We start from the raw sequence: 142,972 nt of genomic DNA on the forward strand, positions 1-142,972 counted from the left end.
GCAAAATCAGGGTGCTTAGAGAGAGAGAATTTGTTCTAGATTATTGTTGAAGAGAAAATACGTGAAGCCAATCGGAGTTCCGGTGAAAGGAAATCTTTTAGAAGAATCGTGCCAGATGTTCTGGAAAGGGCTACTGAGGTAGAAGTCAAGTGGGTCACTTGTCGTGTGCAAGGAAGAGTCAAAGGTTTTGTTATTCTTCTTGTATTCCTTATTCTTCTATATAGTGAATTGATTTTCTGGGTTTGGCTGCCCCGGAGAGGTTTTACATTTAGAGAGTTCTCTAAATGGTTTCCTCTTCGTAACCAAATTTCTGTGTTCTTGATTGCATATTTCATATCAGTATTTGGTTGATTTTTTAACTGCTAAGTTAGGTCTGTTTTCTGGATATTTTCTGTAAAACTCCTAGACGTGTGAGTAGGTGATAATTGGAGTCGTTTTAGAATTTTCAGAAACAAATTTTTATAAAACCAACACAATTATTCAACATGGATTAATAGTTACATAAAAAACCTGAATTTTTTATTCAATCCCTGTAAGACTCTTTTATTTGTGTTATAATGGAGTCAAGACCACAGCCTCAAACTCCACCCCCACATTAAAACCCTAAACAAGTGCTTAACACCCACATTAAACCATGCAAATACATTGATCAATAAGAAAATACCCAATAACTCCTAATTAGAAAGCAACTAAAACAAGTACCACAATTAACTTGATTTAAATTCCTATATTCTAAGAAGCACACAACCGACCCTTTGTGTTCAGTACTTCTGAGCCGCAGTTTCTTAATCTTTTCACCATGGATAACATATTGTTGGATGTGCATAGTGTCCCTTGAATTCCACCAGCGTCTTCACTTTTGAATTTAGTCCTGCAGACATTTTGAAAGCAGCCTCACTTCCACAATGAATACATCTCTCTCTCTCTCTCTCTCTCTCTCAAATACGCACACAAACACTTGGTTATACACAGCATGCATGGGCAAAAGTAAGGAAAAGAGATAATTATGTATTTTATACCTTTTTGTCATTGCATTAAACGAGGAGAATTAGATTGGTCATTCTTTTGCCCCGCCTATATCAATAGTGTCAATTCCTGCAACCAATGAAAATTATTATTAATTTATTATTATATAGTTTTGAGAGCCAATAATATATTCCTGTTAGAAGCATTACAAAAGTACTAACCTCTGCAGCATAGAAAATATTGACGATACCCAACTGGCCGGTTTGCCACTGGTGATGTTGGGAGGACAATACGGTAATTATCAATCTCCAAGTCAGGAATGTGCTCAATTTTGGGCCAATCTGGACCTCCTCCACCTTCCTTTTGGCATCGGTCAGATAACAGGGGACATGTTTGGATTTGCAAATGTTTAAGAAAGCTAGGAAACCTACCCTCGGGCAGGGACTGGAGCATAGGGCAGTCCTCAATGTAAAGGTCCTTGAGTGAAGGGAGGTCCCAATTGGGGTCTAGGGACTTGAGAAGAGGGCATGATGCGATAGTCAGACACTCCAGCGAAGTGGGTAGCTCCTCATTTAGTGTCTCCAGCTTTTCACAATTTATGATGGAAAGTAGGTTGAGAGAGGTCAAGGTTCGCAGCGACCCTTCTTCTCCGTTGGACAAGGACACCAGATGTTTGCAATCACGAATGTACAATGCCTTGAGCCCTGGAAGTTGGGGCCATTTGGGAAGTGAGGATATGTTTGAGATGCTGGAAATAACCAACGAGTATAGAGAGCTGGTGTCTGGTATTGCCCTCACTAATGCTCCTTCATCACATCCTTCCAGTGCTAAATGCTGAAGACGTCCGGCATGGGGTGGTGGTGGGAGAGTGGTCAGTAACTCACACCGACTGATCTCCAGCTTTTTTGGAGTGAAGATCTCTGGCAACGCCTGCAGCTTGGGGCAGCTCATTACTTTCAATTCTAACAATTGCATGAAAGAGTGATGGCACCTCATGGTTTGACGTTGGCCTTGATGATTACAAACTTGCACCATCAGTCTAGCTTCATGCCAATCCTCCAGAATGAGATTGTCGGTGAGTATTAGAAACTACAAAAATGGGGTCACTGGAAGAGCCCTCAAGGAATTACAGCTCTTGATCTTCAAGACTCGTAAATTTGGAAAGATGCTAGGCAACTCCCTTAGCTCGGGACAATTACTAAGCTTTAGCCTGCCAAGGGAATGGCATTCAACCTCCGTCAATTTCTCCAACTCCTGCATACCTTTAATGTAGAGCGCTTGAAGCTTGGGTAACTGACCCAGAGAGAGTGTTTTGCATTTTATACAACCATTCAAGGTAAGACTGACTAAATTTTTGAGTTGTCCTTCTTTCATCCAAGCAGGAAATTCATTGCCCCTGTAACGTATAATTTGGAGCTCTGTGAGGTTTGAGGGAGGTTGTAGATCTTTGAGTAGACTGTTTTCAGTTTCTTCATCATGTGTATTGGCAGCTCTGTCACTCCATTCAAACACCAACTTTTCAAGGCTCTTCTTCTCATTCAACTTGGCGTCTCCAGCATTAATTGTGTTCTCTAGCTTTGAGATATGCAATGTTCCTGAAAGATGCACCATTTTCTCCAATTGTTTGATTCCATATCCATTCTTGTGGCCAACCTGAAATACGGGCAAATTGTGCAGACTGGTTAAGTTCCCCATACTTGGTGGCAACATGGAGAGATTGAACCAGAAGATATCATCGAGCTCAAGATGTCGAAGATTAACCAAATTCCCTAGGTCCTTGGGCAAACTAGAAAGCCAAACGCACCCCAAGAGTTTCAGAGTTTGCAAATTGAAGAGATTGCAAATTGAGTTGGGGAGAAGTCTGATTTCTGTTCTAGAGAGGTCGAGGTAGCGCAGCAGCTTCAACTCTGTAATTGAGTCAGGCAATTCCTTGATCTGGGTTGAACTAAGATCCAACCCTCGTATGTATTTCAATGTACGAAACACTTTGTCAAGGGATTGACCAAAGTTTTCCAAGTGGCCATTAGGCAGTAGAAGTGAGCGCAGCTTCGGAGCATTTTCGAGAATCTCCAACATGGGCTGCTCGATATCCTTACTGAGCAACGACACGTGACGAGATTGTTCAGAGAAACTGCACCCGTTGTCCTTCGCGTGACAGCAATTGGGCCTTGAAATTGATTCAGCCAAGTCATGGATAAGATCGTGCATGCTGAATATCTCCTTGTTGTCAATGCTTGAAGAATGAAAGAAGGACCTTATAAAAAGCTCACTAAAATATGCAATTCCAGCCTCCTCCATTGTATCACGTCCACTTGATTGTATAAATCCTTGCGCTATCCAGAGTTTGACCAACTCTTTCTTATAGAACACATGGGATTTTGGAAATAAGGAGCAGTACTCAAAACAGCACTTTAGATATGCAGGTAGGTGGTCATAGCTCAATTTTAGAAGAGCCATACATTTGAGCTTGTCAGCTGTTGCAGGGTCCCGGTCTTCTATTTCCCATATTTCGCTTTTTTGAATTTGCCGCCATTTGCTTACATCAATGTGACCGCGCAAGATACCTCCCATTGCCTTGACGGCCAATGGGAGACCTTGGCACTTTCTAACGATTTCTGCACCAATTTCTTCCAATTCTTTCCGCGTTTCATTGGCTAAAGTATTGCCAATATTTCCAAATGCAATCTTTGCAAACAGGGCCCAGCATTCATTATCAGGCAAATATTGCAAACGATAGGAAGGATGAGTGCCTGTAATATTCCCAACACCGGCATTCCGACTGGTTACCAAAACTCTGCTTCCCCTTCCACCTTGTTTCAAGAGAAATCGTAGAGAATCCCATTTTGAGATATCCTCGGTCCAGATATCATCTAGAACTAGTAAGAAACGTTGTCCTCTCATGTATTCCAGAAGTCGAGACTGTAGATGGCTTGTGGAAGTGCCATCCAATTTCATCTTAGAATGAAATTGAATCATTTCTTTTAGAATCCTCGCGAGGTCAAACTCAACTGTGACGCATACCCACATTTTTGATTCGAAATGGGCAATTACCCTCTCGTCGTTAAAGACAAGTTGAACAAGAGTTGTTTTGCCCAGGCCTCCCATCCCTATGATTGGAATCACAGAAACGTCGCCTTCTTTATCGAATTCATTAGAAAGCATCATATGTATTATGCTATCTTTGTCACCCTCCCTACCAACTACATCCGACTTATCCACAAAAGACCCCGTGTGGATTGGAGTCTCAGGCCTACCGCCATTATCTTGGATATTGACGAGATGGAATTGGTTTTTTTCTTCAGCAATTGTATCAAATCTTTTTGAAATATCCTTGATTTTTTGTGTAGTATCATATTGAGAGGATGCTTTGCCTAAAGAAGGTAGGGAGTTACGTACCGCAGTCTGCCGCTTTTTCCAATGATAAGCTTCTGCTGCAAAAGTTTCCAGTATGTCTTCAGCATCAAAAGCTGCCTCCTTGAGCTTTCCGAGCCAATCTTTTAGCTGTTGATTGTTCTCTTTCTTGTTCTCCGCATCTACAAGCACGCCTTTGATAGCAGTGAGCTTACTCGAGAGGTTCTCTACTTCTTTCTTCACGCCCCGGACAGAAGAATAGGTCTCCTTGATCAAGGCCAAAGTAGTCTTAATAATCTCATCCAGAAAAGGTTTTGCAACAAGGGAAGTGGGGTTCGCCATGTATGGCTTTTTGATGGCACGAAGGAAGAAGAAATGCAAATATTTCTGTTGGTTGATCTGTGAGGATTACAGGATAAGTTACTTTGTACATGGTTCCTTTTTTATATATAATCTGTAGAAGATTCACAGAAAACCAATCAAGTAGATGACACATGCAGTGCTGATGAGGTCAAGAACGCGAACCAAGGACAAGTTGGGCAAGTGCCAAGAGGCTTAGCTTATAGATTTGAATATGTTACAACATTAAATAAAATAAAAAATAAAAATAAATGTTACAACATATATAATATTTTCTAGAATGGTTTGATGTATTTTTTTTTTATTATTAGATAATTATGATGGATGTGAGTCTATAAACAGATTATATTACAAATATGTAGGATTTTGTTATAATAATCATAGTAATTAAAATTTTATTTTTGTTTACATTTTAAAATATTAAACCCCATTAAATGTTTTGATAGCCCCTTCCTGGTAGGAAGAACGTGTCAAAAATGCGTATAAATGCCTAGAGAAGTTTCTTGTAGGCAAAGGGTCCGTTTGAGAGTGCATTTTAAAAAAAAATAACATGTGTTTTTAAACCATATCACAATTTTGGAGTGTTTAGGATTAAGATTTTAAAAACGCAAATTTTAAAATCGTGAAAAAATCCGCGATTTAGGAGGTACTTATTTGAAAATGTGTGAATTTAAACCAAAATTACGATTTTGCTTAAAACAATATTTGATGCAATATTTACCTATTTGGCCATGAAATCGCAATTATATGTTAATGTTATCGAAACATTCAATCGATAAATTTTTTTTTTTTTTTTTAAAAAAAAAAGTACTTCTTAACATGTTTTACCAAACGCCTATGTGATTTAAAAAACGCCATTTTTAAAAATACAATTTTTAAAATCACACTCCTAAACAAGCCCAAAAACACGTACCAATGACAAGTAGGGCAAGTGGTTGATCATGTCATATTATGAAGTAAACATCGCATCGGGCGTGTATGAGGGTGATTTAATATTTTAAAATATTAAAATATAATATTTTAATATTTTAATTAAAAAAATATTTACACAGGCGTGCATCACTATGCATATGCATGTACACATCACTCCATATTATGAGACCAACAATGAAAATGTTGACTTTGTAATTAATTAATATATACGAGACAATCATGTCATATTGACCTTGATATAAAAATCCTCTACTCTAGTCGTCTAGACCAGCCAACCAACTTGACTTGTAGGCAACTTCTCCTTATTTTCCTTTCTTTTTTTCTTTGTTTGTTTTTAGTTCTGATTAGTGCCGCTTTTATATTTAGGGAATTTAGATATAAATTTCTCAAGTCAACGCGCCTTCAATAAAAATTTTTTAGGTATTTTTTTTTGAAAATTTAGTCATTGGGTCAATCGAAACTACAAGAAACTCCCTACCATCAAAAATTTTTAACACCCGTTAGAGCTACTCAAAACTCCCTGTTTTAACTAATTAAAATATTAATTTTTTATTAAATTAATTTCAAAAGTTAAATCTAAATAAAAAAAAAAAAATTGAAGGGTGGCCGCCACCCTTGGCCACCCCCACAACCCCTATGGGGTGGCTCGAGAGCCACTTGGGTGGTTTGGGGTGGCCCCCATGGGTGGAAAGGGGTGGCCGCGAGCCACCCCAAACCACCCAAGGGGTGGCTCAGGTTGTGGGGGGGTGGCCAGGGGTGGCAGCCAACCTTCAATTTTTTTATTTTTTATTTTTTTTTAAAAATTTAACATTTAAAATTAATTTAATAAAAATTAATATTTTAATCAGGTAAAACTGAGAGTTTTGAGTGGCCCTAACTGGTGTTAAAAAAATTTTACGGTAGGAATTGTTTTGTAGTTTCGATTAACCCAATGACTAAATTTCCGGAAAAAAAAATACTTAAGGAGTTTTTAATAAAGGCGCTTTAACCTGAGGAGTTTATATCTAAATTCCTTTATATTTATTTTATATTAATGTGAAGTATTTTAAGTTTTTTTTTTTAAATGACTGAAAAGCCATTTAAATTAAATACATTACTTAGAAATAAGTGTGATAAATGGGTGAAGAGTATCATTGTTCTTTGTTTATTGCCATATTATGTTGTTCTAGATGTCACTTATACATGTCTTTTACAATAAGAAAAATTGTTAAATTGGTTCATGTGAAATGGAGTTTTGACAAATAATTTTCTGGAGTTTAAAAAAATGACTAAACACTCTAATTATTGGCCAAATGGGGAGTGTCCAACCACCCCATTTGGTTGGACGCTCCACAAATGGGGAGTGACCAACCTGTTAGTACAATATAGGAGGGCAAAATAGTCTTTTCAATTTTTTTAGGATAAACTTTATTTTAGCCCCCCTTGAACTTCTACACAATTTGACTAACCCCCATAAACTTTCAAATCTCCCAATTTAGACTCTTGAACTTTCAATTGCTCTCAATGTGGACCCCTCCGTCAATTTTAGCCATTAAAAATACCAAAAAAGACTAAAATATCACTGATTTTCATTTTTTTAAAATAAAAAAAGTTTTGAAATTAAGGGTAAAGTTAGTAGAATTTTATACAAAAGTCAGGAGTATAAACGTCATGTAACATTTGAAATCTGACGGAGGGGTTTACACTGAGAGCAATTGAAAGTTCAGGAGTCTAAAGTGAGAGATTTGAAAGTTTAAGGAGAGTTTAAGAAGAGTTTGTTAAATCGCGTGAAAGTTTAAAGGGTTAAACTGGAGTTTATTCATTTTTTTAATACTATTTTGCCCCCTTGTGGTGCCTAATCGGTTCTTTTTCATTTCAAAGAAAAATATATTGGAAAAAATTTGCAGAAAATATATTGGAAAAAATCTTCAGATTCTACCCTATGTAAGTGTATAATAATGCCTAGCTAACTATAGAAGTTTCTTGTCCCATTCATTTTAGTCAAAATCTTGAACGTTTTCTTAAGCCATAAAATAAAAAAGGTCGCAAGCTTCAACAAGTGAAAAAGTATACCAGACAAGGCTGATCAAGCCACCAACGCGTAACATTAATCACAAGTAGGGCAGGGCAGGGCAGGGCAGGTGGCATATTATAATCTTCTATTCTAGCTCTAGGCCAGCCAGCCTGCCAACTTTTGACTTGTGGCCTGTAGGCAACTTCTCCAGTTCTCCTTGTTCCCCTTTCTTTTTTATTTGTTTGTTTTTAATTTTGAGTAATACTTCTTTTTATATTTATTTTATATTATTTGGAGTGTTTTTTTTTTTTTTAATTTTTTTTTTTAAACAGTTGAAAAGTCATTTAAAATACATCGGTAACGAATTGAAATAGGTGTGATAAATGGGTGAAGAGTAACATTACTTATTGTTTATTGCCATATTTTGTTGTTATAGAGAGGTCGTTTATTCATGTCTTTCACAATTAAGAAAAATGTTAAGTTGGTCATGTAAATTAGAATTTCGACAAATAATTCTTTGGACATCAAAAATTTTAAGAAATATATATTATTAAAAAATTAAATATAAAATATATTTATTAACAAAAAAACCTTACTGGCCGAATGGGGAGTGTCCAACCACTCCTATTATTCACATCAATCTTTAATGAACATTAAAATTTGATAGTCCAACTGTGTCAATGAACCCTTTTATCGACGAAAAATGATCATCTCTAATTCATTCGAACTGGATAATATTCAGTTAGTTATATTAGAAGAATATTTTTGTCTTTTCACTTTTGAGGACAAAAATATTCCTCAAATATAATTAATTGAATATCCTTATTCTTTATCTGACTACTATGGCACAGCCGCACATATATCTTTTTACCTAGTAACTTGTGGTTTATAAAGATAACGAGTCATCCATCCTAAATGAACCACCTAAATGCCTTTTCAACCTTCTTAGCTGTGAGAAGTCTCCTCGCAATTTCATGACATTTAAGGAAAAAGAGAATAGAAAAAAAAAATAATAATAAATTCGCTTATGTAAATTATAATTTTTTAAGAAACATTGTTTCAATTTAAAGTTTGTAGAAACATTACAAATTGCCATGTAGTTAGATAGGGTATATAAGTTTAACACCCTCCAATCACGTAACAAGATATAAAAGAGCAATAAATCTAGGCATTTTTCCCCTCTCCAAAATCTCAAGTAGCTCAAATAGAATTTTTTTTTTTTTTTTTTAACGTTGTTTTTTCCCCTCTCGATACCAACTAAATGGTCATAAAATCCCAAGTAGTGATGATGCCCCCCTTAATTTATTATTAGGTCATTACCAATACATTTTTTTTTTTAGTAATATTCACTTTAGAAGGTGTGATTCCGAGTTGATTTGAACTATATTTGAGGTCATAATACATTTAGTTTTAATCCCCGAGGACAATGAGAGTAAAGTAAAATTTTTGGCCATCCATGCTTCATCTCTTTAATTATATATCAACCACTCACCTTAATAATTTGCATAAAACCGTTTTTAAAATCATGTTAATAAAGCTTTACTAAGATATTCTAAAAACATTATGGTTGTAGCTAGGTAGCTAGGCATCTTCCTTTCATTTCTATAATCTCATGAAAAATGCTAATCTTATTGTCTGGAAAATTAATCTTACATAAAGGCACTTCCACCAAGCACTTAACATTGAACAAACAAATAATCCAATACACCCAATATATGGCAAGACACTCACACAGACAGAGTCGTCTGCTTTGGCCTAAGGATGGCACCTTTAACTATAAGTCCATTTTTCCAATGTCCTCCATGCTGATAAATATCGAAGCACACTTCTCCAGATTCTCCATTCTTGGTCTGGAAGTTGCCGACATTGAGCTCAATCCATTGTCTTCTAGGCTTCTCCAAAAGGCTAACTTGGCGTTCTTGAACTCTTCCATCTGGGAGTGAAAGTCTAAGCAGGATAGGCAATTCCCACCCAGAAGCCCCCTTTGTCAGCTTGACAACATACACAATTTCATACACAACTTCTGGCGACAGCTCAGACATACTCAATTTTCCTCTCACGTCCAGCCAACAAACATGCGAAAGTTTTGCTACTTCAATGTTTTCTTCACTGAAAAAGTTAATACAAGAATTAGAATAATTGCAGAAGAGTGATTATGATTCATATGCACATACAAATTTCATCACCTCCTCATCAGTACCTTGTTTCCTTGAAACAATTCCAAATCCAGTAGTCACGATTACCCCAAGTAATATAGAGTGCCCTTGCGTACAACATGAAGCAAGAATGGCCAGTTTTCTCATCAGCCCATTTCTTCTGCATAATTATTGAAAATGAAAATAAAAATTAATCATGTGGGAGACACATATATATTGATTAAAACAGATTGACTTCTAATAACTGATCACCTTCCTTTTGTGCTCTAGGAAGATTTCTTCAGGCTGTGCTTTTTTAAGATCTGTTGTCACCTTCTTCACCATTTCTTTTTCCAATGAAGTCAAAATAATTAAGCTATGCAGTTCTATTGCACTGGATTCTCTCTGTCTTCTTCAATCTTCCCCTTTTGCCGTTTATTACTAGATTTTTCTGGGCAGCCGTTTATGCTGTACTTTGTGGGATCATGGAAGGTGCCGGTAAGACTCTTTCCGTTTTCCCCTTAACAAGATATTATCACGTTTTATATTTGGAGATGCGCAATAATGTTTTTATTTTAGGGGCTTTGGCGCGGCTACCTGCCCTTCTTGTCATTGGTACGCGTTGTTGGCTTGACTTGTTCAAACTAGCAACCTTAAAGTTATGGCTTACAAGACTTGACTACAATTAATGGGACAAGAAACTACTCTAGGTGTTATACATTTATACAGGAGAATTACTCAGTCCCAATTCTGTCTAGGGTGGCTGAACCATTCCTAAGGCTCTTGGGAATGGTTTTGGCCATCCTTAATGGCCGAAACTAGGTGATTAGGGACGGTTGAACTACCTCCAGACCAGCCTTAGGAGTGGTCGAAACCACTATCGTCACAATCTGATAATTTGGCTGACGGAATTGTGACGAAGATATTAAACTAGCATTTATCCATAAGTCAGGTACCATCTGTGATATGAATTGAAATTTAAGTAAAAAAAATAAAAATGTGAAAATCTAAGTACTAAAAAAGTAATTAACGCATAGAAATAATTGCATTTCTTCTTCTTACTTGAGGGAGAGGCGAAATTAAGATTTTTTTGTGTAGAGTTTGATTCGCTATAAATAAATAAATAAACACATAGATATATATAAATTAATCAAATAAAACCCATCAAATTAGCTTTTTTTTTTGGAAAAAAAAAAAAAAAAATCTAGCAATTAAAGTGACTATTCAAAATTGTTGGGGCCTACTAAAAAATAAAATAAAAAATCATAGTTTCATACGAAATTTAAGAAATTTAAGATTGCCAAGGACCCCAAGTGCAAAGGTAGGTCTACCCCTGGCTGAAGCAGACTAATCTTGTATCAGTCGTGTAATTTCCTCCTCTAACTAGAAAAGTAAATGCATTTGAGAAAACATTTTAAAATTTAAACAAAACATAAATTTTAATTATTTTCCACCAAGATATTTTCCGCAAATTTGTCACCATAAATTCAATCTTTACCACACAAACCCGGAAGGACCAGAAGCTTCTCTACCCTTCTTCATCACCATAATTTTGGCTTTAAAAATCCTACGTCCACCACTACTACTAGAAAGATAACTATATTTATTGAATGATTTGTTTACAATTTTGTTACAAATGGTCTTTTTATATACTAATCCTACACCTTCCACAGTGATATTAAAAACAGTTCCTATACAGAATACATATATTTGGGTTGATGAGAAGCATTCCAAGCAATTTTCAGTAGACTAGCAGTAAATCCATCCCCCTCCAACTCTCCAAGATCTTGCTGAAATACAGCTTTGGTTATACTGAACCTGTCGTCTATATGAGATTCAAAAAGATGTCGTTTTTAATTAGAAAGAAAAAAAAAATGTCGTTTCTTAAGGACATTTCCTCATACTCTGTTGAAAGGCCGTGGGTTGGAAATTGGGTTGGGCTGGGTTTGAGCCTAACTAAAACCAACTGAAGATTAATGTGGAATCAACCCAGCCTGAAACGACTGCCCGTGGGCCGACTGTTTGGGCCAAACAGTGACTCCAGCATCATATGGGAGTGAATTACACAAATATTTTAGGGTAAAGTCCACATACCCCCTCAAACTACCACCCAATTGACAATGTCCCCCTAAACTTTCAATTGTGACAATGTCCCCTCAAAACTATCAAAACATTGTCAATGTCCCCCAAAGACTAGCAATAAGACAACAATGCCCCAATAAATTTCTCAATAAGACAAAAATACCACTATAAATTAAAAAAAAAATGATTTTTTAAAAAAACAGAAAATTTTAATTTAAAGATAATATTTTTTTTTAAAAAAAAAAACAATTTTTTTTGAAACAAAAATTTTTATTTTTTTTAAAACGGAAATTTTATTTTTTAAAAAAACTATTTTTTTATTTAGTTTTTTAAAAAAAACGAAAATTTACAATTTTTATATAAAAAAAAAAATCAAAATTTTTTTTAATTTTTGGATTAGGTTTAGGTTTTTTCAAGAAGTTTTAGTTTTTTTTTTAAAAAAAAATTTTTTTTACTAAGGGTAATTTCGTTATTGGGCAGAACATTGACAATTTTTGGTAATTTGGGGGGGAACATTGTCACAATTGAAAGTTTGTGGGGGACATTGTCAATTGAGTGGTAGTTTGAGGGGATTATGTGGACTTTTTCTAATATTTTACAAAATTGGTGTGATAGGGTTTAAAAGTCCTTGAATTAGTTATTGTAAAAAAAATAAAAATCAATAATTACTAGATTTTATTACATAAATTTTGTGAGCTGTTTGTACGGTATGCAATATTACTCATTTGACTGTATATCAAATAGAAAGAAACTAAAGATAACTAATGCTAAAAGCCTAGAATCCTCATTCATGGAACGAGATATGCTAGCTATACTGTATTTTTTTGGTTCATTTGCGGCTCATTTCTTTTGTAAGTCGATCATTAGATTTGTTGAACCCAAATGTAGATTTCACAAATTTAATGATTGATTTTTCAAAAGGGTTAATCAAAGTTAGATAGCAAATAGACCGAAAATGTAATTAAAAAAAAAAACATATTTCTCCTCTTGGAACTAGGGTTGTACATATGGGTTAACAAAAACTATTAACCGCATATATATTCACCAACCACGCTTTGTAATATGGAGTGCTTGTATTTTTCTTAAATTAATGTTGATTTTATGAACATTTACTTAGTTAAGTAAAAAAAATGTTCAGATTTTCCAAACGTGATTTAAGGACATTATTGCTCGTATTAACCTTAGAATAAAGGTTAGACCTATTACTCTTTACAACATATTAATACATGTAAAAAATGTAATTAGCAAATGTTAAATGTTTTTAAATAATTAACGTGACTTCAATTACATGCTAAATATAACATTACTTTAACATGGATAGGTGGCAATGGTATCATATACTTATATCCAACCCGAGATGGAACTGGAGGATCAGTAGTAGTTCTGGTCCTCGCAAATTACAAGAAAAAAAAAATTAAATAAAAAAATAATAATTTAAAGTATTTTTTATCTATTGATCTCTCCAAATTTTTTTTTTAACTTAAAATCTTTTAAATTTAATGTTGGTTCCATCCTTTTATCCAACCTAATGCAGATGACCCTATCATCGAAGCCATCTCGACCAAATTCATGATGACCAACCATTTGGAGATAATCCTATCATCAAACCTATGTCAACCAAATTGATCATGATGACTTTCTGGGCATCTGTCATATCATCAAAGCCATCTTGACCAAATTCATGATAACTTTTTGGCAAGATAGTTAAGTTGCTCACACTTTTAAGACTTATTCGACTTATATATATATATATATGACACATGCCAAATTTGGTGTTACTGTAGTGTCTGCCATATGCCATCTATTACGCAAGAAAGTAAGCTTGAGAGAATATTTTTAAAATGTAAAAAAATCAATATTTAAATATTTTATTATTATTTTGCACTTACATCAGTTTTCACAATTGAAACCGCAGATGTAAATTAATAATGTAAACTCGTAAAATATTGTAAAGGACACAGAAAGTCAGAAACTTCACTATTCTTTCTCACCACCCACGCGCGTTGATTGAATATAATGATAGGAGAGAGAAATGCTCGGGAGTCAACTAGTAAATTAATATATATATTTAAAAGTTTAAATTAATTAGCTTGAATCCATTAAAATATATTAACTACTCTTATTCCTTATACTTTCTTAATGTAAAACACAAATCTCACAAGTGCATATACAATAAATTTATTCTCACTTATGAGTCTATCACTTTGAACAAACTACCTCACACACAAGAGTGTCACATATATTCTAAGAAAAACCATTTTTTTTACCGAAGCCAAAGTAAATACGTTGAACCAAAACACTCATATCAGCAGCAGCAGCGAAAGCTAACCACGAGTTTTGATACCAATTGTTGATGAAATAAATACCAAGAAAAGTCAAATAATAGTAAATCAATATACATACTAGGACAATACTTTTAATCCAAATGCTTAAATTAACATCATCAATCACATGCTAAGTACGTGTAACATTACTTTAACCTGGGTGTGTGGGATCATATGCTAATTATATCCAACCTATTGGAGATAGCCCTATCATCAAAGCCATCTCAGCCAAATTCATGCATGATGACTTTTTGGCAAGATGCCCACGGCTAGAACATTTTCAAAATCGTTTAAAATAGACCAGAAACATAAATAAGGCCTAAAAGTCCCATTACAATGCGAATAGCAATTAATAATCACGTTGAATAGTCACAATTAAAAAAGTACTGCGTTAACTTTGAAGAAAAAAAAAATATAGAGACCAATGGGAGTTAATCCACAGCAATCCAACCGACAACAGGGTCCACAGACCTTGTCCACACGTTTTTCATACTAAAATTTGTCGGTATGTTATGTACCTTCCACGATCCCACAAAAGTATTAATTCTCAGCCGCGGGGAAGAAAAAAAAAAAACATAAACGGCTGCCCAGAAAAAAAGCTTGTTAAAAAAAGCAAAAGGGGAACTTCCAGTCAACGTACAGTACAGCATAGCTTCTTTAACTTCGTCGGAAAAAGAAATGGCGAAGAGGGCGGTAACAGATCTTATCGAAGCAGAGTCTGGAGAAATATTCCTAGAGCACAAAAGGAAGGTCAGTTACTCGATCAATCTGTTTCTAATCAATATGTTTCTCCCACAGTAACAGTAATTACAACAGAAGAGGAGAAGAAGAAGAATGGTAAGATATATATGAACTCTATATAAGTCAAACTTTAGATATGCAGGTAAGTATTAATTACTTTGTCACAACTTAACCATTTCTGGTTTTTTTTTTTAAGCAAGATTAATTCATTACCAAGGGGGGCATTCACTGAGATTATAGAATCCGATTAAGCTGATTTTTATCTTCTTTTTTCTTTTCGCATTTTCAATAATTATGCAGAAGAAACGGGCTGATGAGAAGACTGTTCATTATTCCTTCACTGTGTACGCAAGGTCACTCTATATCACCTGGGCTGATTGTGAAAACTGGACTTGGAATTGTTTCAAGGAAAAAAGGTGAGGTCATTATTATTATTTTTTATTATTATTATTTATTTATTTTTCTCTAGTGTACGTCACGTCTGCTGCAATTCTAATTATTATATCAACTTGCAGTGACGAAATAATTGAAGTAGCAAAACTTTCGCATGTTTGTTGGCTGGACGTGAGAGGAAATTTGGATATTTCGGAGCTGTCGACGGAAGTTGTGTATGAAATTGTGTATGTAGTGAAGTTGACAGAGGGGGCTTCTGGGTGGGAACTCCCTATCCAACTTATACTTGCATTCCCAGATGGAAGAGTTCAAGTACGCCAAGTAAGCCTTTTGGAGAAGCCTAGAAAACAATGGATTGAACTCAATGTCGGCAACTTCCAGAGGAAGAAGGGAGAGTTGGGAGAAGTGAGGTTCCTTATTTGTGAGCATGGAGGACACTGGAAACGAGGGCTCATAATTAAAGGAGCTGTCATTAGGCCAAAACAGACGACCACTCTGTGATCACTCAAATTAAGGAAAGATATTTTGTTCAATATTAAGTTCTGCCATGCTATTAATATTATCTTGGCTATTCAAAATCTAAGTTTGTTTTTGGATGGGGACTTTGCTAATGTAATTGTTGATATTATACTTAATTTGCTTGCTTTTCTTGTTTGGAAAGCTCTAAAAATTTTTAGGTGCGTCAATTTTTGTTCACATTTTTTAGCTAGATGAACCACTTCTCATCTCATGTTTGAAAGCATTCTCAATTAGTCTCTTATTCTCACTTATATTCAGATCAAGAATATAAAAGACACTACCAAAAAAAAGGTTTTTGTTGACCAATAGTTTCTGACGTGTCAAGCATATTGACACGTCAGAAACCTTTTTTGACGTGTTAATATGGACGTGTGTCAAAGGTTAATAAGGCGGATGTCAAAAATTCTAATTTTTTTGACATGCCAATTTTGACACGTCAGAAATTATCAAGTCAAAAAAAATTTTTTGACATGGCAATTTTACCACGTTAATAATTTATTGACGTGTCAAAAAGTGGCAAGTTAAACAATTTTTTGACGTGTCAATTTCTGACGCGTCAATAAATTATTGACGTGCCACTTTTTGACACGACACTAAAGTTTAAAAAATTATTAAAAAAATAATAATTTTTTTTTAAAAAAAAAATTTCGGAAGTTTTTTTTAATTAAATTTACTTCATGTTTAATTTATCATCAAAAATACCGTTGCAACTTAAAACTCATATAAATCCCTACAAAGGTTGAACATCCATATATATCTAACTATCGAAGGAAAATTCCCAAAATCTCATCGTGAATTCACTACACAAGTACTCCAATCTCTAAACATCCTGTAGAAATTCCTAAAATACTTCAAACCCCCAAATAATGTGGAAGAACTTTTAAAAGTGGGTTAGCAAATTTAACAACCCAAAAAAACTTCTATATAAGAGACTAATAGATCTAGAATAACTAAAATTCAAGCATTTATACTTTAAAATTCTCAAATATTAGACCCCTTCCCTTCTCTCTCCATTTCTCTTTCTTCTTCACCTTTTCTCCTCTTCTCTCGCAGGTTCCTTCTCTTCTTTTCTTTTCTTTTCTTTTCTTAATTTGCTTAATATTAAATGTACAAACCGTGTTCTCATCGTGTCATTTTAAAATTGATGTGACTTTTAAAATAATTATTAAATTAAAATATAATATTAATATATTATAAATTGAATAATAATTTTAAATCCACATTATTTTTGAGATAAGACCAAAAAAAAAAAAAAAAAAAAAGTCAAACCATAGGAGGAAACCACCCTCAACCCCCAATGGTGGTTGGGGGTGGTTTCGGCCACCCCCTTGGCTCCAAGGGGGTGGCCGACCAAGGGGGTCGCTGAAACCACCCCCAGTGGGTACTGGGGGTGGCTTGGCCAACCCTCTTGGGCACCAAGGGGGTGGCTCCCAATTTTGATTTTATTTTATTTTAAAAAAAAAATACATTTTTTTAATTTAACAAAAAAAAAAAAATTTTAAGTAGATGTCACGTGTCAACATTTAATTGGTCCACGTGAACTGCTGTTAAGTTAACTAATTGTCAACTGACAAAAAGACTAATTTAATTTATTATCAAAATCACAAGACCTTTTGTGATAAAAATCAAACCATAAGAAAAAAATAATAATAAAATAACTAAAATTATTATTATTATTGTTATTTTTCTTGCGATAAGAAGACTTTGACTAAAGTTGGGGAAAGTTGTGGTGGCAGTTCATTGTCTCTTCTGTTTAACCCTGCAATCCTCACTGAACCAACAGAAATATTTGCATTTCTTCTTCCTTGCTGCCATAAAAAAGCCATATATGGAGATCCTGAATTCAGTGATTACACTCGTGGCAGAAGTACTTATTCCTGATGGAGCATTGGACTTGATCAAGAAGACGTATTCTTCGATCCGTGGCGTGAATGAAGATGTAGATAACCTCTCAAACAAGCTCAATGATATCAAAGATGTGATTATAGATGCGGAGAACAAGCAAGTGAACAATCCACAGCTGAAAGAATGGGTCAGAAAGGTCAAGGAGGCTGCTTTTGATGCTGAAGACTTACTGGAAACTTTTGCAGCAGAAGCAAATCTGTGGAAAAAAAGGCAGAGTACGGTACGTAACCCCCTTCCTTTTTTACGCAGACCATTAACTAGATATGATACTGCACGCAAGATCAAGGATATTTCAAAAAGATTTGATATAATTGATGAAGAAAAAAACCAATTCTATCTCGCCCATATTAAAGATAATGGCGGTAGGCCTGAGACCCAAATCGACACGGGCTTTTTGGTGGACAAGTCGGATGTAGTTGGCAGGGAGGAAGATAAAGAAAGAATAATAGAAATGCTGCGTTCGAATGAATTTGATCAAGAAGGCGAAGTTTGTGTGATTCCAATAACAGGAATGGGAGTTCTGGGCAAAACAACTCTTGCTCAACTTGTCTTCAACGATGATAGAGTAAGTAAGCGTTTCAGCCCAACCATGTGGGTCTGCATCACAGCTGAGTTTGATCTCACGAGGATTCTTAAAGAAATGATTCAATTTCATTCCAAGATGAAATTGGAGGACTGCTCCACAAGCCACCTACAGTTACGACTTCAAGACATCTTGAGAGGAAAACGTTTCTTACTTGTTCTAGATGATGTCTGGACAGAGGATATCTCAAAATGGTATTCCCTGCGAGTTCTCTTAAAACAGGGGGAAAAGGGTAGCAGAGTTTTGGTAACCAGTCGGAGTATCAGGGTTGGGGAAATTGTAGGCACTCAATCTTCCTATCGTTTGCAATATTTGCCTGAAAATGAATGCTGGTCCTTGTTTGAAAAGATTGCACTAGGGAATATTGGCACAACTTTATCCAGCGAAAAGCGGGAAGAATTGGAAGAAATTGGTAGAGAAATCGTTAGAAAGTGCCAAGGTCTCCCTTTGGCAGTCAAGGCAATGGGAGGTCTCTTGCGTGGTCACGTTGATGTAAACAAATGGCAGCAAATTCAAAGAAATGAAATATGGGAAATAGAAAACCAGAACCTTGCAGCTGACACTCTCAATGTCATGGGTCTTCTAAAATTGAGCTATAACCACCTACCTTCTTATCTAAAGCGTTGTTTTGAGTATTGCTCCTTGTTTCCTAAATCGCATGTGTTCTATAAGGCAGAGTTGGTCAAACTCTGGATGGCGGAAGGATTTATAGAATCCTTGGGACGAGATACAATGGAGGAGACTGGGATTGCATATTTTAGTGAGCTTCTAATGAGGTCCTTCTTTCAACCTTCAAGCATTGACAACAATCAGAAATTCAACATGCATGATCTTATGCATGACTTGGCAACATCAATTTCAAGCCCCAGTTATTGTCTGGTGAAGGACAACCAGTTCAGTTTCTCTGAACATACTCGTCATGTGTCCTTGCTCGGTAAAGATGTCAAGCAACCCATGTTGGCGATTGTCAAAATTGCTCCGAAGCTGCGCACACTTCTACTACCTAATGGCCACATGGAAAACTTTGGTCAAGCCCTTGACAACGTGTTCAATACATTGAAATACATGCGGGGGTTGGATCTTAGCTCAACCCAGATCAAGGAATTGCCTGACTCAATTAAAGAGTTGAAGTTGTTACGTTACCTCGACCTCTCTAGAACAGAAATTAGACTTCTCCCCAACTCAATTTGCAATCTCTTCAATTTGCAAACGCTGAAGCTCTTGGGGTGCATTTGGCTTTCTAGTTTGCCACAAAGTATGGGGAATTTGGTTGATCTTCGTTACCTTGAGCTCGATGATATGTTCTGGTTGAAGCTATCCAGGTTGCCACCAAGTATGGGGAACTTAACCAATCTGCACAATTTGCCTGTATTTCATGTTGGTGATGAAGAAGGATATGAAATTGAACAATTGGAGAAAATGGTGCGTCTTTCAGGAACATTGCATATCTCCAAGCTAGAGAAGGCAGTCAATGCAGGAGCCGCCAAATTGAATGAGAAGAAGAGCCTTGACAAGTTGGTGTTTGAATGGAGTAACAGAGTTGTCCATACACAAGATGAAGCAACTGAAAACAGTGTACTCGAACATCTAGAACCTCACTCAAACCTCAAAAAGCTCCAAATTTTACGTTATGGGGGCAACGAATTTCCTGCTTGGATGAGAGAAGGGGGGCTCCAAAATTTAGTCAGTCTTACCTTGAATGGTTGCCTAAAATGCAAAACCCTCAATCTAGGTGATCAGTTACCCAATCTTCGAGAGCTCTACATCAAAGGTATGCAGGAGTTAGAGAAATGGACGGAGGTCGAATGCTACTCCCTTCGCTTGCTAAAGTTGAGTAATTGTCCGGAGCTAAGGGAGTTGCCTAACATCTTTCCAATTTTAGATTACTTGAAGATCAAGAGATGTAATTCCTTAAGGGCTCTTCCAGTGGTCCCATATTTGCAGATTCTAATACTCATTGACAATCTTATTCTGGAGGATTGGCATGAAGTAAATATAGTGATGGAAGTTGATAATGATCAAGGCCAACCTGAAACCACTCGCCGACCCTCTTTGATTGAAGTGTCAGAACTGAAAGTAATTAGCTGCCCCAAGCTGCAGGCATTGCCACAAAACTTCAATCCAAAAAAGCTGGAGATCCATGGGTGTGAGCTGCTGACCGCTCTCCCACCACCACACCATGCTCAACGTCTTGAGCATTTAGCTCTGGATGCAAGTCATGATGGAGAATTAGTGAGGGCAATGCTAGATCCCAGCTCTCTACACTCGTTGGTTATTTCAAACATATTCTCACTTCCCAAATGGCCCCGACTTCCAGGGCTCAAGGCGTTGTACATTCGTGATTGCAAACATCTGGTGTTCTTGTCCGACACAGAAGAAGGGTCACTGCAAACCTTGACCTTTCTCAAACTACTTTCCATTCGAAATTGTGAAAAGCTGGAGACACTAAATGAGAAGCTACCCACTTCGCTGGAGTGTTTGATTATCGCATCATGCCCCCTTCTCAAGTCATTTTCACTGAACAACCTCCCTTCACTCACTGACCTTTACATTGAGGATTGCCCTTTGCTCCAGTCCTTGCCCGAGGATGGGCTTCCCAACTCTCTTCAACATTTGCTAATCCAAACATGTCCTCTGTTATCTCAGCGATGCCAGAAGGAGGGTGGAGGAGGTCCAGATTGGCCCAAAATTGAGCACATTCCTGACCTGGAGATTGATATACTCATCCCCTCAACATCACTATAGCAAACCCGCCAGAGGATCGGTTGTGTGCTTGCTTGTAATTGTTATTGTCTTAGGATTTAATAAAAAAATTCACTATTGCATGTTGAATTGTGTTGGTTTTGTAAAAATTTGTTTCTAATCCCTATGCATATTTTAGAACATAGTTGTAATAGAGTATATTTCATCCCCAAAACCGACCCAATCATACATACACCAACAAAATTAACTCATTCTGTAGTAAACTACAGTTTACGCTCAAATTTTAAAAATAATAATAATAAAAAGGGAAAATTACAGTTTACCTCCCCAAAGTTGTCAGTGATTTGCAATTCCGCCTCCAAAGTTTTAATTTTTGCAATCCACCCCCCTAAAGTTTCAATTTTTTTCAATTCAGGCATTCCGTCAGTCAAAGGCGCTTTGACTGACGGAACAGTGATCACGTGCAAGTCACGTGATCACTGTTGGTTGTGTTTTTCCCAAAATGCCCCCATCCCTACCCCCATCCCAAAAAAAAAAACTATAATCTCTTCGTCATGATCATCATAATGGTCAGCATCTTCTTGTTCCAGTTCTTCAAATTCTTCTCCTTTCTTGAAAGATCTTTTGGCCATTGATACCCTACAAAGAGGAGCAGCAAAAGGGTATTTATGACTATCTACGAGGAAGAAATTTCTGAGAAGGCTGGAGTTTCTGGGTGTGAGAACTAGAGACGGAGGGGACGACAATGGGTTGGAACCTGGAAAGAGAGAGAACAGAGGAGAGGTCTGATGCCAAAGCAAGATGAAGAAGAAAAGCCCACTGGCCTCTTCTAAGGACACATAAAGCAGACCATAAAGTGTCGTATTCGTCATAAAAAAACACGATAGCATGTTGAAGGGCCAGTTGCTGAAACAAATGCCTTCTAGTTTGCAGAGATTGCAAAATATACTCTCGATCTACCCATTTCTAAGATCTTCAAAAACATTGTTGATATATGTTGAATTTCCAAGACTATTCATCCAAAGGCGAAATGCTCTCTCTTCTCTTGATATATGTTGAATTTCCAGATTGGGGGAACCTTCCACAATATCTTTTGCAGTTAAGTATCTCTTGCAACCCATCCTGTCTGCATGTTCCAGAACTAACTTTGCTCTTGCCAAAGGATCTTTTGCAGCCAAAGTAGATGGATGACTGTGCTCTGGCGCAAGAACATTTAGGAGGTGAGCATAAGCTTCTCCATCCTGCAGGTCAAGCATCTTACACACTCAAAGTTGCTCCACGCAGTGATGGGGAAAAATGAAGGCCAAGACATTGTTTTGGTGGGGGAGATGGCCCGAAGAGATTATAGTTTTTTTTTTGGGATGGGGGTAGGGATGGGGCATTTTGGGAAAAAAACAACCAACAGTGATCACGTGACTTGCACGTGATCACTGTTCCGTCAGTCAAAGCGGCTTTGACTGACGGAATGCCTGAATTGAAAAAAATTAAAACTTTAGGGGGGTGGATTGCAAAAATTGAAACTTTGGAGGCGGAATTGCAAATCGCTGACAACTTTGAGGGGGTAAACTGTAATTTTCCCTAATAAAAAGTTAATTACATATAAATTATCTCAACTATACTACTTATTTACACATTGTTCCCATAAATTATCAACGGTCCGGCTCAACCCCCTTCAACTATTAATCATTGACAAAAAACGCCATAAGGTTTCAAGGGCGTTAAATTTTATAGAGAAAAACACGTGACAGACATATGCTCATTTTTATTTAGAATTAAGAAAATTTCATCGAGTACAAAAATACCAAAAATAAAAAACTTAAAACTTAAATTAAAAACAAAAGAGTGGTAGTTGAACCATCTTTAGGGGTGACAAAGCCACCCCCAAATACTTGAGGGCTGCTCTTCCACCCTGGAATCAAAAGCGTGTGAGCCACCCTCGGAGTGACTCTACCATCCACCATCCTTTAAGGGTGGTTCAAGGCATGGGAAGAGCGACTCTAATATTAAGTGTCGTTCATACTCTTGGGGTACTCCAGCCATAAAGTATATTTAGTTTATATTATTTTCATCATTCTATTTTATGTTAAAAATTAATAAGGTATTTTCACGTGTTCGAGATCAGATGATAAACCCCAAAAACTAAATTAGTCATTTTTCCTTTTTTATTTTTGGGGAATGGCTATTGGCAATTTGTGAACTCAATGCAGAGAACAGGAAAAGCATACCGGTAAGCAGGTTCGCAGAGAGAAGAGAGTGAGCACCGAAAATCTTCGTCCCTCAAACCTTTAAATGCTGCGTCACGCCCGAAACCTCCTCAGAAAAACCTTATCCTCAACAACCGCAAGCGCAGCCTCCTCTCCCAATTTCCCCAAACACTCTTTGCTTTACGAAATCTCCTCACAAAGACAGCAGCAAAGTTGGCGTCGTCGATATGTTTCCGGCTCGGCCTCGAGCCCGAGCCTGTCGATATGGAGAAGAAAGAAGGAGATGGGCAAGGAGGGTCTCATCGTGGCCAAGGAGCTCAAGAGGCTCCAGTCCCACCCGGTCCGCCTCGACCGGTTCATCCGCTCCCACGTGTCCCGCTTGCTCAAGTCCGATCTTGTCGCCGTTCTCGCTGAGTTCCAGAGACAAGAACAGGTCTTCCTCTGCATGAAGGTTCGTCATTTCTTTTCTCATTTTGTTTGTGTTGCTGAAAAAATGTTGCAAAAGAAAAAAAGATGTATAAAGAATTGGGTCTCTTTGGGTCCCCAGAAAGTTGAGGAAAAATAAAGTTCCCTGCTTTTTGGTTCTGGTTCTCGATTTCGTCCTTCCTAAGTTCAGTTTCTTATTCCGTCTTTGTATGGTTCTAGATTGTAATATTGAATTGCATAAGGTTTGTTTGTTTTCACTGGAAATAAGTTTCTTGGATAATGATCCGTTTATGGAGAAAATATGGAAATTTGAAGGAGAGTAGTGGAAAGTTTTAGATTTTTGAACACTTCTTTTTTCCTCTGTTTGCATTATGAGAAAGTGTGGGAAAGAAGAAAAAAAAGTTCGAATTTTGATTATCAATGACAAGGTGTATGTTAGAAGCATTTAGAACTCAGTTGTAGTTAGAAAGTTCTACTTAATTAGATTGGAATTCAAAGCCTCAAAGGGTGTTGCAAGAGTTTGACGTGGTAGACAGTAACCCAAATCTGTAAGTCCCGCTGTTTAGTCCCTTTTTCTTAGGGGAAAGTGCCTCAAATAAATATAGGTTTAGATTAAGACTTGTGTTACAACCTCAAAATCTTAGCCTATACTAAGTACTAACTGCTAAGTTCAATTGTGATTTAATTGATGACCTTATTAGCTTACTAGCTGATTCCTCATGTAGCATTCTGATCTGACTCCAAATTTTCTGACCTTCTATGTGTACAAATAGTAAGAAAGAATAACAGGTTGAATTCTTAGGCAGTGTGCTTGTATTACTATGTCTACCAGCAACCATACTAATAAAAGCCATGGATATATATATATACACACTCATCTAATCAATCCCTTACATGAGGTGTACTGTGCTAAGAACAAGTGCAGTGAGTTAATTGATGACTCTTAACTCATAGGATTTGACATCTCATCGCATTCTGATTGAGGAATGACCTTCCCCATAAGCACATTGTACAATTTCCATTTGGCGTATATGCTGTATTTTCTTAGCCACTGAGCTAGTTGTTTTTCTATAGGACCTGTTACTACAAAGCAGAGTAAAACAGAAAAAAGAGTGAAATTCATTACTTGCTACTCTTTTCTTTTTCTTTTTTTTTTTCATTGTATTGGTAAGTTATTGTATTGAACTCATGAATTCACCCTTCATTTCTTCTCTCGAGCTAGTGCTTATTGGCTGCTTGCTATTCTTTTTCCTTTCAAAAGTTAATTTGATGGAAACACAAGAATTGTGACTCTTCCTCTGGTGTATGATGCCTACTTTCCCCATTGATATTGTACCGTTCCATCAGTTATGCTATTGTACAGAAGCAAATACAAATAAGAAAACAAAATGTGCACAACGCTTGACTATCTTCTAATATTTGCCTTCTCAGTTATATGATGTGGTGCGCAAAGAAATTTGGTACCGGCCAGACATGTTCTTTTATAGGGACATGCTTATGATGCTTGCTAGAAACAAAAAGGTTGATGAAGTAAAGCAGGTTTGGGAAGACCTGAAGAGAGAGGAAGTTCTGTTTGATCAGCATACATTTGGAGATCTTATCAGAGCCTTTTTAGATAGTGGATTGCCCTCGGATGCAATGGACATATATGATGAAATGCGACAATCTCCTGATCCTCCAATCTCTTTGCCTTTTCGAGTGATATTGAAAGGGCTCCTTCCATACCCAGAATTGAGAGAGAAGGTGAAAGATGACTTCTTGGAACTTTTTCCTCATATGATTGTGTATGACCCACCTGAAGACTTGTTTGAAGATCAAGATTGGAGAAGGGAGAAGGAAGATGATTAGATGGTGTTGCTGCTAATGTGCTCATTGCTCCACAGGAGACTACTCTTCCCTGGGGAAGCTCACCATTGGCAATGACTATAAGCAAGTAGATGCCTGTGATAAGTTGATGCAGTTGCGGGTTACTTACCCATGGTTGATCTGCTCCCCAATGCTGTAAAAGCTCACTCATGGTCTTCCAAGTTTGGAAGCTCGCTTTTCATGGCATGCACAGTGCATGTGAGGATTGAATTGCTCTTATTGCCACTCCTCAGCATGATGCGTTTCATGTGATGCAATTTTGATTGGACTTGCCTGAAAATATGATAATACTTTTGGTTGATGCATTTCTTGCAGATTTGATTGCCCTATGCTCCATTAATTTTTAAAATATGTAGTCTGAAGTTTGGTTTAGTTTCAAATGCCCTGAATTTTAATCGTATTACAAAGCACTATCAAACACAAACCTAACACAACAATATCACAACATCGACACCACTAAAACATGCTCAACTCTCCATACAAAACTCCACACCACAAATAATCCTTTCACAGACCTACAATAACAATAATCGTATAACAACCACAACATCCCTCCATTTTTTTGATCCCCCAAAACAAACCACATACAACTTTGTCATACCAAAATAAAAAGGCAAAGCTAGAGAAAACTTACCCTTGCAGTTCCTCTCCTCTAGCCTTCACATCCTCTTCTTCCTCCCTTTCTTTAGGCACAATGTCTTTCTCTCTCCATTTTCTAATCCCCAAAACAAACCACATACAACTTTGTCATACGAAAATAAAAGGCAAAGCTAGAAAAAAACTCACCCTTGTGGTTCCTCTCTTCCTTCCCACTTTCACATCCTCTTTTTCCTCCCTTTTTTTTTCTCTCTCATTCGCTCTTTGCCTTTGTGCTCGAACGAATGGTGAAGGAAAAAAATTATTTTTCTTTTCATCCAAATGTTGTAAAAGCCTTGCATGCATGTTTAAAATTGAGTTTGTTCGAACAACACATGGTCGTCTATATTAAATTAAGTGTTGAATTTCACATACTCACATGTGTGAGCCCCTATTTGTTTGAACAAACTGTACTTTGATTAAACGAACCTGACATATCTTATTTTCATTATTCGATCACACATACCGCTCACATGAAAAACTAGTATATTACTATATAATATGTAAGCATTGAAACATATTATGTAATATGAACTAGTTAGTGTGTAAACTATATGTTATACATTTATATAGTTCAATTCAGTATATAAATGAGAAAGAAGTGCATCCTCACAAATCTCTCCTAAAAATGCTCGGCAAAAAAACTCTCCTTTAACCCTTCCAGATCTCAACCATGGAGGAGGGTGCCCTTCCCTCCTTTGCACCTCCTCCGCCCAAATAAACCTTGCCCAACCTCCTTTTGGTTCTTCATTTTCCTTTTCTACTGGCAATATCTCCACCCACACAAGCCGCGTGCCCCTCCTCCACCATTTCCGGCCAACTCTCCCCTCACCGACGTTACTTGCTGCAATTCATGTATGCCATATGCACCACGATGGCACGCATGGGTTGCACTCGCCAACACCCACTTTGATTCTTTTTCGTAGATATGACAATTCTCTACCCCTACTCCTCTGGCTCCCTACGTACCTATGGAGCTCTTTTGTAACAAAGAAAATTTCAAATCCTAATATGAACCTTAGAATACACTAAAATTGCTATTTTTTGTTTACCTCTTACTTTTCACAACTCGTTCTACAAGTGGTCACAACTCGTTCTACAAGTGGTCTGAAATGAAGAATCTTTTGGGTACCTTATGTACTCACAAATACTACCATGAGCCTCCACTATCAACATTGCTAGTAGCTTTCCCTCTTATTCCTTCCATTTTGAGATTCCTCTCCAAAACTGTGGAATGACTTGTCTGCTATGGATCGTATTATTTTTTACCTATGTTTTGGTTATTTATAATTTTCTTTATATACTATATATACATAAGTAACTAGTATAGACTATAGTAGTATATAACATATGGTTGCTACTTACTAGCACATATATCAATGGTAATATAGTCCGTGTGTATATTATACAAAAGGTCAATACAATAATATACATATTATATAAGATAAATGTTACACATACTTCTATTCTCACACTCTCAAATGCACTCTCTCACTTGACAGTAAACATTACTATTTGATTCAAACTCTAATAGTAGGCCATCCAAATTTCAATAGTGATTTTATATATTTAATTATATTGGTTAATATTCTTGCATACTAGTATAGTAGTATAGTACATACGTATATAAATATGAGAAGTATTAGGAAGTCAAACAAATGACTCAAAAAAATTTATAAACTAATGTAGTAAACTATGAGTAGCAGACAATGAAAAAATAATTACATTTTTTTAATTTAAAAACCATTGTCACGTAGTTTAAAAAATTTTCTGAGTTTATATGCTTTAAGTCACTAGCACTTTTCTATAAATCTAATTATAGTCTATGGCGTATAACGATCTTATATTTATATTGGACGTAACTATTTATGCTTAATTAAATATTTGTAATACTTGTATATATATCGCCCTCGTGAGATATTTAAATTGTTGACCACGTCAGCACAATCACCTCGGCACGTGTACATGAACCTGCGAAAATTCAAGATCTCATTGGTTTCAAGCAACGCGTACCCCTCATTGACAAACGTGCCTAAATTCCATTGAATAAGATCAGCTCACGCTAGAAGCGGGCATATGTGATCCCCGCACCCAATTCCGATAATAAATTCAGTCGTTGAAGTCTGAGCATAATTGAGACAGCGATGCACAATATCATTCACCTTTCTCTCTCTCTCTCTCTCTCTCTGAAATAAATTGCTTTTTGGTTACATAAACAGTTACAACAAATCATGACGGCATGTCCTCGTCGGATAAGCGCCGGGGCAGGGGCGTCGGACTGTCCGATACGGTTAGGGAAATCACCGCGGACGGCCGAGATTTTACGGTTACCTCGCGACTATGTAATGAGTCAGCGGCGGAGGATCGCGTTGAGATCGAGGCTGTGGATAGTCGAAGCGGTGGGGCACGGAGGGGCGTGGGAGCGATCCGACGGCCGGGACGTGGAGGAGAAGGTGGTGGGACCGTGCCCGTACGCTGTGGAGGATTTGGCGGAGAAGAGCGTGACAGTGGAGGAGGAGGAAGTGGAAGAGGATGTGAAGAGGGAGAATAAGAAGAATTTGGATCGGACAGTGAAGGTGGTGGTAGCAGCGGCGATTACGGTGGTGCTGGGAGTAGGGAATCGGGTGTTGTACAAGCTGGCCTTGGTTCCTCTCAAGCACTACCCCTTCTTCCTCGCTCAGCTCGCCACTTTCGGGTACATACCGCTTCTTCCTCTCTCTCTCTCTCTCTCTCATTATTATTATAAATTATTGTTATTAATTAACTTAATCAAATTATTTTCGTAATTAAAAAAGGTTTTGAAATTTATTTTGAAATCCGAATTATGTCGTTGACACTCGAATTGAAATGATAATAGACTATCAAGCATTGTTTTAGAAGAACTTTTATTGTTAAATTTTAAGAAATGACGACCGTTGGATTAAACAGTAATGGCGGGAGATTTAGATCAAACTACCCAGGCTAGTGGCTACAATGCCAATTGCATTGTCCTCTCACCTATTTCTTTAAACTATGTAGTGAATTAGACAAATTGGATTTTTCTTCTGAGTACGAGAACCAGATTGGATCCAAAGCTGGTGGCTTCATCATCATGGCCTGTGACCAAACTTTACAATCCACCCTTTACACGCTAGATTTGTTTTACTTTGTCTGGTTTTGTGATTGTCTGGTACCGTGGGCGCCGTGACCAAATTAGTAACTTGGTTCATTTACGTGAGGCTACAGGCAATGTACATGTCAAAATCATTGCTTTTGAAATTGGTGTGACGTTAATCTCCCAGAGAAATGAGTGTGACATGAACATCAAAGGATCATGTGCTTTTTTCTTTTTTTTTCTTGCTGGTTTGTTTTGTGTCTGGATTTGGATGACTGTCAATATCTTGAAAATTTCATAAGATACAAATAAAATTAATTTAGGTTATTCATTTAAATATGAAAAAAAAATATTTCGAAGTTTATGAAGTACGATTTAATAATTTTTTTTTTTTGGGGATTTTAGTTATTGTCGAATAAATCATTTGGTCTAATTTCTGTTAATTTTCTAATGGGCCCAACCCCATTTGCTGGGCCACCGTCACTGCTGGGGTGGCACGCTTGGAGTGGCCACTAGCCTTTCCACTTTTAGTGTTTTTTTTAATCTTTTTATAATTTTTTATACTCATATTTATTTTATTTTATTTTTTTATTAAGGACAACATGTGTTGCGTTTGATTACTTATGACGTGACAGTATTGTTAGAAATTTAATAAAAATAGACTAAATTATTTGATATCTTCTGAAACTTTAAAAAGCAAAATCCTTAGAAAGTGAAATTTGAGCACCTCTTAATCATTTTTTTACTTAAAATAAATAGCCCACCAACTTTCAGGTTCAGTAAGTGGCAACTTTTACAAGTACAATGTTTGAAAAAGAAAAAGAAAAAGCTTTTACGAGTATAATAACAGAGCTTTGATGATACATGGCTGTCTTTGAAAAAAGCATGCATCTTTGAAGGTTATTAGGGTGGCATACGCCTATACGGAAGCATTTAGAACCCAATCATGATCATCCAATATTTAAAGCTTCGATTCTTTTTGGTGTCCCGTCGAAAAGAAAAGCGAAGGACTTTCGGGAAAGCAGCCGAAAGAAAAGAAAGAAGAGACGGAAGAAGACGCTGCGATTATAGAGAGTTCAGCGGTGGAGTCTACTTCGATGGCAACCGTTGATCTTTTAAGTGGTGGGCCCATCCCAACTTGAACAAAAAAGTCTCCAACTTGGACGGCTCGTTCGACCCCACTAGGTTGCTTTTTGGATTGGATGATTCTTATAGTACTATGGTTTGTGGTGGACCACGTGGAATCTTTCGTGAGAAATCGAGCTCGTGCTCCCCCAGGCCCAGAGGTCCCTTTTTTTTTTGTTCTTTTACACATTTGCTGAGTCGGACACCTTTTGTCGTTTTTTGCTTTTGGTGTGTGTGGTTTAGGTTTACATTCATCTTTGGCAGAATTAGGGAATAGCCCCTGAGGTTTCTACAAATTACAATTATTTCTCTCTGAGGATTTTTCATGTTGTTCTTCTCCATAATTTCAAATAATATTGACCTCTACTAGGATTAATTAATTCCATTTTCCTTTTCAGTAGGTGAGGGAGGGGTGGTCTTGGTAAAGAGCATGTAAGAATTCAATACATTGCTGCAGCTTGACAAAAGTCTTAACAAACTCTTTAACTCACAAATTGTTCATCATTTTGTAAGTTTCACCATAAAGAATCAACTATATAATCCTCAAATAGATTGAGAGTCTACTTGGGTTAAAAAGTGTTTCTAATACGTAGAAAACTGTGTCAAGCAAAAATGGGTTCTTTTGGTAAAAAACTTTAAAAAAAAACACTGTTTTAATTTTTTTTGCTCTAAAAAAAGGTTAAAAACTGCATTTTGGGAGAAACTTGAAAATGAAGCTTTTTATAAAAAGTTCTTTCAGCCTTTTTCTATATACAAAAGCTCTATTTTTCAAAGCAATCTCAAACAAGCTTTGAAGGTGTTTTCACTTATTAATTACAAGCAATATTGAGCGAACTCCTACAAACCTAGTATTTTAATTTCTCATAATTTATCTTCACTTTTTTGTATAATGTAACTGTTTTATGTAATTAATTAAGGTTGTGTTTTATTTTTTATTTTTTATTTTTTTTTTGTGTGTTGTAATTCCTGGAATTACTCTAAGGAAGGATAAAATGCATTGCCTTCAACACTATGGACTGACTTGTGTTTTTCTGTGAATTGTGTATTTCAGATATGTAGTTGTATACTTCTCTATCTTGTATCTCCGGTACCGTGCCGGCATTGTTACGGATGAGATGCTTTCTATGCCGAAAGCTCCATTCCTTGCTGTTGGTCTCTTGGAGGCACTTGGTGCTGCTACTGGAATGGCAGCTGGAGGTAATGCCCATTTCATTCTGCTTTTATTTGTTCCTGTTTTATTTGCTTCATAGGATTATATCTTTGGTCATTCTTGATTGCTAAATGCTGCGCTCTATATGATCTTAAGTACTTCCAGTCTTTCCATCAAACATTCTGTGTGTGCTTGTGGTTATCTCTGTAAATGCTAAATTTTTATCAGTTTTTCGGAGGCATTTAAAATGTATCTTTGACAGCTAACCATTTCTTCTTGATTGCTTCTAAGATAAGCAGTTATATTATGCTTTTATCCCACATTAGTCATTAAAATCTCATATATTTTATTTCTTGTCCTTCTTTGGATCAGCAATTCTTTCTGGAGCATCAATCCCAATTTTGTCTCAGGTAAGAGGCATTTATGAGAACCTTTATTTCTTTTTTTATAGTTTAATACACAGGTGGATTATAATTTTTTATTCTGCTAGTGCTCCAGTCATATTGTATTGTGAAACACATTGTTTTGAATCTGTAATTCTTTTGCAGACTTTTCTTGTGTGGCAAATTCTTTTGTCAATTGTTTTCCTTGGAAGGAGATATAGAGCTAATCAACTACTTGGGTGCTTTCTTGTAGCAGTTGGTGTAATCATAACTGTAGCAAGGTAAGTTATACTCATTTTCTGTTTCTCTAAGATTGTGGCCTCGTGTGGAGGCTCATATATTAACAATGTTGGCTCATTTTTCATTTCTCTGAGGCTCATGAAGTCTGAGAGATATAGGTTTAAGCAAAATAGACCTTGAGGCAGAATACATAAGTGGGCAAGCTCTCAAGTTTATAGAATGTAATCATTCGTAGGGATTTTAATCTTATAACATGCATCTCAATATGGGTCCTTATTGGACCAAAATTTAGGTGAGGTATGCTGAGAGACTATAGTATGAAGAGCTTGAGAATTTAAAATTGCTTAGCAGTGTTAATGACACTGGTCGGTGTGCAGCCAGTAGATGGGTTCTTCATCTGTGCCATTTGGATAAGATAACTGAATCTTTCTTCTCAGTAATCTTATTGACCCCCTTCTGCAAGTCTGAAATGAACTGAAGCAAATACTCGGATTGTATCTTCTTAAGAATTGCATGACCCTGTTCAAAGTCAATCTTTTATTGGTGATTAAGAAGAAAGCTTAGGAAGACTACTTGATCTGATTCTGGATTGAAGTATTGAAAGATTAGAATCCAACTTGTAGTCATAGCCATAAAGTAATGGACTCCCACCTGTTTGTATGGCCGTCTGAGGTGGAGGTTGGTCCCCCTTCTAGTTGGAGAAGCAAACTATAATATCTCCTGGGCAAGCTAAGTGGAGATTGGGCCCTTTTTTTCTGGTTTGGAGTAGCTTATTTGGAACCAATTTTACATAATCTTGATTGATAGCATTAAACACTTATATGATTCTATTAATGGTTTACTAGTTTCAAGTATACTACATATGGCAATCTGTAGAATCGTTTCAAAGTAGAATCCTGATTAAAATCCTTTGGCTCATAAGAATTATTATTACACCTTTCTTATATATTTTATTACTTCTTCATTACTTGCCTCCATTTGCTTCTGCAGTGGATCTAGTGGTGGACATTCATTGAAGGAGGCTGGTATATTTTGGAGTCTCTTAATGATAGTTTCGTTTTTATTTCAAGCGACCGATACAGTTCTGAAGGTTGTTGAATGTTTTGAATGATTATTGAACTTTCCCAGTTTTCTACCTTGTATTGCTCTGCAGTAACAGGCAGCATGTTTATCATTTGTAGGAAGTAATCTTTTTGGATGCTGCCCGGCGGTTAAAAGTATGTAAGATAGTGAACTCTTTTTATCTATATGTTCCTAGATTGACAGTAAATTCATTTCCAAAAGCCATTTTGTTAGGGTATTTGGCCACCACAAGGAACCTAAATGGTTATGCTTTAATTGCATTTTAAACCGCATTTATATCATTGAAACTGGATTGGGGCAGGAAAAAAGGGCTTAGAAGAATAAACATGATCACCACCAAATCTTACTTGGTCTAGGCAATATGAAATGGCATACTTCAATTTATTCATTAAGCAAAAATGATTTTATTCTCACGAAGTTTCAGAAGCTACCCAATTCTATGTATGTTGGTGAATTTGTAGCTTATAAACGACAACATGATTTAAGTTATTAATTATTTCTCTCTATGTTTAGTAATATTGGGTATGATTCTGTTATCTCTATTACAGGGAGGTTCAGTAGACCTATTTGTTGTAAATTCCTACGGATCCGCCTTCCAAGTAAGTATCTAGCAGTGAATTAGAAAGTTTATGACTCTTATGGTTGTTTGGAATTATAATTTCTCTTTTTCCAAAAAAATGAGAAGCCTAAGTTGCTTGGATCCATGTTTACTGCAGGCCTTGTTTATATGCCTTCTCCTACCTTTTTTGTCAAAATTATGGGGCATTCCATTTATTCAACTGCCACAATATCTTAAAGACGGTGCAGCTTGCTTTCTGAACATTGGTACTTTGTCAAGCGGTAAGCTACAATTTGTTTGTAAAATTATCTTCTTTTCTTTGATGAATAAATTATCTTTTGGCACTTCATTCCGATAGTTTATCTCCTTGTTTTAACAAGTTGTCTGCTTGTGGTTAAAATAAAAGAAAAAAATTATTCAAAGCATGGCTCTACACCTGACCATGAATTTGAGCTTCATTTTTAAAGGTAACTTGTGATAGTGCATAACAGGTTAACTGCCATCTAATTTTCTTTGTGGCATACGAGGGTATAATTGCAAATTGTAGTTAGATCTCAATTCTTAGTTAATCCCTAGAACCCAAAGAAAAAAAAAAAGTATCACACCCAATACCTTCGTATTGTTAACTACCAATTCTAGGGCATACCAGCCCTTTTGCATAATGCAACCGTTGTGCTACTTTTTGGTTCTTAGGGGAAGGGTGCTTAATTTTGTATTTGATTTTTATTTTCTCGAGAAGTATAGGCTGGCTGCATCCCTTATGCAACTCAATTACATTAGCAGAATACTACAGTGAATCACACCTTGTTCAATAGTATTTTTATACACTTTATTGATTTCAATTCATTGAAACAAAAGATACCCAGAAGAAATCAAGGAGTTTATTAATGTCGTATGAGACTATAAGATTATCATCTTGATATGCTATTACTTCAGAGGTATTTTCATAATTATGTAAATGATGTTTATATCCGATCTTGTCGCGCTTGACGATGACATAGGTGGGGTGGCTATTGCTCAGGGGTTCCTGTAGAAAATGTACTTGTTTCCCCTTCTTTATGAACACCAGTGGCCATTGTCTGGCCCAATGGTAATTTTCTTGGGTTATCAAGCACAAGTGCACACGTTCAAGTCTTGAGAGTGGCCACTTCATGTAAAAACGCTGAAAGGTAGAACTGTATCTAGGCTATTACTCCCAGGACCTCACTTAAGTAGGACTAGCATTGGGAAATCACCCTTCTCTTTATGAACACTGTGCCACAGTATGATGACTTTTGCCAGTCTTCTCCTCCGACTTGACCAAGAAAGATCATAGGGTCAATTATGATCAATTATGAGTGTCTATCCTGGCCTGATTATGTTGAAAGAGGGAATGAAATCCTTCATGATTTCCATGAATGCTTTTGTCTTTTAGAGACTGTTAGTTAGTTATGATATGCAACTGACAGTGCTCCCACAATTTGGTCTCTATTAAGGAATTCAAAAAGATTGACATGTTAGCCAAACTAATTTAATATATGAACTAGAGTTAATTAAGAAAAAGATTATCTAATTGAGGTGCAAATGGCATCAAATTCTCAGATATACACCAGTGTCATGCTTCATCTTGAAAAGGTAGAAATTTTATATAAACTTTAATGGCATAAAAGAATTTCATTTGAGTTGAGTTGAATCAGAACTTTCTTCAAGACTATTGGGTTTTAAAAGATATAGAATGAAGTCCTGCTCATAGCAGCATTTCCAATTGAGTCATATTTTACAATCTCTAACATTCTACTAAATACAGAAAGGGGAAGTTTCACTTACCTCCTTGGCTACCAAACAATTTTCAATGTCTCCTTTAAACTTCAAAATTTGCAATGTGGGATCTTTCAGTTCCTTTCAATTACCCACCTTTCTTAGGATTTTCTGTTAAATCCTATTGGAGGAAACAAAAATGACCCAAAATACCCATTTATAAAATAAAAAGTTTTAAAAAAAGAATAGGCCAAGAATGCCATCTAGTGAAAGCCTATATTGCCAGGAAATAAGATTTGGAGAGATAGAAATACAACTTGGTATCATTTATGTTGGCCTGGTATCCAGACAACCATTCTGCCTACTTTAGTTATTTTTCTGCTGTATTGTGTGGCACTTTAATTGGAGTCATTCATTCAGTAACAATCAAATTTGGCTGGCTACAGGATGTGATGGTGCTCCACTGCTACCTTTGTTGTTTGTTGTTGTCAACATGGGTTTTAACATATCCTTGTTGTATCTGCTCAAGATCTCTTCTGCTGTGGTGTCTTGCCTTGCTTCTACATTTTCAGGTATGTCGTGTTTTATTGATTTATGTCCCGTACAAGGTTGGCAAGCCTGATGATAATTCCCCTAGAGGGTGCATAACCTGAGGCTGGTGCTTGGTTTCTACTGTCTATGGATTTGGTATGGTTTTCATGGATGGTATTCCACCAAGCTGTACAATGTAAATCAGTTTGATGCACCACAAGCATGATGATGCTTGTAAAGATGCCATTTGACATCCTAAAGCCTAAAGCCTGAAAACTTTTTTTTTTCTACACATCCTAAAGCCTGTCCGTGCTCGAATTCATTTGACAAGACAAATAATCTGCACGACACCAAAATATTTGTATTGGAATTCCTTTTGAGATAATGAAATCATTTTAGTGTCCATTAACAATGGAGATCACATTGGTGGAATATAGGCTGATACATCTCCAGCTTTTGGCGCAAATCTGATAAACCAAATAGTGATAGTAGGCTTACACGATGGACAGTTGCTTCTCACTCAAATCCATCCTCTTGCGTGAGTTGAATGCAAGAACTCTCCCTTGCTAAAGGGGAAGAGATACCGCCAGGCTACATGGATGGGTGGTAGCCTGGTAGGAAACTGAATTTGAAGTTTGGATATTGGATTAAATGCATTTTGAGGTATGTTGTCGTATTTCTTACGAACCTGAATCTAGGGTAGGTTCTTAACTTGAACCTCCTTCAAACGTATGTTTGGTTACTCCTACTGCAAAACAAACTTAAAAGACTCCAAGACTGAGACATCTTAAAGATGTACTCTTATTGGAAGATAAAACTCCTACTAGGATTAAAATACTTTGAGACCCAACTTGACACTACTCGAATCTATTTGAGAGGTAGGCAAAGAGATGTACTTCTAGTCCTAATCAGTAATCATCAGAGGACTAACAGATTTCTAGTAACCTCATGTGGAATTCATAAAGCATTAGTTAGTGATGTTTTAGCTGCATTGAGTGCTACTTAACAAATGTAGTCTAATGTTCTTCTATACAACTTACTGGTTTGTACTTTGTGGATTAATTTAATTAATTTGTTTGCCTCATCTCGGGTTTTGCATGGCAGTGCCAATATCAGTCTACGTGTTCACGTTGCCGCTGCCGTACCTTGGTGTTGCATCTTCCCTTCCTCCAGGCTTTGTTGCAGGAGCCATTGTTCTTGTTATGGGCTTGCTCATCTATACTCGGACACCATCAGTTCCCTCTAGTGCTCCTCCATCGCTTCCCAACTAGTATATGATCAGCAGATTACCCCGGTTGTTAAGTGCAACCGATAACGCTTCTCTGCGTTTTGGATTTTGCAAAAGTGAGAAGAAGAGTGCAACCAAAAGCGTTTCTCTTCATTTTGGATTTTGTAAAAGTGAGAAGAAGAGGAGGAATTGAGGAAGAGAGAGGAAAGCCATTAATAATTGTCATTTTTGTTCCATGGAAAATGTAATGTGCGTTTCTGGCAATTAGAGCCCAAGCAAGTAGGATATAAAACTCTTTTTCTTTTTTTTTTTTCCTTTTTCTTTTTTTTTGTGGGGATGGGGGATGAATTTCATTTACGAGACAAGGGGTCCAGGGGAAACCAAGTGAATCATTACAGTGATGAAAGATGGATGAGGAATGGGAAACCAAGTTTTAAGGAAAAAAAATAAAAGGTTTGATTGTGCCTTAATAAAGGACAGAAATTTCCTCCAAATTAGTTTGGAGGAAATTTCCTTCAACCTACTCTAATAAGTGACAAATGTTATTTCTCACGTGTTTTCGAACCCAAACATTAATTTTTTAGAAACCCAAAAATATTGAATGACACTTGTCAATTATTAGAGTAGGGCAAAGAAAATTTTTCTAAGCCGGTTTGAAAAAATTTCTGCCCCTTAATAAATGAGAATGAAGCGATATCATATCCTAGGCTTCTACATATATTTTTCGTTCCTTTAATTTGTGTTTTTATCAAATTGTTTCCTGACTTTACAAAAGTTAAGAAATGGTCTTTGTGCTTTTAGAGCTTATTCCATATTTTGTTAAAAAGAAATTAACAATTTTTTTGCCACGTGTGTAGGCCGTCATGTAAGATCAATAAAATACGATCAAATGTCTATTTTTGTCACATCAACATATTACTTTTATGTTACAAAAAAAAAAAAACATATTACTTTAAAAAAAAAAAAAACATGGTGGCTCATCAGGAAAGGGGGATACCTCACCCTGCTGGAGGTGGGTTGCGGAGAAAGTAGAAACCCCACTTAGGGGGGTTCGGGGGCAACCCACGCCGCAGGACGCTGGGGTTTATCCACCAGTTCATAACGATGAACAATAATAATAATAATAATAATATAAATTACTTAAGCTTCAACACATCGGGAAAATATGCATGCATTCACTTGATTTGACATGATCATCTACGTCGACAATAAAGGAGACGAAGAGTAAATCCGTTACAAAGTGTAGGACGGACAAGATAAGAAAGTTCACGCAAACTCATATCTCATACATTTGTTTATAGAAGAGCTGGTGAAAATTCTTGTGGAACAAAGGCATATATTCAAGTGCTTTTTATTCTCGCTCTGTATACTATATATAAATAATAATGATGATAATCCTTCATATTTCTTTTACTTCCAAGGATAGCAATCTTCATTGGGTAAGAGAAGGGTATGTTGCAGACATGGACCTCCTGCTCTAACCAACCAAGAACAGGTGACGCATTTGTCCCTGTCGGACCTGTAAATATCGAAGGAGTGGGATGCTGCTCCGGGCAATTTAAAAGTGCAGGAGATTACTCCGGAAGCAGGTGGATCAAAGTTGAGCGCAAAGCCCTTTGGATAGGGCAGTACATGGGAACTTTGATCAGCAAGAGTACTGCAATGGACCGTAATAACGCCCTGACCCAAATCATTGTAGATATCTACATGAATAGCTTTTGCAACCATGGAGAACGCAGCTATAAACAAGAGTACTGATAAAACAAAGTTTCTTTTGAATGGATTCATTTTGTCTATATCTTTGTTTGTTGATCCAAACAAGAATTTCAGAATGCTTTCTTCTTCCAAAACCGCAATTTGAACACAAGTGGAAGTGGAGACACGGGTCGATCTCCTCCACACAAATGAAACTACTATCCTCGAATTCCTCCTATTCTAAGGGGAAAGCAGACGGCAATGGCATGTGTTTTTAAATTTAGAAATGACAATGAATATATCGTATCATATATATATATATATATATATATATATATATATAAGCCGAATCACTCTCAGAAGGGCAAGTGTTAGGCAACCAAACAAATTAACCCAAATTTTTTTTTCAAACTAACGTGACAAACCGTGAGTAACAGATAATGGAGAGAGAATTGCATTTTTTAATTTAAAAACCCTTGCCACCTTAGTTTGAAATTTTTTTTGAGTTTATTTGTTTGACTCCCTAGCACTTCTTCTCTCATAAGTGCCTTAATATTGCGACATGTGTTGTGAACCTTTTTTATTTTAATGCTAAACCGGTTTTTTAAGGCATAATTTGTGAATCGATTTTTTAAGAGTGAACCGGTTTCATTAAATTAGTGTAATTAATGGCATTTAATTATATTTGAAGAGTTTTCCATATATAAATTATTCAATAAATTAAGTATTATTAATGTCAAAATCAAGTAAAGAAAAAAATAATACAAATCAAATTATGTATTATCATGTTTAATCACTTTAATATGTATATAACATAAAATTCCTTTAAAAAAAAATAATAATAATATTATATGTTTTTTTTTCTACATAATATTATATGTTATTATATGCTATAGTTGAATTAGATGAACCAAATGATAGGATGTAGAAAAAAAATAGAAAAAAATTTCATTGCATTATTTATTTATTTTTTAAAACATATAATTGTATATTAATTATTAATTGTATAGATTGTCAGATTTTTACTCAATATACTGATTAGGTATTTATTTTTGATTTCATTAGAAAAAATAATCTTTATTAATAAAATATATATAGACACACACACACACATATGATTAGCATCTTACGAGCAATTATATATTTGATGTCCAAACCAAAGTGTAAAATCACAACGGTCATCTTGGGGCTTATTTTTGCTTAGTGTCCATTAATTTATAAAATCGTTAATTGTTCTATATAACAAGCTTCTTATTTGATATTTGTCCGAGGCCTTTTCGCCTATGAGATATTTTTTGTTTATTTGTATGATTTACCCGAATTTTCATATACATTTTTTTTAAGTATTTTTTTATGCTTTTTTTATTATTATTTTTTATCTTTATGCTTTTGAAAGCAAAAGAAGGCAAAAATTTATTTGATTATTATACGAAAAGGAACTTTGAAACACTTAAAAGATAATTAAGATTGAATATAATATGGGATGATTATATGATTGTATTGCTGACGGGAAGATTTTTTATTATTTTGCTATGTACTTTTTTTAAGGCTCATAATTATATGTGTTTTATAATTTGTATGAAATATAACAAGTATAACACTAATTATATTAACGATTCTTACTAACTTTCTATTAATGCTTTGATAATCACAATCCAAATTTTCTTTTCGCTATTTTTTTTTTTAACATTTTTTTTTTTTTGAAATAAAATTCTGATTCTCATTCAAATCAATCACTAGATGAAGCAACTTTCTCCATCAAAATAACATTACTAATACAGTTAGGGATTCTAGAATCCCATAGCCTATCAATGATATCATTGAGTAATATATTGGTGTATAACCTTTAGTAAGCCTTTTTATTTAAAAGGGCGTGATATTTTTTTTTTTACAACCTATAATGAAAAGTTCGATAGAGATGTGCTTAAATTTTGAAATTAAACTATAGGGGAAAATGCAGTTTAACCTCCTGAAGTTTCAGGAGTTTTTCAATTTTATCCTCAAAGTTCAAAAATTGGCAATCTACCCACCTGAAGTTTCAAAAATTAGCAATTTAAACCTTCCGTTACTAATTTCCGTTAAATTGGACGAAATTTTTTTTTTTAAAAAAAAAGAAGCCTCAAGGTAAAGATGTAATTTCATAGATTTCCGTCCATTTAGATGGAAAAATTGAACGGAGGGTTTAAATTGCCAATTTTTGAAACTTCAGGGGGGTAGATTGCCAATTTTTGAACTTTGAGGTTAAAATTGAAAAATCCCTAAAACTTCAAGGGGGGTAAATTGCATTTTCCCCTAAATTATAACAAAGAATCTCGCATATTTTTTTCTACAACCAAAGTACTTTTTCGAATGTGCATAGTTTTTACTTTTATTTGTGTTGAAATCTAATAAGAATTACACTAACAATATTAGAGATTCTTTTTAATTTTATATTAATTTTTGATTAAGCAAAAGTCAAGTTTTTCTCTTGCAATTATGAAAAGTAAATTTCATAATACTCATGAAAAGTATGATTATATTCTACTAAAAAAAAAAAAAATACGATTATAATATTTTTTAAATTTTATAATTAAATTATAATAAAGAATCACACGCATTGCACGAGTTATAAGCTAATAAAGATAATTCTGGAAACTTACAGGCCAATTTTGGGAATAGATTACCTTCTTGTATATAAATATAGATTTACTTACCATGAAAATTTATGAAAAGATATGGTGTTGAAAAAAAAGATTGATGGTCTGGTGAAAAAAAAAAAAAAAATAAAATAAAATTGAAGATGATTAGGGATGGGTAAATTAACCGCCAACCGACTATGATTAAACCGAAATTAACCATTAACCGATTTATGTAAGCTGAAAATTGGTATGAATTTTTTATACCGACGTTAGTAATCGGTATAAAATTTTTGTTGTCAATTAACCAAACCGAACCAAAATATGCATAACAAAACCGAACCGAACCACCAAATTTGACACAGATCAAGGCTTTGATAGATGAACTTTGCAGATTGATGTTTTGTTGAAAGTATTTGGTAAGTTTTTTGTATCTTATATTCTTATTGTTTGCATTTCATGTTCAATAAGTTATTTTAGCCACACAAAAAATAATAAATAAATAAATAAAAATAAAAATTTGGACCCCCAAAATAACTAATTTTGGCCTATTTAAAAATAGCATTAGCCCAATTATAAAAGCGCACAGTTAGCCGATTAACCGCTTACCAAAATTAACTGAAAATTTTCGAAGTAATATGTTATCGAAATGAAATCGGTGAATTAACCGATTTAACCGATAATTTCGGTTAACCAACCCATAATGGATTTACCGAACCGATACCCACCCCTAGTTATGATGACCTGTAGGAGAAAAAAAAACAAAAATAAATAAATAAACACATAAAAAAAAAAAAATAAACGCAACAAATTAGCACCCTAACCTACACAGCATTGCTATATTACTTTCTGAAAATGGGAGTTGATATTTACACAACTATTTATCCATGTGTCCTGCCTCTTTTCCAAATAGCAGAGGGTCACCTACAATTACAAACATGATAATCTACAGAGAACCTAATAAAAAAATAACAAATACACAAGGTATTCAACCCACCTAAGAGGGCCCAAAGTCAACTATTGTCGTACTCTAAATATACAAGGAAAATGGACAGACAGGCCTCTATTTCTATATAATCTAGGCGGGTAAGGTAACTATGTAGTAATAATTTAGAATCCATTTTGTACTCTCCTCTATATCCTTTAATTTGAGGGCCACATACGGTTTAATTTTTCATTGAATTGAATTCCCAATAGTAGAGCCATTGTGAAGAACAATATCAGCAGGGTCTCCAATCCAGGGCCGACCCTCTCTCCATTTAAACTTAATTCTTAGCTTCCCATTAGCATGCACTCCAACTACCTGCCCCTCACTAGCATGTGTCTCCATTCCCCATCCCCACCTTGGGGTTACTAGTCCTTCTCTGAATCTGACACTGTCACCCACCTTGAACGCTCTCACCTTCTCCATCTCCCATTCCTTGCATATCCAGAGCCGCTCCATGAAGCAAAATGATACCCAGAGCTCCCCTTCCTCCATCCGGAAAACTACCCCAACGCTCTTGTGAGTCACTTCTCCCCAGTGGAAAACTGGCGTTGCCACAGATGATTTGACCCTTACCCAATCTCCAATTTTTAAAATTTCTTCCTCCACCACTTCCACTTCTGATGGATTGAGCATCCATGTCTTTGAGCCAGTAGGAGTGTACGCTCTTATTTTTCCATCTGCATCAACTGCTGTTATAGAAACGACGCTGGCATGCGTATGACCTGACCACCCAAATCGTGGATCCTTTACATTGGGCTTCACCCTCACCCGTTGCCCGGTTGCAAACCTATCTACTCTTTCTAGCTTGGAAGTCTGGCCCGCCCATAATTCTGATTCTCCACAGAACCCAACAAGGACAGTGCCATCCCACACATCTCCTTTATACCCTATTCCTTGAATGACACCAATGCTTCCCGGTTGCAAAGATTTCCATTCACTAGCATCATCTTTTAGTTTTACCCATTCTCCAACCTCAAACATCTCCTCTACCTCAAAATCTGCAGGATCTCCTCTCCACAAACCTGACAAATTAAAGAATGAAACTCTGATTTCTCCATCAGCATTTACAGCAGTTACAACACCTCTTGAATTGGGGCAAGCACCTCTCCATCCCCATCTAGGCTGTACCATTCCGGCACGGAACCGAACATGCTGCCCAATTTTTATGCGAGAAACTTTTTCAACTTCTGTGCAGTGAACAATGAACTTACCCTTACGAAAACAACAAACCAACTCCAAATAAGAATAATCCTGCAAGCTATGCACTACTGCTAAGCTGTCTTTCCCAACACTGTTCCATTCATGACTTGGTCTTGTTCCCATACATTGCTTCAAACGAACCCAGTCACCGACTGCCAATCCTGATAACCTTTCTGCATCACCTGGAGCAACTTTCCACAAGCTCGCTCTGCCAGCCACTTTCACCTGGAAAGATATTCAGAAGCAACTCTTTATCACCAATAGCGAGAATTCAAGAGTTCAATAACCAGACAACAGCACACCTCACACTAAAGATCAATAATACCAACAACTAAAATTATACAAACAACAAGCATACTTAAAAGAAATAAGCATACTCACATTTAGGGTCCCATCCATGTCAATCCTTTCAATGTTTCCCAAGGTAGATGAAGTTTCATTTGCCCATCCAAGTAATGGCTCATTGATAGATTGCATCACTCGAATCTCTTGTCCCACTTCAAAAGGTGACACCTTCTCCATGTCTGTCATGGAGCAAGAGAAAGTCTTGCTCCTAAAACAGAATGCAATACCCATATCACCATTCTCCTCCAAGCTATGAATTATTCCTACACTGGTCCTGGTGACATCTTCCCACCCATATTTTGGAGAGGGTACTGAAGCTTTAACTTTTACCCAATCGCCAACCTGCTCATTTTGGAACAGAACAAAGAAGAAAAAAATCACTCACCATAGATGTTTCCTTTTGAGTGGCAGGGTATAAAGTCACCATGAAGTAATGGACATTACCTTGAAATCCTCCACCTTTTCCATGTCTGAAGGATCAGCTCTCCATGGTATGGGCCGATTTAGTATTTCAATTATCAGAAGACCATTACTCTCCAAGTCACTTATTTTTCCGACACTGTGATGTGTCTCGCCATCCCAAGGAAATCTGGGCTCTGCAACAGATCTCTTTACACATACTTGGTCACCAATCTGTATTAGCACAAAAAACATATCAATTTTAAGAAAAAAGAGAAAGAAAGAAAAGGAACAAGCAGGGGTTTCTCTTTTTGGATGCCGGGGGGGGGGGGGGGGGGGAGAGAGAGATGAAAATCAACATTCGTATAAACAAAAGGAAAATTGAATTTGCTTACAGTGAATGGAGTGAACGGCTCCACTTCCTCTGGTTCGCAAAGCCATGGGCTTGGTAAGTAGCTAAATTCTATCAGCAGACTTTTATCAGGTCTAATACCATACACTAACCCTATACTCCCTGGGACGACAGCCCCAAAACCATGCTTTGCAGAGTATAGATTGTGGCGAACACTAACCCAGTCACCAACCTTGAACTCTTCAACCCTTTCAAAATCTGCAGGATCAGCTTGCCACCCCCTAGATGCACCAGTAAATCCAATACGTATAACTCCATCATCATCATCAATACACAGGACAGTTCCAATGTTGTCACGTGATTGTCCACGCAACTCATACCTGACAACATGGCAGTATATTCTTCAAACTTTGTAACAGTTAAAAACTTCACATGATCTCAGGCATTATTTTAATTACAATAAGGTGCTAAAGTTAAACAGATAACTGATCTTTACAAGAGGCACATGCATATATGAAACTCTTCCTGTTTCATGACTACAACAGCTAACTCTGAGTAAATTTGTCACCCAATTGATAAATCTCTTATGCTCATTTACATCTGGATCATGAGCAAATTTTCTCTTGATATCAATTAAGAAGTTTAAAAAAACAACTCATAGTTGGTCCTTTTTGTTGTAACAGTCAATAATATGTCCTTTGGTTCAGTTTAAATGATTAAAAAAACAAATAATAACTATTAAGAGCTGAATATAATCCACATTCAGTTCTTGGACCTGTGGTTATAAATGATCTCTTAATTTTTCAGTAGCATATCATTCCTAATAATACAATTTTATCACAGCACTGATCATTTGTGTCAAGACCTATGGATGCGTTAACAATATTTGCGTGATACCGCAAAATGACTAATCATAATTGGGATTCTTTATAATCATTCATGAAGCCCAGACCAGTCAAGTCTATGCCTGATGTGGGATTCAATACATATCCCAAGTGAGATTCAATACATGCTCACCCAACACTTTCATATCCAAATCCATACAAAGCAAAGTACGACGACTTTTTTGGGTTATATAAAGGATTCCGGGAGCCCCATTTTGCAACTTAATATATTTGGGGTATCATGTAGATGATTTCCAAGTCATGACAAATGATATCAAAGATAACCTAATAATGCTATCTGGCCCAGGGCCTTCAAATTGGAAGAGATTTGAATGGGGAAGATTATTGTATCCCAGATAGTGTGGATTTGGATGTCAAGGCATTGCATTGGCAATATGCTAAGTCCCACATCAGACACATACACAGTCAATCTGAGCAGTATAAATGATTACAAGGAAACCTAATTATGGCAAGTCCTTTTGAGTTTTAGCAGATGAGATTAATGTGGTCCTGGGTTGTGACAATTTGCAACAATTACTTTACTTGAAAGAGGATTAGCAACCATGAAGCATCAAGCCTAAACTTTGGTGATAGTTAAGGAATGAAATATCAAAACCTTGGCTTTTCAATGTCAGCTTTAAGTCGCACAAGCTGTCCCTGGTCCAAAGAGACGACTTTTATAACTTCATTTGCGAGGACGCGAGCTACTCCAGTGCAAAATGATACAACAAGGCTGTCACTCTTTTGGATACTCTGTACAAAGCCAACACTCCCATGCTTTGCACCTTGCCAACCATATACAGGGGTTTTCACATTTCTTTTAAATTTCACCCAATCTCCCACTTCAAATCTAAAATATCAATCAAAATACATGATAAGTCTGTAAACTTTTACATGCTTTAAGAAACCTAACAAGTGATGTTAGTATATCAAGCATCATTCATCAATATTATTATATTAGTAATTTACTCACAATGTCGGAGACAGATGAAGTCCCTTGCTCATAAGTGCTTCCATAAGATCTTCAGAAATCCATTCTCGAGGTAGGGCTTCCAATAAGTCACGCAATGTCTTACCACTGTTCAAAAAAATTCACTCAAACAGCTATTTGGCACAACTCACTGTCACATTGGATAACAATGTTTCAACTATTTATATTACATGAAGATATACACAAGTGAAGAATCTTGGAAATTTCCCTGAAAAGAAAAATGGATCAAAACAACTCTAGTGAGCTAATACTTGCCTGTGGTTCCTAACTTCAATGGCAGCACCTGGATACTGCAGCATAACTACAATGCACTCAAGACATTCACGTATGTACTTTGCTGCATCAGCAGCTATATGAAAAGCATTGTCACCATCATCATCCTGATAATGGTCACACAGGAGTATGTAAGTTGGTGAATAAGCCATATAAAGAATACTATAAAAGAATTTAAAGCTTTTATGCATTTCTTTCAGAAACCTTGAGGTAGAAAATTTGCTATTGGCACATAAAAGAATATACTTTGGATATATGCAGCACATACGCTGAAACATGAACACTTTTCATGTCCAATTCCATGCTCACACTTATGCATATATGCGCACACGTGCAGACGCACTTTATAACTAACCAGATTTTTTTCAAAATTATAATGAATTCTAATACAAAAAACAATTAATTTTTATTACCACATAAAGACAGTTCAATCTGTTCATATTCAGATACATTCAAACACAATTTTCATATGAAAAATATAGATTTTTTGTTAAAGTGAGGGGGCTATTTAGTTGCGTCCATGATGTTCAGAGCAATTATAAAAGTACCATTTTTATTTCAGCTGAGGCAGCACAAAGTTGATTTTGGTTAGTGCTTGGCGGCGTGTGGGGGCTTGAGTTGCGACTGATGTCGGTGTTGGGGTTTGGTGGTTGAGGCATGAACAAAGATTGGGTTTTGTTGCCTGTGGTGCCACCTTGGAAGCAGAAGACCGAGTTTAAGATGGTAAAAATGGTTTGGGTGTGGGCATAATTTGAAAAGAAAAAGTTTCCATTAGTTAATTTAGTGGAAGAAAATGGAAGTACTGAATTAACATAATCAGGTACCCTAGGGGATGATTAGAAAAATTGAAAACTGAAGGTGAATTATTAAAATTGACTAAACCATATGGGCGTTGATGCATCTGACTCTCATACCTTTTCCTAAGTAAGGTCTGTGGGTATCTAAAACATATCCACTACTATGAAATTTGTTTCTAAATTTTAGATAAGCATAACATTTACCCAATAAGAATACAGCGGTATCTGACCATTACTGTATTCAACACAGAACCAATAAGCACATATCTCCCACCATCTTACTAGAAAAACACTGCGAGCAACAAAGATTAAATTTTTGCCAAGTTGTATAAACAGTAGTCACATAAGATTTAGAAATATATAAGGGCCAACCTGCAAATTACAATTTGCTCCAGCAGATAAGAGTAATTCAACACATGGTTTTGCGCCTTTTGCCAATGCCAAATGAAGAGGTATTGTATTATGCATATTCCTGATGTTCACATCGACTCCAGCATCAAGAATAATCTACAGAAAGAGAACCAAGAAAAGTTACAAATCGAGTACCAAAATAATTTCTAGACTGAAACTCGTTATAAGCATGAAATGACTACAACATTTTTTAATGTTCACACATATACTAATAAGAGAATACGGATGGTGAAGACGCCCATCAAATCACCTTAACCAACTCAACATCATTGGCCATGGCAGCTGTATGCAAAGCTGTTCGATATTGTTGTGGATCTTGGGCAGTTGGGTTTGCTCCAGCTGCAAGCAGTATTCTTACCAACTCTCTACCCTCTACAAAGAATATTAATATTAAAAATAAAATTGATATTATATCAACTAGATAAAGTAAATGAAAATAACCCTCATGCCAAACACAGCACATACCATTTGCTTAGCAGAGAAAGAAAGAAAAAACCTTCACACAATAAATTCCTTGTGATCATTAATTCAACTAAATTCACAGGAACCATGTGACACTAGCTCTGGAATCTACATTAAGAGCCAGCCATACACATCAATGTCTAAACACCAAGAGAAAGTATGAGTAGAATTCAGGAGTTCAAAATCAGTGTGTGGGTTTTTATATGGCTTAGGCCTTTATATCACTAGGAGGCTGGCAGGAAGGGGAAAGCCTGTACGAGAAATTTATAGGAAGTCATCGCAGCACTAAAAGGAAGGCAAGCGCCAGCTTCCATTGCATATTAGGTTCGTCCACATAAAAGCATTCATTAAGACATATTCCAATTGGCTAAAGCAAAGTATACGAGATAACCTATTTGCAAACATCAAAGAAACCAATATATGAACAAAAATGTTTTAATTCACTGGTAGAACTTAAGAAGAAAATAGAAGACTCCAAACAGAATTTGAAGGAATACTAATTTGTTAAAGTATTAATTAAATGATTAAATTTACCAATTCCTATTAGCTTAAGCTTTTGGGATAAGTGATATTTTAATATGGTATCAAAGCCTAAGATCCTGAGTTCGAATTTTGTCTCAGTCATTCACCTCGTTTCAATTAAATATTTCACGTGTTAGGCATCACTTATTAAAAAAGAAGTTTGAGCCCACACGTGAGGGAGAATGTTAAAGTATTAATTAAATGATGAAATTTACCTCTCTTATTAGCTCAAGCTTTTGAGATAAGTGGCGATTTAACATCAATAGCATATGAAACTAAGAGAGCGTTTAACAAGAGCAATATGTGACAATCATTTTTTACCTGTCTCGCGATCTTTTTTTAGAGCAGCAGCCACACATAGTGCAGTTCCAGATGAACTTGGTATGTCAATTGCTTCAGAAGTCTCTTTGGGTGACGCAATTTCTGCCCACCGCTTAACTACAGCCACATTTAAAGATGCTATACACAAGTGCAGAGGACTGAAATGAAAAAAGGGTAATATCATGCATCTGATAAGAGGGAAAAGAACAACAAAATGATAAAAATTTAAGAACACAACTTCAGATACTGCACATTATTATTAAAAATATATTATTAGTATTAACATTACTAATTTTGTGGTTATTATTATTACTATTTTTACACATCTATGGGGAAAACGAATGAGAGACAGAGAGAGGCACATAGGGTACTCCATATTGTAATAGACTTCTGAAGTTTTAGTAGTTACTGATATTTGAGGTGTAAATACTGCATTCAATGGCCAATGGCACCCTTTAGTGAAAATGCAGAAAAAGAATTGGACCTACTTATGACCTTCATACAAGTTGACCACTCACATTCCGCATTAGAAAAAGCAGTGTATTTAAGACGAGTGACTCCCTTTTGAGGTACTGCAGATGACTAGTAAATGCCTCCCCCGAGAAATCAAACAAGTCAAAATTAATGATTTGTAGGCCAATAAATGCAAAAAGACTGCTATTTTTATGTGTTTATCATCATCGAATGCGGGGGATAGATGAAGCCTTCTCCAGCAACCAAAAAATCTATTTATGTCCAGTTTTTTTCTTTGATAAAATAAGAAAGCTCCTTGGAATCAACTTGAGAAAACTGTAGAAATATAATTAAAGAGACTAACATCTTATTGAAACTTAATATTTCATATCATAATACCCTAATTACTTACCAAACTATTCGCAATAAAGAGACAAGTAAAATTAAGAAATTAATTCTAGGAAGCCATTCTAGAAAGAAGAAAAATGATCATAAGCATTTTTCTAGTTTCATTAAGACCCAATAGCATAAGATACTTGCCTATTCCAATCCGTTTAAAACTTCCCCAAACAAATAATTAAAAAAAAAAAAAATCATAATGTTATGAGAACCACCCACTAGATTAATCTACCACAGATGATGACTACATTAACGAGAAGGAGTGACTGATCCAAGAAGAGGGAGTGAATAGGCTTGGAGAAAGGCATAAAAAACCATAGGTGAAAGTAATGAACAAGGATATGATATGTAAAAGATCTCAATTAATTGATATAGGATTCATATAAGCAACCCCAATAAAGGGTTAGTTGAGTTTAGTAGCACGGAACAGACTTGTATCATATCAAGCTCCTGTCTCCTCAAGGCAAATAAGAATATGAATGGAAGGGCGCATTCAGGTCATTTCCATAAATAAGTAAATTTTAATTAAGGTGACTTTGAAAGAATCAAATTACAGAATCGCATAAAAGTTCTAGGTAAGTTGCAATATGCACACGTTGAAGACATTTTCCAGATCTAAAGATGCAAGTATTGGCCACATTGATTTTTCATATGAAAAAGCATTTATGAGAATTAGATTCACATGAACAGCAAATCTCAATTACTTTTTATCTCTATCTAGTTTAGTTTGAGACCTGATTCCAACAAACCATTTCAACCAGAAGCTTATTGTCACCATCATAAATCTCTAAGTACAAAAATCAAGAAAGAATTAATTGTACGCAACTAAAAACATGAATACGGAGCATGCTCCCTGCAATTCTCAGGGTAACAGAACCAAAACAATTATTTGCAACATGATGAATTGAACTTTTGCAAGAACGCTAAAAAAGTCAGGTGCGTAAAATACAGGAAAATGGATGTATTACAATCAGATGCCATGTGACAGTTTATCAAGATTCCGAATTTTATTTAATATCATCAAGCAACATAAAAAAGGTGCAGGAGAAAATCCTTAGTTGGGTAAAATCACCAAGCAACCTTTACAAAGAAGCAGATAATATATCAACCAAATAGCAATAAAATCCTTACCAACAAAGCTATTTTTGACATGATGAAAAAGTTTGCCAGCTTCCGGACTTTACAAAATGCCACATGGAAAAGAGAATTCTTTCATAACCCGCCAAGAAAAATGCAAAAGGAGATGCAACCATTTTTTTTGATAAATAATGAATATTGAAAAAATGCACAGAGGGTGAGAACCCCTACTAAGAAGAGAAAGAATGCAACCATTGAACATGGCTACATCTTAAAGCAAACTCTCCCTTTTTATTCTATAGTGAATTTACAATAAACAAGAAAGAGATGTTATGTTTTAGGTCTGTAGCTATTTTCTTATTGTATTGATCATATCCATTAGTATTAGAATATAGCAATTTTATGCATTTCTAGTAATTTAGATACAATTATAAAAACTTAGAGGCTCCATAATTATGATAGCATATCAAATTTCACCATTTTGGTTATAATATATACTATTAAAGTTATTACCCATAAATGCATACATCATATTTTAACAGCATTGATTCTTACGTTAAATCTTTTGAATTCAGGAAACCCATAGACTTGCAGCCCCCATTTTCCAGTATTACAATAGCACAGTCTCTGAATTTTTTGGCAATGGCTATATGCAGTGCAGTTTCACCATCATCAGCCACTGCATTGGGATCAGCTCCCGCCAATAGTAATTCCTGTGATTGTTATGGAACATTTAAGAAAATATAGAAGAAAGAGAGAAAAACAAAAAAAAGAGAGTACAGTTACCTCAAACCATTGCTGTCTAAGTGAAAACTTACATGCATACAATCAGGCTGCCCATAAAATGCACAAACATGAGCAGGCGATCGACCAAAGCCTTCCATCGACCTAGATATAGCATTGGCTGATTTTCTGATGAGAGCACGCACACATTCTGAGGACCCAACTGCTAAAGCAAATACTATAGGAGGATTTCCATTTTCATCAGGGACATCCACATCCACATTACCATATTCTAAAATAGCATCAACTATCTCTGGACAACCTCGTCTACAAGCCAAGTGTAGAGCAGTTTGACCATCAGCATTATGTGCTTCCAAAAGAGAAATGATTGAGCCATTATTGTTCCCCGATGCAGACTTAGCAAGTAGATCCCTACACATGAAGTGAAGAAAAATCGAGGGTTTGGAACAATTATAATGATTCTTAGATGCGCCAAGAAGACTGCAGTAAAGGAGTGTGTATCAAAATTGACTAACCTAACACCATTCACGTTCCCTTCAGATACAAGTTGATGCAGATGGTTGCTTTTAACGTGGGAAATATCCAAAACAGATGTAGGGGACCGTTCCAACAAATCAATTCCAGGACTATTAGCTGGTTCACTGGATTCCACAAAGAAAAACTGCTTCATATATCCAGACTACATAATTCTTAAAACTCAAGGTAAAATATAACATGTGATGCAGGTGCATCTAAGACCAAAGCAAGTGGGCCCATTACCCCACATCGTCCAGCCCAGTAACTAGTATAAGCATAGTCCTTCATTTTATTTCTATATCATGTCTTGTTTATTATTGTCTTTAGTGCCTTAAAAGTTCATGTGATTTTTAATGACTTTGGTTAGAATTTATTTGTTACATGTGTGATGGAGGACTGAGATTTTAGAGTCACAAAATGCTATCATAAAATAGCCTCTTTTTTATATCATTTCTTTAATAGTTTAATATAAAGAGAATTTCAATGGATAAACCATGAAGAAGTTTATATATAAATGCAGTACTGTTGTCTAAACAAAAAAAATCAGGTGAAAGGTCGAAAATGAAATTACTTACTTATTTGGACTTGGACTGTGAGGAATCCGTTGCAAATGGCGTAGAAATATAGAAAGCATTGCATGAAAAGTTGGTCTTTTCGATGACTTGAACTGTAAGCACTCACCAATCATTTTCCACAAATCTCTAGGAATCCCAACACCTACAACACTAGAATACTGGGGTGGTGGTCTTCCTTCCTTGACAACAGCACGACAAATTTCTTCTGCACTTAAACCAGCCCATCTGCATATTTCACCATAGGTAAGTGAAGAGAATTGTTAAGTTTCACATAGTATGGGAAAATTTAATACAGCACGTACGGAATGGAACCAGTGCACATTTCAACCAGGGCACAACCAAAACTCCAGGCATCTGACTCAGCCGATATATGACTTGCATCATCCCTGAATAAATGCAGTGACTTCTTTAAAGGCTCCCATGCCTCTGGAGCTGTGTAATGCGGACTCAACAATGTACAATCAATACACCAATGCATTTTTAAGAACTCAACCTCAGGACCAGGTCGAGCTTTTCGGCAAGAAGGTTTCTTCAGAATTATTGGAAGCCCATAATCTGAAATCACTGCACGACCACTTGCATCCAGAAGGAAATTGGATGGCTTTAAATTCATGCATACAACACCTGCTGCATGGAGTTCAGCCACCCCACGCGCAATGTCTGCCCCATATCTGCATCCAAGAAATTTGAACAAAAACAATGATACCAACAATAAAATCAGTAATCAAAAGTAATTTCCCAGCCTGAATGACATGGTCGGGTAAATAAATATAGGTCTGTAATTAAAAAATAAAAAATAAAAATTATGAGAAATGACTTGTATATTAGAACCAGGAATTCATTTAAATCTTTTCCAAACAATTTCAAAGTGGAATGACAAAAAACGGTACAATAGTTGATGACTGAAAGAAAATCCAGGATAGATTATAAGAAAACAGAATAATTCTCTGAACATCCACAGCAAAAGATAGAACTTCAACATAAGATCCACACAACAACATTAATTTTTGTCATATCCATGACTAACAAAATGAATCTCTTAAAAGCTTCATAAACATTTCCTGCTCAACATCCCCAGCTAAAATTTAATTAGATATTAATTTTATACAAAATAATAAGCACTTCAAAAAAGGGGATCAAGTATAAAAGGGAAACTATTCAGAAAAATCCATGTTAAGTCTTGATTCTTCTACCCGTGTTATCTTTCTTCTTCTATTGCTATCATTTGTAAAACAGTAAAAAGCACCCAAATTTAGAGGATAAATGTCAGTCCAGAGTCAAATAGGTATTAATGCAAGTTAAGTTATTCAAAATAATAGGTGTTCCTGTTGTATAATGCTTGTGCATGTAGGGGCACCTTATGCTTTTTTTATAAAATTTTCCATTACTTATCAAAAAAGTTAATCAAAATAAAATTGTCAAGTTTTTAGTGAAGCATCTATTTCTTTTTTGTACAAGTTTTCCGTCCTTTATTATTGTTAAATTACCATTTATCCCAAAAGCTTAAGCTTATAGAAAGAGGTAATCACTTAATCATTACTTTAACACTTCCCCTCACGCGTAGGCTCAAACTCCATTTTTAATAGATGAGACCTAACATGTGGAATATTTAATTTAAATGGGAGGTGAATTAATGGAATCAATGTTCAATCTCAGGACCTTTGGCTCTGATACTATGTTAAATTACCACTTATTCCAAAAGCTTAAGCTTATAGGAAGAGGTAATTACTTAATCATTACTTTAACAATTATCAATGTTGTTAAACCCTGACTTGTAAACATTTGAAAGCTAGAGCCATCTAGTGGTCCTAATTTTAAAATTTTTAGATAAGGAGTAACTTGGGAGCCTGAAAATACTACCCCAGTTCAGAAAGCATTGCATTGAAATGCCTGGGAACTATCTGTATTGCCCTACACAACACCAAATGGAATTTCCCTGCTCTGTGTGGATGCTAGCCACCCCTTATGTTGTTGATCGATGCAAGGCATCCTGACACTCTGAAACTCAGAAAGTGCTGTGTTTAGTTGGAAAAATGTGATTTGAATTTCATATCTTTATGTCATTTATGTAACAAAGAAATTCTCATACACTAAGAGTGCGTTTGGAATTACGATTTTGAAAGAATAATCTGCGTTTTTAAAATATATCGCAAAATGTAAGGCGTTTGGCATTGCGATTTAAAAGGCACTTAATTTAAAATAGGAAAAAAATCTGAGATTTCAATAAGCAGGTTAGGGGGTGCTTATTTGAAAAAGTGTGAATTTAAACCAAAATCATGAATTCGCATAACAAATATTTAATAAAAAAAACTTTTTAACATGTTTTACCAAACGCCTTTACCATTTTAAAAAGTAGCGATTTCAAAAGCACTATTTTTAGAAAAACTATTTTTAAAATCGCACTTATTGAAACTGCAATCCCAAACGAACCCTAAATGGCAGTGACCTATAGATTATAAAGCTAAAGTTTCTGTTCTTGATATTGCCCTGCATGGGGACTATGCCTATTGATACATAGGAATAGAATAAGTCTTAGTTGAAGAGGCTCATCTATAGGATGTCTTGATATGATCAGAAGCTGAAATTTCAAAACAATAATTAATAGGTGTAGCCATGGCGCTTATACCACAGCTAAACCTTTCCTCACTAACTGTTACAAAACCAAGCATGTAAGGAGGTCTTGTAAATGACCCAATCCACATCCACCCAAAATAGCGATGTTTTGAGTAACTTTCAAGAATCGCTACGCAATAGCCATAAGTTTCGTAGTGAAAATATAATTTGTTTTCTAGAGTAGATTCGACGATTTTTCTTATTGTGTCTTCCTTCCAGCATTACTCAATTGCATGAAACAACCACAAAGAAGCAGCTGAACACTGCTGACCGGAATTATTTCTCAGCACAAAAGGTCGGGCTTCAGATTAGGATTTCCGAAGCTATAATTACCACAAAAACAAGCTAATTCGGGACATAACACGTGAACTAAGCTTAACAATCAAGATACGGAACAAGATCAAAATAATTAAATGTGTAAAAAGAAAAAGCGCTCCAAGTGAAAATTTCCAAAGCTTTATTACACTATAAAATAGATAAGCGATTTGATGCTTTAAGAGATGGAATTGGAACTACAATTCCAAATTGAAAGCACTTAGATGTGAGAATTTTACCTGAGGATTTGCTCGAGAGTGAGGCGGCCGCCGCTGCGGCGCATCTCGGACTGAACCGAACCGTAGCACCTCTCTGTGACGAGGCACAGATGATCGTCCCGCTTCACCACTCCATGGAACGCGCACACGTTCCTGCACCACATCGACGACACGCGAAGCTTCTCGAGCTCCCCCTCCACCCAATCGCAGTCCGCCACGTCCGCCACCCGCACCCTCCTCACCACCACCTTGTGCCTACACCTCTTCGACCTCTTCATCTCACCCAACCACCTCTCCGCTTCGCCCCCGATCCTCTTGATCAGCCTCAGCTCGTGATCCGCACACAGACTCCTGGACAGCCCCGTGCCGCGACCTCGACAGCACGCGCTGTGAGGCGGTGCCGGTGGTGCCGATTCCGACTCCGATTCTTCGTCGTCGGTGACATCGTCGTCGTCGTCGTCGAGTATGGGGAGGAGAGAGTAGTTCTTGGGGAGGGAGAGGACGGAGTTACCGATGGTGGACACGTGGCGGCACTTGGGGCATGGGAGGGTGTGCTTGGGTTTTGCAGACGAGAAGGAGAACGCGTGGGAGAGGCAGTGCTTGCAGAAGCAGTGGCCGCATTGGAGCAAGAGAGGCGCGTGTGAGTCGTCGTCGTAGGGCGTGTGGCAGATTGAGCAGCTGGGGACTCGGATCTTCTTCCTCTTCGACTCCAGCTTCGGCATGTCGTTTTTGCGTACGCTTTCGTGGGAAATGGGAGCGAGTTTTCAATGGAGTTGTTTGAAGAATCGAAGACTTGTCGGAGAGGATTTTGAAGAAGGAGAAGGAGGAGGAGAGGAGGGTTGAGGACGTGGACTTGGACTTTTTATACGCTTCCATAATCCACGCTGTGGTAGGTGGGTCTGAACAGTGAACTCCACGTGTTTATGCCACGGCGGCAATTCAAAAAAAATTAAAAATTAAAAAAGGATTGATTTGGAAAGTGTTGAGATGCGCATGACAAGAAGAGGAAAGTGGAAACCCCAATTGTCATCGGAATATAATTATCTAAGTGAAAATGAAAGCGTAGAGAAAGCTGTACGTTTCTTGTCTTTTTCTCTTTAATTTTTTTAATAATTAATTACAACCGATAAATAATAAAAATTTTACTAAAAAATTTTTAAAATATGACGTGGCACAAAATGATCAAATTTTTTAGAAGTTAAATTTATCTAATTTTTAATTATGTTATGTCACGTCATGTTATATAAATTTTTTTATACGTAAACCTAGCATCTCTCATTCTCGAAGAAGCTACGGGACAATTTTTAAGGCCATTGCTAGACGGTGGCCGCTAGATGTGTCTAGCGATGGTAGTCATTGTGGGTTCGGTAACTCACGATGGTCATTATTTTAATTTTTTACATGTTATAATGCAGGCAGCCTTCAAACCTGAAAATATATATATATATATATATATATATAAAAAAAAAACAATCTTTCATACTTGAAAAAAAGAAATATAAATATTTTTAGTTATTTTTAAAAGTGTTTTTGTATGAGATTTTTTTAGAAGTGTTTTTATAGAATTTTTCTTAGAAGAAATTTCATTGAGCCTTAAGAAAATGTCTACTACTAAGCAGCCGTTACAAAATCACAAATAAATTTTTAGATAGAATCATTATTAAATTTTAGTTTTAATAATAATTTTTAGCCGCAAGAAAAAAATTGTGCTTACTAGAATATGAGAGTGGGTTGGGCTCGTCGATTTATCCATCGATCTCATGGGCCGTTGTTGGGTTTCTCCTTTACCGAAGAAAAAGATTTGTATTTGATAGCGGCCCTGCGCATAAATTCCAAAGCTCTTTTGGAAGAACCTGCAAGCTGCTTGTAGAGTGACGCCTCTCTCTCTCTCTCTCTCTCTCTCTCTCTCTCAAAGAAGCAATGTTAAGAGGTTCTCATCTCCCACCGATAGCAACTCCAGCTCTCTGTGCTCTGAGACTATCTTGGATTCCCTGTCTCAGCCTCTCTTCGCCTCTAAAACTTCGCAAACTCTCCACATTTGCGGCACCATTTCAAACGCTTATCCCTCAAACCTTCGCACCCAGTTGGCCTCATCGATCCTTTTTGAGCTTGAAGCGGGTCGTTCCTCTGATGGGTCTTCCATGCCCCAAGGCAACAGGTTCGGTCATTCCATCAAAACCCATAATTTACTTAATGGTTTTTCTAAGTATTCTTTGGTTTTATTATCTATTTCCCTTCATTTACTCTGTGTGACCAAAAGCTGCATAAGAGAAGAAATGGTCTTTTAAGCACTGAATTAGAAGAAAGATAAACTAATAAGCCCATCTTAGGCGTCTTTAAGCTGTGCATAAATAACTTAACGTTTTTTCTCAAATTCTGATGTACTCTTGTTAATTACGAAGAAAGTCAAGTAAATGAAGAATTATTATCATTTGAATGTGTGCTTTACAGTTATTTGGGACCTTAGAATACGGGAAGCTCCACTACTACATATTGGTCTATCTTGCGTTCAACTTCAGTGCCTAAACGTGATCACTCTTTTCTTGGAGGAGTGCAAGGAGTGGTGATGTTTTGAAATTTTTCACAAAAAGTTCTGTTTATGGCCCTCATTTTTTTTAATGAGTGCTTGAGATATATTAGGGTTCGTTATCAATTACAATACGTATAATATATTGCTTTTGGTTTCCATGTCCCTTTAGTGCATAAACTTTTGATGTTTAGAGAAACTTAGCACTGTGTTCTAGTTGCCCTCAAATTATTTTCCATGATTGCCTGGTATGTTTTAGGGGTTGTCTCGCTGGATGCTTAAATCCCTCCAGTGTTAGTGCTACACATTGTAAGTTATTAATATTTGGTAAACGTGTGTATATTTTGATCCCAGTTCATAAAATAATCTTTCTTTTGTTGCATTACTCTCTTGCTCGCACAGACTATTACATTACATAATTTATTAGTAACTGAGAAGTTCTAAATTATATTCTCCTTCAGCTTCCTCTAGTGCTGGGAGTGACTCCGGAGATGGCCGGGAAATACTGGTGCAGCACTTGCTTGTTAAAGAAGATGACCTTAAGCTTTTGGTGGATGTTCAGCAGAGAATTTCAGGAGGTTAGTTTCAATACATTTGTTATCCAAGTAAATCCAAATTCAATTACTATCTGATACTCTAAGGATGGGTATGACAATTGCTCTGGAGATTTGAACTTGGCAATTTGTCACTGCAATCTGTGCTTCTATTATTTATTTAGTTGATAGACTCATAATCCAAAATCAAAGTTGGCATTGATGTTTTTTTGAACAATTTATCCTTCTCATGGTACGGTGTTCTGTTTTCATTTGTTACATTCAGGTGAAGACCTTAGTGATCTTGCTGCTGAGCACTCAATTTGTCCATCCAAAGGAGAGGGAGGAATGCTTGGGTGGGTGAGAAAGGGGCAAATGGTATGACAATGATATATTTAATTGTCTTGCAAAGCTATCTGAAGCATTTGGGACAAATCCTTGAGTAAAGTTTTGAATTTTGCTTCTTGTGTACTTGTGGTTACCTTAGGTACACTCCGATGCTATGAGAATGCTATAGAGTTAAGTGATATGCAATCATTGTGGTTTCGATGGTCTTTCATATCTTTAAGTAGCTTAGGGTTCACTTTTCTTTGAGAGTGCAAGATGCTACTTTTTCCTCCTTTCTTTCTTTTTTTTTTTTTCTCTTTTTTACTCAAAAAGAGATCCAGTGAAAATAAAAAGCAAAAGTGGATACTATTATGGCCAACTAAAGACATCTTATTCATGAAAAATTATGTATACCATTTCTATAGTTATTTAGGACTAGGTAGGAGATCGTTTTAGCTTTCATTTCGTTTTTGCCCAGATATTTTTGATTACAATATTGCAAACTGTATAACTCAAAGAAATAAACCAAAATTTTTGTATTTTATTATTAGAATGAACTTGGTTATTGTAACATCATTATCTAGTCAATCACTAGTGCAAGTGAAAGTTAATTTTCTTTGCTGTTTTGTTGAGGCGTGCAATACCTGAATATTTGTAATTTCACTTTCATAGTTGATGGTATGCTGCGTATGCATACAAGAATAAACTATGATGTTGATATGTTACTTTCTGTGACTAAAAGGATAATGCATAATGTAAAATATCAATGGGGGAATTGGATTTTTGTCCTATGATTTTCATTTAATATTTTGTTACTTTACTTATCAAAAAATATATATATATATGTTGTTTCCCTCACCAACTTGATCTGACAGATCTTTGATAGTGAAATGTATTAGGTGCCTGAGTTTGAGGAGGCTGCATTTAATGCACCTTTAAATAAAGTTGTAAGATGTAAAACACAATTTGGATGGCACCTGTTGCAAGTTATCTCTGAGAGGTATGTTTCAAAAATTTACATCTTGTCAAATATGCTAGCAAGTGTTGGCTCTCACTTGGTGTGTACTTACTTATTTCTATACGTGCACATTATCTTTTTAGGGAAGAATCCCTGCTTCAAGATATACAACCTGACGAGCTTCATGCAAAGATGCAAGATCCCAATTTCTCAGAAGAGGCACAATTGGTTGATGTTCGAGAACCTGAAGAAGTGTATGCTCATTTCTAGCTAGAGAATCATTATTATGTATTTCCTGTTTTTCAAGTTCTATTAATGACTTGACACTGTGTTTTGGATTATTTACGTATAGTCAGTGTGGTAATCTTTCAGAATTTTGGAAGTTAGGTTGTGACAAGAAAATTTGAAATCCAATAGTTGATTCTTGAACTATTGTCAATGCTATTCAAAAATGTGGGGACAACCTAGTTTGTGATATTTTAACATAATTATTTATAATATTTTGTTTGCTTAATTCATGAATATTTATTGATCAAGTTACGCATCAACACTATTGCCTTATTGGGTTGAAATAAATTTCTTGAACTTTAGCAGAATAATGAACGAGCTCTTGGCTTTGACAGTCCATGCCTTTTCTTTCTCTTATCCTTTCTCTCATAACATTTTGCTAGTCATGTTGTTTGTGTTCACTGCTCAGACTACTCTCTTTGACAGGGCCCAAGCTTCTGTGCCAGGTTTTCAAGTTCTTCCTCTCCGACAATTTGGAAGCTGGGGACCTGAGATAACTACCAAGTTGGATCCTCAAAAGGATACATATGTTATGGTATGCGCTAAATTTTAAATGCCAGAAGTTACATAGGCACATAATAACTTATAAAAAGGCAATACAGAATATCCATTTCCATGTTTACCATGAACTTTTCTGGGAAAGATTTCAGGCGATGAGGGAAACAGAATATCCATTTCCATGTTTACCTGTATTGTGGGAAGAGGTCATCCTTTTTACGCACTCAGCTCCAAGCCTTGAGCATTGAGTTTTCCCTGTGGTTAAGACCCACTCTTTATATTCAGTCACCTTTTATTTGAATTCGTCCAGCACTGTAATGACTCTTTTAAAATGGATTTATAGAGTTTCTTCACTTTCAGTTTGTTGTGGAATAACACATTACATATATGGATAGCTGTTCATCATAGCTTGGATGTTCCTACTTTTGCAGCTGTTTTGAATTTATTTTCTTTTTCTTCCTATTAGGGGTTCTCTTTGTATACTCCTTACGTACTAGGGTTGTGTCCCTCTGTGCTTTATTAATGATATGAAATTACTTAAAAGAAAAATGGAATAACCTACTTGAAGCCACCCAATGATGGTTTAAGTTTACACGTTCTGTTGTGGTGTCTGTGATGCTTTCATTGTAAATCTTTCCATGAAATTTAATGTAAAATCCTTGCTTGCTTCACAACAAGATTCGTTTCTGTTTTTCTTGTATGCTTAATGATATTTCGGTTACAAAAGAGATCCGTTTCTAGAGTACTACTAACAAATCATGTCTTGGACTGCAGTGTCACCATGGCCTGCGTTCGTTACAGATTGCCAAGTGGTTGCAGACGCAGGTACAACACTTTCTTTTATGGTCATTTTCCATAAATGATATGGCTTTTCAGTTCTCTGGGCACCTCATGAAAATTAAATTGGGTTTTCATTGCTTCATGGCCTCTAATTTTTATTTGAATATATGAGACACTCTTTACCTTAGAGTCATTAGCTAATTGATATTGATATGCATATGCTGCCTATGAAGTACCAAAATAAACAAATTATAATACTTGATGTACTATTGTTTGAAACTTCAGAATTATTTTCAGTTCTTGCATTGATTTGTTTCCCAATTGTTCAGGGTTTTAGAAGAGTATTTAATGTTTCTGGGGGAATCCATGCATATGCCCTCAAGGTTGATCAGTCCATTCCTACTTATTGAGAAGATATATTTGTCTTTCACCTTCATTGATCCTCTTCCTCTCTCTCCCTCTCTCTCTCTCTCTCTCTCACTGAGTCTTCTAAGTAGGTGTTACAAAGGCTTGGAAAAGCAGATTTTTTTTTTTTTCTTTTTCTTTTAACCTTGACAGAAATTGAGTAATAGCCTGTAAGAATGTTTTGTGGAAAGGGAATGATTCCTTTTGTTTCCGATGTACCCCATTAACGTAACCATTTCTGCATCCTTTCAATTTCTTTTTTTGGACACTGTAATTTGAGAATCCAGTAATTTACTTGGGCCCAACATGGCATGATAATTTTAAAAATTGGAAAGAATGGGAGGAGGACTAGAGTGAGGAAATTAAGGAATTGTTTTTCTTTTGTTATTGGCTTTTGGGAATTGCCAAAAGCCATTAAATAACGTCAGACCAACATGCTCAACGAGAAAGCGACAAGTCAACGTGGAGGTTACGGTCTCACATGGTGTTGTAGGGAGAAAACAAAGAAGGTTCTCATCCCTTGGTGCGTTGAATAACCTCATATTATATGAATTCCCAGCCAGGAAAATTGCGCCAAACATGACCCCTGTAGGAAGCTAGCTGTTCACATCTAGGTTGAAGAACTGGTTAGCTTATTTGTAATTTACTTACTTCCTTGAAAATTGAGAATATCAAAAACTAAGATTTAGCTTAATTCATTTAGAGCATGTTTGGGATTACGTTTGAAACATAGAGCTTTTGAGCAAAAGTTTTATTTTTAAGCTTTTGTTAATTTTAGGCTTTTTGGACCTTTAAAAGCGCTTTTAAATTTTTTTACCAAATGAGTACTTTTTTTTCTTTAAATGTGTTTTTACTTTAGGCCTTTCAAACGCAATCTTAAACAGGCCCTTACTGCAGTTCCTTCAAATGGTTTTCTTATCACACGTGACTTTTAAAACTAGATCAATTTTTATTGAATTTTAATATAATAATGATTTTAAAATCCATCTATAAGTACAAAAAAAATAGGTATAGAAGAGAAGAGTTTGTAGCACTACTTTAGTATAGAGGAGTAATACTATTCCCCAAGGTTAACAAGCCACAACACAGGATTTGGCCCATTAGGTGGGAGTCCAATGGATGGGCAACCCTATGCGGAGAGAATATGATTAGGTGCTTACTATATACCATACTATTATCTCACTATGGTGACGTGACATTACTAATCTATTCTTGATTTTTTTTTTTTTTCTTCTTTCTTTTAACAATGGTGAATATAAGGGTAGATGAGTAATGTTATATACTACATCACTGTTCTATTACTATCTCACTATGATAACAAGACATTGTTAATCTACCTTTAAATCAATAAATAAAAATTAAAAATAATTGATTAATAATGACATAAAAATAGTAAAATAACGGTGTGAAATACGACATTACTCATTTCGCAATACTATTATTACAACTACTAATCGTTTTGGACAACATCACCACTCTTGTTGCTATAACTGTCACTGCTATATATGACCACCACTAGCTATCATGCCATCCATCAATGACACAACTATCATCGATCGAGTGTATAATATTTGCTGCCACCGCGATGAATTAATCTTACATCCCACCACCGCCCCTATTGCTATTATAACCAACACGACACAAAAATACTAAACTAAGAACATTTATCGAATTATTATAACTGTCATAACCAACCACAACAGACAATAAACCGTTTTTCCCTCCGAAAAATGCTCTGAGTCATTGTGGTAATAAGGAAAAGAAAACGAAAAGAAAAGAAAAAGGAAAAAAAACCTAGCTAGCTTAATTATACTCTCTCACGTCTGAGACGCATCAAAGACTCTTTCAACACCTACACACATCCCCCCTACAATCCCTCACTATCAATCCCTCTGTAGTTCCCCTCAACAATCCAAACTGTATCCCTCTAGCTAGCTAGCTCTCATTTTCCACCCTTTTTTTTCTGAACAAACATTTTTCAACCCTCCAAAACCCATTAATATTTCCTGCCTTGGCGACCTCTCTCTCTCTCCCTCTCTCTGTCTCAAACCATGGGCAACTGTTGCTCTCAAGGCAAGAGAAATGGTGCCCCCAATACCCAAAAAGGAGAATCCTCCCCAGAAAACAACCACCCCCGTGCAAGCACTGGCACTCCCAGACACTCCACCAGCCATGCAAAGCCTGCTCCTAATTCGGCCGCTGCCGCCACCGCACCCGGTACTCCTACCAGGCCTTCCAAGCCTGCACCTATAGGCCCCGTCCTCGGCCGGCCTATGGAAGATGTCCGGTCGGTCTACTCTATCGGAAAGGAGCTTGGCCGGGGACAGTTCGGTGTCACCCATTTGTGCACTCACAAGGTGACCGGCGAGCAGTTTGCGTGCAAAACCATAGCCAAGCGAAAGCTTGTGAACAAAGAGGACATTGAGGACGTTAGGTAATTAATTATCTTAAAAACTTAAGCTAATACATTATTTATTTTAAAAAATTTAATATTTAATTTATATTATAACAGGAGAGAGGTTCAGATCATGCACCACTTGACGGGGCAGCCTAACATTGTGGAGCTCAAGGGAGCTTATGAAGACAAGCACTCGGTTCATTTGGTGATGGAGCTGTGCGCTGGAGGGGAGCTTTTTGATCGTATCATTGCAAAGGGCCATTACACGGAGAGGGCTGCAGCATCGTTGCTGAGGACGATCGTTCAGATAGTGCACACGTGTCATTCCATGGGAGTCATTCACAGGGACCTCAAGCCTGAGAATTTCCTTTTGCTCAGCAAGGATGAGAATTCGCCACTCAAGGCTACGGATTTCGGTCTCTCTGTTTTCTACAAACAAGGTTACATTGTTTTCTCTTCATTATCTAATGTTTTCAAATCGATCAACATGTTTTTTTTTTTTTTTTCATATTTCAAATTAAAATTTTGGTTTTCTAAGGTATGAAAGGGAATTTTTATCTAGGTGTAATAGACAAAGCAACAAATTTGCAAGGACGGTTGGAAAATGTGAAAAAGTCCATGTTTTCAAATTGTAGGCAAGGGGATGTGTTTTGAAAAACGCACGATTTTAAAGGCCGAACAGCAATTTTACCTAACTGCATCTTCAAAAATTGCATTTTCATCAATTGTGTATTCAATTTACTGGCTCTGTTATAAATTTTTGTTTTCTCTTTTCAAGATAAAAACATTAATAAACAATCAAAACACTCGTAAAAACATTATTTCACTTTTATGTCTGTTCAAAAAACCTTTTTAAACCAAAAAAAAAAAAAATCTCAAAATTAACAGGTTAACAAGCAGACATAAGGAAACGGGATGTTTCTATTATATATGGATTAATTATTTACCAATATTACGACATATAATAACAGTTGTTCATCCATTTTACAGGAGAACTATTTAAAGATATTGTTGGTAGTGCATATTACATTGCACCTGAAGTCTTGAAGAGGAGATATGGACCAGAAGTCGATATTTGGAGTGTTGGGGTCATGTTGTATATTCTTTTATGCGGTGTTCCACCTTTTTGGGCTGGTATTTCTTTTTCCTGTTTTGGCTCTCTCTTAATTAATAGTTTTCTTGGGTATTACTATATTTAACTTGAAATTAATTAAGAGAAAATTTGGGTTTGACAGAATCGGAGCAGGGGATATTCAATGCAATCTTACGTGGCCACATTGATTTTACAAGCGACCCATGGCCCTCGCTTTCCCCTGCAGCGAAAGATCTTGTCAGGAAGATGTTGAATTCAGACCCCAAGCAGAGGCTCACAGCCTTCCAAGTTCTCAGTAAGTATATATACTTCGAATTCTTGAGTAATATTTCTATTTTCTTTTTTCTTTCCTTTCGGCAAATGGCTGAAGTTTTAGGCTTTATTAATTTATTTAGACGAAGAAATATTTTTTTAAAAACGTTTTTTTTTTTTTTTTTTTTTCTATTTTTCGGTGTTTGATATAACTAAACATCTTGATTAAACCAAAAACACTTTCGGTTTATTGGAAAAAAATTTCTTTAATATATATTGAATATTACTAATGTTTCTGATAAGGCACGTATGTTTTTCACTAGCTCATCCATGGATTAAGGAGGATGGAGAAGCACCCGATACTCCTCTTGACAACGCAGTGCTGAGTAGGCTCAAACAGTTTAGAGCTATGAATAAGTTCAAGAAAGTTGCTCTTCGGGTATATATCCATTATTTCCCTATTAATTTGAAATACATTATACTATTTAATTTATAGTTTGTGTTAATTAATTTCCACGCTCATCTAATATTAGATAATCATTAATTTACTTTATCAGTTATATTACAATTTGTTTCAAAAGTTTAAACTCATAGAAAGATGCATATTTAATTACTTAATTATTATTTTAAAACTCTCACTCACGTGTGGGCTCAAACAGCTTTTTAATAGATGAGGCTCAACACGTGAAATATTTAATTTAAATTGTGGGTAATTTGACAGAGTTAAAGTTTGATCACAGGACATTTGATTCTGATACCATATCAATATATCATATCATCACATGTTTCAAAAGCTAATACCTGGTCATTGACGTCAACGTCTATTTATTTTGTCCAATTTTGTAGGTGATCGCTGGATGTTTGTCGGAGGAAGAAATCAGGGGGTTGAAAGAGATGTTCAAGGGCATGGATACCGACAACAGTGGAACTATAACACTTGAAGAGCTCAAGCAAGGACTTGCAAAGCAAGGGACAAAACTGTCTGAATATGAAGTCAAACAATTAATGGAAGCTGTAAGATCTTTTTTTTTTTTTTTTTTTCTATTTTATTTATTCAAAAATGTACTTTTGTTATAATATAGATTTTTAATTTAATTATCTTCCTTTCTTTAATGAAAAACAGGCTGATGCTGATGGCAATGGTACTATAGACTATGGTGAGTTCATCACAGCAACGATGCACATGAACCGGATGGATAGAGAAGAGCATCTTTATACTGCCTTCACATATTTTGATAAGGACAATAGCGGGTAAAAACAGTTATTAATTCGTTAATTCCTAGGTAGTTGAATACCTTCCACAAGTTTGAAACATACATTCAAATCAAATCTTTGTAAATTAATTAAGTTATTTTTTCAGTAGAAATTTCTCATGTCATAAATAAATATTCAGGTTCATTACGACTGAAGAGCTCGAGCAAGCTCTTCGTGAATATGGCATGCAGGATGGAAGGGACATAAAGGAAATTATTTCTGAAGTCGATGGCGATAACGTAAGTACCAGCAAAATGGGATTGAAAGCTTTTGTCGTGAAAGTATTTGCATCTATGCCCTTAAATTTTCCATCTTTTTTTCATTTCTTGCATGCATGACTGCAGGATGGCCGGATCAACTACGATGAATTTGTAGCAATGATGAGAAAGGGGAACCCAGAAGCAAACCCCAAGAAGCGACGTGATGTAAATCTTTGATTTCGTGGTGGGGAAAAGGGAAAATCATCATTTGTGTCATGTACATTATCGTTCAAGGTGAAGAAAATGGGAGGAGAAATGAGTGAGGAGTGGCTCAAGAACAAAAATATTGGTGGGTATTGAGGGTTATGAAGTTAATTTGGTGGATCTGTTCTATCCCTCTTATGAAATTTTAACAACGTAGAAGGTCATGGCTTGCTAATTCTTGGGAATCAATGGGTGTTCTTCAATTGTATGTTTCTTATCCGCTATATAAAGTAGACATAAATACTGTTATGGTTGTTGACCAGAAGATGTTGGCTCCATTGACAGACGTTTTTTTTTTTTTTTTTTTTTTTTTTTTTAAAGTGTTATGGGGTGACCTAGAGATGAAAGTAGTATCGAGTGTTTTGTATTTTGTTAATATTTTTGTTTAAAATATAAACAAAGAAAACAAAAGAGAGATAATGAAAGAACTAGAATGCAAGTGTTTCATATTCATTAGTTGTGGGTAGTTTGATATATACTCAAGTACGTGTACTTAATGTTAGGAAATTAATCATACTTTCCAAGACCCGTGAGATGCAAAAAATAAGAAGAATGCGGAATAACAAAGATAAGCAATCACACACGACACAAAAATTTAAGTGGTTTGGCTTAACAAGCCTACATCCACTGGCGGAGACGACCCGAAGAAAATTCACTATCAAAAGATGGAGTACAAAAATAGTAGAGAGAAAATCACTCAGATCCCAAAGCCCCAATACACCCAAATCTCACTATCACACAAGAGAGATTATTCTTAAAAAAGAATACAAAAGACAAATGTACAAACTCTTCTTTTACTAGAACAGATGGCGGCTGATCTCTATTTTATTCTCTCACTTTGCAGCACATTTTTCTTCTAATCACTTGTTTTTGGCTTCTCCAAAAAACACCAAGAAGAAAACACCGTGGCAGCCCTTGTACCTCCTTCTCTCAAATTCTCTCTTTTTCTCCTCCCTTTGGTGCTCACAAGTACTCACGTTTGGCACACACATAAAGGCTCATGCTACAAGCCTTTTATAAGGCACTAAAGTCGGTTAGACAATCCTACTACAAGTAGGTCTTCTCCTCTTCAAAGTAAGTCACGGAAACCAAGTCCACATGGGACTTCAATAACCCTCGGTCAACACAAGAGTCTAACTTCCAAAAGGATTTCCAAATACCACCCATAAAATGAGTCTCTATCATCTGAGAGAAATAAAAGACAATGGGGCCCACTCCAAACTTGATTTCAAGGCACATGTCTAACAATTTCCACCTTGACTTGAATCCCATCAAGTCGCAAAAAGTGTCTCCTCCAGTTGTCTCCGCCTCAGCCCTTAAGGGCAATCACACTCCACAAGTGTCACTCAAGTCCAAGCGCCTCTTGAACTTGAGCATAAGACCTGGTTTAAACATAACACCATGCTTTCCTACCAGTCCCGTAGACCATACAGTTTTCTCTGAAAACTCTTTCTTTCTGTAAACCCATCTGCACTCTTTAGCGTTCTTTCCCTTGGGTAATTCTGCCGATTCCCAAGCTTTATCTCTCCGTAATGACTCCACCTCTTTCGGCATACCATCCTAAACAGATGATGGATCTCCACTACTAGCTGTCAGAGCAAAAGAAACCATATCCTCGAAGTCATACCTCTTTGTTGCTTTTCGATCACGTCTCTCTTTGCCTCTTTCTAAAGAATGAGATTCTTCCCGGTGCTGTAAGTTTCTTGAAGATTCTCTGTCATCACATTCATTCGTGAGTGAACACTGTTCATCAAGCTCCACCTCCACGAATTGTTTTTCTTTCTGCACTGTACTTTCAGAAAGATCATCTAAGTTAACAAACTTAGACTTCTTCGATTCATGCTCTGTAACTTCAGGTTCTGCATTTGACCCATCCTTATACATAGCACACTCATTAAAAGTCACATTCCGACTTCTAATGATCTTCCGATTTTGATCATCCCAATATCGATAATTGAAGGCCTCATCTCCATATCCAATGAAGAAACACTTTCTAGATTTAGCATCTAGTTTACTCTGAGCATTAGACTCATCATGGACATACGAAGCACAACCAAAAGCTTTCAAATGTGAAAGATTTACCTCTTTTCCATTCCAGACTTCTTCCGGTAGTCTATGGCTCAGGGGAACGGAAGACCCCCTATTCATCAAGTATGCAGCAGTGTTAACTGCATCAGCCCAGAAAGTCTTTGGTAACCCAGCATGCAACATCATACTCCGAGCACGCTCATTGAGGGTCATGTTCATGTGCTTAGCCACGCCATTCTGTTGTGGTGTTCCCGGGATACTTTTCTCCATTCTAATCTCATTCACTGCGCAAAACTATTTAAACCCCCTACCTTCGAATTCTCCTCCATTGTCTGATCTCAAACGTTTGAGCTTCAAGCCCGTTTCAGTCTCAACCATGGCCTTCCATTTCTTAAAAGTCACAAATACATCAGATTTACTTTTCGAGAAATAAACTCATACCTTCCTGCTTGAGTCATCAATAAACGTGATGTAATACCACGAGCCTCCAAGAGATGCCACTGGTACGGGACCCCACAAATCCATGTGTACCAGCTCCAGCTTTCCAAGCTTAGGTGCATTGCCAACTTCCGCGAAACTCACATTCTTCTACTTTCTTAGGATGCAGCCTTCACATAAATCAGACTCAACTGACTTTAACCCCGGTAGTTTCCCTTTTGACATAAGTACCTTCATCTCTTTCTCGCTCATATGCCCAAGCCTTAGGTGCCATAGTTTTGAGACAGCAGTCGTATCTACAACAGCATCTGTATCCTTGCTGTTCCTGGTCATATAGAGAGTACCCGTCTTATGACCACGAGCCAAAATCCTAGCTCCCTTGCTGACCTTCCACTTTCCACTGTGGAAATGAATTGAATGCCCTTCCTCATCAAGCTGTCCCACTGAAATCAGATTCTTCTTCAACTCTAGAACATGCCTGACCTTTTGTAGCTTCCATACAAAGTCACTGTGAACTCTAATGCGAACATCGCCTAGGCCCACAACATCCAACGCCGTTCCGTCAGCCAAATACACATTCCCGAAATCTCCACCAACATAGTTCTCGAGAATTTCACCGATCGCTGTCGTATAAAAAGATACTCCTAAGTCTAAGACCTAAGAATCAAGGGAACTGTCAACAGATAGAAGTAGGGCATCATATACTTCTTCTATCGCTATGTTTGTATAATCATTCTCAGTCTCCTTCCGCAGTTCCCTGCAATTCTTCTTGTAGTGGCTAGTCTTGCCACAGTTCCAACACTCAGGTTGTTGGCCGAATCTGAATTTGTTTCTCCCTTTTTCTGGAATTTGATCTGCCTTAACTAGAGTTTCTATCTTGTCCTCTACCCAGAGTCTCGAGGTTTAAAGCAGCACCAGAACAAGAGGCTTCACCCGCATCTTTTCTGCGAACCTCTTCACTGAGAATCAAATCCCTGACGTCTTCATAGCTCAGTTTACTCTTTCCTACAGAGTTTCTCACAGTCATTCTCACTGCTTCCCAGCTATTTGGCAAAGATGCCAAGACGATCAACGCGCGAACCTCATCATCAAAATTAATTTCCACTGAGGATAATTGATTTGTGATGGTGTTGAACTCATTGAGATGATGTGCCACCGAAGCCCCTTCCGCCATCTTTAGGTTGAACAATTTCTTCATCATATGCATCTTGTTGTTAGTCGATGGCTTCTCATACATGCTTGACAAAGCTTTCATTAGACCTACTGTGGTCTTCTCCTTTACAAAGTTATGTGCAACTGATTTTGAAAATGATAACCTGATAACTGCTAGGGTTTTACGATCAAGCAGAGCTCACTCGTTATCATACATGTCGTCAAGTTATTCTTCCAAAAGAGGTTGATGAAGATCATTCCCATAAAAAATATTTTCAATCTGTACCTTCCAATACCCAAAATCTTTGCCGTCGAATTTCTCGATTCCCATCTTTCCTTCTTCACCTGCCATCGCTCCCACTCAAACCAACAGCTCTGATACTAGTTGTTAGGAAATTAATTATATTTCCCAAGACCCGTGAGATGCAAAAAATAAGAAGAATGCGGAATAACAAAAATAAGCAATCATACACAACACAAAAATTTAAGTGGTTCGGCTTAACAAGCCTACATCCACTGGCGGAGACGACCCGGAGAAAATTCACTATCAAAAGATGGAGTACAAAAATAGTAGAAATAAAATCACTCAGATCCCAAAGCTCCAATGCACTCAAATTTTACTATCACACAAGAGAGATTATTCATAAAAAAGAATACAAAAGACAAATGTACAAACTCTTCTTTTGCTGGAACAGATAGCGGCTGATCTCTATTTTATTCTCACTTTGCAGCACATTTTTCTTCTAATCACTTATTTTTGGCTCCTCCAAAAACCACTATGAAAAAAACACCGTGACAGCTCGTGTACCTCTTTCTCTCTTTTTCTCCTCCCTTTGGTGCTCACAAGTACTCACGTTTAGCACACACATAAGGGCTCATGCTACAAGCCTTTTATAAGGCACTAAAATCGGTTAGACAATCCTACTACAAGTAGGTCTTTTCCTCTTCAAAGTAAGTCACGGAAACTAAGTCCACATGGGACTTCAATAACCCTCGGTCAACACAAGAGTCCAACTTCCCAAAGGATTTCCAAATACCACTCATAAAAGGAGTCTCCAACATGTGAGAGAAATAAAAGACAATGGGGTCACTCCAAACTCGATTTCAATCACATGTCTAACACTTGAATAATGCTAGCTTGAATTATTGAAAAACTGGAAAGAAAGTGCCAAAGTGGTACTTGTGGGGCATCATTGTTTTAGTGCTAACGCATAGGCAATCCAACATAAATGATGGCAGGATGAGATATTTTGTGAAAAAGTTTCAGACAAGTACTTACAGTTGCTCAATTATATATGGAAACAAAATGTGTAACTTATTGGGAGTACACATGGTCAGATCCTTGAAATAAAAACAAGAGGGAAGGAAATCAGAGACATAATTATTTTTGGTGAATTGATTAACCGAAATTAAATCTTTGTGAATTAAAGAAACATGAAGAGCACAATTTTTTTAGATAAAAATTTCATTTAAATGAATGAAAAATAAAGAAACCAAATATGCATGGTACGGTGGATGAGAAAACCAATTGGGCATTCCCAAGGTCTGAACCATGATATTCCTCGGCTCCAGGATTCGGATTTCTTGAAATTTTTAGAGAAATTTTAGTTTTTAAAATTTTATATTTAAATAGTTCATTTTCATCTAAGAGTCATCATCCTGTCACGTGTCCCATTATTAATAAATTAATGATAATTATTAATATCATTGCAAATTTATTATTATTTTATTAATAGTGAAACACGTGACATGGGTAATAATTCTTGGATAAAAATAAATAATTTAAATATGAAATTTCAGAAATTATAATTTTTGTAAAAATTTCAAGGGATCCGGAGCCCAGCTCCCAAAGTAAAATTCTCAAGAGTGGTTGGGTCGGAGAAGGGGAGCCATTAATTTGAGCTTTCAAAACGAGGAAAGTTAATCTCTGTTAACAAGTTTAATGGAAAAGACATGGTTGAGGTTGACAAGAGAAAGAATTAATGGAGGTGGAGGCCAGAGGTGGCAGATAAACTGGAAGCCTACGTTGGTCAAATTTGGATGTTGGTTAATTTTAAGGAAAACTTTACAAAAAATTTTTTAAATTTTTACACATTTTAAAAATACTTTCAAAATTCAAAAACTCTTAATTATGAGTATTCAACTTTCAATTTCTTTTAATTACTCAATTCCGATAGAAGTTTTCGTTAAATCTTATCAAAATACTCAAAATATTTTTAATAAAATTTTGTAAGTATTCAGGTTTTTTTATTTAAAAAAAAAAATCTTTGCAATTTTTTTAATATTTTTATTAAAACAATGAGTATTTTGAAAATTTTGACAAAATTAAACGAAAAAATTTTAATTAAACGGGGTAGTTGAAATAAATTAAAAGTACAATACCTTAATTGAGAATTTTTAAACTTGTATATTAAAACGAGTGGAAGTTCAGAGAAAATTTTTGTGAAATTTCTTCCCAGCACACTATTCATCATCCCACCACACTATTTATTTCATTTTTTTCAAAAAAAACATTCTTACTTTAATATCAAATTATTCACTTTTTATATCACATAATTTACTTTTTATTACTATTCAAATAAAAAAAATCACTACAAAACAAAATTTTTTACTTTTCAATACCACTTTTTTATTTTTTTTATACTAATTATTATTATGTTTTTTTTATTCTTTCTATTCATAAACAGTGTGGTGGAGAATAAACGGTAGCATGGGGTTTGACAAACACCCCCGACATGTAGAGAGAGAGAGAGTCGTGAAGAACAGGCTGCAACCAGATGGTCCATCTTCTTCATTAACCCGGTTGGCAGTGAAATCAGAAACTTCTGTTCGCATTGATTTGTCTATGCTTTTGCCTCCAGCCTGATCAGACCCCGGGGGGCGGACGACTGTCCCCTATGATAAATGCTTGGCCAGATCTAGTTTGTTGGATTAACGACATTTCTGACAATTTTACTATTTAAATCTAATTTGAGAAATAAATACAAGAGAGTTTATATTGGCCTATCCAGCAAATTAAACTTTGAACTACTCCATTATCGGCTAATACGAGTTAACTCTGTAAAACCTATCTCACATTTACAATATGAATTACTAGTAATTTGAAGAATAAATTATTTGAATTCAAATCCCAGTTTGCTTTCATAAATTATACCAAATTTTAAGTTTTTGCGGAGTCACAAATCATTAGAATTAAAAATCAATTTTAAAATCTATTCATTATAAAAAGTATTTCTTAGATAAAGGCGAATAAGAGCATTTACATTGGTTTATAAGGATAAAAATATGGTTCTTAGCATTACTCATATTTTTATGCAAAATAGTTAATTAAAACTCATTTTATTTAGTTTAACTAATGAGTTTTAAAAGACATCATGCATCGAATTATCTATTTTTTTACCAATATCATTTAAATTTTATTTTTTTATAAGGATTGTATTTTTACTAAAGATCCGATTTTTCAACTCTTAGGAAAAAAAAAATAGATGTGGAGAGATAAATAATAAGAGAAAATTTTGAAAAAAGAGAGATGTGGAAAGAGAAATAGTATATTAATTAATGAGATAGATATGTGTAGCGGTGCACTATTCACAAATACAACAAAAATATATTTTGCATTTAAAATGTATAATCTAATGCTAAATTTTTTTTAGTGTTTTATTACCTATTTTAAATAAAAATAAGAAATAGTTAAGTTGTGAGTGCTCTTGCATCATGTCATTCACACGTCACTAGCTAAAAGTTATTTGAGCCAGCTCACGAAGACTTTAAAATATAGGATTAAAACAAAATAATAAAATTAAGGGTTAAATACTAAATATCTATGGGGTTCACAACTTTTTTTTTCTTTTTTTTTTCTAGGGTTTCATTTTTATCACATGAGATCTCTATGATTTTGATAATAGACCAAATTAGTCATTCTATCAGTTGACCGTTAATTGACTTAACGGGATTCCACGTAGACCAATCAGATGTTGATATGTGACACCAACTTAATTTTTTTTTTTAATTAAAAAAAATGTGTTTAAAAAAAAAAGTAAAGGAAAAAAAATTGGGGGTGGCTCTTTGGCCATGAGGGTGGCTTTTGGCCGGATGGGGGTGGCTCGGCCACCCCCTTAGCTCCAAGGAGGTGGCTCGGCCACCCCCTTGGCTCCTCGGCCACCCCTTGGGTGCCCAAGGGGGTGGCCGAAACCACCCCCAGTGGGTATTGGGGGTGGCTCGGTACTCACTGGGGGTGGGTTCAGTCACCCCCTAGGCTCCATGGGGGTGGCTCGGCCACCCCCATTCGGCCAGATGGGGGTGGCCATGGCCTCAGCCACCCCCAAATGGCAAAGAGCCACCCCCAATTTTCTTTTTTTTTTTTAAAAAAAAAAAAAAATACATTTTTTTAAAATTAAAAAAAATTAAGTAAGTACCACGTGTCAACATCTGATTGATTCACGTGAAATTTACGTTAAGTCAACTAACAGTCAACTGACGGAGGACTAATTTGGTTTATTATCGAAACCACATGGACTTTCTGTAATAAAAATTAAACCCTAAGGAAAAAAAAAATAAAGTTGTGAAACCCCATAAGAGATATTTAGTATTTAACCCTAAAATTAAATAATTAAAATAGAAGGTGAAACATAAGTATTATGAAAAAAAAATAATAATAATCATTGGGGTTTTGGCAACGCTCTGAGAGACAGGCACTCCCCTCTCTCCTCTTACTGTAGACAACCTTTCTTTTCAGGTAGCCCATGGGGGAGGGAGCTACGGTTCCCTCCTTCCCTTCCTTTTTCCTTTTTTCTCCTGTGTGTATTTCTGCTACTTTTTGCACCTCTTTGGAGGTTTTATCCGCCTCTCCGGAGGATTTACCTTTGTCAAGCATATCTATCAACTCATTTAGCCGCTCGGTTTCAGCCTCCAACCGTTGTCCTCGGCCCCGGATCTGCTACCTTTCTGAAGATTTTGGATCTGATTTTTAAAAAATTAGATCTATCATTTTCAGGAAGCCACATGGCCCACATCCACAGACGTGCCCCTCCTCCGTGATCCTGGGTCCCTCCGCTTCCTGTCGGCATCGACTGCGTCGTCATCTGGCCACCACAAGATGGTACGTGGTCCCCACGCGCCCGAGAGTTGGTCTTATTAGCGGGAGCATGAACGCCACACGCCGCCGTGCAGTGTCTTCCTCTGCCCCTCCTCTCGATTGTCGGCTACTTCAGTCACTGATGTTGCTGTTTTGTCTTTGCTTTTTCATGCTTTATGTCTTATTGTTCTGTTTGTATTTTTTTTTTTTTTTGTTATGGTGTGGCCGTTTGTCGGTGTCCCATATCTAGCCTTTTACATCGCAGATTCTATTCTGCTTGCAAAGATTTATTCGGATTTCTTTGTTTTGCCTTTATTAGCAGCCCTTTGTGGCTGCATTGGTACTTTTATAGGGCTGGGTCATTTTTTTGACCCATTCCCTCTTGTTACTTTGCTTGGTTTTCAATTCTCTTGTTTCTGCTTTGCTATTAGGTTTGGTTTGAGCTCTTGTTTGAGTTGGTTACTCTCTTTGTAATTTTCCGTTCCCATTTTTCTTATTCGCTTATAAAAAAAATAAAAAAATTAAAAATTAAATAATTAAAAAAATTGAATGTGAATGCTTTAAATGACTAAAATATTAGAATATGAAGGTGATTTGACAATGATTTGACAATGAGTTGATTAGAGACGTAGTTATTGTGACCCCAATTATTATTGTCTGTTCTTTATATCCATTGACGAAGAAGATTCTTGTCAAGATTTGGAAACAGGAAAATAGCACCTCCGTGAGTGCCCCCCACCCATCGTGATTAACTCCAATAATTTTAGTCTAAGGGCTTGATAAGTTTGAGAAGGTGATCTTCATTATTAACAATATTTAACTAGCAACACTAATTATAACCATTAAAATCGACATAGTGATCCATTGTTTTATAACTTTGTGCTGATTTTTACCATATACATACAATTTCCTGATCATTTCATAATTCTGTTAAATTATTAGTTATCCTAAAAACTTAAACTAATAGGAAATTATGACTTTAACATTCTTCTTCATGTGTAAGTTCAAACTCTTTTTTTAATAAATGAAGATTAATACGTAGAATATTTAATTTAAATGGGAGGTAATTTGGCGGAATTAATATTCAATCTCAAAAAAAATTTAATCACTTAATTATTATTTTAATAAACTCTAAAGAGTAATATTTCAACAAAAAAAAAACCACTTTAAAGAGTAATGCTATAAATATGACATTTATTCCTTTTTTATTTTTTAAATACGATGTAATTTTTAAAACTATTATTATATTTTAGATAAATTACTTTTTTATTTTAATTCAATTATGATTTTAAAAACATATCAAATCACCTTTGAAAGATAAAAGTTATAACGACATTACGCAACTCTAAACTAGCTACGTATGTTCTTGTTCCATCTAAGTCAAATACTTTGATTTTAGTTAATATAATTATTAATAAAACTAAGGAAGACGTTAAAAAATATATATCTTTTATTGCTGACATGATTTTTATGCAAGTTTTATTTATATTTCCCCCCAAAAAAAAAAAATTAAGAAAATGCTAAAGTATTTCTACTTTTGAAAAGTAGATTTTATTTCAAGACATTTAAAAAAAGAAAGAAAGAAAGAAAATAGAACATGTAAATTAGACAGAGGGAGTATTATGGTAGATTTAATAAATATATGCGAGTAATTTTAGATGGTCTACTTGTGTCCTACTAATAATGATGTGGCTATTAAAATCACTATTTGATCAAAATTCAATAATGATCAATTAAAAGTCTAATGATGTTTTTAATAAGCACATCATTTTTAGTAAGACACAAGTAAGCCTCCTAAAATTACTACTATATACAGTACCAAAAAGATTGTTGTTAGGATTTTAGAATTTCTTTATCCATAATTATCCAAAAAGAAATGCTATTTTTTCATCTCCATCTTTTTATTTATTTATTATTATTATTATTTTTTTCAAGTTTACAATTGAATCTCTATGACTTACATGATTAATTTGAAAAAGAAATGAATGAGAAATAAATTGACAATAAAGGAATACCAGGTCTCTTATCCAAATTATAAGGCGAGGCAAGGTGAAAGCCGATAGCCTATATAATCCGTCCTAAGAGCATTCCAATCAAGCTCTTTAAATTTTTTTTTTAAATTTAATTTTGAAATTTTTTTTTTTTTTTAATTTAGGAAAAATTACAGTTTACCCCCCCCCCAAAAGTTGTCAGCGATTTGCAATTCCGCCTCCAAAATTTCAATTTTTGCAATCCACCCCACTAAAGTTTCAATTTTTTGCAATTCAGACACTCCGTCAGTCAAACCCGCTTTGACTGACGGAACAGTGACCACGTGCGACGCACGTGGTCACTTTATGCGATTTAATGCCCAAAATACCCCCATCAAGTGGTACACCCTGACCCACGCCCAAACCCAACTGACCCACGCCCAAACCCAACTGACCCACGCCTCGACCCTGCTGACCCAACCCCCAACCCAACTCAGACTTAAAATTAGTTAAAACAGCAAATAAACAAAACTGAAAAGGTCTGGAAAAACTCGGCACGCAAGAGGGAGGGGAGGACATTGCTGAGTCACGAGCGAAAGGGACCCGAGAGAGGTAGAACCCACCTCCGACAGCCATGCGACAAGCTACCCGACACCCACTCGAGATCAACCCAAAGTTTGGAGCTTTGCGCATTTGTGTACGACGAGGTAAGTTTTTGCCCTTATTTGATTCGTAAATTTACACCGAAATGTGTAGTATCGTTCTAGGGTTTTTCGTAAATTGGGGTTTTCTTGAGAGAGTTTTTAATTTGGTTATCCCTAACTCTGTGATGTTGATTTATTGTTAACAAATTTTTGTTTTATATTGTATATTGATTTATTGTGAATAGAGAGAGAAATGATGGAGTATACCTCAAGTTCTGGAGCTTCATCTTCAGCGCAGAGGCTTTGTTACTGTGAGCGGCCGATGGTTGTAAAAACAGCTCAAACAGAGCACAATTTCGGGAGGAGGTTTGTGGGTTGCGAAAATTACAAGGCACGTTTTATGTTTATGATGAGTGCTACGAAAATTTGGGCAAATTCTTCAAACACGTAATTTCTTGTTTATGGTTGTAATTTTTGTAGGGTATTCTTTAGGGTTTAAGGTAAGTATTAATAATTTCTTGTTTGAATTTCTTGTTTATGGTTTTAATTTTCGTTGTTGGTTATGTGTGTTTAAGTTGAGTAGTGATGGTTGTCGGTTCTTTGTTGGGTTATTTTAGGGTTTAGTTATTTGTTATAATTTGTTTAGGTGTGATGCTTGTGTAATGGTTGAAAACCAAAATTTGGGCAAGTTCTTCAAACTCTTTATCCATTTCTTGTTTATGGTTGTAATTTTTGTAAGGTGTTCTTTATGGTTTAGGGTAAGTATTGATAATTTCTTGTTTGAGTTTCTTGTTTATGGTTTTAATTTTCGTTGTTGGTTATGTGTGTTTAAGTTGAGTAGTGATAGTTGTGGGTTCTTTGTTGGGTTATTTTAGGGTTTAGTTATTTGTTATAATTTGTTTAGGGTTTAGGGTTTGAACATGCCATACTTTCCGCGCATGGCTTCTATTGTCAATATATAAGAGCATCTAGGGTTAGGCGTGATGCTTGTGTAATGGTTTAGGATTTAGGTATCGAATTTTATGTGTAATAGTTTTTCAACTACACTATCATATTCGATAGTGTAGCAAAAAAAAAAAAAAAATTGATTGTGAAAAAAACGTTAACCATTTACCTATTTTAAATATAACTATAAAAAAATGGGTATATGTAATATTGTATGTGTTTAGATTGGTGATTAATATTTGTTTACTATTTTATAAATCAACCGAGATTGTGGTTACTTTGAATGGGTTGATCCTGAGCTGTGTGCGAAATGTAAAAGGGTTGGAACTTGGTTCTGGCGAAAGCACCAAAAATTGTTGTCAGAAGCAAAGCTGTGTGAAGACATGGTTCAAGTTGAAGTCAGTAAGGTGAAGGTAGATATGGAGAGAGAAAATCTGTGTTTGAAGGTAGAAATGGATAAAGAAATTGCCCAGTATCATAAGGCAGTAGAGATTGGGGAGATCAAACTCCAGGCAGTTAAGAAGAATTACCAAACAATTCTTGCGTGTTCCTGGGTAATTTGTTTAAGTGTCATTTTCGTTTTGTTGTTTGGATACACTTCAAGTGGTCCGTATGAATGCAAGCTTGGCCGTTTGAAGTTGAACTGAGGTCTATGTAATTTTGAGATGACATTGTCTTTTTTTATGTTTGTGTTATTTTGGGAGCACAATGTGGTATTTTGTAACATAAGTAATTGTGGGAGCACAATGCCGTACGTTTTAGAGCCGTGTAATTGTAGAAGCTTATTTGAAATGTAATGTACTTTTTAATGAATTTAATAGTTGCTATGACTGTAATTTCCTGTTTTACGTATACACGAATTGCGTGTATGGCATGTCACTTGGGTATTTTGAGTTTTATTTTTTACCTTTTAAAAATAACATTTATCATTACAAGTGGTGCACTTTATTAAAAAAATTCTCCTCGGCCTTTATAATTTAAATGGGTGTTATAATGACGATTTACTAGAGAATTATAACGCACGTGCTTGACAATTCCACTACCGACTTGCAAATTATTGAAAAGGAAAACCTTTAATTCCACAACCGAGTTGAGAATTATGAAAATCTATACCCATTATGAAAGACATGAGATACAAATCAACTTCACCACATCTTAGATTTGTGGCATAGATACAAAAACAGCAACCAAAAAAAGCCTTCGATAATTTATCTTAGTTTATCAGTGCACAATTTGGTTACCAAACAGTAATTTTGTAGTCTTTTAAGATATTCTGGTCCATGGGCCAACATAATCACACAAGCACGCACATGGATCTCGCAGGCATATATTATGAAAATTCAATAATACAATCATTTAAAACCACCAAATGCAAAGCCAAGATTGTTATGACTTAGCGTGAGATAGATCATCAACCAACCCCAACCCCAACCTTGTGCATAACCCTACAAATAATCATTTCAAATACGCAAATCTAAAGCTAAAATGACAAAAATAATTCTACAACAAGTAATTACATGCATACAAAATACATACATCCAAATAAACGTTTTACCGGTTCACATTCGCTATTTCATTTAAAATATTATTTCTTTATTTATTTTAATTATTCTCAAAGAAGAAAGAGAATCAGCTAGTCAAATCTTTAGGCAAAATGACTGACGGATTAAGAAAATATTTTTGGTATTTTTTTAGCTACCCAATGTGAATGCTCCAATTCCTTCTCTCCCAAGTTTCTTAATTATTGCCACTTTATTTTCATATAATAAGGGTGTATTAGTGGACCATAGCATGGGATCAAACTCATGATGTGTCAGAGGTCCTACTTTATTAATATTTAATCCCTCATCATAAATTTCACAAGCTTATACATACCATTATACCAATGCTAGCCCTCTTCCTTTGACATTAAATTTTGCCCAACACAGCCAAACTGCATTAAATTTTTTCTTAGAATGAGAAATTCATTCTAAGAAATTCATGTTTGTTAACACTCATTGTAATTTTTTCTTCGAATGAGAAATTCATGTTAATTTCCACTTTCAAGTCAAGATTGCATATTTAGGAGCACAGAATCAAGTATTTCTACCTCCTCTCCCCCAGCTTTGTTTCACAAACCTAGGTACACATGGGACATACATAGCATCTTCTATTGCTTACTCAAATTCTGAGATAAATATTATTAAACTAATCCAAATAGAGGTAATACTAAAATCCCATACAAAAAGAGACCCAATGATTATATAAAATAGCACAAGAAACACAAACAAAGTGGTCGTGGCAGGCTTCTATTTTATAAGTCATAACAACATAAGTTTGTATTCAGTCCAAGATGTCATCTAGGCTGAAAATTTTCATATTAGGCCAGCATAATTTACAAATTTCACCAGAAAATCCCTTGCCAAACAGCTGCCTGTTTTAGAAATTCTCTAGGATGTGCAATTACAACCCTAGGGCTGTGATGGTCTAGGAGATGTTGGAGGCTTCAAATCCGGATACTGCAACAAGAGAGAAAAATAAGAACTATGAAAAGAGACAAGAATTTGTTCACTGCATATTTCACAGGATTAACTCAATAAAAACATGTATGTTCCAGGTAAATTTAGACTACTAATATTTTAAGAAATTCATGATATGATAAAATAATTTCCATGCAAATATCTCAATATTTGTATCCTACTTTCAGCCAAGTAAAAAGTATGTACCTCCACATATTAAACAAAAAAAAAAATCTGCAGCAAGTAACCAACCAACACATTCACAATTTCCATACAAAAAATGTCCACATTTCCAACCTACTTCCAACCAAGTCAAAACTATGTACTTTCACATCTTAAACAAAAATAAATCTACAACAAGTAATTACATGCATACAACACATTCACAATTTCCATAAAACAAATGTCCACATTTCTTCTTTCATCTACTTCCAACCAAGTCAAAACTATGTACGTTCACATCTTAAACCAAAATCAATCTCCAACAAGTAAGTAAGCCTGCAATACATGAATAATTTCCACGCAAATATCTCAATATTTGTATCCTACTTCCAGCCAAGTAAAAAGTATGTACCTCCACATCTTAAACAAAAACAAATCTGTAGCAAGTAACCAACCAACACATTCACAATTTCCATACAAAAAATGTCCACATTTCCAACCTACTTCCAACCAAGTCGAAACTTATCTACAACACATTACCAACTTCCCACCACATGTGCTGTTATCCATACATATATCCAACAACCAACCGCATATATTTAGGCCTGGGTATCGGTCAAAACGGTCCGGTTAAGGACCTTATCGGTTATTAACCGATAATTTTTGGTTAAATGGTTTATTAACCGATACCGAACCAATAAGAATTTTAACCGATAATTTCGGTTAAAACGGTACACGGTTAAACGGTCCGGTTAAACCGGTTAACCGATTCAACCGAGAGCTTTATATTGATTTATTTTGTTGGGCCAAAAACCAAAAATGAGTTTTTTTGACTTTTGAGAGCCCAAATACTTTTTGTTGGGCTAAAATAATTTATTAAAAATGAGTTGTTTTAGGGATCAAATACTTTTTGTTGGGACCCAAATATTTGTTTTTTGGGCTAAAAATTGAAACTTTTTTATATTGATCCACTTCAACCTTTTTTTTTTTTTTTTTTTTTAATATTATAAAATACATTTTTTCAAAGCAAATGGACTAATTAACATAATGAATGCTAATTAGACTAGCAAAACTAGTTAATGAAAAATGCTTTTACCAAAGGCAAAGAAATCTCATCAAATGCCATCACTTAAAAAAAAAACATCAAACCTACCCAAACTCAAATTAAAATAAAATTCATTAATGAATAATAAACAAAGTATTAACTAATTAAAGTCACTTAGCAAAAGGAAAATAAGTCATGGGCAACACCATTACACAAATTCGGAAACCTGTGTCACTTGTGGAAATTTGGAAACCTCTCTAAAAGACTAAACGGCACCGTTTTGGGACTAGGACTTAAAAAAAAAAAAAATTCCGGTTTCTTATCGGTTAACCGGACCGGACCGGACCGGACCGAATTCTGGTTTACTTTTTTTAACCGATAAGGATATCGGCATATCGGCTACGGTTTATATCGGTTCGGTCGAAGCCGGTAGACGGCCGGTTAAACAGTAACGGTTAATTTGCCCACCCCTACATATATTGTTATACATACACATTACAAATGAAAATCACATATATTGTTATCTATACACATTACCAAAAAATGAAACATATCAAAACCACAAAAAACACATAAGGCTAATTGTCCATGACTTTACGGCTTCCATTGTGGATTCAACCGTTTTCTCTTGGCTTCCATAATTTCAATACCCTTTTCTACTGTTGTTGCAATGCGTTTTCCTTTCAACTTTGCGACATTATCAGACTTTGCTACAGTACCATTAGCATGAGGAGGTGCAGCAGTAGTAGGTGCAGCTATACCACCTCTGCCTGCACCACTTCTGCCTGCAACACTTATGCCTACCCCACCTCTGCCTGCAACATCAATGCCTACACCACCTCTGCCTCCACCACCTCGAATTGCAAATCTCCTCCCCATTTTAGCCCTTCTAGGTCCACCACCCATAGTTTTCCGTCCAGTTCCACCACCTCTGGTTCTAGGCCCTGTACGTGAAGGTTGGGTTCCAGCAGGGACCTCTTCAGTGAGGTCAATATGTACAGGAGCCCGAGTCGGTGTACTACGAAAAATACCTCTAATCCTATTAGATGCACGAGTCCTTGATGCAAGACCTCCTGTGACCATTACAGGAATTTCAAGGGCATCTTCTGTACCTTCCACCCTGCCCCATGCTACAGGTAAGGTAATTCCTACCCCAGGTTCAAAGGGGGCGAGATCGTCATTTTGGTCATCAACAGGTGGAGGTGTTGCGCCTCTTTCAGCTCCAAATCCAGGGGGAGGTGTGTACTCTCTTTTATCAACAAGTCTGGGGATTACAAATCCACGTGGAGCATGTGTAGGCTGACCTTTCCCCTTACCCTTCTGCAAAAACAACAAATGAAAAAATATATATATATATATAATACAAAATAAATAAGTACTAGACGGTACAAAGATGTTATATGTTATATTAGGGTTTATGTGAATAAATGTACAAAGTAAAGACGGCTATCATATAGTTAAGTACCTTGAGTATCGTGGATGCTTGTGGACTAGCGGTTGACCCAGATTCTGTATTGTTCTTGTTCAAGTCCTCTTTATTCTAAACAATATCATAGAAAGTAAGAACAAATTATGAACTAATAAAAATATACTCATTATGCGTTGGGTATGAGAAAACCTACTATTAAAACAACATAATTTCTAAGTACCTTTACTGCATTTGATGACTGGCTGGGACCACCACTGCCACTACTTTTCACCGCCTTAGCTTTCTGCTAACACCAAATGTAACAATTGTCAAGTGACTACATTTGCCTACAAACCGTAAAAAAATGGCAGTACAAGCGCCTAAAAATGTCTACCTTGCCCACAACACGTGCCTTGCTTTTACTAGTTGATCGAGTATTGGACCCAACACTTTGTGACTGCATAAAAAATTGGAAACAAATATTAAGGACGATTTAATAGGGTTGAATAACACTTACACTTGCTGTAAGGGGGTATTAAGCTGACTTCCTGAAGTTGACTTCGCACATCTCATCCTTGCTCCAAATTTCCTAATTCGGTTAGGATTTTTGGGGTCCCTACTCTCATTAGGAGCCCTCTTTCTTAACCTCTTTGGTCTCCCGGGGGCCACTCTAATTGTAGGTGGTTCCAAATGATTATGTTTGGTCTTTATCCATTGTTCCTCACTAGGCATTGGGTAAATTATTGGTGCATATGCCTTCTTGTACGTCTCGATTGTGTAGCATTCATCAACATAGTCCTTCGGATTCCCACAATCATAGAACGCAGCAGCAAATGCATGGGGACAGAGGATTCCAGTGATTTCCCATTGCCTGCAACCACATCGTCTTCTACGTAGGTTTACCACATACTGTATGTTTCTGGGAGCAGAAACCTCAAACATTCCATCACCAGCATAGGTTGCAATGCAGTCCATTGCATCCAACCCAATTGCCTCCAATTTTTACACAATCCTAGGGCACAACCTCCCTGTCAACTTCGCAATCCCTTCCCTCTTAGCCTGATATCTCCTCAACAACTTTTTTCTTATCATTTTCAACATTGTCAAAATAGGCTTGTCACGAGCCTTGAGGATGTATAAGTTGAAATACTCGCAGATATTGTTCACCAGCAACTCACACCTTGGAGCTTCATTAAACCAAGCCCGAGACCACCCACTGAGGTCAAGCTTGTTCAAGTAATCGTATGCATCCTTACTAAGTTTCTTCAATTATTCCATATGAGTTGTAAACTCATGTTCAGTGTATGTGGTTGCTGCAGCCCATAACTGCTCTTTCAATGCCAATCCTTTATGGCCATCCAAGTCTCTGAAGTTGGCATACAGATGCCTAACACAAATTCGATGATCCGCCGTTGGAAGCACAGACTCTAAAGCTGGCATGAGACCCTGCACAACAAATTCATAATGCATGAAAAAATGACCAAAATAATAAAATTATTTAACAAATTTCTTTTAAGTGTGATTTGAAAATTATGAGCAAAAATTAAATGTAACATAACTTACCTTTTGTCTATCCGAAATAAATGTAGGTTTGCAGCCCCTTTCATGCACTCCAAGATCGGACACTAGGGTTTCCAAAAACCATGTCCAAGAGTCCTTGGTCTCAGCTTCGACAACAACAAATGCGATTGGGTACATATTATTATTCTCATCCCTTCCAACTGTAGCTAACAATTGTCCGTTGAATGGCACTTTCAGGAAGCATCCATCCACCCCTATGACAGGCCTACAACCATCCAGAAACCCCTTCTTCATTGCAGCAAGAGAAAAATAAAATCTTCCAAATTTTGGAAGCACATTTGGGTTTGGCCTGTCAACCTTCATCATCATACAACTTCCCTCCCCTATTCGTTTGTCTCAATGTCTCGCAATAATCCCACAGGTGACCATATTGGTCTTCAAGCTTTCCGTATATTTTTTGACATGCCTTGGCCCTAGCCCTGTACATCATACTTGGACTCACATCCACTTTCCACTTTTCCTTCACTTCATGTTGTATGACATTCAAGGGCATATTTGGCTGAATTCGGAACTTCTCAATCAACTTGTTCAATATCCAGGTTGAGTTCACAATGGAGTTCTTGTATTGCCTACCACACACATGTTTAGGCTGCATAGATCTTATCTGAAATGTTTGTTCATCAGAAACCTGCCTTGCATATACTCGGTACTGACACTTGTCATCCCTACACACAACAATAGACTTTCTTCTTTCATTCTTTTTGAACCTAATTTCCTTGCCCCTCAAAAGATTGTACTCTTTAACAGCTTCTCTAAATATTTGTATGTCTGGGAAAGTCATGTAGAGATGCAGCTCTGGGTTAACTAGGTCCATTCGCTGAAATTCGGGCATTTTTGTAGATGTCCCTTCAGCTTCCTCATCACTATGGCGTGATGACTCCAATATGTCACTTCTAGCCAATTCAGAGTTTGTGTCATAATCATCTACTTCTTCAAATTTTTTATTTTTCTTACGCCGACTTTCGGACCTAATAGAAGCATCAGTTTTGCGGGCCTCACCATGGTTCCCATCCTCTTCATCACATGTTTCTTCCTCCTCACCCTCATTGTCATAACCACCATCACCATCACCAACGGTTCTAGCTTCACTAGTTCCTGCTCCAGTTGCTCCAGTTCCAGTATCGCCTTCGTTAACATCTACATCAAATAAATCATCATCATCACCAACGGTTCCAGCTTCACTAGTTCCTGCTCCAGTTGCTCCAGTTCCAGTATCGCCTTCGTTAACATCTACATCAAATAAATCATCATCATCACTGAGTTTGCCTTTCCACCAAGGGTCATTGTAATCAACCCTTCCCTCCTCTTCATCGTCATCTTCTCCTTCGTAGTCCTGAACATCACCCTGACCCTCCCCAAAACACACGACATACAAATGCACAATATATTGCCCTTTATGGCAGCCAACCATGAACAATACGTCGGCATCAGAGCTGATTAAATGCAAACCCCCCATTAACGTCTTATCAGGTTCTCTGAAGTATATTAGATCCCCTGGCTTGTACCCGTAGTCTTTACAAATATCTTCAAGCTCAAAAAAAGACAAGTTGTCAGGATCATACCCTTCACCATGAACAACAACTTCTCCCCCCACGTAATTGCAGCCACAACTTCTGTCGAATCTACCGCCATACCTAACCTCGAACACTAGATTCAAAGACATCCTACAAAAATAATGAATAAAATGTATGACAAGCAGTTTTAAATAAGTTTACAAATATAATTATTGCTTAAGAATGAAGTTATGCAAATCTAAGCTCAAACCCTAAAAATACATGCAAATATTTTGGAAGCAAGACAACCAGGTGATAATTCAAATATTTGTTAGGGTTAGGATTTAGGGTTTAGGTTTCTTAATATTTGAGAGGAATGTGTAGCGTGGTGTCTTGTGTGCATATGACGTAAGTTGTAGTGTCACATCAATAATATGAGTTATAATACTACATTGACTGTTAGAGTAAATGATTTTCAACATTGCATGGAATCTGATTTGATTATGTAGCTGATTACTAATTAAAGCCAAATCTGTATATAGACATGCATAATAGAATAGTCAAGCTAGTCAATTACATTAGAAAGAAAAGGAGAAAAAAAAAAGGAGGAAAGACTGTTAGAGTAAATGATTTTAACCAATACCCCTAAATCGCACTTCTTGAAACCTCTAGCTCAAAAGACCTAAATGATATAGATTTTACTTTATTATTTATCACTATTTATTAATGAAATACTAAATATTGTTCAATCCAAAATGTCTATCATTTAATTTTAAAATAATGATTGAAATTTTAATATCTACAATTTTTGTATCTATTTGTATAGTTTATACTGAATGCTGCAGAGGATGCAAATTGATGCATCTTGCATGGCATGATTCGATTAGGTAGAAATATGAACATGAAGACTAGATCTAAACGTAAGAAAAGATGTGCATCCCTTTTTTTAAAAAAATAATAATAATAATAATAATAATGATAGTGCGTTAAATAATATAAGAATGAGGGAGAATTCTAAACAGGATCAAACAATACAGGAAGGAGGGAGAATTCTTTTACTGGGAAACAGATGAACAAAATTACCCAACTACCTCCATTGCAAACAATTATCTCACTTGCAAACATGTATGGGTGGGATTAAATATATGACAACATTACCCAATTTTAATATATATTTTTTTAAATAAAGAAGAAGGTCATATTAGAAGGAAAAGATTATTGAGATATCGACCTATAGCTTAAGTGAAGTTTGTCTTTAAAATTTGGCCGGAAACAAAAAAGAATAAAGAAAAAAGAAGAAGAAGTACATAGAGAATTCACGTGGTCAGCATTATACATGTAGGCAACATTAACAAAATGTCTTATTCAATAGACTATAAGCTACAGAAATAAAACAGTTACTAGAAACCGATTTATGCTAAGTTGATGCTAATCGTCCCCCAATTTGATCAACCAACACACTAAGCTCCAACTAAACCTGAACAAACCAAAGCATTTTTTAAGTTTTTTTCAAACATGTTATTATTTCCTTTTAAATGGTTCTTCTAATAGAGGGTCTCAAAACTCTTAATTACCTCAAACTACATAATTTCCAAGTAGTATTTCTATAGACATACATATACATATATAATGACTACAAGGCCCTGCCATGTCGGCATAGTAAGATAAAGGTATAATATTAATTACTCATATTCTAGAGCATAAGTTAAATATATACCATACCATACTTGAAATTGGGACGAACATAAGAAACGAATTTAAGAACTAAGAAGGCCTCTATAATTTTTTAAGCCAGACGTATGTTAATACCACTTGTAGAGAAAATAAGAGAAATAAAAAGCCCTAAGAGTGAAGTGCGAAGAAAGAGAAATTGATGAGGGATTATTTGCATAGGGTCATTGTAATCAAACCAAACCATTTTTTAATTTTTTTTCAAACATGTTATTATTTCCTTTTACTTTCAAATCCAAATATCTCACTTGATTAATAAAAAGAAAAAGGAAAGAGACAACCTTCATCCATAACCACCAAACCCCATGCCAAACTCTAATGGTTTATTGCGAAAAAAGATGAACAAAACTAAAAAATTATTACGAAATTAATAACTCATTTATCATCTTACAAAAACCCCAATTTACCGAAAACCCTACTTTCATGGTAAGTCAGTTAAAATTCTATATCCAACAACATTATACACTTTGGGGACCACTTTTGTTCATAGGACAAGATTATGCACTTTGGGGACCACTTTTGTTCACATGACAACATTATACACTTTGGGGACCACTTTTGTTCAAACACAAACAACCAAGTTTACTCTCTCTTCGCAATAAATCAATATACAATAGAAAACAAAAATTTGTTAACAATAAATCAACATCACAGAGTTAGGGATTACCAAATTAAAAACCCCCTCAAGAAAACCCCAATTTACGAAAAACCCTAGAAAGCTACTACATAGTTCGGTGCAAATTTACGAATAAAAAAGGGCAAAAACTCACCTCGTCGTACACAAATGCGTAAAAGATGGAACTTTGGGTTGATCTCGAGTGGGTGTCGGGTAGATTGTCGAGTGGCTGTCGAGGATGTGGGCTCCCTCTGTCGCGTCCCTTTCGCTCGTGAGTCAGCAAGGTATTCACCTCGTGCGTGACAGAATGCCTGAGACTTTTTACGTTTGTTTATTTGTTGTATGTCTGGGTTGGGTTGGGTCAGCAGGGTCGGGGCGTGGGTCAGCTGGGTTTGGGCGTGGGTCAGGGTGTAACCACTTGATGGGGGTATTTTGGGCACTAAATCGCATAAAGTGACCACGTGCGTCGCACGTGGTCACTGTTCCGTCAGTCAAAGCGGGTTTGACTGACTGAGTGCCTGAATTGCAAAAAATTGAAACTTTAGGGGGGTGGATTACAAAAATTGAAACTTTGGAGGCGGAATTGCAAATCGTTGACAACTTTGGGGGGGTAAACTGTAATTTTTCCCTAAATTTAATCAGCCACTTTTTAAAACTACCAAATATCAAACTCTCTAAATATTTATATACTCTAACTAAATATTATTTTTTATTAATAAAAGTATTTCCATGTTAGATATTTACCAAAATGCCACCCCAACAACTAAAATAATATTAAAAAATAAATAGCTTTTGTTTTGGTGTATACATGCATCATTTTTTTTTTTTTTTTGACATGTCCGCACAAGAGGGGGGAGGGGGATTCGAACTAGTGACCTCCGCTTCATTAGGCGTGGTCCCAGCCGATTAAGCTACCTCTTAGGGACCGATATGAATGGGTATTTATATATATATAGGGATTATAATAAATTTGACGGGGTTAGGTGAAAAAGTTTTTTGTCCAAATATTTTCAATATATATAGTTTTTTTAACAATAAGTGGGCCTTTCAATGAATGGTGAGCAATTATATATTTGAAGAAATTGATTGTAATTGGGTTTATGGAAGTGACTGTTATCATGATTTTGAAAATAAAGAAATGAAGTTGATGAAATACATAATTTTTTTTTTTTTAATTCGAATAAAATATGGGAATTTTCTATTATTTTCTTGTCTTTCATTGTCTAAGGTTAAAAAAAATCCGTTATTAATTAAATTACAATGTAAAGAAAAGATAAAAATCACATTTGACACAAATGAAACAAGTCGTTTTTTTTTTGACATCGATTAGTAAACAATATTAATTACATTCTAGGTTTTATTTTACTAGCAAGTCACCAAAATTATTGGCCCACTATAGCCTATAGGCATAATATATTTTCAGAAAATAATATTATTATTAAAAACCAATTAGGCAACCCAATAATATATAGGAGATCGATGTAAACAAAAATAATAGTTTTGATAAAAATGACATATAACAACGAAAAAATATACTACAATTTCAAAATATAAAAAGCCTGAGAGCTTCCTCTGTATTAATGTGACCATAATGACACCAATTTTTTCCTCCTGCCGTAATGCTTGGACCACTTGGAGCGCATCTCCTTCCAAGATCACCCGAAGAAAACCTTACTCACTACAAAAGAGAATAGTACACCCTCAATGCCGTCACTACCTCCGCTATATCTGGCTCAATGATATAGTCTATTGGTGCTAATTAACAAAGTTGCCAACACCTCTCCCATACTATCTTGGACTATAACACCTATACCCATTTTCTTCTGTGCTTATCCACAGATGCATCCCAATTGACTTTAACAAAGTTATCTTTTAGGGCTTTCCAATGAAGAACTTTTGTATTATCCCTCTCTAGCACTCCCTTAATCTAGGAGTTAGCTATTCGGTAGGCCTCTAAAGAATTAGTTGCATGCATTCTTAACCATTACATTGCTAGTACTAACCTTTTTCCATGAACCAAAGCATTCCGCCTTAGCCATATACTCCAAGCGACCACCGTCATGACTTCCATGTCCTCCTTATTCAAATAACGACAAAGCTCATCAGCAAGGAATAACAGGTGCAGATCTCTTATCCGAATTATAAGGTGAGGCAAGGTGAAAGCCGATAGCCCATAAATTCGGTCCTAATCTAAATAAGCTACTTAAATTGGTGGTTAGGTAATTTGCCTATATATATATAATGGTCCCAAACATTTCATCGACGGTGAGGTTAGGTCGCCATCCATCGATATGGGCCGCCCCTACCACATCATGCATGTCGTGGAGGCTGTGGAGCATAGCAGCGTGTCTATATAGGGAACAGGATCCTCTCCAGTCTATTATGGACTGGAGAATATCCAGTTAATGGCTAAAATTTCATCTCAGAAATCTTATGGCCACAAATAGAACACACATCCCATCAATAAAAATAATAATAAAATATTATTTTAAATTAAAAAGATTTTAATTAAAAAATTAAGAAAGAAAAAAGAAAAAGAAAAAGAAAAGAAGGGGAAAAGGGGGTGGCTGAACCACCCCCATAGCCCATAAATTCGGTCCTAATCTAAATAAGCTACTTAAATTGGTGGTTAGGTAATTTGCCTATATATATATATATATAATGGTCCCGAACATTTCATCGACAGTGAGGTTAGGTCGCCATCCATCAATATGGGCTGCCCCTACCACATCATGCATGTCGTAGAGGCTGTGGAGCATAGCAGCGTGTCTATATAGGGAACAGGATCCTCTCCAGTCTATTATGGACTGGAGAATATCCAGTTAATGGCTAAAATTTCATCTCAGAAATCTTATGGCCACAAATAGAACACACATCCCATCAATAAAAATAATAATAAAATATTATTTTAAATTAAAAAGATTTTAATTAAAAAATTAAGAAAGAAAAAAGAAAAAGAAAAAGAAAAGAAGGGAAAAAGGGGGTGGCTGAACCACCCCCATAGGCTATGGGGGTGGTTCGGCCACCCCCTGGCCGGCCATTGGGGGTGGCTCAAGCCACCCCCTACCCAAAATTGGGGTGGCCGGCCACCCCCAATGGTGGCTAGCCACCCTCTTCTTTTATTTTTATTTTTCTTTTTTCTTTCTTCATTTTTTTATTAAAATCTTTTTTATTTAAAATAATATTTTATTATTTTTTTTATTAATGGGGTGTGTTTTATTTGTGGCCATAGGATTTCTGAGATGAAATCCTAGTCATAAATTAAATATTCTCCAGCTCATAATGAACTGGAGAGGCTGTTCCGTCTATATAGATATATATAATTAATGCATGGTCCCGAACATTTCAGCAACGGTTATATCAGGTCGCCATCCATCGATATCGGCTGTCCCTACCACGTACATCATGCGTGTATATATAAATTTGACGGGGTTAGGTGGAAACAAATTCAAATATGTGGGCCTTTCAATGTATGATCAGCAAAATTCTGTATTAGAAGAAGTTGATTGTAATTGGGTTTATGGAAGTGACTGTTAACATGATTTTAAAAATAAAGAATTGAAGTTGATGCGATACATAAAGTTTTAAAATTTCGAATAAAATATGGGACTTTTTTATTATTTTCTTGTCTTTCTTTATCTAAGATTAAAAAATAAATAAATAAATAAAAAATCCGTTATTAATTAAATTACAATGTAAAGAAAAAATGAAGGATTAGGATCCTCAAATTATGTGATTTAAGATGTTTTTAGGTATCAAAACGCTTGAAAAATGCTACTTATTAAAAATATGACATATTATCGAGGTAACAAAAAAAAAAAAAAAAACCTCTTAAAAGGGTTCCTCTTCACTTTTGTAGAGACACTTATTCTTCGTAAAATTAAAAGACAATTTTTAAGTCAATCTTTTTTACAATGTAAAGAGAAAGAACGTGATGAAAATATACTCAATTTTCAATTGAAATATATCACATTTTTAATAGATGGTATTTTTCAAGTGTTTTGATACCTAAAAAGTTATAAATCACGTAATTTAAGAATCTACAATTTTAAAAGAATTGTAAGAGATTCTAATCCAAAGATGAAAACCACTTTTGACACAAACAAGTCGTTTTTGTTGACATCAATAAACAATATTAATTACATTCTAGGTTTTATTTTACTAGCAAGTCACCAAAATTATTGGCCCACTATAGGCATAATATATTTTCAGAAAAAAAAAAATTATTAAAAATCAATTACGCAATAACCAAAAATAAAAGTTTTGATAAAAATGACATATAACAATGAAAATATCATACAACAATTTCAAAATGTGAAAAGTCATCCATGACGACAACGTACATTAATATTTATGTTTTAAACAAAAATTAAATTTTATTGAATTATTTCTTTATTCTACTAAGGAAAATTTTTATTTTGGACTCCTTAATTACTATCTATTTTGAGTTTTGACATGCCTCCAAACTTCAAAACCTTTCAATTTGGATACTTGAACTTTGAATTGCAGTCAATTTAAATCTCCCTATCAATTTTTGCCATTAAAACCTTGAAAAAAGACAAAATTACCCTTCAATTTTCTTTTGATTAAAAAAGAAAAAATTGAAAAGAAAAAAAAGGGTCACAAGGTTGCCCAACCGTGGGTCACCTTGTGATTTTTTTTTTTTATATATAATATTTTTTTTAAAAAAAAAAAGAATTTAACTTGAAATTAAGGGTAAATTTAAAATTTTATAAAAATGTAAGGGGTATAAATGTCATTGTCTACCTTTTAACGTTTAAAAACTAACGGATGGATTCAAAATGATAGAAATTGAAAGTTTAAAAGTCCAAAGTGAGAAGTTTTGAAGTTAATTTAAGGGAAGTATGTCAAAAATAATGATAATTCAAGAATCAAAAATAAAATTAACTTTTCTATTAATTATATTCCTGGAATAAATGCATTTTTTGTCCCTATAATTTAAAGTTTTGAGTTTTGACCAATAGTTTTTTTAATCTTAAATAAACAATTCCAATAAATGGTTGAAGTACTATGTCAACCGAAAGTCGTACTCCTCCACTGGGGTTAGGTGAGTGTCCTTTTTTCTTCCACCTTTAAATCTTTGCATAATACCAAATGGTTGAAATATATATATATATCTCTGTTCGGAAGCATACTGTTTATTTATTTTTCCTAATATATATAAGCAAACAGATAAGTTTTGTCCAGGGATTCTGTACACATATATAGTAGTTGGATGGGAGTGTCTCTGATAGACTGATAGGCACGTGAAAATATGTTACCTACCCACATCACCGGCCTGCTATAAATTTCACACTCTTGATCAACACTTTATGTTCGAGCCAATTAAAGCTTTCAATATTTGTGATCACATGCACCATGGCCCCCCTAGTAGACATATTTCTTCTTCGGGAGCTTGCTACAGCCATTATCCTCTTCTTCATCACCCGCTTTTCCGTTCGTTCACTCCTCCGAAATTCTAATCGGAAACTTCCACCGGGCCCTAAAGGGTGGCCGGTTATAGGTGCCCTTCCACTTCTAGGATCCATGCCTCATGTCACATTGGCTAACATGGCCAAAAAATATGGACCCGTCATGTACCTGAAAATGGGCACGTGTAACATGGTTGTCGCCTCTACACCGGATGCCGCACGAGCGTTTCTCAAAACCCTAGACATAAATTTCTCCAACCGTCCGCCAAATGCCGGCGCAACCCATTTAGCATATGATGCTCAGGACATGGTGTTTGCTGATTACGGGCAAAGGTGGAAGTTGCTTAGAAAGTTAAGCAACCTACACATGCTCGGAGGGAAAGCTCTTGACGACTGGGCTCAGGTTTGTTAAATCACTATTTATTTTAGAATTTGAATTCGAGACTTTACTCTTATATCAGATTAAAACTTAAAACTTTATTCATTTAATTTATATTATAACAGGTTCGAACAGTAGAGCTAGGCCACATGCTTAGAGCGATGAAAGAGTCGAGCAAGCAAGGGGAGGCGGTGGTAGTGCCGGAGATGTTGACTTATGCGATGGCGAACATGATCGGGCAAGTGATACTCAGCCGCCGAGTGTTCGTGACAAAGGGGGAGGAGTCTAACGAGTTTAAGGACATGGTGGTGGAGCTGATGACGTCGGCTGGGTTCTTCAACATCGGCGATTTCATTCCTTCGATTGCGTGGATGGACTTGCAAGGGATTGAGGGTGGAATGAAGCGGCTGCATAAACGGTTCGACGCGTTGCTGACGAAGATGATAGAGGAGCACACGGCTTCCGCTCATGAGCGCAAGGGGAAGCCGGATTTCTTAGACGTTGTCATGGCTAACCGAGAAAACTCCGCCGGCGAGAGGCTTACTCTGACCAACATTAAGGCCCTTCTGTTGGTAAGACCTTCATTTTAGTCATCTTTTTCAACGTACTATTATTCTTTTTTTTTTTTTTTTTTTTTAATCTTGATAGACATGATTAGATTGAAAACTAGGCTTGCAGGACAGCAGGGTAGACTTCACACCTGAAAGGCGGAAATTAATTGCAATCACTTGAAAGGATAATATTCCATTTCGAAGTACAGGAGGACAACCGCTTCACTATCCATTTGTTAAAATTTTTGTCTTTTGTTATTTTTTTAATAAAAATATTAACAAATAATTCAAATACAAAATAATTTTAGAAGTACAAAAAAAAAAAAAAAAAAATTATATTTATATCACATCATAACATTTTTTTTTTAATTAATAAGGAACAATTCTTTAACAAATTACATTAATAAACACAATTTACTTTTTTTTTTTTTTTTTTTTTGGTGGATTTGGATCTCCTATTATTTACTGTCCGAAAATGAGAGAGTAGAAATAGTAATAAGTATACTGGAGGTGTATTTTTGGAATAATTTTATAAGGTCTACTTGTGTCCTACTAAAAATGATGTGGCTATTAAAATTACAATTGAGTTTGTGATTGATCATTATTGAGTTTTGATCCAAGAGTGATTTTAATAGCCACCCCATTCTTAGTAGGACACAAGTTACTCATATTTTTAGAATAATTTTAAGAGGTTTACTTGTGTTCTACTAAGAGTGGTGTGGCTATTAAAATTAATATTAGGCTTGTGATTTATTATTATTGAGTTTTGATCCAATAGTGATTTTAATAGTTACCTCGTTCTTAATAAGACACAAATGAGTCATTTAGAATTATTTGTATTTTTATCATCTTAAAAAAATAAAAAGACAAAATATCTCTCAAATATAACTAATTAAAAAAGGTTATGTTACGACTTGACTGAGAAGGAGAGCACCTATTATTTATGAGCCGTGATTTAGCACGCCGTGAAGGAAATTTTTTTTTTTAATATTTTAATACCAAAAAAAATAGAAAAAAAAAGTTGCACTTGGTGCTGAGCACGCCGCGTGATCTTTTCATTCGCCCAGTATTTACTGGCCCTTTTGGTTTGGTGCAGCCGTGCAATACATGTTAAGTGGGTTGTTCAATATTTAATTAATACTTTATAACGAACGATCTAAATCGGGACAACAAATACCATAAAGAAAAGGACGGTTTGGACGATGGTTGGGGCTTGGCTACTCCTAAAGGGCTGTTTGGCTCCTCGGCTGGATTTAATTAATGGCCAAACCACTCCCTAAGCCCCAACCAAAAGGTGATTTAACCACTCCTCAATAAAATTTTTAGGGTAATTGAACCACCTCATTGGGTCGCTGGATCGCTCCAAAAACTCCAAGCTAGCCTTTCTTTATCTTATTTTTTTTGTGATTTATTGTTTATGTGCCATTTATTTTAAAGGAACCCCTCAAATAAAATGTATTATACTATAAACTAATTACATCCTTATTTTTTCGTGCTTTTTGATCGAAGAACTTATTTACCGCCGGCACCGACACATCATCGAGCATAATTGAATGGGCTCTTGCGGAGATGTTAAACAACCCAAGCATCCTCAAGCGGGCTCACGAGGAGATGGATCAAGTGATCGGCAGGAGCCGCCGCCTGGAGGAAACAGACATACAAAAGCTCCCATATCTCCAAGCCATCTGCAAAGAAACCATGCGAAAGCACCCCTCCACGCCGCTAAATCTCCCGAGGGTCTCAACCACAGCATGCGAAGTGGACGGCTACTACATTCCCAAGAACACAAGGCTGAGTGTGAACATATGGGCAATCGGGCGCGACCCCGACGTGTGGGAGAAGCCGCTGGATTTCACGCCAGAGAGATTTTTGAGTGGGAGAAACGCAAAGATTGATCCCAGAGGAAATGATTTCGAGTTGATTCCTTTTGGGGCCGGGAGGAGGATTTGTGCAGGAACGAGGATGGGGATTTTGCTGGTTGAGTACATTCTTGGCACTTTGGTGCACTCTTTCGACTGGAAATTGCCAAATGGTGTTGAGCTAAACATGGACGAGAGCTTTGGGCTGGCGCTGCAAAAATCGGTGCCCCTTGCAGCAATAGTTAGCCCACGGCTATCTTCAACTGCATATGTTTCTTAATTAAGCTAAATTATGGAGTTATATCATCCTAAGCATTGGCTTAGGATTCCCCCTAATTAGGTTTGCTTAATTAATAAGTTGGTATAGCTAGCTATCTCTATCTAATGCATTTATGATATTCTCCTTTCGAAATTAAGTGATGTTTCCCTCTATGTTTATCCTATTGTCAATAAAGTAATTATGAATGTATGAGGCTCTCTCTCTCTCTCTCTCTCTCTCTCTCTATATATATATATATAAGTTATTCGGTATTAAGAAATATTAATGTTTGACAGTTTGAGTAATGAAATATATATATATATATATCTCTTCTAATCTCTGAAACCAACTCTCTCTCTCTCTCTCTCTCTCCATGGTACCTGAAAAATACAAAAAAATTACATATAAGATTTGAGTAATTTTTTTTTTTTTTTTTTTCTCATTTGGGTTAAGCATTTGTGTAGATCCATTGGAAAAAAACTGAATCTGGAAGAGATTTGGGTTCGATGATCTGTAGATCACTTTGGTTATTGGATATATTTTAAACAAAAGTGTTATCATTAATTCCTCAGTACTTAATAAGGATTTGGTTGTTTTGATCCCATGCATGGATTCTCGTAATTTCCAAACTTGCATACATTCGATAAGAATATATGTTAATGACTTTTCCTGTAAAATTGCTCTTATAATACATTAATTAATTAATTAACTAATCCTCGTTGTCCTTCCCAATAAAGTTTTTTCTTAAACTAATTATGCCATTTTAAAAAAGATGTCTTCAATTCTTTGTTTGATTCTTTTAAACGATCGATCCAGGACCTTCAGTTGCACAACTACAAGTCAATTGTAGGAGCATGCGCGCATATATATATATATATATATATATATATATATATATATTGCATGGTGCATACTGCATTACACAAATTTATGTACGTGGCCGACCGTGATTTCTTTTCTTTTTTTCAAAAAAAAAAATTTATTATAAAAAATGATTGCCAATGTCTCACCTCGTCGATCGGTCCAAGAGGATCCATCCTACGTATACGGGTCAATTCTTTAGGATTTAACTGGGATCTTATTAGCTATGTTTGCCAACAGCCGGGGCTGGCACTATAGTTGGAACGGTACTATTCTAGCTACCGTGCCAACAGCAAAAATTGACTTTTTACTTAAAATTTTTTTTTAAAAGGAAAATGTTTAAAAAAAAAAAGAAAAAAGAAAAAAGAAGGAGAAAGATGGGTGGTCGAACCACCCCCATGGCCAAGGGGGTGTGGTCCGGCCACCCTCTTGACCAACAAAAAAAAAAAAAAAAAAAAAAGATCGGATGCATTTGGGGGTGGCCAGACCACCCCCAAGGGGCTGGGGGTTGTTTCGGCCACCCCATACATTTCACACCTGGAAAGGAAGTTCAAAGTACAATTCTTTTCAAAGATGCTAATCAAGTGATATTCTAGTTTTTTGTACTTATATTCTTCATTAATACTTACTGGCTGCTTCCATACATTGCCTGTCATTATACATATATATATATAACATGTGCGTTCATTTAATGCGGCTCGTACGTAGTCTTCTTTTATTTGGTAAGAAAATTGGAATTGTGGGTCACAAGTGAAGCCCAAGAAACAAACGCATATCCAAAATGTCAACAAAATAAAAATAAAAAAATTATTAAAAAAATAAAAATAAAACCCAAAAAAAATTAAATATTAAAAAAAAAAATTGAGGCCAAGTTGCCCATTTTTTGGCCCAATCAATTGGTTCTTGTGGTCTTGTTTGATGACCTAGACCCATCTAAGGCCCATTTGTTGACCATACCTATGGGCTATTTGTTGGCCCATTTATGTTTGGCCTTTGAGGTATTGTTTAAAAATTTAGGCTTATTTAAGGCTCATAGTTGACCTCATTTCATACCTTTGTTGGCCCAAGATTTTTGGCCTGTTTTTGTTAAAGGCCCATCTTCGATCACCGTCGTCAACTGTTGCCATCTCCAACCAAAAAAACAAAAGAAGAAAAAGAAGAAAAATCAAACTCAACCTTCTAGAATCTTCCACCTTGAGTTTGAGAGGGAATGTTAAAATATATTGTGACATAAATTTAATAGTAGATTCATCAATTCAGTATGGAGATTATTAAAAAAAAAATGAATTCTATCATTTCTCTTTATATTATGAGTTTTTATTTCAACACTTAATGTAATTGATTATAATCAACGTACAAATAGGGAATTTGTATTGTAAATTCATCCATTGAATAAGACCAAATGCAGTGTGAACGACGTAGCTCATAAACTGAATCATGTAAAATTTTATGTCTTTATTTTATTATTCCACTATTTTCTTTAATTTCCATTGCATTATCTTTTTCTTTCAAAGAGGAGCTCCTCCAGAAAAAATGAACCGCCTAATATTAGCCCGAGCAGGAAGAAGATTCCACACAACCTTCCAAAGAAGGAGTTTCAATCTGAATTTTAAGACCCCGAAGGGAATTCCAAGCTTCCTCAGTAAGAGGAGAAGTTCTGCCACCCAAAGATCTAGAGGAAGACAATTCACATGTTTTTTTTTGAGGACCTCAAAGACAATTCAATGAGGAAGACAATTCCTCAGTGAAAAGCACTTTTTTTTTTTTTTTTTGTGACACATATCACTTTATTATATGAGTTTGTATAAATTAGCTATAAAACAATTTGTGGCTAATTCTTGTCCTTTAGTATAGGGGTGTGATGTGATGGAGTAATGGTACAAGTCTCACTTATGTCAATACTCTTGTGTTCTTCTAAGGATGATGTGACTCTTAAAATCACCATTGGCATTGTGATTGATCACTATTTTATTTTGATCAAATGGTGATTTTAGAAGCCACCTCATTTTTTTAAGAACATAAAAATGATACAAAAGTGACTTATAGAATTACTAGTGCGAGGGGGTGAGATGTAGATATAGTGTTATAACTTTTCTCAAAAATAAAAATAATTCTAAAAGTTGATATGCACTGCTAAATCATTTCTCAACATAATTAACACTCATTTCTCATAGTGCTTCATAATTAACTTTATTGACAATAGGATTAAACATAGAGGAAACATCACTTTCAAAAGGAAAATCATAAGAACTCAAAAAAAAAAAAAAAAAAAAAATCATAAAGGGAGTAGATAACCGACTTATTAGTTAAGTAGACCTAATCAGTCTATAATATTTAAGCTTAATAATTAATTAAGCATATGCACTCAAAGATAGCCGTGGGGTAATTGAATTTCAACCCCGACTCTACAGTTTACCATTCGATTCATTGAATATTCCAAAAAAATTACCCAATAGGTTATTGTTTATTATTATTATTATTATTATTATTGGAAGCCATTGCTTTAAGAAATGATAAAAATCATTCTCTCAATCATCTTTGTATAGTGAATGAGTGAATCTACCATTAAATTTTTGTGAAACTTACATGAGTCTACAAATCCAATTATGGATCCATTAGATTTGTAAAAAGAGATAGTTGAGAGAATGATTTATAACATGACTAACGTGAACGACTATTTGAATTCTATAGACTTTGGTTATTATGGCTATTGGTTAAACATAAAGTGTTATCATTCCTCAATTAATTTTAAGAAGGATTTGGCTGTTATCCCATTCTCATAATTTTCAAACTTCCATACCCATTAGCATATATACATATACTTTCGACAAAGCCCTTATAAGTTTCAAAAACTACATTAACTAATTATCCTTGTTCTCTTTCCCATTAGGGTTTAGTTTTTCTTAAACTAATTATTACGCTATTTATAATTAAAAAAAGATATCTTCTTTATTTGACTCTTTTAAACGATCGAGGACCTTCGGTTGCGATCAACTAGAAGTTGATTAGGTGCATGCATGCATGCTGCCTAACACAAATATTTATGGCCGACCATGATTTCTTTTTTAATTATAAAAAATGATCACAATGTCTCACTTCGATTGTCGGTCTTAGGATATTCCATCTTTAGTAATCTGCAATTTTTAAGGATTAATTAACTGGGGACCTTACATATTGGTATTTGGTAATGGGATTTTATTATTATTATTATTATTTTATAATTGAATAAGGAAAATGATTGGTAATGGGAACTTGTTTGAATATATATATATATTGTTAGGTGGATTCTTAAGGCCCTAGTGCTTTTTCCATTAATTTTTCCTTTGCTTTATTTTAATTAATTTAGTTTTGTTAAAATTTAATCACTCCATCACTCCACTCTTAGTGGAAAACAAAAACCGAAGCATTTTATTTTTTATTTTTTATTTTTTGCACAATAATAAAAATTTTACTTTAGTGTCTACAATTCCCTGATGATTAACCTCAGTCTTACTGATAATTTGTTACTTGCGATAGCTTGTACTTGTGATTTACAATCTTTTTAACGCAACAAGCTTTTGACCTCGGTCGTTGTAGTATAGTGGTAAGATTGCAAAACCCACTTGGGTTTCTATAACAATACTCCACCATTAACTATAAAATGCAAAAATTAGTACAAATACAGTATGATAATGCTTAGTTTAAAAAAATAAAATTGCACATTTGATCTATTATCAAGGACACGAAGGGGATAACGGGGTGACATTTAGTATTACTCAAAGAAGGACTATATTTACCTGCTTCACTATAGATAGGGGTGAGGAGTTTGGAGAAGCAACGGTTGAGGCAAAAAATGGAGGTCTCGTAGCTCTAGGAGCATAATAAGCCTAATCAGGAAACACTTATTATTCATAGTGAAAAAAATTCATAAATTCAATATATATATATTAAAATTAAAAAAAAAAAAAAAAAAAAAACTGAAGCATATTATCATCACAAACCTACATAGAGCTCGACCAATCAGGATAATGTGTTGTTGGTATTTCCTGTAGATACAATCATACAAATGCGAATGCTTTACAACACACAAAAAAATAAATTAAATAAATTAAAAATTAAAATTAAAATTAAAAGGAAGGCGAAAATACTAGTAATGACAGTTTAATGATCAATTCAACTTTGTTTAGCGGAATTTAGACTTTGTTGAAAGTGAGCTTCCCAAAAAGAGGCAAAAGTTACAACTAGTCTCCAATGAAATTCAAAACCAGGACTTACGGGTGATAAATAAAGCATAGAGAAAATAGGTCGCGCAGAATAAAGATAAGTTTAACTAATAGTTACTTAAAAAGATTTAGAACAATTGACATTTAGAACTTGCTCAAGGATCATGATTCCTACCATTGCCTTTATAATAAGAGGCCTTCGATGGAACTTGCATGTCTGAACAGGTATTTGGACAATCCAAATACCTGTTCATGCAAATGAACTCCATCTGCTGCCTCTCATAATTATAGGAGATCTCTTGCAATTCTCTGCTCAATTCAACTCGACTATGAAGTTGGTTTCAAAAACCAATTTTTTACATCAATGAGACATAAATCTCTCTCAACTAAGCCGCCCAATCATATGTGACATAATTTATCAAGAGAAATGTTAAACTTACAATCACATTTTACAAAAAAATTTACAAACTAATGTGACACAACATGATTGGATATAAGATAAATTCAAATTTTGAGAAATTCAATCATATCGTACCATATTAGTTTATAAATTTTTTTTTGTAAAATATATTTGTAAGCCTAACATTTTCCATTTATCAATAACCTTGTGAACGTTGTTTGTTTGTGGCTCCTAATTTTTTGTACTTATATTCTTCATTAATACTGGCTGCAGCTTCCATACATTGCCTGTCGCTGTCAAAGTCAAATTCTTGTCATTTATTTAGACAATTCTTCAGTCCATACAAAAACCGTACGAAACAATGAAGGCATGTCATTGAAAGGTAAAATTTGCTTAAAACAATATTGTTAAACAATGTGAAAGCCTTTGATTTTGTACTTAATCAATGCAGAATGAAACCTACAACCACTTTCAGAGAAAAAAGATAATAATTGATAATAACAGTCATTTCCTGATCTCAGTATGGTTGCATAGCCTTGTTTAATTTGAAAAAAGAGACTCATATATAGTAGAAAGAAAACTACTGGAGAAAAACACCTTACAGTTCCATTTTGTTTTTCAGTTCCTTTTTACAAATACAAAGCCAGTGACTGAGGCTACATTGCCCTCCCTGAAATGAGAGGCTTGGGAGGGGACAGAGATCTAATTTCAGGTGCAGAACTGGGGAAAAGAGTGTTCAGCTTGTGCATGAGGATATCAGAGCTTGAAGGAATCTCATTTAGAAGAAATTGTTGAACAATTGGCTTCTTAAACCACTCCATGACAGAATCTCCAGGGGCCCTTAGAACCACCTTACTAACCTCAAAAGGAGATTCTACTGAGCTCAATATCTGTGCAACCACAATCTTCAAGGTAGGTCCTGTAACCAATTTAATGCGTCTTGGGACAACACCATAATACAACATGCGCTTTCTGAATCTATGGAGGGTGTGCACAACTGCTACAAGAGCAGCTCCAACCGACAAGTTTCTAACATCAAGGGACCAAGCAATATGCTGATCAAAGACTATTGCCTTTGGGAAAAGCTTATTCTCATAGGCAACTTTCCAAACACATCGGGCTCGGTTTATCTGACCCATAAGAACGAGATAGTTAAGAAGAACATTGACATAGTACCTCGCAGCCCCCTCTTCCAACTCATAATCAATGCTCTGAAAGAATTCCCTCACAAAAGATAAAACTGGTTGTTTCCTCTGTTCTGGGCCTGTAAAGAGTCCACACATGAAAGAGTGTGCCTTATGTTTTGTAGCACTAAGGATAGACATCAAATGCTTCTCATTCTCCTCTTCCTGGCATCTCACAAGATGAGCTAAAATGGATGTGTATAGTATGAGATCAACTTTTGCAGCAGCATTCACATATGTTTCAAGGAGAGGCTTGGCTGACTCAAACAAACCATTCTTCATACATGACTCAAACAATTGTCTTATGATAAAATTATTTGTTCTAATACCTGATGAACCCATGAAGCGTAGCCACCTCAAAGCAAGATCAACAGAACCATCCTTGATATACACCATTAAAACATCACTAGCACTCACATCAACAGAAAACCCCATGGCCTTCATTTCGAGTAAAATTTTGGCAGCCACATCCACAAGCTTCTTGTTGGCCAGGAGAGTCAAAAGGGCAGTATAAGTACTTAGACCTGGTCTCAAACCTGCATTTGTCATCGAGTTATAAAGCTTCATGGCAGAATCTACTTGTCCAGAGGCAGAATGCATTTCCAAGAGACAAGAATATGTAGATGGGGTGGGTAGAAATCCAGCCTTCTCCATATCTGTAAAGGCAGACATCGCAATATCAAGCTTCCCCGATTTGGCATGTGATTCAACAATCAACGTGTACAACCCAAAGTTAGGCCTGAAGCCTGCTTTCTTCATCTCATCCCAAAGCCTAAGAGCAGCATCTAACTTCCCGGCCTTCACATATGACTCAATCAAAGAAACATACATGGTAACAGATGGTCGGTGCCCATAACCCTGCATTTCCATGTACACCTTCATTGAGGTGTCCAACCTCCCAGCTTTCCCCATTGAATCAACGAGGGAAGAGAAGATGTTAAACCCAGGCCGGAAATTCCTCTCTTTCATCTCTTGGAAGAGCCTGAAAGCAGCATCAAGGCGGCCTGATTTTGCCAAACTTGGTATCATCAACTCATAGGTTGACCCATCCAACAAACATCCCGCTGCTTCCATGCTTCCATATATCTCAAACGCCTTATAAGGCAAACCCTTATTCAAAAACAGCGTAATAAGAGAGTTATATGTCTGAGGATCAATTTTACAACCCGAATCTTGAATCTTCTTAAAACAACAAAATGAAACCTCCAATTTCTCAGCTTTAGCCAAATACTGGATTACCCGATTATATGCACCAAAGGAGAAAATCCCATTATTACTGGAATCATGAACCATTTCGTCAAACAATGATTGGATCCCATCGAAATCCCTATTTTGGTTTAACCCATCAAACAGCAACACATAACACTCATCACTTGGTGAATACCATGACTGCGTCTTAGCCCATCGAAACAAGCTCAAGGACATCTCACTATCCTTAATGACCTTGAAGGCTTGGATAATGTGAGTCATATTTGGTACAAATTGGAGTTTGTCCAGCTGGGTCTCCAACTCTGGCCCCCATTTCCACCTCTTCACAACCTCAACAATCTTTGCAACCGCCGAGGCATTCAAAAATGGCTTCTTTAGCCCACCCACCATCACATGGTCATCAAGCCCTGGCTCAACTGACCGTATACCTTTACCACTGTAAATAACACTCCCTGATTCATCTAAATACTCTATCTCCTCAGTCCACTCACCAGACCCACCATCACTGGTCCTCTCGGAGCAGTAATTCCTGCTAAAACTAGGTTTAAAAACATGGTCTATAACAGAGTTCGCGTCATTTGGTCCAGAAAGTTTGTGGGGAATTAAACTGAAACCCAATGTAGAGCTCAAAAATCTGAAACTTTTGCAATGGCTATTCAGTTTAATTGTGCAAAGGTTAGGGTTTGTTGAACTGAAAGAGTGAAATGAAGAACTACAGCTAGAACTAGGGTTTTTGGTGAGTGAGTAGAGATTTCTACGGCACAATTTCCTACAACGAATCATTTGTAATGACCACCACTGTAAGGAGCGGAGCGAGGTGTTACGATCCTAACTATCCCACGTCGCTTCACTCTTGGGAGTTGGGGCTGTGAGGATCGATTAAGGTAGGCAAGTTACCTGTGAAAAGGTCGTGCTCACGGTGGTGTTGGGCGTTGGTGACGATATGGGTGCTGCGGTGTTGCTCCGGTGGTTTTTTTTCTCTAGTGTCTGGTAGTGAAGTGAGGAGTGCGGCGGTGTGCAGCCGTGGGAAGCAGCCGTTGGCACTGCAATTCCGTTGTGCTATTTTGTGAATCGTGCGTTTGGGTTAATTCGTTGAAGAAGCGGCCTGTTTGGTTGCAGCGTTTGTCAGTAGTTCTTATTCCAGTTTATAGATACCTTATTGCCGTACAGGTACTCTCTTATTCCGTTTAATGCTCCACCTACAGGCTAGGCACAATCTCTCACTTTTACATGCTCATTTCTCCGCACTTATAGGTGACTTTAAAATTACCATTAAATTAAATCTAATAAAGACTTATCACAAATTCAATGATAATTTTTGAAGTCATTTATAAGTATGAGAAAATTAGTGTGAAGAAATGAGAGTTTGTACAACCTTTATCTTCCGTTTTTTGTATAAGAATTGTGTTTGTTCTGTAGCAGGAATAGATAGCCCTTATTCTAGTTTATCGTATTCGGAGTATTCACAAAAAAAAAAAAAAAATTGTATGCCCTACATACGCCATGATGATTTGAGAATTCAACTCAACTTTAAGTTTCAGCGAAAGCCTCTCATAATTACAGGAGATTCTACGTAAGGTTGTCTATGCACAAATTCATTTTCTGGAAACCATTTTACGTTGAAGTAAACAGAGCATAAATCTAATAAAAACTTATCACAAATTCAATGATAATTTTTAAAGCCATTTATAAGTGTGAGAAAATTAGTGTGAAGAAGTGAGAGTTTGTACAACATTTCTCTTCCGTTTTTGGTATAAGAATTGTGTTTATTTTGTAGCAGGAATAGATAGCCCTTATTCTAGTTTATCGTATTCAGAGTATTCACCAAAAAAGAAAAGAAAAATTGTATGCCCTACATACACCATGATGATTTGAGAATTTAATTCAATTTTAATTTTTAAGTTTCACCGAAAGCCTCTCATAATTACTGGAGATTCTACGTAAGGTTGTCTCTACACAAATTGCAGAAAATCTCTTGTAATTATGAGAGGCCTTTGATAAAGAGTCCATTTGCATGAATAAATGTTCGGATAGGTAGATTCTATTGAGGGCCTCTTACAAAGACAATGGTAGAAAACCCAATTTTATTTTTTTGGTAAAAGAAACCCAATCCTTGATTAAGTTAGAATGTCAATTGTTCAAAATCCTTTTAAATAAGTATTGGTTGACTAACTTGACTTATCTTTATGCTGGCTCATTTTCTGTTTGATAATTCATTTGAGGCCAGTTATAACTTTGGCCTCTTTTTTAGGGGCTCACTTTCAATAAAATTCAAATTGGGCTAACCAAAGTTGAATCCGTCATCAAACTATCCTTACTAGTAGAAACGGGTAATTTTTTATAAATTTTATATGAGTAATGATATATTTCACACCGGCGTGAATGAACAATAATCATGGCAGGCATGCCACATCACTTGGTGATTTTAAGAACAAGCTTTAAGATTTTTCTTCCTCGACTCTCTTATAAGCTAGACATTGCTAGTAAATGCTGAAGGAAGGGTGCGACTTATGCCCTTAGTGTAAAGACTTCATATTATAATGCTAAAAACATATAGTTTTGCTTGATCAACAATTTTTCTTTTTCTTTTTTCTTTTTTTCCTTTTCAGAACAAACAACCCAAAACTTTTACTTCACAAAGTACACATAATTACTTTCACCTTTACTGCACATCTTTTCAAACAAAAACAAAAGGCACCCTCTAAAAGCATTAACGAACGAAGCCTAATCTATAAGAAGTTAATCTGCAAACCAAGACATCAATTATAAAGTTAGTACCTACAAATATATATATAAAGTTAGTGCGTACACTGATTTAAGGATTAATTTATTTAACCCCCGCACATCATAATTCAAACCAAAAGCTCTTATCATTTTTCACCATGAATGTCTGGTTTGCACACAATAGAAGACTGACACTTGGGATTTCAAGACAACTGCTCAGCATAAAACCCAGATCTCCTCCGTCTAAATATATTCAATTGTTACACTGTAATCAAACTATTCAAGGTGTCACACAAAGGGGGAAATACGAAATACAGTAAAATGAATTGACTGAAAAAAAAAATAATAATAATAAAGAGAGTTCTCAGGGAAGTCTAGGAGGCAATGGCATAAATTAAGAACAGAGACTCTCTACTGGTCTTAAGAATACACAAGAAAAGGGTAATAAGCACATCTCTATTCCTCTTATCTTCCTTTCCTCCTCTCTAATATTTCACTTCTTTTATCTTTGATGACGAGTAAACAAAAGGAGTGTAAGAAATTATAAAATAATCAACCAATTAACTAGATTGTTAACTAGATTGAACAAATCTTAGAGCCCTAGCATTGGTTTCCCTATATTTCTATCCAAATTTTGAGAACCATGTTACTTTTTGCTTTTCTTTTCAAATGCATTCTACATAATACTATCTATTATTTTCCTATATCATTTAAATATTCTTTCTCTATGATCATCCATCCTGACTTTTGTGGTGTCTTTGAAGGAAGAGAATTATAGATGTTATGAGGACCGCGAGAGAATGGTGGTGGAACTAAGAATGGTGGTGGAACTAATGTCTTTCTTTTTCAAAACTCTTTTCCATTGGACAATTGCTCTAGATCTTACTATGCTTAGTTTTCATGATTTTCTTAACCTTCTTTCTCTCTCTAGTTAGGTGTTTTTCTTGTATACATCATGCGTACTTGAGTATGTACTTTTCAATAATATCTTGTCTACTCACAAAAAAAAAAAAAAAAATCATTAACCTCAGCATCTTCCTTCACCACCTTCGCCTCATCCCTCTACGACTCCCTAGCCATTGTTCTAATCTCTTCAAGTTTTCTCGCCAATTCGTCTTGCACATATCCAATTTCATTTTCACTCAACAAGAATTCCCCATTATTGTTTTCACCAATACCCAAATCCCAATTATCCAAATTCCTTTCTTTTCTCTTAGAATTGGCATCTCCCAGTACCCAAACAGCACAGAATGTTTGAAACACAAAGATTCCAACCAAATATGCACCGTATTTTAGGACAGACCTAGCCGAAAATTTACTGACGACGCCATCAAATTCCACTGATGTCTTAAAGACTCGAAATTCCTCAACTTTATTGGCGGCACAGGTTTCACTAGAGATTTCGTTGGTTGGAGACTCGGAATTGAGGTGGGGTTCAAGAGGGGTTTCAGTTTCGGGGGATACAATGGGAATTAAGGGGTCTGATATGCATTAATGGAAGGTGTGAGGGACAAGAGGGCTGCAAAATGCACACCCACCATAAAGTCATAATTTGGGTCACATTCTCCTGTGTTTTGAGGCAAACTCGTAATTGAAGGTCAAACTCCAAAAATATGAGTTAGTCACTGTAGGGGATGTTCCACATAAAGAGGAGCTGGCCAGTATTGTCAGTTGTAGCATCTTGGGTCTTCCTCTAGGTGCTCCTTTAAATCAAAAGCCCTTTGGGACGGGGTAGTCGAGAAAATGCAAAAAAGGTTGGCTAGTTGGAAGAAGATCTACTTGTCTAAGGAAGGGCATCTTACTCTCATTAAGAGTACGCTATACAATCTTCCTACATGTTTCTCATCCTTCTTCCAAGATTACCAGCAGGCATAACTAGGAGATTGGAGGGCCTTTAGAGAGATTTTATTTGGAATGGTCTAGGCGGTGGGAGCCTAAAATGCACCTAGTGAATTGGAAGACTATTTGCTCCCTAGTCCCTAGAGGGGGCTGGCTATAAAAAATTTCATGATGTTCAACAAAGCTCTCCTTGGTAAATGGCTTTGGAGATTTGGGCAAGAGGAAATATCTTTATGAAGACAGGTGATTGCTATAGAGCACAAGATCCCAAGAGGTGGTGGTTGGTGTTCAGAACCAGGAGAACCTTACGGGGTGAGTCTTTGGAGGAATATTAGAAACAGTTGGGGATCTTTTTCCAATTTTGTATCTTGCAAGGTTGGGGACAGTTCCCTCATTCACTTCTGGCATGACCTGTGGGGCGGAAAATAGGCTCTTACGTACTCATTTTCAGAATTTTATTCTATAGCCCTTAACAAAGAGGCCTTAGTGTCAGACTACTTGGACCTTTCCAGTTCTCTAATCCATTGGAATCCAAGCTTCATCAGGGGGGAAATTAGAATCTCTCGACTCATTTCTCAATCTATTGTACTCCTCGAAAACTCATCCAAGAGAAGTGGATAGTATGTCGTGGACACCAGCTAGCAGCCACGGTGTCATAGTTAAGAGCTATTATAAAATGTTACAGTCAGGTAAGCATTGTTCATTCCCCTGAAAAAGTAATTGGAAGGTTAAGGCCCCTCCTCGCATTTCTTTCTTCTTATGGACAATAACAAAGGGAAGAATCTTCATGGCGAATAACCTTAGAAGGCAGGCTTTCTCTCTAGCTAACTGGTGTTATCTATGCAAAAAGAATGAGGAAACTTCTAATCACCTTCTCATCCATTGCGAGTATACTACTGATCTCTAGCACTTGGTTCTTAACATATTCGTGGTTTCTTGGGTGATGCCTAGTAACATCCTAGAGCTACTTCATCGCTGGAAATTTCAAGGGTGGGGACACCACAAAGAGGCAATCTGGAAAGTTATTCCTCCTTTCTTAATGTGGAGCATTTGGAAAGAAAAGCATGGGCGCCTCTAGGAGGAAAGTGTGTCCAATGTGCTTTCTCGAAAAATCCTCTTTTCTGAAATCTCTTTTGGATTGGGTTATTTTACATGTTCCTAATTTTGACTCAGTGAATTAGGTTGATCTTATTAGTTTTTTTAGATTGTAGAAGTCTATAGGCTGTTCGAATCTCTTATATACTTTTTGTGTACAAGGGCTTTGCCCTTGTCTTTCAATAATAACAAAAAAGAATTATTATTATTATTATTCATCAAAAAAATGCTAGTGACCTTACAACTTATAATACCAAACAATGAACAACCAAATAACAAGTCACAACAAAGACTGCAATGATTATATCCATCCAAAAACATAAAAACCCTAACAACTTAAATACCGTATTGATTACTCCGGAAACAAGGTTTCCAAACTGTAACTAACTAACATAGTACCAAAGAAATCCTAAAAATTAATCACACAAATTGCACCAAACAATTCAATCAAAGGATTGATACTAACAACTTTGTGCATAGCAAGTTCACCATATTCAACCACGAAAACTTCAAAGAGTATTCAGAAGAAAAAATTATATGATTCATCTAATCGCCGCATTCGGTTCCACCACATAACTCTGCGACTAGAATTTCCCTAATTTGAGTTAAAAATAGGAAAAGAAAAATTAGAAGTAATAAATTTAAAATTTATCACGGCAATCGCATCCAATCAATTCCACGTATCGCACAAAAATCAGAGAAACCAAGAGAAAAATAACAGCTAAAAAGGATCATTGTCATATAATCTAATCAGTCTCAAACGTCAGATAAATCGTATACATACAGAAACAAACCCTAGATTTAGAAAAACCAAAGACGACGTCGCTTTGAGACATTCATGGTCTAATCTACTACTTATCTTTCGAGAGGCCGTACTTCTCCTGGAGCTTGGTGATCTCGTCCTCCTTCTTCTTGTGGTCGAACTTCTTGCTCATCTTGGCCTGCTGGTAGTAGAGCACGATGAGGTAGCGGTTGGCCACGTTGAAGCCGGAGAGGTGGTCGACAGCGGTCTTGGCGTCGTATATGTCCTCGTATACCACGAAGGCCGTGCCGCGCGTGTCCTTGCTCGTCCCCACCCGGATCTGCCGTATTGCCCCGTACTTCCCGAAGATGTCGTACATCTCCTCGCTCGATATGTTGAACGGCAGGTTCCGCACGTACAGCACACGGTTCACCTCCGGCGGAAGCCGCGTGTTTGCCTTCCTCAGGCTGATTGTCGCCATGTTTGGATGCCGAGAAAGTTTTGGCGAGAATTCGAAACTTATTTGGATGTCTCCATATTTCTATATTTATTTATATACAAATATAAGCCGACAAATCTGTCCACTGTATCTCGTGCTAGTCTATATAACCTATTCTGAATTTACAATTTTACTCTTTAAAAAATAAATAAATAAAAGAGGGACCTCCTCTCTACGAGGATTAAGGTTGGTGGTTGGATAATTTGGTTACGAAAATAAAATTTTCGTATTTCTCACTATCATGGTTGGTAAAGTCGGAATTTTCACCGACTTTTCCGTCAACTTTATTTTTTTGTTACCAACATGATTATGGTGACAGTTGGTAATGTCAGTTCGGTAATGTCGATAAGCAAATAAATGGAAAAGTTGGTCGGTAAAGTCAGTTCGATTAAAAAATGTTATTCTGTCTATCAAACCGAGTTTGTCAGAAATATAAAAAGTCAACTGCCTACCGACCATCAATTAAGCGGTGTCGGTAGGTGTTGGCTAGCTCTCGGTTGATACTCGGCCAGCAATTGGTAGGCGGTTATTTTGCATAACCCTAATGAGGACAATCAGCTACTCCACTATGAAGAAAGACAACCCTTTGAGGGTCAGCTGCCTCTTCAAGTAGGGGCGGCTGATTGTCTTTGTATGGCGAGCGGAAGTTGACTACCCCTCACTAGTAGGATAGTAAAGTTAAAAATATTTTACTTAAAATAGGCCTCAAAATGTTGGTATTGTTTATAGTTTTTTCAAGGGTCTCATACAAATTGGAGTAGACAAGATTAGGTTGATCAAGAGAATGCACCAAACAATTTTCCATACATTCATTCAGTTTCGTTTGTTAAAATGTTTACTTTTTACCTTTCGTTTTCTTTCTTTTCAAAACAAAAACATTAACAAACAACTCAAACACATAATATTTTTAACAACTCAAAAACAATTTTCAACTTAATGTCACATCATAGCATTTTTTTTCAACTCAAATACAAAAAATACCCGTAAAATGCATTAACATATCGAGTCATTAGCTGATTTTTTTGCTTTTTACAACTTTGTCTCGTTGAACGACCCAAACAAAGCAGCCCAGACCTAGCAAGTTTGGGACCATCAAAGGCAACCCAATCCAGTAGCCGGGCCATGATCTCTCCACGAAGACGCTAGAAGGTGCATAGATGTATATAAATAGTCAAATGACAAGCATAAGGTAAATAATTCGAATATTCTACATGCTCTATCACTAATACTCTCCCTACTAGAGTCTAGAAAGTGCTCTCCCTCTCGCTTCTTACTGACTTAGAGTACTTGTATTAGACTCCCTATAGGCCATTATCTTCCCTACGTTTAACTGTTTAAGAAAAATTTCAAAAAAATCACAAAATACATCAAAAGCCCTAAAACTGATTCTCTCTCCTCTCTCCTTCACATATCCCAACAATTCTCTCTCCTCTCTCATTAGTTACAATAATAAAAATAAATTGTATTTAATTCATATAGAGAAAAATAAGAGAACCTATTGTGAAGTGCGTTTTTATAGGGAATCAAAAAATAGTTTAATTCCTTAAATTGAGGGAAAATAGTTAGGAAGCTGCTGCTAGTGCTCGGCGTCATAGTCCCTCTAGTCAGGGACGGAGCCAGGAAATTTTATGGGAGGGGGCCAGCCAAATTTTTTTTTTTTTTTTCGGTTCTTTAGAATTTTTTTTATCAAAAAAAATTATTTTTGTTGTTTTTTATGAACTAAAGACTATCGTAAGAGCCAAAAAAAGTGGACATTTGAAAGTAAGGGCCAAAAATAAAAAAACTTAGTGGGTATGAGCCAACAAAATTAAAAATAGGGCCAATTTTTTTTTTTTTTTTTTTTTTTTGAAGGGGACAAATAACTAAAATTAAAACTTTAACTTTACTTTTTTTACTTTTTTTAATTTTTTTATTATTTTTCTTACTTATAATATTTTTTTTCCTTATTTTGGGGGGGACGATGGCCACCTCTGTCCTCCCCCCTCCCTCCGTCTCTGCCTCTAATCCTCCAGGCCTGATGGGCTTCTGACATTTTCTATCTCTTTTGCAAATGAAAGTCCTCTCTAAAAAGCAACTTGAAGTCACTGTAGTGATCCATATACCAACACGCATCTTTGGAGGTTAAACATGTACTACTAATAAATATGTGAGCCATATATATACTTTTAGATTTGAAAATATGTCAAAGAGCAGGCAAGGGTGCGCTTTTAAAAATGTAAGATTTTAAACCAAACGCTTAACTGCTCTTTTAAAGTTCATGTTTCCAATAATCGCATTTTGAAGTTGTTATTTTATTAAACAACACGTTTTGAAATTGGTAAACCAACAGACAATAGTTTGGATGGCCTGGTCTTGTCGGGCAACAAGGCTACAATAAGGGACATTAAATTTTCTACATTTTCAAACGGGTCCTTGGGGTGACACACTCTTTATTAAGTGTCTGTCTAATTTAGCAATTTCAAGACGTTAATTTTTTCTACATTTTCAAACCACACGTCTGTACCTACCATGCAAAAAGTAAATATTTCTACACTTTTAAACTGTCATTTTTTTTTTTTCAAACATATTCCTAAACAAAATACTTTGGGCGATCAAAGATTTTTCCCAATTAAAAAAAAAAAAAAAAAAAAAAAAAAAAAAACACACATCATCTAACTGAATCTCATGCAACTCCATAAACCATTGGCCATGCAGATTTTTTGCCTAAGATATCTCTCTGTCTCTCATATCGTGTACCTATCCTGAGTTTCCAACAGAGTTCGCGTTAATTCTGTTATTGCCACCATGCACGATATATGTAAACGGCTAGAAATGGAATTGCCCTACTCACTGTCCAACTAAACCATGCCATGTGGCAGAGCAACTTCCAAATGCTTCTCAAATGGAGACATATATAAATTATATTGTGAAACTTATAATGCACCACAATCCTTTTGTGCAAATCCCATCTTCTCCTCTGGGCAAAATGGAAAACCTGAAGGAGGTAAGCCCAACAATCTTCAAAAGTCATAAGAACATATACATCTTCCCTTTGTCTGAATGCCTTGTTGCAACCTTTTCAACAAGCATTAATTGTTTTTTTGATGAATTTAAGGTTTACTGTAACTTTATCTGTATGGAAAAGTCAATGTGTTTCTTTTCTTAACACATCCTTCATTTTTTTGTTGAACAAAATACCTGCAGATATCAACTTCACTACTCAATATTCATGAAAAGTTCCTCATTATGCAAACATGTCAACAGTTTTTGCTCTCTGTTTTTGAGAGTTTTCCTTTTTTTTACCCTATTTATACAATTTTCATTTTTATTTTGGGCAACGACTCGAATAATCAATTTTTCATGCAGCCACTCCATTACAAAAGGCATAATCATGCTTACCATCTCTTTCTCAATGCATGAGGTGAGACTAATATTCTATTTTGCTTTTGCTCTAAATTAGAAAAAAAAAAAATTAAAAAAAAAAAAATAGCACCCCAAAAAAAAAAGTACTTTTGTTACAAGGTTGAAACAAAATTCTTACTTGCCAATTTGAAAAAGAAAAAAGCAAAATGACATACTGATCAAAGCACACATATGTTTTTCTTTTTCTTTTTCTTATCTTTTTTGGCTATGCAAGAGCACAAATAGAGAAAGGAACTTGATTTTTTCTGCTAGTAAATATCAAAGATTTATGTGATAGTTATATGATAACTATCATGGTGAGCACATAAATTTTCATTTGTCTCTGGTAAGAGTTAAACCATTCAAAATGAGTTGCTTTTGCAGCTGTTTTATTTTCCATGTGGGCTCCCTTGCCTTCTAGACTACTTCCATAGTTTTATTTGAGTGTCCTGTCTTACTGTGAAGAACCTTCTTCTAATGCTGCACTTAAAGCCAGTTTCCTGCTCAATATCAGTATCTGAATTTCTTGAAATTTAACTTCTAGACAAACAATATTTAGCTGGAGGAACATTTCTTCTTGATTAAGGAGCCAAAACATTTTGAGCTTGCATTGGTCAATGTGCGTTGACCAAGGGATATTGACCAATCCAATCTCAAGATGGCATATAACTTGTTTTGAAGGAAGAATTTCTTAGTGTTTACAAAATATCAATGTGATTCTCATTGATATTTTGTTGAACACATGAGTTTCTTAGATGACATATATTAACCACTTAGATATTCTACATGTACAGAAAAATGGTTGGATGTCTGTTCCTCAATTTGGAGGGTGGGATCATAAGGCTGCAGGAGCTACAGACTATTCCATGGTATTTTCTCGAGCTCGAGCTAATAGGAAGCAGCACAAAACAGATTTGAGTGACTTCAAGCGAGCCAGCCTCGGGCACGAGCACGAGCACGAAACAGAGTTAATCAATGCGGCTCAGCATCAAGATGATTCGATTATGGTGAGCCTCCATTTTACAAACTCTTTGTTATAAAATGTTTGTTCCTTCCTAGTCTCCCAAATTTACTCTGTTTTCCTCACTTGGGGCTAATGCCATACTCATCTTGTTTTGGTCCATATCCCCTTGGTCAACGCACATGGATCATTACATGGTAGAGTATGCCCTAACAAGAAATGAGTTGTGGTTTTAGAAAGAGGAAGAATGGTACTAATACAATCCTCACATTCTTCTTTCTAATCATTCTATGTCTATGCCATGCAGAGGAAAAAGAAGATTCTGACCTACATCAATTGCTGCATTAAGCCTTGATTTCCTAAGATCAAGCCACTCCTCATTTTCAATCATCTTGCATGATTATGCTAAATTTTGAAGTCTGGCCTGTAAATTTATAGATGAAACATGTTCATCAAAAGAAGCATAACCAAAGCTTCTGTGTAATCTATCTCTCTTTTGGCTTATTGATTCTGCAAAATCTTTTAAGTGTACCACATATGCTATTCTATTTAGTATTTACTATGTTATAATGTGAGTTTGTCCAGCTTTTAGTTATTGAGGTACAAGTAAAATAAAGAAATGAAATCGGACTATAACATAATTAGAAAAAAGTCATATTAGAGTTCCATTAATTGACAGAAAGATGATCCCCATATGTTTTACACAGTGAGGTGATGACAGTAGCATGACCTCATTTATTTTTCTTTGTATACAAACTCAAAACCCTATATACTGGAGAGTTGTGCATTATTTTCCTTCTAGGTAGAGATAAGATATTAACAGTGATAGCAACTACAATTTAAGCTGTGGATTTAAATCGCTTTACTGGAGCTTGGAGGGAAGATAGGTACTTAGCTTCTGCCTTGTCAATTCCATCATACAGATAACTGAATGGTGGCAGTTCTACATACTTTCCAGAACCACGAACAACTTTCAGTTCATCATTTTCCCAAACAATTCTTCCTCCAGCAATTGTCACTTCAACCTTTCCCTGAAAGAACAAAATATGAACTTTTAAAACATAACACAAAATGACAAAGTTTAATAGGATATATGAATGTTCATGCTCTCAGAGAGAGAGAAGACTGAATATTTAAAAATTCGGCAGATATGGATGAGTTAATGGTGATCAAAGCGAGGCTCTCAAGGGAGAGCAAAACATACAGCATAGAAAAATGTGCGGAGAAAAGATAGTTGGGGTTGTAAGAAATAATAAATAAAGTTTGAAGAGTAGATGAATTTTATGGTTGACAGGAATAAATATCAAATTGAGGTGTTTAAAATTTAATTTCAAAGTATCAAATGCATAGGCATTATTTTATTTATAGTATTAATTGTTGAAAAATGGAATGGCATAGCTTTGCTGTAATGTTTCTGCGTTAGAAAGTTAAAATAAAGATACATGGATATGGTTATAAACCATAAAATAATCAACAATTATACCAGTATTCATGAAAATACAGAAATATGTAAAACAGAAGAGTTATCTAGTGGCATCCCTTTCCCTGCTTCCTGTATTGCTCAGAAAGAAAAGAAAAAAATCCCTATATCTAGTGGTAACTGATCATGAATAGTTTGGGTTCCTTACGTTGCATTAAAATGGCTGTGGGGAATTCTAAAAGCTATTTCTTTCGACCAAATAATAGAATAATCTCTAAACCCCACAATCTCCACCATTTACAGGATAGCCCAAGACCTCCCACCTATAAAGATGGAAAACACCACTTGACTAGAAAAGTTGGTGGTTACTTTCATTTGATAACCCATTAAATAACATGGGATCTATAAAGGATCCTTTTTTTTTTTGATAAATAATGATGGTATAAAAGAGCGCAAAAGGGCGCAACCCATATACATGGGAAGTATAAACAGAGAGCACCTAGGAGGGAGAGAAATGAAAAAGAAAATCAGAGAAACTAATCACTAAAGGAGCTAGCCAAGCGGCCGTCCAAGAGTAAAGAGTACAGAAGAAGAAATGAGTCAATTCCTCTATGGTCCTAGTGGAATTTTCAAAACATTTAGCATTTCTTTCATTCCAAATACACCACAAAAAGGATCCTTTATGGGGTACAATCAATTGAAAAGGTCATATTATAGCCATTTCAAGATTATTTTAAAAATTTTGCAGAATTTTGAGTATGCTATAGATAAAAAATTACCTTTCCTCTCCTTCCTTCATAAACATTTGTATCTGATCTAGCATGGTGGGACTTTGCAGTTATTTCGACAGTTGCGTTTGGGTTGAGTATGATTATATCTGCATCAGATCCAGGAGAAATTGCTCCTTTTCTTGGATAAATATTAAAGATTCTAGCACTGAAAAAATTGCAGATAGTGAGATCAAACAACAGACAGCTTAATAGGTATTAGATTTAAAAACATTATACTCTTCTTAGTTTTTCTTATCCCAAAAAGCTAAAGATAAAATCACAAAGAGATCCTATGTTGTCTAAATAGTCAGACCAATAGCATACCATTCTGTGCTTGTTACCCGAACGTAATCAGTGACAGAAATTTGGCCAGATTCCTGCATGAATAAATGAATCTGAGAAAAGGAGGAACTTCTAGAGTAGATTCTAATTGAATCCATTTATTTGAGGAAATGAGCAAGAAATCTAATTGCAGCTTACCACCATTATATCCCATACCAAATGCATTCTCTCCTCAATACCTAAAGATTCCCAATTGCCACATCTAGAAGTATTAGAAAGTTGAATAGGATAAATTGGACCCACATAATCACTAGGAGTATATGTGAGTTCAGAAATATAAGGGACCAATTTTGTGATTACCATTGACACCATTTGGAATTTTCCGGAAATCATCGATCCCTAGAGCTTTCTGTGTAGAATTAAAGGAACAATGATCCGTGCCAACAAGCTGCAAAATGTAAGAGTATCCTGAGAAACAAATTTAAAGATCTGCATGAACTGAAAGTTAAGAGGAAGTATTCTGAATCTGAGGCAATATAATTTGCTTGTGGCACATAGTTATAAGCCAGAATTTTGAAGACTGCATGTAGAGACCATTCTTTATTAAACTCAAGTCGTGGATAAGCCTTTCTAAAATTGCATATAAATCATAAACTTCTAGAGATCAAAAGGTTCTCTTGTGTCTTAAGGTCCCTGCTGTTGTGTTTGCACTATGTTCTTTAATGATGAGGTAGAAACCTGCAGAACTCCTGTTGAAAGGGCAGCTTGGAGGGCCTTGTCATGTCCAGATGCTCTAATAGGAGGACTCATGACATACCTGAAACATGAGACGATCATAATGTTTGAAAGTTTAAAACTGACAGTAATTATAGAAAAGGCTAAAAAACAAAACAAAATAAAATGAAAGGAGTGTGGGTTCTTGCTTTGCTGCAGTGACGAAGTCAGGATCCCAAATCCCAGAATCATCAAGGGCTAACCCAGCAGCTACTGGCTCTCCAATAACCCTCTGACCTGCAGTTTGAAAATGAATACTTTATCTTCTCCAAACAGTAAACCAACAAAAGTAAAATAACATTGGAATCAGGAGACCAGCATAAAGTTATGAGTTTCAATAATGAAAGCTGAAAACTTGAAGATCATGCACGAACCAAATCAACCAGCTAAGATTGGAAAGAAAACAATTCTTGGGCTCTTAATCACCCACATATCATATTTCTCTTCGTCTTTGTGTGTGTCAATATCCACTGTCTATGTGTGTATTTTTTTCTCATTTCTTTCAACTTTAGCCCTTTTTGCTCGTAGCTTTTAAAGTGCATTGAGGAGGATGGTTCTGGTGTGTGAGTGCCAACATGAAACTTACAGTCACATCCTATGAAATTCATTTTTTGGGGTCTCAGATCAATTTTTCATTAAGGGCCGTACTTATCCTTAAAAAAAAAGTTGTCAAGGGAAGATTGAAGGGAATCTTATCCATGAAATTGAGAAAGAGTAAATGAAGAGGAGAACATCTAAATTACTGTGAGATAATATAAAACCTATATAGTTGAAAGGAGAAACTTATAGCACTGCTATATGGCTACATATAAAATATGATACAGATATTGGCCAACTAAAAAACCATGTCCACAAATGAGTGTAGTTGAGATGAGGATTACTGGTAACAAAAGAAAGAAAGAACAAAAACTGAAGAAATTCTTGAGAGGGTGGATGTAGCACCAATCAAGTAAAAGAGATGGATCTTTTGGTCAAGGAGGAGTATAACTCTTAATTTAATTTCCTCCCTTCTCATCCCCTCCTTCTAGCCAAATCCTAGAGTAAACCCTAAAAATCTCCACCCATTTCAACTTGTCCTTATGAGGATGTCATTAAAGCTGAATAGCTTTTTGAAGTTGGCTAGTACAAGCATCCTTTAAATTCTAGAAGCCTGGATTCAAATTGACGTCCTTTCAACAAGTCCTAAATTGCAGTGATTTAGCCTAAAGTTTTCGTTTCAAATGGAATTCGTTTATTGATTAAGAAATATAATTTTTGGTTCAATTCTCCACCTTAACAACAGAAAAAGGGATTGATCAAATGAGATAGTGGGGCGTAGAACAACAAATGAACCTCTGGTGAGAACATGCTATAAGGTGGTGGTCCAACTTAAGGGGGTAAAATCAATATGTTCTAAGAAGAAATATTTAAAAGTAGGCTAGCACAAGCAGCCATATGGCTGAAATCAAGCCAGTAGCATCAGTAAAGATGACACATGGCTTCTTCTAGAGAAACTCACCCACTGATGTGACAACTATGGGTGTTCTTTCATCAATACTAGGGCCTTTTTATGCAACCAACAAGCTGCAATGGAAAAAAATACAAGCCAACAAAGATGTAGGATGGCAAAAAACCCCTAACTAGGCTGCTAAGAGAAGGAATTACAGCATCTAGTGATTTTAAAATCACTGAAGTTTAGTTTTTGGAAACTGCATTAATATCATGTAACAAGCTTATCTCTCATCGAAGAAAACTATTCTTAAGACAGACTACATCTAATATCAACAACCTTATCTTGTCTCTACTCCCACTGCCTGACAAAACAGCAGTTGATAATAGAGGAACCCAGAACATCAAACAAAGAGTTCCAATGCACATACTCAGACTAGACATTCCCCTTGCTCTAACTGAATCAGTTACGCCTGACAGCACCTTTTTCCTCTCTTCCTTACCAGGGGGGCCAATCTTCTCTTGCATATTGATATTTAATATTACCATGTATATATAAAAGTGAAGTAGAAAGTTGAGATAGAAGAAGGAAAATTAGAGAAAGAAGGAAGAATATACAGTGAATATGTTTTTTTTTTCTTGATACAATTACTTCGTTTATAAAGAGGAAGAATACTATCTAATATGGAAATACAATAAATGGAAATCAAATCTAGAAAATCATATCCCACATATCTTCAAAAGAAAAGGATCAAATAATTGTAAAAGATCATCCTAATCATATTGGTTGTTTCTTGCCATTTCAACTGTATTATAAATGTCCAAGCCAACCTTTATAATTGATATAAGCATCTAACCTTTTCTCCCACCTGTTCCATATATTACTAAGAGGTGCAAAAAAAGACATTATATTCTTCCCCCAGAAAAAGTAAAGCCAATTTCAAATGAAAAGGTGCAGATTTTACTGTTCAATAACATGATACTCTGTAAAAGTAAATCAATGCTACAGTCAAATAAATTTTGCCAAATCAAACAGAAATTTAGAAGATTAGAGAGTTCCAAACCTTTTTTCCGAGCTCTAGCTATTTCTTCCACAGCATCGATGCTCATTACATGAACTACATAGAGAGGAGTATTCACAAAACCTGCCAAACGGATTGCTCGAGATGTTGCCTCTCCTTCCAGCTGTATGGGCATTAAAGTCAAATCATACATGGAGCATTTCTTCAATGATATTCATGGAATGAATTTTTACTGAAACAACCAAAATTAAAAGAACAGATCTACTGCTTTAGTCATTAGTCTCACCAGAGCATTGCAATATATCTTTTACTGAAATGGGTTAATATTTGTTAAAATATAAATTAAATAATTAAATTCATCATTTCCTATAAACTTAAGCTTTTGAGATAAGTAATAATTTAACATTGTACAAAAGCAAAGGTCCTGAGTTCGAACATTGTCTCCATCATTCACCTCCCATTTCAATTAAATATTCAAAGTGTTGAGCCTTACTTATTAAGAGGGAGTTTAAGCTCACACGTAAGAGAGAGTACTAGAATATAAATTAAATGATTAAATTCATCATTTCCTATCAACTTAAGTTTTTGAGATAAGTGATAATTTAACAATATTTACCACTAAAAGGATGTCTTAAGACTATTCTCAATAAGCACTTGAACCTGGACAAGGAGGTAAGTACAAGCAGTAATCCTGCTCTTAGTACTGATGTTAAATTAAAATTATTAATGATTCCCTTGAGGAGCATATTAAAGTGCTCACAGATTAACAAACAGCAGTTTATCTTCAAAGAAAGGTTATTTACAGCAATACGAGTGAAGAAAATTTTGTATCCATCAGTCCCTGCACCTTCAAAAAAAGGTTCAGAATATATAGTCTTTCTGAGCCAGTGGTTTCATCTTGGAAATATTGTTTGAACTACACCTTTACGCGTCTGCCCTAGTAACCTTGAAAAGGATAATAGATGAGAGTCACTTCCAAGATGAATCTGGATCAACTAATTTCATCTTAGGAGTACCATTTGAACTTCACTATTAGACATCTCAGCCTTCACTGGTCTTTGCTAACTGGTTTTGAATGTGAAAATGGAAAACTGTTTAAAATTAAGCCAATGTACAACTCTCAACCAGAACTTGATCGCCAACTTTACCAAAAAGAAGAAAGCAACAACAGTTAACCACTTTCATATTCTCAGAAAGGAGAATACATTTTTTTGGGGAGGGGGGATTTGGGATGCTTGCTTCAATTTCTCCAAATAAAAGGCAAAAATAAATATCCAAAATGAAACAATACTAGAGTCATCTTTTAATGAAATGGCTCTATTATTAATATAAGTAACTAGAAGAAGGTAAAAAAAAAAAAAAAAGAATCAAAAGAAAGAGGCATCATGAATTTTATGACGAACAGAAAATAAATATATCTTTTATCTCATTAGTGAAACAAAGAAATGGTGATTGCTGTTGCCTAGGATTTTGGATCTGTTTATATAATGTAGAATAACGTAGTCTAAAAAAAGCAATTTGATTAGGAAATATATTTCTGAAGGTTACCAACGCCGGTCTTGAAAGAGCATGTCCCCCTGGACCAGTAATTCCAAGTTCTATCATTCTTTTCTGTCCTTCGTACACAGCATCTCCATTTTCTGCATGGACCATAGCTAAAGCACCAAGGGACTTGCACTTTTTAAATCCTTCTAATAGAAGCTCATCATTAATCATAAGTGCCCCCTTGTAGGCCAAGAAGAACTTGAAAGAGTTTATACCTATGAGTTGGCATACACATAAAAACATAAATAAATTCCATATGAGCATTCACCAAGGTCCATGTAAGAAGATCTCCGTACAAGACAAACTGCAAAAATAGAAAACCAACCTTTCTCCTTAACCATGATTTCCATTTCTTTTGAAACAACTTCATCCCATTTTGTAACTGCCATATGGAAACCATAATCCATGCAAGATTTCTTTGCCTTTTTCTCATAGGCTTCAAAACCTGCTGTTAAACTCCCATCAACTGGTATAACAAAGTCAATGTGCATTGTCGTTCCACCAGCTAATGCTGCAGCCTGACCACTGAAGAAGTCATCTACTGTCTCAGTACTCATAAACTCAAAAGATAGGTGTGTGTGAGGATCAATTCCACCTGTTGAGGTCACAAAAATGTAGTCGTAGAATAAGAATCAGATCTTCCTAATTACTAACCGGTGTTGGAAACAGAAATGGACAAAGCAGGCTGACTGGACTGGAAACCCAGCAAATCAACAGGTTATGATTATTAATAATAACTCTCGTGTTTGAGAAGATGAATGCAAATGGACTGGAGGTTAAAAGCAGGAGCTATCCTAACATGTTATGTGCATAACACAGTTGAAGGTGGCATACCATGCAAGAAACAAGCAACACCAGATACTATTCATCCAACTTCATAAGATATGGAAGAAAGGACATTGGGTACTTAGCAGCCTATTTAGTATGAAGTCTACTATTTCATATCCGTATGTCAGGTTCATAATAGACACAATGAAGAAGATACAGTCTGTATCCACAATCTAAATTGCAGAATTGATGCTTGATGCTGACACTGTAAATGGCATTAAAAGAACTAATACTAATAGTCTACTTGAGTGTTCCAAATGTTCTCACCATACTCCATTTTTTCCTTCCAAAAGTCGAGAGAATGAAAACACTTGCAGTAATCTATCCTATAGTTGTAATATGAAAACTAACCTGGCATGACAAACTTTCCAGTGGCGTCAAGCACAGTAACATGATCGCCAACCTGCCAAAGCCCATCAAATGAGTCAGACTAAATCAAATAATAGAAAGCATCAAAAAAGAATTAAAAATGGAAACATGAAGAGTAAACAGCAGACCAAAATAATGAAAGGGCCTAAGAATCAGAACAAACAGAAGAGTGTATATGGATGTAACATAATTTATCATAAGATATTCATTCCAATAAACATTATTCTGTACGATAGATGCACTTAGATGTGCCAATAAGGGAGTTTCAAATTTAACAGTTACAAGGTTAATGGATAAATACTTTCATTTTTGAAAACTTCCATCTTTTTTGAAACATCTAAAAAGGAAAACAAATCATCTTGTGGAACAGAGATAGTGTAATATCAAATTTTAGCAATGTGCTTGCAAATGGAAAAGCAATGAGTTGTACAATGAATGGTAGCTTGAAACCTTAATTTGCTGGAAACCTAGAACTATAGTGAGCCAGAAATACTTCGTTTTTGTAGAAATCTTTCCACAACCCATGAAGGATGAATTCTTCATTTTATTTTATACCAAACTGTGGTTCCACAAGTATGGTGCTAGTTTCAAATACCTAGGCATGGCTGGCTAAAGTAGCCAGTAGGATTTCTCATGCAATGTATCAGCCACCTATGCCAACATTAACTTACCCTGTGGAGAGGGGATCAAAAAAGAACTCTTCCTAATCTGGAAATCAATTGGGCACCAATTCAAAAGGTCATCTGAACCAGTTGACACCTTCTTGATATCAAAGTTGCCAACAATGCCTCAATCTTGAATCTAATACTATCTAGACAGTCATTAGTAACAAATACTGACTCTGAGATCTGTCTCTACTCACAAATGAATTATGAGAAGTTAGACCCACTTTGAATAGCACTGTTTTCATCCGACTTGCCAACACCTAATGGGCTCAAAGTCCCTAATATCAGAATGTAGCTATGTAAATTAAAAAAATATATATATACAAAAAAATACAAAAAATAAGTAGTAAGTTGAAAATTCAATTATATACAGATGATTTTGATTCTTTGAAAAAAAAAAAAAAAAAAAAAAAAAGGTGATGATAGAGAGGTGAAGGAATAATAAGATAGGAATCCCATTTATGGTATTTAATTTATAAATTTTGTAATATTATGGGAATTGCAAGCCAATATACAAAATACCCAGGTAAAATTCTATCCACATATAAATAAAAGATATAACCCGTATTTTCTTCAATCTTTTCAGCAGTCCTTTAGCACTATTATATGGTCCAGTTCCACCACTGACACCAATAGTTTCTCATCAGTTAACAAATATCATAAATCAAAACCAATTTATACTAATTCAAGAACAAATTATAAAGTGAATTCACCTATATTACAATTGGGAACAAAAAAAAACCTTGATGTTGGGCTTCACAGCAACAATGATCCCATCCTCCACATAAACATCAGCAACCTCTTGTTTATGAGCATTCACAACAGTTCCCCCCTTTATTAATATCTTCGACGGGGATGACGACGACGAAATCCCACATGCCGGTTCCCCATACCCAGCCCCAGCATCACAAAACTGAAACAAATTAAGAAATTAAAAAAATTAAGAAAGAAAAAACACAATCTTTTTTCTGATTGTTGATTGAATATAACTAATTTGCATAATCGACCTTATTTCTACACGATATAAAGCACAGTTGACTCGAGCAGTACTTCACTTTAAAGAAACTAAAACAAGTAAAAACTAATCAAACCCGTAAGATCAAAAGAGAGCAAGTTCTTTTCTTTTCTTTTCGTTAGTTTTCTCGGCAACCAAACGGAACTCAACTATTAACCGAGCAATAAGATCGTGACAGAAAAAAGAGAAGCTAGTTTTCAACTGGGTAGGAGAGAAATGAACAGATGCGCACCTGGTTTGATTCAGAAACGGGAGAAAAGGTCAAAAGAAGAAGGACTAGCAAGAGGAGATGGAGAAGGTGTCCGATATTGAAGGTCGACTCCATGAGTCTCGTAGTGACTGAACTCTACAAATGTCTGGCAAGAGCCTGGATCACATGCAGATAATATATATATATATATATATATATATATATTCAAAAATGACGTGGCTTTATATTTAATGGTGATTTGCATCAATTTATTTATTATCTCAATATTTTTTAAATAATATTAAATTGGAAAAAAAACTTCATTTACACCTTCAAATTATAAGTGATTTTGTAATTATAGCCTTAAACTTTAAATTTTAGTGTAAATTATAACCTATAAATTCATTTACACCCAGGGACGGAACTAGGTAACCAAAATTTTAAATTTACCCCTAAATTTCATGCTTTTTATGTAATAAGTCCCCCCAAGATTTTAAAATTACCCTTAAATTTTAAACTTTTTTCAGTTATGTTCCTCCACACTTCAATGTCTCGTTCCGCCCCTGTTTACACCCACATGACCGTGTAGGTCCGCGGACCCATGACTTGGCTGCCAAACAGCCCAAACCATTAGGAATTTTTTTAATAAATAAATAAATATTTTGAGCAATTTAACAAATTGACAAAAAATTTCTTCAATCTACACTAATAAACAACAAGTGTCTTTCAAAATCTTAGGGTTTCTCAAAAAATAATGTTTGGATTCCTAGAATAATGTAATGACAATAAATGACTGTTAAAATATTAAAGAAAACACGGCATTTTCAGCAATAATATGCATTTTAACTACTCAAAATTTACCTTTTTGTATTTTAGCTGCTAGTTTTTTAATACAAACTCTAACAGATTATTTATTCAATTCTCTGCTTTCTTTAAATATTATTTTTAACACTATTTTTATTGAGAATAAAAAGTAATCCTTGACACTAAAAATTAAACAATAAAAAGTAATCATTGAGAAATAATAAAATAATCATCTAGTGTGCTACAGTGAATAGCAAAATGGTGTTATTTGTCGTAGCAAAATGTCCCCTTTAACTACTCTGGAGCTAATCTGTTGGAGACAAAAAAAAAAAAAAAAAAAAAACTCAAAATAGCTAAATGTAGCTATTATGAGCTCTTTAGCTTATCTGCTGGAAATACTGACACTTAGCACTTATTCAATTAGATTGGATGAAATTTCTTTCAAATTTTTGTCCTTATACATATTAAAATTTGAAATTATGATGGTATGGGCATAGAAAATAAGTTTGGATGGTAGCAAGGACCCCAAGGTCAATGGTGCCTAGTTGCCACCAGTTATTTGATCCACACTATTACATTAGGTGAAGGTGAGCTGCCCCATTAGTCAACCAAAGAAAAAAGATGAAGGAAAAGGTAGCTTGTGGACAAAAAAAAAAGATAGCTTTCTACTTGGTTCAACTTCATCTCAAATTAACAAAGGAGAAAGAAGAATCCAAAAGATAAATTGACAATATAATATGAATTATGCTACATATATTCGCATATATTGTTTCGTGGTACTCACTCTTACTATTGGATTTATAATATAATATTATTAGATTTTGAACAAATTGTGAGAGTGAGAGCCGCTAAAGGGTGTATGAGAGTGTGAGTGAAAAAATAAGAATGTGTGTAACATTACTCATATAATATAAGTAAGGTATTCCAAGTATTTTCTTTCTATTTTTTTATGAACAATGATAAATTATTTATTTTTAAGTTAGTATTGTAGTAGTTATCTTTGTTTTAGTAGGAAATCATCTCAAAGTTGTAGAGTTGGTGCTGTTATTAGTTATCTTTCTTTTAGGAGTTTTATCTCCAAGTGGTTGCACAAGTCCTATTCCAATTTAAGTCATTGTAGTTTTTCTATTTAAAGGGTGATATCAAATATCTTGTTTGTAAAAAGGTTTAGATTTTCTTGTAATCTAAGGTCTTGGCTCTTAATCATGTGTATATAAATTAAGTCATTGTAGGGTGATATCAAGTCATTGTAGTTCTTGTAATCTAAGGTCTTGGCTCTTAATCATGTGTATATAAATTATTGGGTACTCTCACATTGCAAGTCAATTTTGAAGAGTGAGTTATACCAAATGTTTGTATCATTTGGTACCTGACTACGATAAAAATAGAGAAATGGCAGCATAACCATATCTGTCGGACAAAAGTAGCCACTCGGTCACCCTAAGGTGACAACCTTATCACCCCTCTCTTTTGTTAAGAGTGGCCATACAAAATAGGCATCTTAGTATTTATTTTAAAACAAAGAGCACTTTTTGCATAAATTTTTTTTTTTAGTAAACCCTAAAAAAAAAAATTTTAAAAAATCTCAAATATAAATCCCACTAAAAATATTTATCAACTTTATATCATATCAAACCTTTTTCAAATCAAGAGTCAATGCCGATTGAAATCCACAACAATTATGTCCAATTTAGGGTGATTAATGTAAGAGCATATATGAGATCCACCTATCCAGAAAATTTGTTGAGCAATTCAAAATTTATTTCAACAAATAAGTCTTACCTATGCTCTCTCACCTTATTTGCTAATTGCCGTGTAGAACGCTATATACCATCAATTTGTTTTATTTTTTGACTAAAAATTGACGTAATTTTTAAAATTGTGATTGGATTAAAATCCAATATCAAACCATTATAAATCTAATGGTAATTTTAAATGGCACATCAACGTTAAGAATTTTTTTTTAAAAAAAAAAAATGGTAAGTAGGATTACTAAACAACACATACCCCAATTTATTTTTTTTTAATTTTTAATTTTAATTTCTTTTTTTTTTTTTCTCTTAAAACCCAATGGCTAATACTATAATAAAGATTATAGCATATGCTGGGGATTGAACCACAAGTCCACAACCAACAATCCTCACAAGCTACGCTGTGCTTTGCACGCGACCACTACCCGCCGCGTGTGCACTTTTCCTTAAAAGTACGACAGCGATTACTCGTGTAGGACTTTCCTTTAGGAATTCGTAGTATCAAATACGTCACTGCCGTGGGGTCTACTATACTCTTTCCTTCATCTGTCATTAATATACCTTTCTTCCAATTTACTCTCTTCTCTTCTCACTATAAAAGTGCTCATCAATAAAACTACAGCATAACTGTTCGCATGAACAATCCTTGTTTTCCTTGTCTTCCTCTCAGCAATTAGCAATATGTAAGTAAAAAACACGAACTTTACAAAGAGCCCTTTCTCTTGCATTGTGAATATTGATTCTTTCTATTGTCATTATTATCCGTGTGTTGAAGTTCAATTGTTTTCGTTTTTTGATGGGTTGGTTTTAGTTTGTTGGAAAGTTTTGGAAGGGAGATCTGTTTTTGCCTGATTATTGCATCTTTTTTTGTGTTTTATTCAGCCAGTTTGATGTTTTCTGTCTTTTTTCTGTTTCTCTCTCTGGCTGGGGTCATGCTTTGTAATATAGTGTTATTGGGATAAAAAAAGGTTGATAATTTCATATTACTTTGATATTTATGGTCTATATTGTGATTGGAAAAGTGGGTGTTGGATAAATTTGTTTTCTTTCTCTACCCTTTTGATTTATATTTGTGGTTCAACTATTGGTATAATCTGGTCAGGCATTGTGGGCCCAAGTGGAGTTTTTTCGTGTTGTGTAGTTTAATAAAACTAGTGGCTTGTTCTCAATTTGAGTTGCAATGCTGCAATTACAAAACAATGGAGCATTGGAGAAGAAAATTAAAAAGGTTTTGGTTCTTAAGACGATATATTATGATTTAGCTCCTGCTAAACTGAAAGTCCAACAATGGATTGAAGTTGAAATTGCCATGTTAATGAAATTAGTTCCCTTGTTTCTCTTTCAAAATTAGGCTTTGGTTTGAAGTGTGAGGTCCAATGATGTTATGAAGTACAAAAGACTTGGTTTTCTGATTAGCATTCTATTTCACAAGTATAAACAATTTTTTTGTCGGTAGATTTTGATTTTCTATTATAGTTTTTGTGATTTCTTTCTTTGTTTTTTTTTCATGGTTTGGGATGCTTTATAAGTTTGACTTGATGGGCCCGTGAAGTTGTAAATATAGATGGTGTAAAAGTGTGTAACTAGAATTGCTATTGTTTGGATAATCTTTTTGAATCTAGGATTTTAAAAAATGATTGACCAAGACTGATTTATGAGATTGTAATTCAGTCAGCCACATGAAGTGGGTAGATTATAAAGGAACCTTTAAGTGTCATATTGGTTCTTTACTAGGTAAGACTGAACTTTATAAGTGATTATAGTGAGCTGTAAATGTAACTTGATTAGTTATTTGAAGTAATAGCGCAGATGTAACTAATACTTTCTCTGAGTTGTTATGAATGGTATTAGAGCAACTTAGTAACACCAAGCACTGCATGATATGAGCCTTAACGAGGACACCATGGATTTTTTATTTTTATTTTTTCTAATCAAATGCGGGAAAAGGTTACAAGAGAGGATCATTGGACACCATGGATTTGAGTGGAGGAGAATGCAACACCCCAAAAAGTTAGTCCTACATTGGGAAGATGTATTTCCCACATGGAATTGGTGGATTATAAAGGAACTCATGCGTGTTAAGTCCCACATTGATTCCTTACTAGGTGAAACTAGACTTTATAAGCGATTCTAAGGAGCTCTAAATGTAATTTGATTAGTCATTTTGGAGTGATGGTGCAAATGCAGCTAGCACTTTCCTTGAGTCATTAAAGTAGGTTATGAACATTGGGTCGGTGAATTGTGAAGGTGTTGCATGAGTGCTAAGTTTTATATTGGTTTTGTGAGATTGTATTGTTGAAGTGATTATAGGGACTAGGAAGCTTCAATTGCAACACTGATTAGTCATTTTAGGATAATAATGTAGATGTGAGTGGTACTTCTTGGATCATGATAGCTAGAGATTAATTTTATAGGAGTTAGCAAGTTTCTGATTTAGTATTCCTTTGAAGTTCCTCATGGATCAACTGGATTTTTTTTATAGTGATAATGAGGACCATATGTTGACATGTCAATTTGTTAGGCATGGCAACGAGGTGACTCTTGTTAAATGATCTAATAAAGTTGCTTCCTCCTGTTGCCATATCAATCTTTTCAATCAAGAAATGTGCTGATTAGAAAATTGCTATGATTGAAAATTCAACTTGCAGCAACCATACGTACATGTCTAACATACGTCAGCCCTACCCTTGGCCAGATCCGAGAGAGAAGGAGTTGGCAATAATGGTGTCTAGTATTTTGTTTTAGATATATATTGTTGCTTTATATTCCTTTCACAGAATTTCAGGAGAAGTGAGGGAGGTTTACAAAAATCTGACTTTACATTTAAGTTTTTCTTATTGGTTAGGGGGACTGAAGCCAATTATAATGGAAATACTAGTATCTAGCATCATGATTTATATAAAGGAGGGTTATAATAATCAATTCTCTGAGATATATGATTGCTAATTTAGGATTATGAGGAGCGGCATATGTTGTGATTACAGGGGACATAATGTTCAATTGTATTTGATATCAACTAATTGGGATCAACCTTAAACAAGAAATTGGGATATGCCAATATCACAACATCTTTCATTACTACCATATATCTTTCTTGTTCATATAACAATGCTTGATCTTTTGTAAATTTTTTCCTTACTACACCATTTATTCATTTACCATATTTTTCATTACTCACATTGAATTATATCAAGATTGGAGTTTTGATTGTGAAAAAAATAAAGTTTACTATTGTTATACACCTGCACTTGGATTATCTTAATATGAATATTATTGACACCTTTTCATTTATTTAATGTCTTATTGAAGTGTTATTTGATTAGTTGTACCTTTTGTAGCAGAAACAATGCAAAAGTACTCGGAGGCATACACGAGATGCCTCAAGAGCAAGGTACATCACAATCAGCAATATAACAGGAATTCTGTGGGAAATTTCCCCAAGTCTAAAGATGAAATTAGTAGCTACTCAGGAGGTAGTTTGGTGGAACCTGACAGCTCATTCAGCAGCCCGTCCTTTGTGCCTTCAAATGAAGGTTATTATAGACCAATGCACCAACAAGATTTTTATGTTTGGCCTGCTTTTCATCCCAACATTCAGAAAGCACAACAGAACCAGTTGTACGCACTTGAAAGCTATTTTTATCCCATGAAGTATGAGCACAATTTTCCTATGGATGATGGATTTGGATCTGTGCCCTTCAGGATGTTATCACAAAGTTACCAACCGGATTTTCAATTTCAAGAGTTCCAATATTTTGTGGTAATTGACTTTGAGGCAACCTGCGACAAGGAGAAGAAGCCTCACCCTCAAGAGATTATTGAGTTTCCATCTGTATTAGTAAACAGTATGACTGGCCAAGTGGAAGATTGTTTTCAAATATATGTGCGACCTACATACAATCAACTTCTAACTGATTTCTGCAGGGAGCTTACTGGCATCCAACAAACCCAGGTATGCTTAGATTTAATCACACGAGCTTTCTTCCTATTTCTTTTTTGTCTCAATCAAAGGAAACTTGCTTCACTTGCTAAAAACAAATCCTAATAGGAATGTTAATTTGTAAGGTAGCTTTAGAAAAAGAAGGGTTCAGGCCTAACTGATGGTTATCTTCACCAACCTAGCCTGCAGATCCTGCACCTTATCTTTCATTACACTTTAGGCCAAAGCAAGTTCTTATCCTTTGAAAAGAATTTAATATGATCAATGGACTGTGTGGTAGAGTGTTTTAGGCACAATTAGTTGAAAAGCTTTAAGATTTTATTCAAGAAGTCTCAAATGCTAAAATTGATGATTCAGAATCTCAACTGAGTTTGATTCATTATTCACTTATATTGGATGGTGCAGATCTCATTTATTATTCAATTAAAATCATTTTGGAAGAAGTGTAGGCATTAAAATTCCCAAAGTTTTGGATGGAAGAGGTCCAAAATAGAAACATTTTTGTTGCAGAAGTTGGTGATGGATTGTTTAACATTGCCACCATGTAAAGCAAAAAGAAAAAAAATATTGGGAAAAATATTGTAGAGGTCCCTAGGGTTTAACCTTTTATCAAATCACTCTTTAAGGTCTAAATTTTATTAAATAATTCATTGAGGTATGCTCCATTGTCAAATAACCTCCTTCGTACACTTGCCTTTAGGTTTTTTAATTGTGAACAAAGACATGTAAGCTGATGGCCATGTTATTATAGCTAGCAATTTATCAACACATGCACATATCATTGAGTCATCACCAATTCACTTTGCCAGTCATTTAAAAAATGCCATATCAGGAAAAAAAATCCAAGAAAAAATGTAAAAATGATAGAAAAAAGAAAGAGGTGGTTGGGGGTGGCCAAACCACCCCTAGTTTGGCTTTAGGCCACTGGGGTGGTTCGGCCACCCCCAAGCCCCACCACCTTTTTTTTTTTATTATTATTATTGGCAATTTTCCCCTTATGTGTCATTTTTTAAATGATGTTACTTTTAAAAAAAAAATGAAGTGACAAAGTTAACTAGTGCTAACTTAATTATATGTACACGTGTCAATAAATTATTGGCTATGATGTGACTATTTGCCTATGTGTAATTGTTCACCATTAAAAAACCTAACAACATATGGTAAGATATGCAAATGAAGCTATTTTACAATGGAGCATACCTCAATGAATGGAAAATCAAGCTCAAGTTTTCTTTTATGACGAGAATGGTGTGTCATGCTGTATCAGAATTTAGAAGGAGGTGTTGGGAGAGAAGTACTAGTAGAATGTATTTGTTGCTACTTCTTTACTCTCTCTCTCTCTTTCACTCCTGACTAAAGACGTGAAGCTTGTCAATTTTCTCACTGAGTTGGTGTTTCCAGGTGGACAAAGGTGTTCTTCTGAGTGAAGCTCTACTCATGCATGATAAGTGGCTTGAAGAGAAAGGGATCAAAAATACCAAATTTGCCGTGGTGACATGGTCAAATTGGGATTGTCAGGTAATGTTGGAATATGAGTGCCAACTTAAGAGGATCCAGAAACCACCATATTTCAACAGGTAGCTCATTTACATTTTGGAAGATTAACCTGAACTCTTTTCTTTTGGATAATTTTAGCTTCTCATTGTAATAACTCACTACGTAATGGGTATACAGCATTATTTAAAACAAGTTGGTGGTGAAATGGAATCTCTCCTAATAACTAAAGTGATAACTTGCCAAAATTGTTGATAACCTGCGCTTTCTCATCTTTCTTAAGCGTTGAAGAAGAAGCAATGACTTCAATATTTTAAAAACCACTGGACTCATTTCATTGTGTGGGAAATTCAATTTTTATGGTTAAATTTCATGGGATATTACTTATCCAAAAATAAATAAATAAATAATGGGATGTTAAAATGTTCACTGAGAAAATGTTTTCATCTTGATTATATTGTTTTCTGAAATGATCTCTTCAGTAATTTTGTAGGAGACAAGAAAACTAATGACAAGGAATACCACAACTTTTTACTCTTATGCTTTGTTGATGGGAGAAATCATGCTTCTTAAATATTTTATCTTTACAGGAACACAAAACTTCTGTTGATATAGTTGAAAGAAAAATTCTTTAAGATATACTTCTAAACTATTTTTATACTATTGTACTGCCTCTACTCCAATTTTAGTATCTTGATCTGAGATGGCACGATATGGAGAAGGAAGAATATGTCATTTTCACATAAGCGCCCAAGGGTGGCACTAGATTCAATGATTTTCTTCATTAGTTTTCTGAAATAGTAAGGGAGTGAGAAGATAATAAAGTATCAATACTCGACTTTTTGAAAGATGTTACTTATATGAGGTCCATGAGGACATCCTAAAAAGTATTAAGGAAGCGAGTTTCATGTTGTTCCCTGGCCCCAAAGATTCTATTTTCCTTTTTGTTTTAACCATTAAAATATAGGTATTATAGTAAAATAGTGAGGAAGGAGTATGCCAAATTTGATGTCTCACCCTTGTTTATCTCTCACGCTGTATTTTTTACCGATTTACATAATCACGAAATTATGATATCCTGCATCAAATTCTTAGATATGTACAATTTCACCGTGGCAGCTGATAATTTAATATTTCCTTGTTTGCATTATTGCTAAAGATGGATCAACCTTAAGGTCCCATTTCAAGAGGTATTTGGTGCAGCCAAATGTAACCTAAAAGAAGCTGTCCAGCTGGCTGGCCTAGTGTGGGAAGGCCGTGCTCATTGTGGCCTAGATGATGCTAAAAACACTGCACGTCTGCTCGCTGATCTAATGCGCCGTGGATTTAGGTTTACAATAACCGACTCACTGACCTGTCAGTCTGCAGATTGCTCCTTGGCAATGCAGCAGTTCTCGGATCGTCAATCTGGCTTTGCCCAGGAATCATTTGGGGTTAAGTACCCAACACTACCTTTTATATAGTTCCACCCAACCCAGGTTGATCCCAATAAAGAGCAATGCATGTGCTATTGTGGGGTGAAAAGTAGCAAACGAATGGTTGGAAAACCAGGACCAAAGCTTGGGAGCTGCTTCTTTGGGTGTGGTAACTGGACTGCCACTAGAGGGGCCCAATGTTCTTATTTCGTATGGGCTATTGCCTGACTCAAAAGGCAAAAGGTTGCTGTACAAAAATAAAGAAGAAGAAAAAGCAGAAAGAAAAGAATAAATTAGAAAGGAGAGAAAGGGAGAGATGATCTCCTGTAGAATCAAATTAGGATTGACTGCTACAAGAGGTAGCTGCTTCTTTGAGTACATATTACAAGCCTTTAAAGGTGTCTCTGCTCAGTGCCCCTTAAGAAGTCTAGTATGGAAGACAGCTTTAACTTGTCAAGTTGACTTAGAAAGAAGTGGGGAGTAATGGCCTAGAAATGTTCTTGTAGGAGAATGAGAAACATGACGTTAGATTATCTGAAATAATGAGATATTTACGATTTCATTTATGTTTTTGAATGGGAATAACCAGTTACTTATTGTGTGTTATCGTTTTTGTTGCTGTTTTTTGCCTGTGCCTTACAATTCCAATGTTTGATCTTTATTTCGTTTATTCATTATAATAATTACTTATTTATGTGCTTTTTTGGGGATAAGATTCATTTGTATTTGTAGCCTAGCAATTCAGATAATTTTGCATTTGATCTTATTACCCATGCCATGTTTCCTCATAAGGTATTGCATTATTTGTGGGTGAAGACTATCCCCTAACTTTACCTGCATAAGATGTATTTAATCTACACGCTATTGCATTACCTGCATAAGACTATGGAGCCTCAATACTTGGCTGAAGATTCCTGTTTCAAAAGATTTGTTAAAAACATGACCTAATAAAAATGCATGCTTTAACAACATGTGTCAATTTAATAGATTGAATTAAAAAAAAAAAAAAAATGTGTGCATCATATTCGAGGGTCTTCGAAATAAACTTATCAATCTTACTAAATTAATGTTATTATAGAGTGATGTTATGGTTATTATAAATTCTACACGTTTTTTTTTTTTTTTTTCCAATTATTATAAATTTTACACTTGATCCTTTATGATGATCTATATGCTGAGTTCATGGAATATTAGTAATACAAATGGCTTGACAACTCAATAATCGTATATGAACTTTTTTAAAAAAATAAAAAAAAATAAAAAATCGTATCACTAGCCCATAAGGATACTATGCATATTAAAGTTGCAAACAAAACTATTGAATAACTCCCCATGACTAAATTATTACATTAATAGCCTATGAATTAGGATCATCTCCAGTTAGTTATATTAGAAGAGTATTTTTAATCCTTCAAAAAGTGAAAAGACAAAAATGCATTTTCAATACAATTAATTGAATATTATCTAGTTCAAATGAACTAGAGAGGATCTTATTCCATAGCCTATGAGTTGGAATTTAGTGTTGATGGAAGAAGCATAATTAAACGATAAGCAAGTTGGGTACTTATTAATAATGGATGTTGGTTTGGGATGGTTTTGGTTGGATACTTCACACCCATCACCATACCCGAATAAACACGCCGTTTAAAAAAAAAAAAAAAAAATCTTGAATGGTTGGATAACTTGGATTCCAGCTAGAGTCATAACTGTTAATTACACCATTAGGGGTTGCAGTTTGAGTAACCACAATATATGTCTAGGGTGGGCAGTTAACAACCATCCTCATCGTCAATTAGTAGCTACACATAAATTGTATCGCGGTAATTGCCTGTTATGTATTTTGGACATATTTTGGTGTTTTTGGTCTTTTTTAACCTCTTTTTAGGGCCAATTTTATACTGGTTTTAAGATTATTTTGAGCATGTTTTAGTATTTCGGTAATGATCCTATACAAAAACGACGTTATTTTGTACATAGATACATATATTATTAAGGGTAGACGGCGGTGATTATTAATCGCCTCTGATTATCCTACTATCAATAATCGCATCGTTCTAGGTGGTTAGTTGGAAAAAGTCAACCACCCACCGATTACACTATTAGTAATCAGTGGTGGTTAACTGTAATTTATAATCCTAATTCCCATCAATAAAATTTTTCCTATTTCATTTTTAAAAAAATATTAGTTATTAGACTTACTCAGCCTCAAACTCCTAGAGACAACGCAGAGGATGATAAGCATCAAGAAGAAGTCTTATGATAGGACTCTTGTATTCTCCTATAGTGTTTAAACTTGCATTGTACGGCGTGAATATGACTTGGAGATGAAGAATGCGTGGTCACTTGTGGCTTTGAGGTAACACAATATGTGTTTGATAGCAACCCAATGTGGTTCGCGAGGATCTCGCATGAATTGTGACAATATTAGCGCAACGTATCTCACTTCAAATCCAATGTTCCGTACTCGAACAAAGCACATCACCATTGACTATCATTTTGCACGAGATAAAGTGGTCTCCAGAATTCTAGACCTAAGATTCATTTCAGGAAAAGATCAAGAGCCTGACATTCTCACAAAGCCTTTAGTTTTGAAGAAGTACACACTCCTAAAGTTCAATCTCAATGTCAGACCTCCACCGTCTAGATTAATGGGGTGTATTAAACCTACTCAAATTCAAACTCCTAAAGACAACACAAATGATAATAAGCATCAAGAATAAGACTTATGATAGAACTCTAGTATTCTTCTATAGTGTTTAAACTTGCATTGTATTGTAGAGTTTAAGTTAGTAATGACTAGTAATTCATTGTTTGCTATATATAGGCTTGTAACCAAGTGGGACTTTAAGATGGTTGGAGGTGCTAGGTGTATCTCTGGTGGGGAATTGTTTATGATGTATGATAAATGCACAACTTTGGCCCGACTTTTTTCTTTATGTGGTCATTTAAAAAAAAAAAAAAAAATTATGAAGCAATAACATCCTATATGGTCCTTTTTTTATTTGGTACTTAAAAAAAAAAAAAATTAAATATGGTCTTTTTCTTCATAATAATGACCATTTTTATGAAGAAAATAATTTTTTTTTAAAATACCAAATTAAAAAAATGACCACATAGGATGTTATTGCTTCAAAATTTTTTTATATTTTATATTTTGTTTTTTTAAAAAAAAAATAAGAAAAAAGTTGAGTCAAAGTTGTGCAAAAAATTATGCCTTTATCATTATTTATTGTCAATTGACTTGTTCGCGGCCGGCATCATGGTAAAGTCCAGTATGAGCACACCCTCTCCCCTGGGATCATGGGTGGAAGTAGTCATTATTCATAGGGTTAGGAATATGTGGTATTAACTCTTTTACTATCATATGGGTACTAAGATAATGTATAACTTATTTATTTGAGAGGATCAAAACAATGATGGGCCAAATTTCATTTTTGTTTTGAACTTTTTAAGAAACCGATGCAAATGTGTTGTTTGGATAGGCCAAATTTCATTCTTGTTTTGGATTTTTTAAGAAACCGATGCATATGTGTTGTGTGATTTTTAGAACATTGGGCAAAATTTTGAGTTTGTGAATTTGTGCCAAACCTGTTTATAAAATCAAAAAATATGAATTTGAAAACAAAACAAAAAACATGCCAAGCCAAACAAGTTAGCATTTCTCTTTGTTTTACTTATCAATATATATATACAAACAGTGGTGCATTGGTTGATGCAGGTAGCATTACACAAAAAAAAAAAAACTCTATATTAGTCATACTTATTTTGTAAATTTAAGAAAAAAAAATATGATTTTTTAAGTAAATCAATTTTAAAATTTTCAAATAAAAACAAGAGGCAGAAAGTTAAAAAAGAACATGCCATGTTTGTTAAGGAACCCAAAACACAAAACACATTCTAAAACAAAAAAGTTATTTTTATCTTTAACAATCCAACCAGGAAATCAATTTCCTCTAAACCGGTATGAAGGAAATATCCTCAAACCCATATAAAATAGTGTAAAATGTCTATAAACATTTAAAATGCATATTGAATTTAGTCTAAGTTAATAAACTGTTATTAATGACGTTAAGAATTTAATGTGTCTTTTAAATGTTTATAAACACTTGACACTATTTTAGATAGGTTGGAATAGGGCTGTAAATAAACCCGTCCATTCAACAACCTGCTCGGTTTAACTCAATTCGAACTCGAGCTCGATACTATAGAAACCCGCTTGATTAGTAAATGATACATACCCGACTCACTCGAGAAAACTATATAAAGGCTCACAAGCTTAGCTTGTTTAAAGTTTGACCGGTTCGTTTGTCCGACTCGTTAGCTCTTTCATATATATATACACAAATATATATTAATTTAATATTAAAAATTAGTTATATAAATTTAAGTATGTATATTAGTAATTAAGTAATATATGTAATATAAATTACTTAATATTTATATTTATACTATAAATAAATTTTTAGATGTTGTTTTAAAATTCAGGCTTGAACTCTGCTAAGATCATACATTAAAGAATTAGGATAAATGCAAAATTGGTCATTGTGGTTGGCCTAATTTACAAATCACTCAATGTAGTTTAAAAAATAATTTATAGATCCATAGGGTAGGCTAAAATAACATTTTACTCCCTAAACTCATTTTCCGTTAAATGACTTATCGGAAACCGTTACACTGCCACATCACACCCAATACAAATAAGACAC

The 142,972-nt window shown here is 35.5% G+C and overlaps 14 protein-coding genes and 1 pseudogene across 16 annotated transcripts; 9 read left to right on the top strand and 6 right to left on the bottom strand.

Annotated features, from left to right (window-relative positions):
* Positions 1-453: 453 nt before the first annotated feature.
* LOC132164601 (putative disease resistance protein RGA3) lies at positions 454-4,959 on the bottom strand. The gene is given in 3 exon segments (XM_059575138.2): positions 454-871; positions 1,020-1,095; positions 1,188-4,959. Coding segments are annotated over 2 exon segments (3,510 nt in total). The 5' UTR covers positions 4,660-4,959; the 3' UTR covers positions 454-871; positions 1,020-1,057.
* Positions 4,960-9,205: 4,246 nt separating this feature from the next.
* Positions 9,206-10,251, bottom strand: LOC148583981 (protein PHLOEM PROTEIN 2-LIKE A1-like). Its single transcript, XM_088519295.1, has 3 exons — positions 10,012-10,251; positions 9,804-9,919; positions 9,206-9,712 (listed from the first exon to the last, which is right to left on the bottom strand). The coding sequence occupies exons 1-3, from the start codon at positions 10,081-10,083 to the stop codon at positions 9,331-9,333; spliced, it is 570 nt and encodes a 189-aa protein (XP_088375421.1). The 5' UTR covers positions 10,084-10,251; the 3' UTR covers positions 9,206-9,330.
* A 4,463-nt stretch (positions 10,252-14,714) lies between these two features.
* LOC132164744 (protein PHLOEM PROTEIN 2-LIKE A1-like) lies at positions 14,715-15,913 on the top strand. 2 transcript variants are annotated; one of them, XM_059575300.2, is made up of 3 exons: positions 14,715-14,894; positions 15,186-15,301; positions 15,401-15,913. In XM_059575300.2, exons 1-3 carry the CDS (start codon positions 14,823-14,825, stop codon positions 15,777-15,779), a joined length of 567 nt encoding a protein of 188 aa, XP_059431283.2. In that variant the 5' UTR covers positions 14,715-14,822; the 3' UTR covers positions 15,780-15,913. The 2 variants fall into 2 exon arrangements, with proteins under 2 accessions (XP_059431283.2, XP_088375328.1); XM_088519202.1 differs by lacking the exon at positions 14,715-14,894 and adding an exon at positions 14,902-15,027.
* Positions 15,914-17,538: 1,625 nt separating this feature from the next.
* Positions 17,539-21,106, top strand: LOC132163875 (putative disease resistance protein RGA3). The gene has a single exon (XM_059574255.2). The coding sequence runs from the start codon at positions 17,626-17,628 to the stop codon at positions 21,028-21,030; it is 3,405 nt and encodes a 1,134-aa protein (XP_059430238.2). The 5' UTR covers positions 17,539-17,625; the 3' UTR covers positions 21,031-21,106.
* Positions 21,107-23,106: 2,000 nt separating this feature from the next.
* LOC132164105 (Pentatricopeptide repeat (PPR) superfamily protein) lies at positions 23,107-25,856 on the top strand. The gene is made up of 2 exons (XM_059574525.2): positions 23,107-23,643; positions 25,050-25,856. Exons 1-2 carry the CDS (start codon positions 23,278-23,280, stop codon positions 25,464-25,466), a joined length of 783 nt encoding a protein of 260 aa, XP_059430508.1. The 5' UTR covers positions 23,107-23,277; the 3' UTR covers positions 25,467-25,856.
* A 2,409-nt stretch (positions 25,857-28,265) lies between these two features.
* Positions 28,266-37,557, top strand: LOC132164766 (protein CLT1, chloroplastic). The gene is made up of 10 exons (XM_059575320.2): positions 28,266-28,815; positions 31,391-31,536; positions 31,862-31,899; positions 32,038-32,153; positions 33,103-33,202; positions 33,294-33,329; positions 33,744-33,794; positions 33,912-34,035; positions 35,938-36,063; positions 37,127-37,557. Exons 1-10 carry the CDS (start codon positions 28,352-28,354, stop codon positions 37,291-37,293), a joined length of 1,368 nt encoding a protein of 455 aa, XP_059431303.2. The 5' UTR covers positions 28,266-28,351; the 3' UTR covers positions 37,294-37,557.
* Positions 37,558-42,367: 4,810 nt separating this feature from the next.
* Positions 42,368-57,243, bottom strand: LOC132163389 (E3 ubiquitin-protein ligase KEG). The gene is made up of 16 exons (XM_059573668.2): positions 56,437-57,243; positions 53,572-53,940; positions 53,270-53,494; positions 52,694-52,819; positions 52,253-52,589; positions 51,990-52,147; positions 49,506-49,663; positions 48,451-48,572; positions 48,162-48,296; positions 46,975-47,099; positions 46,702-46,806; positions 46,345-46,578; positions 44,888-45,224; positions 44,538-44,726; positions 44,130-44,435; positions 42,368-43,973 (listed from the first exon to the last, which is right to left on the bottom strand). The coding sequence occupies exons 1-16, from the start codon at positions 57,135-57,137 to the stop codon at positions 42,735-42,737; spliced, it is 4,866 nt and encodes a 1,621-aa protein (XP_059429651.1). The 5' UTR covers positions 57,138-57,243; the 3' UTR covers positions 42,368-42,734.
* Positions 57,244-58,269: 1,026 nt separating this feature from the next.
* On the top strand, positions 58,270-62,945 carry LOC132164021 (rhodanese-like domain-containing protein / PPIC-type PPIASE domain-containing protein). The gene is made up of 8 exons (XM_059574428.2): positions 58,270-58,573; positions 59,404-59,520; positions 59,762-59,853; positions 60,702-60,802; positions 60,904-61,014; positions 61,475-61,583; positions 62,321-62,371; positions 62,656-62,945. The coding sequence occupies exons 1-8, from the start codon at positions 58,336-58,338 to the stop codon at positions 62,734-62,736; spliced, it is 900 nt and encodes a 299-aa protein (XP_059430411.1). The 5' UTR covers positions 58,270-58,335; the 3' UTR covers positions 62,737-62,945.
* Positions 62,946-64,782: 1,837 nt separating this feature from the next.
* LOC132163362 (calcium-dependent protein kinase 17) lies at positions 64,783-68,401 on the top strand. 2 transcript variants are annotated; one of them, XM_088519159.1, is made up of 10 exons: positions 64,889-64,914; positions 64,962-65,165; positions 65,244-65,569; positions 66,120-66,263; positions 66,365-66,517; positions 66,798-66,913; positions 67,321-67,488; positions 67,598-67,725; positions 67,868-67,967; positions 68,073-68,401. In XM_088519159.1, the coding sequence occupies exons 1-10, from the start codon at positions 64,904-64,906 to the stop codon at positions 68,163-68,165; spliced, it is 1,443 nt and encodes a 480-aa protein (XP_088375285.1). In that variant the 5' UTR covers positions 64,889-64,903; the 3' UTR covers positions 68,166-68,401. The 2 variants fall into 2 exon arrangements, with proteins under 2 accessions (XP_059429607.1, XP_088375285.1); XM_059573624.2 differs by having other exon boundaries at positions 64,783-65,165.
* Positions 68,402-96,298: 27,897 nt separating this feature from the next.
* Positions 96,299-99,675, top strand: LOC132164054 (flavonoid 3',5'-hydroxylase 2). Its single transcript, XM_059574463.2, has 3 exons — positions 96,299-96,812; positions 96,914-97,360; positions 98,849-99,675. Exons 1-3 carry the CDS (start codon positions 96,357-96,359, stop codon positions 99,476-99,478), a joined length of 1,533 nt encoding a protein of 510 aa, XP_059430446.1. The 5' UTR covers positions 96,299-96,356; the 3' UTR covers positions 99,479-99,675.
* Positions 99,676-105,504: 5,829 nt separating this feature from the next.
* On the bottom strand, positions 105,505-108,361 carry EMB2217 (Pentatricopeptide repeat (PPR) superfamily protein). Its single transcript, XM_059574625.2, has one exon. It carries the CDS (start codon positions 108,094-108,096, stop codon positions 105,577-105,579), a length of 2,520 nt encoding a protein of 839 aa, XP_059430608.1. The 5' UTR covers positions 108,097-108,361; the 3' UTR covers positions 105,505-105,576.
* A 5,325-nt stretch (positions 108,362-113,686) lies between these two features.
* On the bottom strand, positions 113,687-114,290 carry LOC132164329 (RNA-binding (RRM/RBD/RNP motifs) family protein). The gene has a single exon (XM_059574822.2). It carries the CDS (start codon positions 114,192-114,194, stop codon positions 113,823-113,825), a length of 372 nt encoding a protein of 123 aa, XP_059430805.1. The 5' UTR covers positions 114,195-114,290; the 3' UTR covers positions 113,687-113,822.
* A 2,865-nt stretch (positions 114,291-117,155) lies between these two features.
* Positions 117,156-119,098, top strand: LOC132163324 (RPM1-interacting protein 4 (RIN4) family protein). The gene is made up of 3 exons (XM_059573572.1): positions 117,156-117,195; positions 118,388-118,600; positions 118,862-119,098. The coding sequence occupies exons 1-3, from the start codon at positions 117,178-117,180 to the stop codon at positions 118,907-118,909; spliced, it is 279 nt and encodes a 92-aa protein (XP_059429555.1). The 5' UTR covers positions 117,156-117,177; the 3' UTR covers positions 118,910-119,098.
* Positions 119,099-119,192: 94 nt separating this feature from the next.
* PYD2 (pyrimidine 2) lies at positions 119,193-129,037 on the bottom strand. The gene is made up of 13 exons (XM_059573571.2): positions 128,905-129,037; positions 128,400-128,570; positions 126,975-127,026; positions 126,121-126,390; positions 125,799-126,010; positions 124,293-124,413; positions 121,950-122,037; positions 121,765-121,843; positions 121,387-121,474; positions 121,225-121,265; positions 121,069-121,121; positions 120,754-120,910; positions 119,193-119,585 (listed from the first exon to the last, which is right to left on the bottom strand). The coding sequence occupies exons 1-13, from the start codon at positions 128,995-128,997 to the stop codon at positions 119,394-119,396; spliced, it is 1,617 nt and encodes a 538-aa protein (XP_059429554.2). The 5' UTR covers positions 128,998-129,037; the 3' UTR covers positions 119,193-119,393.
* A 5,726-nt stretch (positions 129,038-134,763) lies between these two features.
* Positions 134,764-138,494, top strand: LOC132163876 (uncharacterized; annotated as a pseudogene).
* Positions 138,495-142,972: the final 4,478 nt, after the last annotated feature.

The sequence above is a fragment of the Corylus avellana genome, chromosome 8 (assembly GCF_965113065.1).
Source record: "Corylus avellana chromosome 8, dhCorAvel1.hap1.2, whole genome shotgun sequence".
In the NCBI taxonomy this organism is placed as follows: Eukaryota; Viridiplantae; Streptophyta; class Magnoliopsida; order Fagales; family Betulaceae; genus Corylus; species Corylus avellana.

Bases quoted from the DNA above. Each gene is read 5' to 3' on its own strand.
- LOC148583981 (XM_088519295.1), bottom strand. From the start codon at position 10,083: ATGGTGAAGAAGGTGACAACAGATCTTAAAAAAGCACAGCCTGAAGAA. The intron at 9,920-10,011 runs GTGATCAGTTAT...ATAATTATGCAG, and splicing joins TCCTAGAGCACAAAAGGAAG to AAGAAATGGGCTGATGAGAA. The intron at 9,713-9,803 runs GTACTGATGAGG...TAACTTTTTCAG, and splicing joins AATTGTTTCAAGGAAACAAG to TGAAGAAAACATTGAAGTAG.
- LOC132164744 (XM_059575300.2), top strand. From the start codon at position 14,823: ATGGCGAAGAGGGCGGTAACAGATCTTATCGAAGCAGAGTCTGGAGAA. The intron at 14,895-15,185 runs GTCAGTTACTCG...ATAATTATGCAG, and splicing joins TCCTAGAGCACAAAAGGAAG to AAGAAACGGGCTGATGAGAA. The intron at 15,302-15,400 runs GTGAGGTCATTA...ATCAACTTGCAG, and splicing joins AATTGTTTCAAGGAAAAAAG to TGACGAAATAATTGAAGTAG.
- LOC132163875 (XM_059574255.2), top strand. From the start codon at position 17,626: ATGGAGATCCTGAATTCAGTGATTACACTCGTGGCAGAAGTACTTATT.
- LOC132164105 (XM_059574525.2), top strand. From the start codon at position 23,278: ATGCTGCGTCACGCCCGAAACCTCCTCAGAAAAACCTTATCCTCAACA. The intron at 23,644-25,049 runs GTTCGTCATTTC...TTGCCTTCTCAG, and splicing joins AGGTCTTCCTCTGCATGAAG to TTATATGATGTGGTGCGCAA.
- LOC132164766 (XM_059575320.2), top strand. From the start codon at position 28,352: ATGACGGCATGTCCTCGTCGGATAAGCGCCGGGGCAGGGGCGTCGGAC. The intron at 33,203-33,293 runs GTTGTTGAATGT...TATCATTTGTAG, and splicing joins CGACCGATACAGTTCTGAAG to GAAGTAATCTTTTTGGATGC. The intron at 33,795-33,911 runs GTAAGTATCTAG...TGTTTACTGCAG, and splicing joins CCTACGGATCCGCCTTCCAA to GCCTTGTTTATATGCCTTCT.
- LOC132163389 (XM_059573668.2), bottom strand. From the start codon at position 57,137: ATGCCGAAGCTGGAGTCGAAGAGGAAGAAGATCCGAGTCCCCAGCTGC. The intron at 48,573-49,505 runs GTAAAAAATGAT...TATTCTTTGTAG, and splicing joins AAAAAAAGATCGCGAGACAG to AGGGTAGAGAGTTGGTAAGA. The intron at 47,100-48,161 runs GTTGGCCCTTAT...GACCATTATCAG, and splicing joins GAGCAAATTGTAATTTGCAG to GATGATGATGGTGACAATGC.
- LOC132164021 (XM_059574428.2), top strand. From the start codon at position 58,336: ATGTTAAGAGGTTCTCATCTCCCACCGATAGCAACTCCAGCTCTCTGT. The intron at 59,854-60,701 runs GTATGACAATGA...GAAATGTATTAG, and splicing joins GGGTGAGAAAGGGGCAAATG to GTGCCTGAGTTTGAGGAGGC. The intron at 60,803-60,903 runs GTATGTTTCAAA...TTATCTTTTTAG, and splicing joins TTGCAAGTTATCTCTGAGAG to GGAAGAATCCCTGCTTCAAG.
- LOC132163362 (XM_059573624.2), top strand. From the start codon at position 64,783: ATGGGCAACTGTTGCTCTCAAGGCAAGAGAAATGGTGCCCCCAATACC. The intron at 65,166-65,243 runs GTAATTAATTAT...ATATTATAACAG, and splicing joins GAGGACATTGAGGACGTTAG to GAGAGAGGTTCAGATCATGC. The intron at 67,726-67,867 runs GTAAAAACAGTT...ATAAATATTCAG, and splicing joins TTTGATAAGGACAATAGCGG to GTTCATTACGACTGAAGAGC.
- LOC132164054 (XM_059574463.2), top strand. From the start codon at position 96,357: ATGGCCCCCCTAGTAGACATATTTCTTCTTCGGGAGCTTGCTACAGCC. The intron at 96,813-96,913 runs GTTTGTTAAATC...ATATTATAACAG, and splicing joins CTCTTGACGACTGGGCTCAG to GTTCGAACAGTAGAGCTAGG. The intron at 97,361-98,848 runs GTAAGACCTTCA...TTTTGATCGAAG, and splicing joins ACATTAAGGCCCTTCTGTTG to AACTTATTTACCGCCGGCAC.
- EMB2217 (XM_059574625.2), bottom strand. From the start codon at position 108,096: ATGATTCGTTGTAGGAAATTGTGCCGTAGAAATCTCTACTCACTCACC.
- LOC132164329 (XM_059574822.2), bottom strand. From the start codon at position 114,194: ATGGCGACAATCAGCCTGAGGAAGGCAAACACGCGGCTTCCGCCGGAG.
- LOC132163324 (XM_059573572.1), top strand. The intron at 118,601-118,861 runs GTGAGCCTCCAT...TATGCCATGCAG, and splicing joins ATCAAGATGATTCGATTATG to AGGAAAAAGAAGATTCTGAC.
- PYD2 (XM_059573571.2), bottom strand. From the start codon at position 128,997: ATGGAGTCGACCTTCAATATCGGACACCTTCTCCATCTCCTCTTGCTA. The intron at 122,038-124,292 runs GTTTGGAACTCT...TTCAAACTGCAG, and splicing joins AGCTAGAGCTCGGAAAAAAG to GTCAGAGGGTTATTGGAGAG. The intron at 121,475-121,764 runs GTTTCTACCTCA...TACATTTTGCAG, and splicing joins TTTCAACAGGAGTTCTGCAG to CTTGTTGGCACGGATCATTG.